Raw genomic sequence first — 144,179 nt, forward strand, 5'->3', positions numbered from 1 at the left:
CTTCCTGGCCATATTCTTTTTTCTACATTGAACCTTTTGCCGTTCCTTCACACTGACAACTGCAATACCTATAACAACAAATGAATTCAAGTAATTGCTACTATTAAAAAAAATAATATAAATGTTGTGGAAAATCCATCAATTCACTTTGAAACCCTTCTAGGTATGGCTGCAGGGAAACTGGAGCCTGTTACAGCAAACATCAGACACAAGGCAGGAACAATTCCAGGATATGGAGCCAGTCCATTACAAAGTGAAGACATAGACACTAGGGCCAATGTAGCACCAACTAGTCTCCTAACCTGCATTGTCTTTGGACTGTGGAAGGAAGCATTCAGAGGAAACTCATGTGGACATGGGAAGAACAATGAAAACTTCATGCAGGGAGCACACTGGAGATGATCCCCGGTCTCCATAATGCATAGCAGCAATTATGGCTACTTGTGGCGCCCTATGTTGTGATAAAATAATATTATTTTAAAATTGCTCAAAACCTTATAATTTGCTGAGTTTAGAAAAGGTTGAGGAAGTTGGTGTTTATGCATTAGCGGTTGTATGTAGTACACCACTGTGACTTTTAGCACAATAAATTGCAGTGTCTTCTGATTTTAAGTTAGTCAGCTGCAGAGAAGTTTGACTGTTGCTTTCCTCTCTTGTCAGAGTGAGGCGTCCCTTCATATTGTCTGCATAGCTGCCATCATCCCTGCCCAACCATTCCAATCCTTTTCCTGGTGCTTGACGTATCCAGTGTATATAACAACATGAAAAACTGTAACCAGAACCTTTACATGTAATGCGGAGAGTTTCTCCAGGATTTTTCTGCACTGTGGTTGGAGACTGAGTCAACAAAGGACTGGAATTAATAACTAGAAAGAAAATATTGCAAAGACATATTTAAAGTTCAAGCTTTAAATTATCTCTAAATATCTAACATTTTACAGCTTCATCAATCTATGTGATATATATTATTAATGTTACTGTTAAAGACTTACACTTCCAGCAGCATACTAGATATAACACCAGAATAAAATTCATTTTTTAAGTTTTTGCTGCCTACTTCTATTTTCTTATCCAATGCTTTTACTTGAAGCAAATAAATAGTAATGAGAAAAAATAATTTGCCTATAATTTTAATATCTGCTATACAGTAATAAGGCCATTTGCATATTCCCAGAACACACTACTATGTGCAGCTACTTAAAAACAAGCAGAGTATACTTCAATCAATCTTAAATTATATTTCTCATAGAAGTTTCTTCTGTGGATTCACAAGATAATTAATTTTTTCCAATACAGAATCATGTTGATGTCCTATTGTATTGGGAGAGCAGCAGATGAAATGGAGGAACCAACACTGAATGGGGTGCTCGTCAGTCACAGGGCACACTAACACCTTCACCCACATGGGGCAAATTTAGAAAGCCTGCACATTGAAGGGGTAACCACAGTCTCCTGAAAAATCCTACACTGGCCTGGGGAGAGAATGTTAGGTGCTGAAGCCATTATACTGCATATGTGCAGTATATAAAATACAGTAAATGCATAGTTTAAAATTTCTACTTTCTGCTTCACTTTAATGAAAACAAACATATTCTGATCTCACCATCTTGAGCAGGATATCACTCTGATGTAGAAGTCCAGGCACATTTCACTTTGATCATTAGCCAAACACAACCTGTTTGACATTTTACAATGGCAAAAGCCTAAGGGTTACAGCATAATTAAACATGAAAAATTTGAAATCACAGTATGCAGTAGCATAGAGCCAGTGTAGTGGGATAAAGGACATTCTGCCATCTTGTGGAGTATAACTGAACCATTACATCCATCCATTATCCAACCCGCTGAATCCGAACACAGGGTCATGGGGGTCTGCTGGAGCCAATCACAGCCAACACAGGGCACAAGGCAGGAAACAATCCGGGGCAGGGTGCCAACCCACCGCAGGACACACACAAACACACCCACACGCCAGGGCCAATTTAGAAGCGCCAATCCACCTAACCTGCATATCTTTGGGCTGTAGAAGGAAACTGGAGTGCTTGGAGGAAACCCATGCAGACACAGGGAGAACATGCAAACTCCACGCAGGGAGGACCCGAGAAGCAAACCCGGGTCTCCTTACTGCGAGGCAGCAGCACTACCACTGCGCCACCGTGCCGCCACTGAACCATTACATTTTACATTAATAACTAAAATGTTTTAGTAACCCAGAAATGCTTAAACTGTTTAGATATTTTCTTTGAACTTTGAAAGTGGATGAATGGATGGTTTGATGGTTGGACGGAAGGATCAATGTAACTGTAACTGCATTTGTCACAGGTTTTCAAATAGTTCAATATAGTTCAGATGCAGTTACCTGAAAGGCATTTCAGCACTAGAATGACTTGCTTCACATAGAAAACTCTATAGTCCAAGTGTCTCCATTTTAAAGATTTTAGTGAAATCAAAGCAAACAGTTCAAACAAAACTAAGGAAAAAGGTTGACAATACACACAAGAAAAGGGAAAAAGGCAAACATCTTGTCTTTTGTAGGTACCTAGGTTACATTTCTTAAGGATTCTATCTGTTATCTCATTCGCCACAAACATAAAAATGTATGCCCTATCTTCTGGCAAAAGTAAAGGTTGGGTACTTTGCATTTACATGTGTAATAGCTGGTGTACCGACATGAAGATCATAGGCAGTCACTGCTCTACCGATGTGGAGTATCTTACTATCAAATGCAGGCCCTTTTACTTACCTTAGAAGTTTACCGTTGTCATAGTTACAGCTGTTTACATTCCACGGAATGCTAACAGGCTGACAGAGCTCTAGGTTACTTACTCGATACCATAAATTTGCAGCAAATCACTTAGCCTGAAACCGTTCATATTATAGCTGTCGATTTCAACCACATGGACTAAAATTCGTTCTCCCTGAATTTCAACACATCAATTGTGCAACCAGGGGTAAAAACACACTAGACAAGGCTTACTCAGATCTGAAGAATTGTTATAGGATGAAACAGTTGCATCATTTAGGCCAGTCAGATCATTTATCTATACTTTTGACAACCGCATACACTCCCCTCAGAAGGAAAAACCAAATCACCACAAAGACTGCTAATGAATGGCCTGAAGGAGCATCCTTGCAGCTTCAGGATTGCTTTGAAAAGACTAACTGGGACATTTTCAAGGGTCAGGTTTTGGAAATGTGCATATCAGCTGTACTCTTACATTACAAAATGTGTTGACAATGTCACTGTCAACAAACATATTCATGTGTACCCCAACCTGAAGCCCTGGATGATGAAAGAGGTCAGATTTATCAGCCTTCAGGTCTGGCAACAAAGCCCTTTACAGCATGACCAGACCCAACCTAAAGAGAGCCATCAGAGAGGCTAAAATGGCCTACAAAAGGAATATTGAAGACCATTTTGCCAACAGTGACCCACAACCATTTTGGTAAGGCATCCAGCACATCACCAACCACAAAACCAGTAACCACATGGCTTTTGATGCAAACATCTCGATGGCAGAGGGACTGAATTGTTTCTTTGCTCGTTTTGAGCTGGAAACAACAGTGATGGTCACATCTAGGCCCCAGCAGATAGGCCCCAGTAGATAGGCCTCAGCGGTCTCATCTCACCCACACCAACCCTCTGCAAACCAGACCTTCACAGTGCAAGAGCGGTCAATTCAAGAAAGGCTGCCAGTCCTGATGGAGTGAAAGGTTGGGTACTGAAAGAATGTGCAGATCATCTCTATGGGGTTTTCACAAAGATCTTCAGTCTCTCCATGTCTAAGTCCATCATTTCATCAGCCTGAAGTCTACCACAATTGTTAAAAAAAAAAAACTGTCATCACCAGTCTCAATGACTACCATTCAGTAGCGCTCACTTCAGTTATTATGAAGTGTTTCGAACAACTGGTCCTACGATACATCAAAGCTAGCCTCCCAGTCACAGTGGATCCACATCAGAATGCTCATACAGCAAACAGGTCCACAAAAGATGCCATCTCCATGGTCTTGCATACTGTACTTTCCCATCTTGAACAGCAGGGGAGCTATGTGAGGATGCTCTTCGTAGACTTTAGCTTGAATTTAAACACAGTTATCCCGATTAGACTGGTCACAAAGCTTGCTGGCTTAGAACTTTCACAATCTGTATGTCACTGAATCAAATATTTTCTCAATCACCCTCAGATGGTTAGATTAGGCCCCTTCTTCTCCTCCACCTTTACACTCAACACCGGCATTCCACAAGGCTATGTGTCGAGCCCAGTACTATATGCATTCTATACCTATGTCTGTGCACCCTTCTCATTCCACCAACACCATCATTAAGTTCACAGATGACATGACTGTGATTGGACTTACGTCAGAAGGAGACAAGACAGCCTATAGAGATGATGTCCAAGACTGACTGCTTGTTGCACCGACAACAACCTTGTGCTGAACTCTACCAAAACAAAATAATTTATAATAGACTTCCAGGTGCATAACACAAACCACAACCCAATATACATCAATGGAGACTCTGTGGAAAGAGTTCCTGCCTTTAAGTTTCTGGGTATACACATTGCAGAAGATCTCTCCTGATCCATAAATACAACAGTGGAAGTTAAGAAGGCACAGCGGAGACTTAATTTCCTGAGGAACATCAGAAAAAACAACCTGAAGGAGAAGCTGCTGGTGTCCTTTTACCAATGCTTCATTGAGAGTGTGCTGTCACACTGCATCTCTGCGTTGTATGCCAGCAAATCATTGCCAGACAGGAGAGCCTGTCTCTTCCCAGAAAATTATTGGCTGTACACTGCCCTCCTTGGAGGAACTCTTCAGCTCTCGGTGCCTCAACAGAGCAGCCAACATCATGAAAGACCCTTCCCATCCTGGGCATCACTTATTTGAGTTGCTGCCCTCTAGTATGCAGTTCAGGTACATCCAATTGTGGACAAACAGATTTAAGAAAAGTTTCTACCCCAGAGCCATATGAGAAGTGAATACTGCTAAATACTTAAAATGATTGACAATGCCCAATATAACAACAGTCACTCTTGCACTACAAGCACATGTTTTTTTGCAAGTTTTACTAATTAACTGTTTCTATTACTGCATTCAATTCATATGTGCATTATACCTAAGTGCAATATTTAGTTATTCTATTATATTATATTATATTATATTGTACTGCATTATAATTTAATTATGTTCATTATATGTGAACACACTATTGGATTGCTGCAATTTTGTTTTACTATGTGCAATGGAAGGGAATCTGAATCTGCTTGTAGCTATCTAACTTCAATCTAAAGGCTTCAATCTAAACTGGTATATTTAACATTAGCATAAAGGATTTGGATCTGAGGTTCAACCATCCGACGGACCCTCCTCTCCAGAACCCCCCGAATAGACTTTTCCAGGGAGGCTGAGGAGTGTGATCCCTCTGTAGTTGGAACACACCCTCCGGTCCCCTTTCTTAAAGAGGGGGACCACCACCCCAGTCTGCCAATCCAGAGGCACTGCCCCTGATGTCCATGCGATGTTGCAGAGGCGTGTCAACCAAGACAGTCCTACAACATCCAGAGCCTTGAGGAACTCCAGGCGTATCTCAACCACCCCCAGGGCCCTGCCACCAAGGAGTTTTTTGACCACCTCGGTGACCTCAGTCCCAGAGATGGGGGAGCCCACCTCTGAGTCACCAGGCTCTGCTTCCTCATTGGAAGGCATGTTAGTGGGATTGAGGAGGTCTTCGAAGTACTCCCCCCACCGACCCACAACGTCCCGAGTCGAGGTCAGCAGCGCACCATCACCACCATATACAGTGTTGACACTGCACTGCTTCCCCCTCCTGAGACGCCGGACGGTGGATCAGAATCTCCTCGAAGCCGCCTGAAAGTCGTTCTCCATGGCCTCCCCAAACTCCTCCCACGCCCGAGTTTTTGCCTCAGCAACCACCAAAGCCGCATTCCGCTTGGCCTGCCGGTACCTATTAGCTGCCTCCAGAGTCCCACAGGACAAAAGGGTCCTGTAGGACTCCTTCTTCAGCTTGACGGCATCCCTCACCGCCGGTGTCCACCAACGGGTTCGGGGATTGCCGCCACGACAGGCACGACCACCTTACGGCAACAACTCCAGTCAGCTGCCTCAACAATAGAGGCACATTCGGACTCAATGTCCCCCACCTCCCTCGGGATGTGGTCGAAGTTCTGCCGGAGGTGGGAGTTGAAGCTACTTCTGACAGGGGGCTCTGCCAGACGTTTCCAGCAGACCCTCACAACACGTTTGGGCCTACCAGGCCTGACCGGCATCCTCCCCCACCATCGAAGTCAACTCACCACCAGGTGGTGATCATTTGACAGCTGCGCCCCTCTCTTCACCCGAGTATCCAAGACATGTGGCCGCAAGTCCGACGACACGACCACAAAGGAACAGTGTGGTTTTTGTCCTGGTAGCGGAACAGTGGACCAGCTCTACACCCTTAGCTGGGTCCTGGAGGGTGCATGGGAGTTTGCCCAACCAGTCTACATGTGTTTTGTGGACTTGGAAAAGGCATTCGACCGTGTCCCTCGGGGAATCCTGTGAGGGGTGCTCCGAGAGTATGGGGTACCGGACCCCCTGATAAGGGCTGTTTGGTCCCTGTACGATCGGTGCCAGAGCTTGGTCCGCATTGCCGGCAGTAAGTCGAACCCGTTTCCAGTGAGAGTTGGTCTCCGCCAGGGCTACATTTGTCACCGATTCTGTTCATAACTTTTATGGACAGAATTTCTAGGCGTAGCCAGGGCGTTGAGGGTGTCCAGTTTGGTGGACTCAGGATTGGGTCACTGCTTTTTGCAGATGATGTTGTCCTGTTTGCTTCATCGGGCCGTGATCTTCAGCTCTCTCTGGATCGGTTCACAGCCGAGTGTGAAGCGGCTGGGATGGGAATCAGCACCTCCAAATCCGAGACCATGGTCCTCAGCCGGAAAAGGGTGGAGTGCCCTCTCAGGGTTGGGAGCGAGATCCTGCCCCAAGTGGAGGAGTTCAAGTATCTCGGGGTCTTGTTCACAAGTGAGGGAAGAATGGAGCGTGAGATCGACAGGCGGATTGGTGCGGCATCCGCAGTAATGCGGGCTCTGCATCGGTCTGTCGTGGTGAAAAAGGAGCTGAGCCGCAAGGCGAAGCTCTCAGTTTACCAGTCGATCTATGTTCCTACCCTCACCTATTGTCATGAGCTATGGGCAGTGACCGAAAGAACGAGATCGTGAATACAAGCAGCCGAAATGAGTTTCCTCCGCAGGGTGTCTGGGCTTTCCCTTAAAGATAGGGTGAGAAGCTCAGTCATCCGGGAGGGGCTCAGAGTAGAGCTGCTGCTCCTCCGCATCAAGAGGAGTCAGATGAGGTGGCTCAGGCATCTGATCAGGATGCTTCCTGGACGCCTCCCTAGTGAGGTGTTCCGGGCACGTCTAACCGGGAGGAGGCCCCGGGGAAGACCCAGGACACTCTGGAGGGACTATGTCTCTTGGCTGGCCTGGGAACGCCTTGGAATTCTCCCAGAAGAGCTAGAAGTGGCCGGGGAGAGGGAAGTCTGGGCATCTCTGCTCAAGCTGCTGCCCCCGCGACCCGACCTCGGATAAGCGGGAGACAATGGATGGATGGATGGATGGATAAAGGATTTGGCTCTTACAGTATCAATTAGATGTTTATGATGTGTATGCAGGAGAGTGACACAGTGAAGTGTTAGGTATAGTGAATATAACAAAAAATATGAGATAAAGGGAAAACTTTATCAAAAATGTTTATATGTTTTCAAGAATGTTTTATCCTCAGTTATATCTATCTTGTGCTTGACTATCATCATAATTACCACCCCCAGTTTATTGGAAATTTTCCTGGCTTACCCAGTGTGACAGCTAGGGGGTGCTCTCGCTCCCTTGAACCCTCGGACACCACGTCAGACACCAGATAAAAGTCCAAATGTTATTTTATTTATAATAACAATATGCACAAAGCACCTACACTCCACAATACTCAATAAATCAATACTCCAATCACTAAACAATAAACAATCCTCCACTATCCCAGACGCATTGCCACCCTTCCACCCAGCTCAGTTCATCATCTGGTATCTTTCCCAGTCTTTTATAGTCCCTGACCCGGAAGTGTTTCCAATCCCTCAGTCCATGTGAAGTACGTCATTTCCCTTGTCACTGTGACTAAGACGTACTTCCGGGTTATAGGGCACGTAAGAGTCTTTAGGCCTCCCTGCAGCGTCCTCTAGGGGCCCCTGTGGTATCCAGCAGGTCTGTGGATGAAAACTCCATTGTCCATAAATCCCTGCTGGCATTCGGGGCACCTCCATGCTGCAGGGAGTGCTCCACCTGGCGGCCTGGGGGTATTGGCCGGGATGACTGGCTGGCCATAGTCCACGCCAGTTTATCCAGTCCCCCCAACCGAATCTAAAGATCCATTCTCCAAAGCCCTGGGCATTCTTGAGGGTGAGACTCATTTTTCATTAATCATATATTTATAAAAGATAAAAATAAGATTAGGCAATACTAAGTAACATAAAATAAAAAAAAAACTCCAGAGGGCTGGAGAAAAAAATTCTGCAGGGTTTCCAAATCCACGAGACCACCCAGCCCCTGCTGGGCATTCTACCTAACATATATGATCTAAATAAGTCTTCATGGATTTCAGGCTTCACATGAAAGAATAAGATGATGATGTGTGTGTGTGTGCCCTGTGGTGGGCTTGCACCCTGCCTGGGATTTGTTTCCTGCCTCGCTCCCTGTGTTGGCTGGGATTGGCTCCAGCAGACCCCCGTGACCCTGTAGTTAGGATATAGCAGGTTGGATAATGGATGGATGGATGGATGGATGTGTGTGTGTATTGTAGAAGATCAGCCCGGCTACAGACAGACATGCAGACCAACAATTTCCAGAACACACACGTTTATTTCTTTTTGGCACAACACAAAGAACAAACCCAAATAAACTCAGTCCTTTCTTCTACCACCTCTTCTCCTCACTCGCAAGTTCCATCTTACTCCTCCTGACTCTGGCTCCCTTGCTGAAGTGAGGCGGCCTCTTTTATATCGCACGCAGAAGTGCTCCAGGTGCTGCTCGATCAAGTTCCACCACCACTTCCAGGTGTTGGGCTGAAGTGCTGCAGACCATGGCTCTGGAACTGCCCTCTCGTGTCTCAGGAGAGGTACTGCTGGTGATATGTCCACTCGCCCGGTCCTCCTCTCAATAGGGCATCCCGACCGGGCAAAGTCCCCGGCCATCTATCACAGTATATTTATATATAAACTGCTCAAAAAAATTAAAGGAACACTTTGAAAACACATTAAATCTTAATGTGAAAAATATCCTGCTGGATATCTCTACTGATATGGCCTGAGTAATGTGTTAGAAACGAAAGGATTCCACATCGTTTGTTGGAAATGAAAATTATCAACCTACAGAGGGCTGAATTCAAAGACACCCTGAAAAATCAGAGAAAAATTATGCCTTTAGGCTAGTCCATTTTGCCGAAATTTCATTGCAGCAACTCCAAATCTTACTCAGTAGTTTGTATGGCCACCAAGTGCTTGTATGCATGCTTGACAACGTCGGTTGGGTCATGTTCCTAATGAGACGACGGATGGTGTCCTGGGGGATCTCCTCCCAAATCTGGACCACGACATCACTAAGCTCCTGGACAGTCTGAGGTGCAAAGTGGTGGCATCGGATGGACCGAAATATAATGTCCAGAGGTGTTCTACTGGATTTGGGTCAGGCGTGAGTGGGGGCCAGTCAATGGTATCAATTCCTTCATCCTCCAGGAACTGCCTGCATACTCTCGCCACATGAGGCTGGCATTGTCATGCACTAGGAGGAACCCAGAACCCATTGCACCAGCATAGGGTCTGGCATTGGGTCAAAGGACTTCATCCTGATACCTAATGGCAGTCAAGGTGCCGTTGTCTAGCCTGTAGAGGTCTGTGTGTCCCTCCATGGATATGCCTCCCCAGACCATCACTGACCCACCACCAAACCGGTCATGTTGAATGATGTCCACGGGTTCTCCACACCCATTCACGTGAAAAGTACAGGACGCCAGTGGCGGGCCTGCTAATCCTGATATTCAATGGCAAATGCATGTCGAGCTCCATGGTGCCGGGCAGTGAGCTTCTCTTTTAAGATTTGTTCCCCTGAATTATTCATTGTTCCTCTGAATTGCTTCATTTCTTCCCTTAAACGGCACCCAAACAGAGAAGAAATGTGAAGTGAGGGAGCCAAGAGAAGACCAACTAAGTCAGAGCCTCAAACTCCAACCAATTTCACTCCAACCAGCTGCTTAATGAGGTGCAGATTCTTGTCATTAATTAAACCCGTTCTTTAATTCCATGGCTTGTTGCTGCTCTTGTGGTGCAAAAGCAGACATTTTCAAAATTGTTGATTTTCTCTTTCTAAAAGCAGAGTTAATGTTTTGTTGACCTGAGCAGATCAGCATTCCTGAGACCTTCATCTTTCTTTGTTTTCAGATATTGTATGATGGACACCAGTTGTTTTGGCGCATTTTATATCTTGTTATAGTTTGGCTGGTAATTAAGGAAAAAGAAACAACTAAGGGGTCTGAGTCTTCTAGAGCAAATCAATTAAAATGAATTCAAAAAAAGTTAATTAGCAGCAAAAACAGGTCACTCATTAAGAAAAGGGTGAGAATGAAAACCTGCAGTCACGGTGGTCCTCCAGGACTGGAGTTGGCGACCCCTGCACTAGTGGGTGTCGGGCTCTCAGGCCACCTTCAGAAGTCTGTTTCTGATTGTCTGGTCGGAGGCATTCACACCAGTGGCCTGCTGGAGGTCATTTTGTAGCACTCTGGCAGTGCTCATCCTGTTCTTCCTTGCCGAAAGGAGCAGATATCGGTCTTGCTGATGGGTTAAGGACCTTCTACGGCCCTGTCCAGCTCTCCTAGAGTAACTGCCTGTCTCCTGGAATCTCCTTCATGCCCTTGAGACTGTGCTGGGAGACACAGCAAACCTTCTGGCAATGGCACATATTGATGTGCCATCCTGGAGAATATGGACTACCTGTGCCACCTCTGTAGGGTCCAGATATCGCCACATGCTACCAGTAGGGACACTGACCATAGCCAAATGCAAAACTAGTGAAAAAACAGTCAGAAAAGACGAGGAGGGAAAAATGTCAGTGGCCTCCACCTGTTAAACTATTCCTGTTTTTGGGGTCGTCTCATTGTTGCCGCTCTAGTGCACCTGTTGTTAATTTCATTAACACCAAAGCAGCTGAAACTGATTAACAACCCCCTCTGCTACTTAACTGACCAGATCAATATCCCAGAAGTTTCATTGACTTGATGCTATACTCCAATTAAAAAGTGTTCCTTTGATTTTTTTGAGCACCTCTGCCAGGAGAGGACAGCCCCCCTGGTTGCTATAGGGGTCAAGGGAACCAAGCTGGGAAGTTCAACCCTATAGGGACCCATGGCAACAGCCAGGGGGCTGGTTCCGGTTCCTGATGCCCTGGTAGGTATTCCAGTGTCACCCGGAGTGCCAGCCTTCCAACAGTCGGGGAGAAGGCAGCCTGAAGAGGACCATTGAGAGGTCGAGAGAGAGAGGTTGGTGCTGGAAGCACTGTGTGCTGTGCGGGACTTGGAACTTGTAAATAAATTGTGTATGGTGGACTTAAGACGATGTCTGTTTCTGTGTGGTCAGGCTGGCATCCACAATGGCATCCCAGATGGGACTCTCTGCCTGTTTCTAGGCGGGGACCCTTAAAAATAATTTTGTGGGCAGCCTGGCCCTGCAGACAACCCCACACATGCTCCGCGAAAGCGCAGCCCGCACACACACTTCGATGTAGTTGCGACTCACCACGGGGTCGCTACCGGTTCGCGGAGACGTTATTTCTGACCTGATGGGGAGAAAGAAGATCGTGAGAGGCCTGAGAGCAGTTAAATCCCCGACGCTTGCCGTCATGGTGTTTCCTTAAGAGGCATTAGCTCTCTAGAAATGTGTTCTTTTGAAATGCGACATTTTAATTAACCTGAATTATAAATTAAAAAGGTATTACCCCACCCAGCATGCAAAATGACTGTTACAAGCTTACACGACAAAATAGGATAATTCTAGCTCTTTATTGACGGTTTCACGTGGCATTACAAACGGGAAGCTTATGACAGACATATCAAGCCGTGGGAATCTTGATCTGTGCAGTCCGTCATCTTTTGTTGCCACGCTGAAAGGATTTTAGCCGGACAGAAGACATAATCTTCTGCCCGGCCTTGGACAGAAGACATACTCTTCCGCCCGGAAGCTTCAAAGTGTTGGTCGTTGGTGTCCATTCTTATATACTGGTTGCTCCATGTGCAGGCTCTTGGCTCCGATCCAAACAAGGACAGAACAGTACTCAAACCCCACCTTCAAACATACAGGAATAGCACAATGCCTACATACAGTTCTTATCCTCCCATCAAGGAAAGGTTTTTTGTGCTGACAGAAGACAGAAATATACTAGTCTGTCATTAGGCTGACTATTCAATTCTCCAGCTGTCTGTAGCTCTCTATAGTCCTGTGCTTGGCTCGGCAATTCTAACTGCTGATGCTATGCCCCTCTGTACCTGTATGAATGAATCCATAACAGTGGGCACAGAGAACAGTGACATTAAACTTAAATAAAAAAACACATAGTATAACACATGGCAGATTCCCAGGTTGGCTTGGAGTCTCAAAGGGCCACACGGAGGAAGGGTGCTCTGGAAAACGGCTTCCAGGAGGTAAGTCTGATTCCTAGAGGCAGGCAGCACAAGGGGGCTGGTTGTGGGGGACAGGTAAGTCCACCGCTAGCTGATGCTCCATCTCTGTTTGCGGCTCGGCATGAGCTGGAGGGTTGCCTTCAGCCAGCTGGGTCGCTCTTCCAGGCTATATGCGTCCTCCGTGAATTGTTGGAGGAGCTGGAGGGGAAGGTGATCGCGCTTGTGAAGATGCTGTGACAGTGGGCGGAACGGCGTGGCGCGGCAGAGTTTGGGGCTTCCCTCGGTACCCGCAGAGGGCAGCCCACCACACAATGTGGGCTCCCGTGCTCACGCCTCTTTCTGTCGGTTCAGCCGGCTTTTCTTATCCGGCTCCTCCTTTTTCTCTGGGACGCCCTGACGGTCTGAGTCTCCTTATGGGAAAAAGGAGACCCTGCACCGTCTACGTCCCTGTAGAGCGGCATGAGACCGATGCTGGCTCTGGGAGGAGGGCACCTAGACCCCGGCACACGCCAGCGTCATACCTGCCCTCTTCTTTCTTTCATCCCCACCACACGTTCGTCCCTCACCACTGCCTCTACTGTCGGAGGTACGGCTACTTGGTACCCGGAACTGACCGATGATCATGGCCCCCTTCGCATGTCCTCCCTTTTCCGGCGGAAGTTCATCAAGGGGCACCTGGAGCATATCTGGGGAAGGATAAAAGGGGCCGACTCCCAAAAGTCGGGGAGCTGGTGTCGGGTGGCAGAAGACAAGGCTTCGGAGAGTGGGAGAAGGTGGCCCGAAGAGGACCATTGAGAAGTCGAGAGAGAGAGGTGTTTGGTGCTGGAAGCACTGTGTGCTATGCGGGACCTGTAAATACTTGTAAATAAATCGTGTGTGGTGGACTTAAGATGGTGTCTGTCTTTGGTTGGGCAGGATTCCACTATATATATCTGTATACTGTATAGGGTGGCATGGTGGTGCAGTGCTGTCTCACAGTTGGGAGAGCTGGGGTCCTGGGTTCGCTTCCCGGGTCCTCCCTGCGTGGAGTTTGCATGTTCTCCCCGTGTCTGCGTGGGTTTCCTCCGGGCGCTCCGGTTTCCTCCCACAGTCCAAAGACATGCAGGTTAGGTGGATTGGCGATTCTAAATTGGCCCTAGTGTGTGCTTGGTGTGTGGGTGTGTTTGTGTGTGTCTTGCGGTGGGTTGGCACCCTGCCCAGGATTGGTTCCTGCCTTGTGCCCTGTGTTGGCTGGGATTGGCTCCAGCAGACCCCCGTGACCCTGTGTTCGGATTCAGCGGGTTGGAAAATGGATGGAGGGATGGATATACAGTGATCCCTCGCTATATCGCGCTTCGCCTTTCGCGGCTTCACTCTATCGCGGATTTTATATGTAAGCATATTTAAATATATATCGCGGATTTTTTGCTAGTTCGCGGATTTCTGAGGACAATGGGTCTTTTAATTTCTGGTACATGCTTCCTCAGTTGGTTTGCCCAGTTGATTTCATACAAGGAAAAATGCTATTGGCAGATGGCTGAGAAGCTACCCAACTTACTTTCTCTCTCTCTCTCTTGCGCTGACGTAGGGGGGTGTGAGCAGGGGGGCTGTTCGCACACCTAGACGATAGGGACGCTCGTCTAAAAATGCTGAAAGATTATCTTCACGTTGCTACCTTTTGTGTGCAGCTGCTTCCTGAAGGACATGTTGCACGGTGCTTCGCATACTTAAAAGCTCAAAGGGCACGTATTGATTTTTGACTTTGTTTCTCTCTCTCTCTCTCCCTGCTCCTGACGGAGGGGGTGTGAGCTGCCGCCTTCAACAGCTTTGTACCGGCGGTGCTTCGCATACTTGCCAAACAGCACTATTGATTTGTTTGCTTTTCTCTCTCTGACGCCCACTCCGTTGAAGAGGAAGATATGTTTGCATTCTTTTAATTGTGAGACAGAACTGTCATCTCTGTCTTGTCATGGAGCACAGTTTAAAGTTTTGAAAAAGAGACAAATGTTTGTTTGCAGTGTTTGAATAACATTCCTGTCTCTCTACAACCTCCTGTGTTTCTGCTCAAATCTGTGACCCAAGCATGACAATATAAAAATAACCATATAAACATATGGTTTCTACTTCGCGGATTTTCTTATTTCGCGGGTGGCTCTGGAACACAACTCCCGCGATGGAGGAGGGATTACTGTACTGTATATACACACATACACACACACACATATATATGTTGTTTGGACTCTTAATCAGAATAATATATCCATGCTACATCCATGAAGATAATCTAGAATTTGTTAAATCATTACAAAGTGATCTCAATGGAGTACAGGGTTGGGAAGATTTAAAGTAGATGAAAGTTAATACAGGAAAATGTAGAGTTCTGCATCAAGGAAGTAAGGATGTTAGTTTTGAATACACAATGGGAGGTCTAAAGAAGGACCTAGGAGATGTAGTGGACATGTCACTATTTACATTCAGACAGTGCAAAGAAGCCATTAAGGTAACGGTTACCAGAATGTTAGGTTATATATAATGAAATGTGTAGTTCAAGTCAAACTAGATCATGCTTAAGCTTTATAATGCACTAGTTAGACCTGTGTCCAATTTTGATCTCCAGGCTATGTAGAGAGAGAAATGCTAGAAAAAGTTCAGAGAAGAGCAACTAGGCAAATTCCAGTTCTAAGAGGTATGAGCTATGAAGAAAGATTAAAGAAGCTGAACCTTGCAGTTAAATCAAATGAAGATTAAGAGGTGACATGATTGAAGTTTTAAAAATTATGAATGGAATTATTACAGTGGATTGACACTGTTACTTTAAAATTAGTTCAGCAGGAATGCGGGGACATTGTTGGAAACTTGTTAAGAAAAAGTTCACAGAGTGAACCATAGAATAGATTACCAATTAGTGTGCCACTGCAGATTTTAGGACATTAGGGAACCTTCAAAACTTGACTTAGTTGGAGAAATTAGACTTACATTTCCTTCTATTCGTCTTCTTTCTGTAATGTCCCTTTCCTATCTCAGAGGACCCATTTTGGTTATTACTATATTATCAGTTGACATCTCTCTACTGAGGTATTATCTTCAAAAACATTAGATATTCTGTTAGAAATCCCAGTTGTCAGTTTCAGCCATCCATTTTCCAACCCGCTGAATCCGAACACAGGGTCACGGGGGTCTGCTGGAGCCAATCCCAGCCAACACAGGGCACAAGGCAGGGAACCAATCCCAGGCAGGGTGCCAACCCACCGCAGGACACACACAAACACACCCACACACCAAGCACACACTAGGGCCAATTTTAGAATCGCCAATCCACCTAACCTGCATGTCTTTGGACTGTGGGAGGAAACCGGAGCGCCCGGAGGAAACCCACGCAGACACGGGGAGAACATGCAAACTCCACACAGGGAGGACCCGGGAAGCGAACCCAGGTCCCCAGATCTCCCAACTGCGAGGCAGCAGCGCTACCCACTGCGCCACCGTGCCGCCCCCCAGTTGTCAGTTTGCTCTTTTAAAATATTTTCATAGACTTTACCTTACCCCTTCCAAGCTACGTTTAACGTTTTTTTTTCCTTATTTTCTCTGTGATCCCCTTAATATTCTTGTCACATGCACGTTTTTGGATTTTAGGGCTTTAATTGTGATTTTCCTTTCTTTAAAATCAGTAGTTATAATTCCTCTTTACCATAAACTCCTATTCTTCTAGATATTCCTGGCCTTGCTTTAGAGTTATCTGCATCATAAGTTAACAAAAGTGTCCAATAAGTCCTTCCTAAGTTCCTTGACTATCTGGTTGAACGCCATAAATTTGTGAAACATTGCTTTCTTTATTTTTGTGGACCAATGTGGTTGCTGGCTTCACCACTGTGTCCTTGTGGCATGGCACTGGACCTATGACAGTGGTGGGAGAGAAGCCTTAGGGCTTATTATTTCTGTTGTTACAAACCATTTCTTATTTTTACTAGGGGGCTCCGCCCCCTGCTCGCTTCGCTCGCCAACCCCTGGCGTTGGGACATGACAAAGAGTGAGATGTATGAATTAGATATAGAATAGTGTGCAGCTTTGGATGATGCACATAGAAATAACAAATAGAGTGTTTGGCATATATTAATGTTTTATTGGAATGTGCTCCATGATGTCAGCATCCCGATTAATGTAGTCCAGCAGCGATTTGTATTTATCGGCTCTAAGTGAAGGCTGGTTGTTTTTTATCCACTGCAGATCATTTGATTCCGCTCGAACATAAACGTCAACGATGTATTGTTGAGTCAGCTTTCCTACATTGAGTAATGGATTAAAGTCGTCCCTTACTGAGAGTCTGTAGGAGAAATATTCTTTCATGGATACACGTGATCGTCTCTGTGCCTGCTGTTTTTTAATTCTTGAAATTGTAGCACTCCATCCTTCCTGTCCAATTGGAAAAAATATGGGGTATGTTAAAGTATTAAGAAGCGGAAAGCAAATGTCTATGCGTTGGAATGTAGGTGTGTTGTTTTTATCAGGACGTAAATGTAGAACAATATCTCTGTGAAATGGAGGCTCACCATCTTTACTTTGAAAGACAATTGCCACTTCATTAACGACGGGCAGATTGTATCGTCTTGGATCTTGTTCTTATCTCTGTGAAATGGAGGCTCACCATCTTTACTTTGAAAGACAATTGCCACTTCATTAACGACGGGCAGATTGTATCGTCTTGGATCTTGTTCTTTGTCCTTTATCAAGACCAAAGCAATTGTAGTTGCCGCTATACCTTCTGCATTTGCTTTTGTATTTGCCTCCTTTTCAACTTCATGTAGTATTTTTATAGACTTAGCTAATGGGTGATTGTTTATGACATGAGTGACGTTTCTCATTATAGGCTCCGTGCATTGTTTGTTTTCAGGAAGGTTCATGCGTTGATATCTAGGATGTAGATTTGTGCATATTTGCGTTGTTGATTTGTTTCAGGGTGCACTGTTCCAATGCGATGCAATATTTGTCCACATATGCGAAAGCAGTATGGGCCATTGCCTTTTGGTGGCCTGATATGTACTCCGGTAGATGCAAAAGCAAATGAACTATTGTAGGATCTAATGCAGTTCCTAAAGTTTTTACTTTCAGGCACATCGTTAGTTAGAAGCTTCTTTAGATATTCAGGATATGAATGTAAAGGAGGCAGTCTAATCTGCCCCTTTTGACAACAACGTGTAAATTCATTATTTGTATTGCCAGTTGTTTCTTCTGTGAAGTTAAGTGAATGACAATGATTGCAAATGACATTCATTAATCCCAATGAATTTTCCTCAATAGTGGATTCCTTATTGAAGGCGTTTTCAGCCATTTGGCGTAAGCGTTTAACAGGTGTGTGGCGTTGATGTCCGCGACGGGCATGTTTTGCTTTTTGCGTTTGATTGCCTTTTTGTTGCATGTCCATTATTTGTGACGCGCTATTTTTTTCTTTTTTTTTCTTCGCCTCCGCTTTGCGCAAAGTCCGTTTCAGTCTACGCCGTGCATTGTTTGTATCGAGCCTTGTCCGTTTTTGTATGTCGGTCATTTGAGCTTTGTGCTTTTCGCGTCTTGCTTTTTTTTTCTGTCAGTTCATTTGCGCGTTGTACACGTCTCCGTTCATTTATTCTGTCTCTTCGCTCCCTTTTTTGTATGTCTGATACGCAAGCTCTTTCGGTTTGAAATCGTGCTTCTTTCGATGCAGCACTTTGACACGCGAATCGTTTTGTACCCGTGACCGTGTATTCATGACTTGTTTCTTTCTCAGCATGCGAAATATGGATAAGTAATAAGGAGGATCGCACTCACTGTTAATATGTATCCTTTTCTGCAGTTGAACGGTTAATAGTGCTTTATTGAAAGGACATCCACCTATGCTGACACCTATGCTGACACCTATGCTGCCTAGTGTGAAGGTGTTGACGTTTACTTTAGAATATGTGGCTTTGGGTGTCACTTCTTATGGATGTGTGGGGGGGATTGTTGTTGCGCGAGCGTCTTCTTTCTTTTTGTGTTCCTGTGTCTTGTTTGAATCCCCCTCTTTGTGTGTGTCCCGTCCCTTGTTTGTAGGGTCTGTGGGGTGGTTTTGTGTTCTTTTTTTTTGTCTTCCATGGGCTTGTTGAATCCCCCTCTTGGTGTGTGTCCCGTCCCGTCCCGTCCAGTGCCTGTAGGGTAGGGGGGGGGGGGGGGGGTGTGGCCTCTCTCGCCCTCTTTTGTCCGCCTTTCTCGGCTCCTCAGCCGACTCTCGTGGACTCTTTTTGCGCCTGCGCAGTACGTCTTTTTGCAGCTACTGCACATTGCCGGATGTGCCTGCGTCCATCATCCGGTTTAGCATTCTCGGTTAGTAATATGGATATTGTAATGAAGTGCATCATGAGATGGAACAGAGATTACCCTAGGTGTTGTGTTTTTAATAAACAGATCTGCCTGAGGGATTATGTCTAAAGTATCTTCCTTCTACTTACTTGTAACTGGGAGCACATGGTATTATAGGTTGGTCAGTCTTCGGAAGATTTTAATGGCCATGACAGAATTTCTTCTGAAGGCCCAAAGACTAGATGTGCAGGCATGTATTTTGCTGGCCATGTTTTGTTCTGTTATGCTTTTCTTGCAAATGAATATGCAAGATGGCAAGTAACTGATTCCGTAAGATGAATTCTTGTTGAAGAAAGCACATCAGAGGCACCCTGGGGTGCATAACATAGCCACTATGTCCACAGGAATTCACTTGGCAACAACGGTGGGATTTGCACTGTGGACAGGTGGCGTGTAGTGGGTGACAATGCACAAAAAAAGGTTGGAGCAGGAGCTGATGTTACCAGGAAGCACTCAGCTCATGATGTTCAGAGAAAGAATATTCTGGGTTTGTGAATCACAACTGGAAGTTCACCACAGTGCAAATCTACAAAAAGACATGATTCTCGGTGGGAGTCCATGACAATTCAGCATTACAAAAATTGGAATAAAGGTGCAACAAATACTGCTGAAGAAAAGGAGGAAACTATTAGGAAATGTGAATAATTCCCATTCAGTCTTACAATTTAAAAGAAAGTTTAGCTAATTCTGTCCCTGTTAGTAGTTGATGATGCTGTGGTGAATAATTTACAGACAAGCACTCACACTTTTACAGATTGAAGATGGTGATCAGCCTAAGAAAGTGGACTATAAATGTAGAAGGAAACTGCAGGAGAAGAAAACATTCTTCAAATAATGCACCTCATCTGGCAGTTGACAAGTGCATTAACATAATTTGTTGCTCTAATGTTCAACAATATTTATCTCTGTAGCTTATCATTAAAATTTCAGATACCACATAGTGTACATATTACTGTAATTAGGTTTAACCTAAACAATATGAACATACAGCACAAGATGCAGCAAAGTTATGCCATCCAAGACATGCTCAGCTATTACAACAGTCACCAGTATAATATTAGGGTTTTGTCTGGATAAATTTGTCAGCATTCTTAGTTTTGTAAAGAGTGGTGCTTAGGAAGCCAACTTACTGTATATTTGTCAGCCATTTTTATTTATATGAATAATAACGGTTATCTTCTCTAACAAGACTGGCTTTTAAATTTCCTCTGAAGATTTGAATATGTGCTGTTTGTGTTTCTGCTGTCTTCAGAGATTCTCAGACATAAGTATATTTTACATTGTGGTCTTTATTTCAGTACAACAAACTAAAACACGTACTTCAGTTTGCCAGTAAATCCTGCTTACCAACATCACCTACAATAGCCTGTCACTGCACTGCCCGTTTGTATGTTTGAGTTTGAATTCAGTTTTTTACTGTTTGGTAGATACTCTTGGGCCTGTTATCTGCTTACACAAAAATATATAATTGCATAAAAATATATTGCAAAAATATACGTGATACTGCATATTCAATTTTTGATGTCCTATTAGTTAAAAATTTGAAAAATGTTAATGCTTCAGAAGTTCCTAAATATTAGCAAACAGTGTAAAATTACACATACAGATAGCTAAATATGTTGAATACTGAAACCGTGGCTCCTACATGCTTCATTGCACTGCCACATGTGCTCCTGTGGTTTTCTGGATTTTCTGGAGATGGTGAAATCAATGTTTAAAAACATATTTTACAAACCCAAGGGCTGTTTTAAATAACTCATAATAGTAAAAATATTTGGTCCATAGTTTTCCAGTTTTTGTTATGACAGACACTTCACTTCTCTCACTGTGACTCTCGGGCACAGTAATACACAGCTGTATCTGCAGTCTGCAGGTTGTTCATAGTTAAGTACAGCATGTTGTTGGAATCGTCTCTGCTGATGGTGAATCTTCCCTGTACAGAGGATGCATACCACTGGCTACCACCACCACCATTGTTTATTTGTGCCACCCATTCTAGCCCTTTACCAGGAGGCTGCCGAACCCATTCCATGTAGTAGTCCTTGAATGTAAATCCAGAGGCTTTACATGACAATTTATGTGACTGTCCTGGCTGTAGAGTTACAGGATCTGATTCTTTCAGTGTAATTTGACCATGAACACCTAAAAAACAGTACATGCAAAAATGAAAGATTTGCACAGAAATATCATAATCAAATAGTAGCCTCATGCAGCACTTACCAAGAAAGCTTAATGCCATTACAATTAAGGAATATGGTAAAATCCTCATTTTAAAAACTTTTTTTTAAACTAATAGTAACAAGACAGAGATGCACCGTCTTTATCAAACTGCTGGAGTGGCTAGAAGGTATAAATAGTGGAATACATTTGCATAAATCACAGAAAAGGAAAATTACATCAGTCATGCAAATGACTCTTCAAGAAGCCACACTTTATGAACATTTCACAGAGAATAAAAAGTGATAATGGGGTGATTAATGCTTTTAAACTTTTATCACTGTGGTTTAGATTGTAGAATTAAGTAACAAGAAATGCAAAGCACCCATTAAAGGCCTTTAAAGACGCTGGATTCTTGTTCCGCATAGAATCTTCTTGAGGATTTTGCTATTAATTTACAGAGGTTTAACTTTCAGGACCCTTTAGACTTCCTTTAGTGCTGCTTAAAAGCGTATTAATAAGCAACACACTTGAGATCATTTGACACTGGCATTCACTGCATCTCACTGTACAGTGTGTTTGAATTCAAGTTCATTCAATTCAACTTATTACCCAGGTAAATATAAAATAGAATTATAATGTAACACAACAACATCCATTTCTTTAAACTCAAATTTTTAAATTTGTTGAACTGTTTTCATATATCAAATTATTATTTCAAAAACTATACAGTATATACAGTATGCATTGTTATAGTATGTAATTACAATGGGATTAGTGTGACACTTGTTTTTGGTCAGCCAGTTGGCAAACATCCCCCGTGTTCTCTCAGTTGCGAGAAGCAGATCGTAGGTATGTGATACAGTACCTGCCAAATAATACAAAGAGTACACGACACGTGTTTCGTCCTTATTGGGGCTCGTCAGGTGTACGCAGTTTTGCATCCCTTTATGGGGGATTGATCCCTGTAAGGGGATACAAAAGTGCGTACGCCTGATGATAACCAAAAGGGATACTGTATCACACACACACACACACACACACACACATATATATATATATATATATATATATATATATATACTAGCAAAATACCCGCGCTTCGCAGCGGAGAAGTAGTGTGTTAAAGAGGTTATGTAAACATATATATATATACATAAAAATATATAAATATATATACATATCTACATATACATATATGTCTACATATACACATATCTACATATACATATATATATACATATATACATATATATATACATATACACATCCACATATATATACATACATATACACATATCAACATATATATACACATACATATACACAGATACACACACACACACATACATATATACATATACACATACATACATACACATACATATATATATATACACACATACATACATACATACACACATTTATCTATATATATAAAGGAGAGTTGGGATCCGAGAGACTGTGTTTGTGTGTTTGTGGAGGGATGGAGAGTTAAGGCGGGTGTTGGAGTCATGTGATCATCTCCCCTCCCATTCACCTCATTTCATTCACTTCATTTCGCTCCGAGCTGAGCTCCGCAGCTGGCGCGGTCTTGCTGTTCTTGATTTGCTTTTCACATGGCCAAGTATACGTTGCATGCTCAAGAGTAAGCTCAGCGCACAACTTGGTCATATTACAACCGGAGGGGCGAACTGACAACATGGTGTACAAAGAGATCCTTAACAAATAATTATTGGTATAATTTCCCTCAGTTTATTATTTAAAATTTTAAAGCAGTACTTCGCCGCTGCGAAGCGCGGGTATTTTGCTAGTATATGTATATACACATACAGAGACATATATATACATATACATATTTACATATCTACATATATATATACATATCTACATATATATACACATATATATATACATATTTACATATATATATAGACATACATACATATCTATCTATCTATCTATCTATCTATCTATCTATCTATCTATCTATCTATCTATCTATCTATCTATCTATCTATCTATCTATCTATCTATCTATCTATCTATCTATCTATATATATATATATATAAATCCCCACGAAGTACTGCTTTTAAATTTTTATTAAGAAGAAAACCTTTTTAAATTGAGGGAAAATATACCAATAACAATTTGTTAAGGATCTGTTTTTTTGTGAAGCAGCCTTAACACAACTTTTCCGCTGTTTTATAAACTAACGCCATATAAGGTCTTCCTTTTTCCTCGCTTCGCCAAGGAAGGAGCCTTTTTATTAAATCCAAGGGTTCTTCGCTTTTTTTTTTTTTCTTTTTTTTACGATTGTTATAGTTCTGTTTGTATACCACGTTGTCAGTTCAGCACTCCGGTTGTAATATGACCAAGCTGTGCAAGCTTACTGTTAAGAATACAACGTATACTTGTACAGGAGAAAAGCAACCTTGCCTCAAATCAATGGCAACCTTTTGTAGGTCTATGAACTTAATTTAAACTTTAGGTTTACACGGTGCTTTCTTTCCGAAGTACTTGCACTCATGAATATGTCTGTATGCGTCAGTCGCTCAAATCCCCGTGCTTCGCACCGGCGAAGTACTGCTTTTAAATTTTTATTAAGAAGAAAAGAAAACCTTTTTAAATTGAGGGAAAATATACCAATAACAATTTGTTAAGGATCTGGTTTTTTGTGAAGCTGACTTCACATAGCCTCTCCGCTGTTTTATAAACGAACGCCATATAAGGTCTTCCTTTTTCGTTGCTTCGCCAATGGAAGCAGCCTTTTTATTTAATCCACGGGTTGTCCGCTGTTTTTGTGTTCGTTTATTACGATTGTTATAGTTCTGTTTGTATACCACCTTGTCAGTTCAGCACTCCGGTTGTAATATGACCAAGCCGTGAAAGCACACTCTTGAGAATGCAACGTATAGTTGTACAGGAGAAAAGCAATCTTGCCTGAAATCAATGGCAACCTTTTGTAGGTCTATGAACTTAATTTAAACTTTAGGTTTACACGGTGCTTTCTTTCCGAAGTACCTGCACTCAAGAATATGTCTGTATGCGTCAGTCGCTCAAATCCCCGCGCTTCGCACCTGCGAAGTACTGCTTTTAAATTTTTATTAAGAAGAAAAGAAAACCTTTTTAAATTGAGGGAAAATATACCAATAACAATTTGTTAAGGATCTGGTTTTTTGTGAAGCTGCCTTCACACGAGTGATCACTTCGAGCTGACTTGCTGACTAACCATAAGCGTTACCTGGTAGGTAACCACCCATACAATCAGATTGTGAATCAGACTACGAATGCCATGAATGTAATTACCCCGATCTACATGCTTTCAAATAAACGAACCACACGCTATGGCGCAATTTTAGGGGCTTCGCCTCTAGCGCTGACGTCCGAGGTTCGATTCCCATAAGGGAGTGAAGTGAGTGGGTGGTTACCTACCAGGTAACGCTTATGGTTGGCCAGCAAGTCAGCTAACATCAGCCACGGTGCCTTCAGTTGTGAGAAGCAGATCATAGAATGGTTGAAAATAGTTTACTGTCAAATAATGCAGAGTACGCGACACGTGTTTCCCCCTTATTCTTGGCTCATCAGGCGTACACACTCATTGCACTCGCTTACGGTAATCGAACCTCAGACGTCAGCGCTAGAGGGGCTTCGCAGCGGTGAAGTATTGCTTTTAAATTTTAATTAAGAAGAAAAGAAAACCTTTTTAAATTGAGGGAAAATATACCAATAACAATTTGTTAAGGATCTGTTTTTTTGTGAAGCTTCCTTTAAACAGCCTGTCTGCTGTTTTATAAATGAACGCCATATAAGGCCGTCCTTTCTCCTTCACAGTCAGTTCACGTGATTACGTGGGAGGCGTGATGACGCGATATGCAACCCCGCCTCCCACAGCCAGCAAGCTGCAGTCCATTACTGTATATGGACAATTTCGAAATGAAACCTGCGTAACTTTTGTAAGTAAGCTGTAAGGAATGAGCCTGCCAAATTTCAGCCTTCCACCTACACAGGAAGTTGGAGAATTAGTGATGAGTGAGTGAGTGAGTCAGTCAGTCAGTGAGGGCTTTGCCTTTTATTAGTATAGATACATATATATAGATACACATATATATATATATATATATATATATATATATATATATATATATATATATATATATATATATATATAATAATAAAAGGCAAAGTCCTCACTGACTGACTGACTCACTCACTCACTGACTGACTCATCACTAATTCTCCAACTTCCCGTGTAGGTGGAAGGCTGAAATTTGGCAGGCTCATTCCTTACAGCTTACTTACAAAAGTTAGGCAGGTTTCATTTCGAAATTCAAAGCGTAATGGTCATAACTGGAACATATTTTTTGTCCATACACTGTAATGGAGGAGGCGGAGTCACGTATCGCGTCATCACGCCTCCTACGTAATCACGTGAACTAAAAACAAGGAAGAGATTTACAGCACGAGTCACACGCGGGAACGAAGGTAAATGACGTTAATTTTTGACTGTCTTTTAATACTGTGTAAGCATACATATTAACACATGTGCAATTAAACGTGTGCATTTACGGGGTGATTTCTCAGGCTTAAAAGCTCGCCTTTTATCAAACGCGGGAACAAAGGTAACTGACGTTGTTCACTGTCTTTTAATACTGTGTAACCATACATATTAACACATGTCCAATTAAACGTGTGCATTTACGCTGTGATTTCTCAGGCTTAAAAGCTCGCCTTTTACTAAAAAGGTAAATGCAATACTATTTTCAATCAGTTTATTGAAACGCTCCCGTTAAGGATTGCAATAACATATTCGCGAGATAAAATAACGAAGTAGGGGGAAATGGAGGAACAGCCGCAAACAGCGAAGAGCAAAAAATTTATTAAACAATTGAGAACGGAGCGAGTTAAGCATACAAGCATGTTCATAAGGGAAACAAAGCACGGTGTAAAACGTAAGTTTAAATTAAGTTTATAGAAACGCTCCCGCTGCGGATTGCAATAACATATTCGCGAGATAAATGTTTAATGAGAAGACACGAGGTATAAACGAACCACACGCCGTGGCGCAACGTTAGGGGCAACAGTTTCAACCATTCTATGATCTGCTTCTCGCAACTGAAAGACGGCACATGGCGGATGTTAGCCGACTTGCTGACCGCAACGTTAGGGGCTTCAACTATGGCGCTGACGCCACATCTCAGTGCCAACACCTTGCAGACTGTACTTAAAAGACACGCCCTCCTCAGTGGACAGTTAAAAACACCAATCAAACTAACGATGACATCAAGTATTACCCAATCAAAACTAGGAAAGGAAGCATCTTCATAAAATGCGTGTGGGATGATTTGCATGAGACGCTGCTTTAAAAAAAAAAATGATAAAAAAAATACGGGATAAATCCCGTCCAGTATTGATTCAAAACGGGACGCGCAATTTCATTCTCAAACGCGGCACGATTCCGTATTTTAAAGGACGGGTGGCAACCCTACAGTGCCAGGTAACCACCCATACAATCACATTGTGATTCAGACTAGGAATGCAATGAATGTAATTACCCCGATCTACATACAAGGCGAAAGTCTTGCAACATTCAAAGATAATGGTTTGGGATAAGTACACCATACAACATAAAAGAGCTTATGAAGCCTTGAACCGAAAAAAGCAAGATCTCAGAGATCGTAAAAAAAAAAATAGGAGGTAATGTCGTTTTACTCGCTGTACATTTTAGTCAAACATTACCAGTTATTCCACGAGGGAGACCAGCAGATGAACTCAACGCGTGTTTAAAATCCATGCTTCTCCCACGCTCTGTTATATGTCGCGTGTTCTCGGGTAGGTGCACCAAAAAATGTATACATTTAAGCATGTAATGGGCAAACAAAAAATGAGGTATACCCGAAGGCACTGCAGTAGTACTTAATGTAACTTTACTTCTTAAATTTTAATGTTTTACTGTTTAATAATTTATATGCTTCTTATATGTTGTTCAAATTCTTTTATCAAAATACCACTGACAGCGCAATGCACGATAACATGGAGTGAATACACCATACGCATCCGCCCACGGCTGCCCTGCTGTGCGCAGATAGGAGTTGATTCTACAATAAAATAAAATAAACATAAAAAGAGTAAAACAATCATCACCCATAAACCGTGTGTGTGTGTATATATGTGTATATATATATGTTGATATGTGGATGTGTATATGTATACATATATATATATATATATATATATATATATATATATATATATATATATATATATATATATATATATATATGTAGATATGTATATATATGTGTATATGTATATGTATATATATGTTTATATGTGTGTGTGTGTATTTTATATATATAAAACACAGCAACACTCATAACAATGACAACACAATTACATTGACAATCATATTACGTTATTTTTAAAATGTTTCCTTTTTTTTTCATAACCTCTTTAACACACTACTTCTCCGCTGCGAAGCGTGGGTATTTTGCTAGTATATATATATATTAGGGCTGTCAAAGTTAACGCGTTAATAACGCCGTTACAAAAATTAGTGCCGTTAACGCAGGTTCTTTATGACACTACGAAATTCCCGTAGATCAAACTGAGCTTGCAAACTGAATGCATGCCACTCTAGCCTTCAAGTTATTTCTCGTAGAAGTCACTCCATATTCCTAAATGTTGAGCGATGGAAAAAGGTCCATTAAATGGGAAGTTCAGTTTCAAAACATTGCCTGACAGCTCACTCAATAAAAATAAGGTTGTGTGTAGTTACTGTAAAGCCAAATTTAGTTATCATCAGAATACAAGCAGCCTACGATTTCACATGCAAGCCAAGCGTCCATTTTACACTAATAGCATTAATCCGGGTAATATGTGACAGACCACGCTAAACAGTGTTTGTCAGAAACCAATGGACATGTTAGCCTCCAGCAAATTAACGGTAGCAATTGCTAAATGGATAGCCACAGCATGCAGGCCGATTTACATAGTGGAGGACGAAGGTCTGCACGACATAATTCAGATTGCATCCAACGACCCAACTTATGAATTAACCCCGAGAGCCACAGTCGTGACTAGTATACATGAGCTGTATGATTCAGAGAGGGCAAAACTAGCTAAGGAGTTGGAGTTCACGGAGGCAGTCGCCCTTACTGGTGACTACTGGACATCACTTGGAAATCATAGCTACCTCGGGGTTACACCCATTATGTCGATGAACAGTGGAAACTGCATTCACATGCTTTGACGGTCATGAAAACATCAGAGAGACATCATGCCACAACATGCACCGAGCACAACATGCACTTTCCATCCTGCTTCCATTCTCGCAGGAATCGGACTGGAGGGGAGCGGCGTTGTTATGAGTGCGGCTGCTGTGGTCACGGCTGGTGGTGTTGTTCTTGGAGGACGTCCAGAGTGTGTGGATGTCAGGGAAATGCCCCCAGACCTGTTGTTTCTATCTCCACAGGACAGAACCGTAGACGAGATGAGGGGAGCAACCATGGGCTACTCAATACCTCCCCTGGGATGCCTGGTGGCAGCCTCCTTGGCTGACAGTGGTGCATCAGCTTCCCACAGGGCTTCATGGGAGATGTATTTCTCCACAGCCCTGTTGGGATCTGGGGTGGCCGCCAGGGGGCGCTGCATGGTTCCCTGATCCCAGCTGGACGAATCTTCCGTCCAACCTAGAAGTACAACCGGAAACAGGTGATCGAGCGCTTGCAGCACTTCTGGGTGGGCTTTTAAAGGGGCCAGGAACCACCACTCAGTGACCAGAGTCGGGAGGAGGAGGATGAAGTTTGACGGGAGGAGTGGTGGTGGTGCCAGAAGGGAGCGTTGTGTTGGTGAATTGTGTTCTGGGACTGTGTTGTGCCTGTGGGGTTCATGGGGAAGACGTGCCCCACAGGTGAAGAAAAATAAATATTTGTTTTATTTTACACGTGCCTTGGTGTCAGTCTGTGTCGGGTCAGGCACAATATAGCGCCTTTGTTACAATATATATATACGTCTCTAAAAAAATATTAATCAAAGTATAGCATCAAGTCAATGAAACTTCTGGGATATTGATCTGGTCAGTTAAGTAGCAGAGGGGTTTTTAATCAGTTTCAACTGCTTTGGTGTTAATGAAATTAACAACAGGTGCACTAGAGGGGCAACAATGAGATGACCCCCAAAACAGGAATGGTTTAACACGTGGAGGCCACTGACATTTTTCCCTCCTCATCTGTTTTTTCACTAGTTTTGCATTTGGCTACGGTCAGTGTCACTACTGGTAGCATGAGGTGATACCTGGACCCTACAGAGGTTACACAGGTAGTCCAACTTCTCCAAGATGACACATCAATATGTGCCATTGCCAGGTTTGCTGTGTCTCCCAGGACAGTGTCAAGGGCATGGAGAAGATTCCAGGAGACAAGCAGTTACTCTAGGAGAGCTGGACAGGGCAGTAGAAGGTCCTTAACCCATCAGCAGGACCGGTATCTACTCCTTTTGGCAAGGAGGAACAGGATGAGCACTGCCAGAGCCCTACAAAATGACCACCATCAGGCCACTGGTGTGAATTTATCAGAAACAAACTTCATGAGGGTGGCCTGAGGGCCCGACGTCCTCTATTGGGCCCTGTGCTCACTGCCTGGCACAGTGGAGCTCAATTGGCATTTGCCATAGAATACCAGAATTGGCAGGTCCACCACTGGCACCCTGTGCTTTCACAGATGACAGCAGGTTCACCCTGAGCACATGTGACAGACAATGCCCGGCCTCATGTGGCGAGAGTATGCAGGCAGTTCCTGGAGGATGAAGGAATTGATATCATTGACTGGCCCCCATGCTCACTCAACTGACCTCAATCCAATAGAATACCTCTAGGACATTATGTTTCGGTCCATCCAACCAGGTTGCACCTCAGACTGTCCAGGAGCTCAGTGATGCCCTAGTCCAGATCTGTGAAGAGATCCCCCAGGACACCATCCGTTAGGACAGGGTTAGGATTAGCAGCATGAACCCCCAACATAGTCAGGCAAGCATACAAGCACGTGGGGGCCAAACAAACTACTGAGTGGACTAGCCTGCCACATCATTTTTTCAGGTTGATTTTCGGGGTGTCTTTGAATTCAGCTTTCTGTAGGTTGACTTTTTCTTGAAGTACATTGGTGAATTTAAACCTACTTGGTTCTATTGAACAGCTGCTTGAAATTTATAGCTCATTAAGCTTACCATAAGAAGTTTAAATACTTGTTAAAAGCTTAAGGAGCTGAGAAAGAAATTACACAGAAAACAGTTTAATGATGTGTACGTGTCATTCAATTGTAGTGATAAGTATGAAAGTTGCAATGAAAAGGGAATTTAAAAATGGAAACAAAATTCAAAGAAGAACATTGCTAAAACTGTAAAAGCCAATCCTGAAATATTTTTTCAGTTTTTCACAATAAGATAACACTCAAAGAGGTGGTAAATTGTATTAAGATACCTAAATAACAGGAAGGATAAACTAAATTCTATTCAGAGACAAGTGGCCGAAAACCTACTCATTTCACCCTTGAAGACACTTTGCACAGTTCAGTTAAATGTCACCTTTTCCAGTGTAAGATGATTAATGTCTGACACTGCACTCCTCGCCGGCAATGGTACATTCATTTAAGGAATTCTGCTACTGGGTATTGAGAAATTGGAGTCTTTGAATTGTGTAAGAAACTGGAGTAGACAGTGAGGTGTAGTGCATAAGCCTCAGAGCTCAAAACCCTGAAACTGCAGGTTCAAATTCCACTGCCTTGTTCTCTGTGACCATGAGCATGTCACTTCACCTAACTGTGCTCCATCTGGAGAAAAAAACAAAAGCAATGTAATCAATTGTATCTCTCAAATGTTATACGTTGCCATGGATAAAGGTGTCAGTCTAAATAATAATAATACTCAAATAAAGGCCATACAGATAAAGACTGAAAGTGCAAACTTCATATACAGCTGATATATGATTTGCAGGGAATCAAGCTCAGGAACATTGAGGTGTGAAGCATCAACATTAACATTTTGTCCAATTATCTATAAATAAAGTATTTTATAACCCATATTAATACCAACAGAAATTTTGAGTAATCACCTGTATGCTTCATTTAAAACTTTACAGCTAAATCCAAAAATGACCAGAGGCTGCAGTATACCAAATGTCTGATTATTTACTTATGTATGTATGTATGTATGTATTGTCACGCACGAGCGCTTAGGGAGCCGCGGAAGGTCCCAAGACGTAACGTGCAACCTCATGCCAAGCGGGAATGGCGGAGCACTAATCTCTCTCTTTGTTTTCCTAGAAAGAAGGAAGCGCCGCCACCATGAGACCACAACACGTCTCTGGCCCCGCCTTGCCACTTACTCCCAGCCTTCTCCTCTGATGACATCATGGCTCCCAGCATCCAGTTCACCAATACTTCCCAGCATTCCTCTGACACTTACGGTTTCTCCTTTATAAATACCCCAGTTTGCCATTTGTTTGTTGTCTTGTGTTGAAAGTACTTTGTACTCACTGGACCTTTTCTGTGAACCTGTGCAGAATGTACAGTATACGGGGCCGGAAAACCCCAAACCTTTATATGTTTTTTTGTCTTCCATTACAGTGGCATAGTCGGCAGGATACAACGTTCGAATATGACAGAAGGACAGGACCTGAACGCTGTCTTGACCACCCTTGCTACTCAACTCCAGACTCTACAGGTAGAACACACAGCAACGAAGCGGAAGCTTGAGGAAGCCACAGCCTGCCTAGACAATGCAGAAGCCGTAAGACCGGAGCCTGCCCGGCCTCCGCCTCTACCGATTGTACCTCTCTCAGAAGCAGATAATATTGAGTCATATCTGGGCATATTTGAGAGGACAGCCTCTAGGAACCAGTGGCCGCGAGCGGACTGAGCTTCCATTTTGGCTCCGTATCTGAAGGATGTTGCGCAGCGGGCTTATTACGACCTCCCTGAGGAGGAGGCCGCGAGTTATGACCGCCTAAAAGATGAAATCCTTAGCCGCTACGGCATAACCTCGGACTAGCAGGCGAGCGAGGGGCGGCTGTGGCGCCAGAAGGGCCGCAGGCACGCCGCGTTGTCGAGCAGGTTGCCTGCGAGGGCCTAATTAACGCCATGCCTGACTATATTGCCCAGCAGGTCCGGAGGCACGCATACAAGGATATGAAAGGCCTCCTGGAGGTCTTGGAGCGTCAGCTCACGGTACACCGAGTCAGGGGGTCGGAAAGGTTGGCTCGCGGGGCCCGACAGGGACGCCCCGTCAACCCCGAGCCTAGCCGCCGTGCAGCGGAAGCCTCAGTAAAGCCCCGAGAAAAACCGACTGCGCCGTGCTGTTTCAAGTGTGGCAAGGTCGGACACATCCTCCCTGTGTGTCCGCTCAACCAGGAGCCGATGGATTGCAGCGTCACCGTGGCAGAGAGGTATGGTGCTTTGTCTACTCCCTTGGCAGTCCCAAATGTAGGGGTGGTTTTAGTGAACGGACACTCGGTCCTTGCCTTATTTGATACCGGGAGTAACATTACCATTGTTGCTCGCCGTTTTGTTTTGCCACGATAGTGGTTGAAACAACATGTGAGAATTACCTGTGTGCATGGTGAGACCAGGGCATATCAGTTTGCGAAGTGTTTTCTTACTTGGAAAGGGGAAATAACTCAATTGATAGTCGCTGTGTTGCCCGAACCCCCTTTCCCGGTGATCCTAGGACATGACTGGTCTAAAACTAAAAGCGGCAAAATAAAAACCACTCCTGTTGCCAACTTGGGTCTCGCTATGGGTGGGCGGGGCACTCTCCCCGCGGCTCCCACTCTGTGCAATGCGGCGAACACTGATGACGTAGGTCGCCGGGGGGAAGATAGCCAGGCGACGGACCCTAACCCGGAAACACCTGGTGAGGGCCTGAGCCATGCACCCGATAACTTCCCGGCGACAGACGATCCTTTAGGCTGTGTGGACTTACAGTTCCGGTCTACTCCAGCCTCCTTTAACACTAGAATTACCAGAGCCTACGAAAAAACTCGTAAATCCGTCCCACCTTAAATCGCGTCTTAAATCCGTTTGCACCTCTCCGCCAGAGTCCTTTGTCATCTAAATGTGCTGATAAACATAAGCTACTAGCAGCCAGCTATTCCATCCCCCCACCGACTTAGAACGAATTTCTGCTAGCTCATGCCTTGCCTTGATTTGATTATCTGGGATTGAAGTGGAGTTTTACAGTGGAAATAATATAGCGTTATTTGGAATACACGCATTTCATGTGTGTACCGTTTCTATTTGTAGTCTGTGCAAACACATTTTTAAAACAGAAATGTTTTTCATATTCTAATAGTAAATGACAAAATGTAGGCATAAACTATATAACGTATGAAGCCTGAAGTCCATATATCAAAGAAACACTTTCACAAAAGGTACAAATAAGAGAACACGTGCGCTTTGATTCAAAAATATAACTGCACAAAAAAAAAAAGTCGCGTTAGCATGCCACATTGATATTCTTAGTACTACTGCTGTGGTGGCGTAATGGTATCAGTTTTTGACTGGGAATCAGAGGGTGGCGAGTTCGATCCCGCACGGCTCCACTTTGAGAAGTAAACTGCTCTTATTCTTACAATTTTAGAATAACAACATAATTTTGATTTCAGTCTGTAACAGCCGGTGTAACTTATGATACTGGTAAAAGTTAGCTTTTTTTTTTTTAATTCACTTTTCATTCTCGCAGTCGCATTCAGAATCAATCCATACAACCCCATCTGACACAGCTGTTTTCACATAAATAAAAGTGCACTTTTATTCAAGACTATAACCGAAGAATAAAGAAAGCAAGTTACAGTTGGTGGTTGATACGACAGCTTGCGTGGTGCAATGCTAAGAACTGCTGATTTCCGATCCGTGCTATATAAAATCATCACATTCAAATATTAACAGTTCCCACACACCCAAGGTCCGCCATTCCTACATTTACGACATGTGTACTTGTTGCAGTGTACACATCTCTCTGTGCTATGGTTCCTATTACAGTGAATGAGCACCTGACACTGTACTTTCTTCCCTGGGGGAAGCTGAGGTCTTAGAACGGAAGTTTGTCGATGCTGTATCATCTTTTCTTTTTCCATCGCCTTTTCCTGTAAGAAGCGACGACGAAGTTCCTCTGCAAGGTGAGCCATGAACACTCTTCTTTTCTCAGTGGACCCCGTGCATGCCTTATACAGTACGTGTGCGTTCATCGCTGCTAGGTCAAGGATGTTGTAGAACACAGCAACCGGCCACCTGCGTGTTCCTGTTCACACTGAATAAGTACGCGCCTTCTGGTCCATGATGTCAACGCCACACTGGGGAAAAAAGAAAGACAAATATATGTGACATTTTGAAGAAATCATTTTATCACCAGAATAGCACCAGAATATTTCGTCACACTAATAGTTTTTTCATTAGCATACCTTCATGTGGTTGTAGTATGTGACCGTGTTTGTTTTTTTTTTTTTTATCTTGCCCAATCTCCACATCATGGTGCATTGTGCTGAGATTGCAGACAGACTTCTTCTTTTTGGGCACATACACTGTCAGCATGGCACTGGGAGATCTAAACACCAGCGTGGAGAATTGTTCGTGTACTGAACTGACTTTAGCTGCAGGTGGAAGTTCCCGTCGCACTTTATTCATGGTACCAAGCAGCACAATGCACCATGATGTGGAGATTGGGCAAGATAAAAAAAAAAAACCAAACACGGCCACAGACTACAACCACATGAAGGTATGCTAATGAAAAAAATATTAGTGTGACGAACGTGTTCTGGTGCTATTCTGGTGATAAAATGATTTCTTCAAAATGTCACATATATTTGTCTTTCTTTTTTCCCCAGTGTGGCGTTGACATCATGGACCAGAAGGCGCGTGCTTATTCAGTGCGAACAGGAACACGCAGGTGGCCGGTTGCTGTGTTCTACAACATCCTTGACCTAGCAGCGATGAACGCACACGTACTGTATAAGGCATGCACGTGGTCCACTGAGAAAAGAAGAGTGTTCATGGCTCACCTTGCAGAGGAACTTCGTCGTCGCTTCTTACAGGAAAAGGTGATGGAAAAAGAAAAGATGATACAGCATCAACAAACTTCCGTTCTAAGACCTCAGCTTCCCCCAGGGAAGAAAGTACAGTGTCAGGTGCTCATTCACTGTAATAGGAACCATAGCACAGAGAGGTGTGTACACTGCAACAAGTACACATGTCGTAAATGTAGGAATGGCGGACCTTGGGTGTGTGGGAACTGTTAATATTTGAATGTGATGATTTTATATAGCACGGATCGGAAATCAGCAGTTCTTAGCATTGCACCATGCAAGCTGTCGTATCAACCACCAACTGTAACTTGCTTTCTTTATTCTTCGGTTATAGTCTTGAATAAAAGTGCACTTTTATTTATGTGAAAACAGCTGTGTCAGATGGGGTTGTATGGATTGATTCTGAATGCGACTGTGAGAATGAAAAGTGAATTAAAAAAAAAAAAAAGCTAACTTTTACCAGTATCATAAGTTACACTGGCTGTTACAGACTGAAATCAAATTTATGTTGTTATTCTAAAATTGTAAGAATAAGAGCAGTTCACTTCTCAAAGTGGAGCCGTGCAGGATCGAACTTGCCACCCTCTGATTCCTAGTCAAAAACCTGATACCATTACGCCACCGCTACTAAGAATATCAATGTGGCATGCTAACGCGACTTTTTTTTTTTGTGCAGTTATATTTTTGAATCAAAGCGCACGTGTTCTCTTATTTGTACCTTTTGTGAAAGTGTTTCTTTGATATATGGACTTCAGGCTTCATACGTTATATAGTTTATGCCTACATTTTGTCATTTACTATTAGAATATGAAAAACGTTTCTGTTTTAAAAATGTGTTTGCACAGACTACAAATAGAAACAGAACACACATGAAATGCGTGTATTCCAAATAACGCTATATTATTTCCACTGTAAAACTCCACTTCAATCCCAGATAATCAAATCAAAGCAAGGCATGAGCTAGCAGAAATTCGTTCTAAGTCGGTGGGGGGATGGAATAGCTGGCTGCTAGTAGCTTATGTTTATCAGCACATTTAGATGACAAAGGACTCTGGCGGAGAGGTGCAAACGGATTTAAGACGCGATTTAAGGTGGGACGGATTTACGAGTTTTTTCGTAGGCTCTGGTAATTCTAGTGTTAAACGTGAACAGTGGAACAATGATTCCCTGAAGTTCGCTAGAAATGCTATTGTTTCTGTGGATGGCCAATTGTCAGTTAGTCCCCGACCACTGGAGCCCTACTTTGTCCTGGATAATGATCTGTTGTATCGGGTGGCGACTCACGAAGGCGAAGTGCGAAAGTTGCTGTTAGTTCCGCGGACTTACCGGCGGAAGGTATGTGAACTAGCGCACGCTCACCTCCTTGGCGCCCATCTCGGGACCGAGAAAACATTGGAGAGAATAAAACTCCACTTTTATTGGCCCGGTATAAACGAGGAGGTCAGACGTTTCTGTCAATCCTGCCCAGACTGTCAGATACGTCAGATACCTAGGACGGTCCGCGCTCCTCTCGTGCCAATACCACTCGTCGATATTCCTTTCGAACGAATTGGAGTGGACATAATGGGACCCCTCGAGCCTTCAAGCCGTGGCTTTAAGTATATATTAGTCATGATTGATTACGCGACTCGATACCTAGAGGCGGTTCCATTGCGCTCCGCTAACACAAAGAATATCGCACGGGAACTGGTAAACCTTTTTTCTAGAGTGGGAATACCCAAAGAAGTCCTCATGGACCAGGGTACTCCCTTCACCTCGGATACGTTCAGGGAAGTGGCCAGATTACTCCGTATTACACATCTTAAGACGTCTGTCTATCACCCGCAAACTGACAGGTTGGTGGAACGATTCAATCAGACGCTTAAACAAATGCTACGTAAAGTAGTCAGTGTGGACGGTAGGAATTGGGACCAGCTTTTGCCTCTTGTGCTCTTTGCCTATCGGGAGGTACCACAAGCTTCCTCTGGTTTTTCCCCTTTGAGCTCTTGTATGGACACCAACCCCGGGGACTTTTTGATATGTTAAAAGAAGAATGGGAGGCGGAACCTCCTCCTTCCACTAATGTTTTGGAATATATCATGCAACTACGTGATAGACTGGAACATATCAGACCACTTCTAAAAGAACACATGATGCGGGCTCAATCAGCGCAGGCGCGGTGTTATAATAAGAACTCAGTCCTCAGGGAATTCCAGCCCGGGGACAGGGTGATGGTGCTCGTCCCCTCCTCCCACTCTAAACTATTAGCCCATTGGCTGGGACCTTACGAGGTTAAGGAAAGGAAAGGGCTGGTCGACTATTTGGTCCGACAACCAAATCGACGCCCAGCGGAGAGGGTGTATCATGTGAACTTGTTAAAGCCGTGGAGAGAACGAGATGACACCTCAGCCTCCGGTGCGTCCGTCTCCCTCTATTCGAAGAAAATAACACTTAATCTCGGATCAGATTTGACCCCTTACCAGCGGCAGGAGCTGTAACAAGCTATCCTAGCCATCCCCGAGGTAGTCAGCGAGACACCTGGCCGCACCTCGCTGATTGAGCACGATATCGTTACAGACCCCGGGGTGGTAGTCAGGGAACGGCCATATCATCTTCCGGAGGCAAAGCGCGCTGAGGTAGAAGTCGAAATGCAACGGATGCTGGACTTGGACGTTATTGAGGAAAGTCTTAGCCCCTGGTCCAGTCCTATCGTCCTCGTATCCAAGCCCGATGGCTCCTGGAGATTCTGTAACGACTTCAGACGCCTGAATCAGGTCTCCAAGTTCGACGCCTATCCCATGCCTAGAATTGATGACCTTCTTGAACGGTTGGGTATGGCACAGTATTTGACTACTCTTGACATGACCAAAGGGTATTGGCAAATTCCCTTAACGGCATCCGCGAAAGAAAAGACAGCCTTTAGTACCCCAAGTGGACATTGGCAATATAAGGTCCTCCCATTTGGACTGCATGGGGCACCCACGACCTTCCAAGGTCTGGTAGATAGAGTGCTACAGCCCCACCAGTCTTATTGTGCCGCCTACCTTGATGACGTAGTCATCTATTCCGGTACCTGGGAGGAACATATTTTCCAGGTCTATGCTGTCCTCGCCACGCTAGCGAAAGCTGGTCTCTGGATAAATCCCCACAAATGTTTCTTTGGTTTAAAGGAGGCCAAATATTTAGGTTACCTAGTGAGATGGGGACAGGTGAAGCCACAATGTTCTAAAATCAAAGACATACTTGAATGGCCCCGTCCGAATACCAAGAGACAGGTGCAGGCCTTTTTGGGGTTAGCCGGGTACTACCGGCGGTTTGTACCTCGCTTCTCTGAAAAAGCAGCACCCTTGACTAACCTCACAAAGAAAGGGGCTCCTTTGTATGTGGTATGGGACGATATAACAGAATTGGCATTTCATGACATAGAGACGGCCCTGACAACGGCACCGATATTGATATTTTGCTCCAGACCGACGCTTCGGACACAGGCCTGGGGGCTGTGCTGAGCCAAAGTGTCAACGGTGTCGAACACCCCATTTTCTACCTGAGCCGGAAACTGTTGGTCCAGGAGACCAGGTATGCAGCAGTGGAGAGGGAAGCTCTGGCCATTGAGTGGGCAGTGACTCATCTGAGGTACTACCTGTTCGGCTGGGAGTTCACCCTGGTGACGGATCATGCCGCTCTCCAATGGATGGCCCTGCATAAGGAGTCGAATCCCCGGGTTACCAGGTGGTTTTTGGACCTGCAGGCATATAAGTTTACTGTCTCTTATCATCGGGGCAAACTTCAGGCCAATGCTGATGCCCTCTCCCGGGTTCACGACCCCTCGGTCCGGTGCGCCCGCCCCGATGGGTCTGGGCTGAGGGAGGGGTCATGTCACGCACGAGCGCTTAGGGAGCCGCGGAAGGTCCCAAGACGTAACGTGCAACCTCATGCCAAGCGGGAATGGCGGAGCACTAATCTCTCTCTTTGTTTTCCTAGAAAGAAGGAAGCGCCGCCACCATGAGACCACAACACGTCTCTGACCCCGCCTTGCCACTTACTCCCAGCCTTCCCCTCTGATGACATCATGGCTCCCAGCATCCAGTTCACCAATACTTCCCAGCATTCCTCTGACACTTCCGGTTCCTCCTCTATAAATACCCCAGTTTGCCATTTGTTTGTTGTCTTGTGTTGAAAGTACTTCGTACTCACTGGACCTTTTCTGTGAACCTGTGCAGACTGTACAGTATACGGGGACGGAAAACCCCAAACCTTTATATGTTTTTTTGTCTTCCTTTACAGTATGTATGTATGTATGTATGTATGTATGTATGTATGTATGTATGTATGTATGTATTGGTGCACATATGTATTTATTTACTTATTGTTCTTCATTATGCAATAAAATATCAACAACATTCATATTATCAAAAGATGTAGGTTTATGGGGGGAACTTTGGGTTGTTGTTTAAAGGTAGGTGAAGATAATGTACAGTAACATAACATTCTCCAACCTGCTTAATCCAATTTAGGGTGACATGGGTCTGGAGGATATCTCAGTGGCACTAGGCAGGAAACAACCCTGATCATGGACCCACATCATCACCAGCAGCAGAGATAAATACGATCAACCAATTTTGATCACACATTCTATCAGAATATTGTGTAACATAATATCCATCTACTTTTCTGAAACTATCATTTTGATTATATGGAAGCCTGTAATGGAGTTTAGTAGCACTGGGCACTTTGTATGCAGTATGTACATAGTAAGAGAGAGAGAGAGAGGAGAGAGGTTAGGAGCACACACTGATACAGCGCATTGCTGCACCCATCACATGACAAATCAACTCAGGATCCCAGATTAGGGCCCAAGTGCAGTCATGCAACAGCTGACACCTCAGCACCACACTACTTCAGATGGAATGGAACCAGTATGAGGGTTTTGATGGTGGCTGGAGTGCCAATTCTGCCACCAAACCCCAGGTTTTCCCTGCAGGTTGGAGGGCCTACATGCAGGGCTGGATGCAGATTAACATCATACCCAGGATGTAGCAATTGTAGGTTGGGTTAAGGGCCTTGCTCAAGGGGCCAACAGAGTAGAGTCACTTTTGGCATTATTTATGGGAATCGAACCGGCAACCTTCCGATTGCCAGCGCAGATCCCTAGCCTCAGAGCCAACACTCTTCTCCATACATAGTAAAGTATCCTGTAATAGTAATGTTTCTCTATTCTGACAAAAATATCAGGGTATTTTTCAAGAAGAGGATATTTAGTCCAACAAGCTTGCAAATCTTATTAATTACATTTCAACAAAATACAATTGAGTTGAATTTTGAAAGTCCCCAAAGTCATGCTAAATACTACATTACTTGCTAACACAATCCATGTGTTAATGGCATTCTCTCTGAAGAAAAAAAAACTTTTCTAACATTTGTAATGAATTGAATTTTAGTTTTTCTGTTGTGTGAAATGGCCTTACTTCTCTGATATTTCTCAATTGAAAATAAGGTCTTGGCCTATCACAGTAACGTGGAGCACTTAAAGAACAGATTAGTATCAAGACAACAGTGTCAGATTCAACACAATTGAAATTCAATCTCTCAGACTTTATACACTTTTACCTTTCCAGTTTTTCAATAGGCTTTATGAAGTTCTTCTTTTTCTTCAGGACTGACAGATCTTCACATTGAGTGTCATCCACAAGCAAGTTAAACTGAATGATACAACAAAGTATAGCATATAAAGATATATTGATGAATCTAAATAAAAGTTGCTGAACATATTTCCATAATATTTCCTACTGGCTGGATGGGATGCCATGGTGCCATCCAGGAGTTGGTCCAAACCGCTGCCAGGAATGAGATGCCAAAAGGACGTCGAGGGGTTAAAGAAGGGCACACCCTGATGAGACAATTAAAACTGTTTGAGGAGAACATTAGGTCAGGACTTACTCTTCCAACAGGCCTCCACTGTATTCTTGTCACAGTTAAAGGTGCCTGGTCTTTTAAGAGGACAACTACATTCCCCTGAAGACCTTTACTTTAACCAGGAAATACTTCCAGGCTGGCTGACCAGTGTCCCAGAAGTCTTTTGGGTTCCTCTTTAAATGGAGCTCCAATTCCTTAGCCAGGTGAGCTTTGACATGAGAGAGAAGAACGGACAACATCTCACCTGACTAAGAGGACAAAGGAATGACCAGAGGTCTGAAGTGAGGTGAAGTGGTAGGAAGGTGCTTTTGTGTTTAGTTAGGCCCTAAAGGACATAGTTTTGTTGTTTTTGTTTATGTATACATCATATATACTTTCCTTCCATTATATCCTCCCTGGAACACTCAGCTTCTGTTACAATTTTTCCTAATTGCTTAAACACATTCCACTGAAAGTGCCCTCATTCCCTCAAAAGTTTAAACACAATGTCATAACATCTCACTCATTTGTGCAAATCCCTAACTTCCAGCCCAAAAGCAAACAGTCAACTCAAAATCATTCACTCTGTGACTAAAAACAAACATTTAACTCACACACAAGCAAACAAAAATGATCATACACACGATGATCACAACACAACAAGGATCATTTCAGAATATTATTCTAAAAACTTGATACAACCAGGAACCATATATTTCAAACTTTATGAAGTTTCCATTGATAGTACTCAACATACAGTAATGAAATTGTACAAATACACCGTGTGTAAGACCAAGTTTCAAATTTTATTTTTTCTCAAATGCGCTGCTCCTAATGCAACAGTATGCAAACTCATGCACAACAAAATAAAAGTTCTATACATGCTGTAAAACTAAAATAAAAGTTACATGACAAAAAAACCTGCAAGAAAATGTACATGAAGCTGATGAATAATGTCTGCTAAATACTGTACATTACAGGCATTATTCATCATCATCATATCTCCGGGCTGGATCAGACCACAGTCTCATCCGCATCACACAAGATGTTTGCTCTTCTAAGGCAGTGAGGGAAATATGGTTGGGTGTGTCTCATCCAGACTTGAATGGACTCTAAAGTGATGTCCCCACAGGCTTCCTTAATAGCCCACAGAGGATTCCCTGTGTCATAACGATTCCGGTCATAAACCTTTCACCACCGTGCTGAGAAGAATTCTTCTATGAGGTTGAGAAATGGGGAAGAAATGGGGTTGAGAAATGGGGGCAGGCAAGAATAAATTGGTAAACTTGGGATGATCAGTGAAAAGATAAGTTGCTACTTTCCATTTAGGTTAGGTTAGGTAAACTTTATTATCCCAGAGGGAAATTTGGTTGCAGCAGGAAAGTACAAAACATAAGGCACTGTTACACAGACACAAGAAAATCAGCTGAGATCCAACAACAGAAAATTAGTATTATCAAAAGTAGACACATTCAAGATTAGGGCCAAGAAGAATAATTACCTTTAATAGTACATAAAAAACAGAATTCAGCAGCATCTGTACAAGTAAAATAAATCAAAACATGTATAGCTTTGGGAATAAAAGAGTTCTTAAATCTGTTGCTCTTTACACTCCAAATTTGTGAGCCTGATGGCAACAGATGAAATGGACGACCAAGAGGACAGCTACTGTCTGACAGAATAGACTTGGTCTTCATTCAGAATGTTTGGTCTGCTGCAAACCAATAGTTTTACAGCTAGTTTTTACAATGTTGTTAAGATAGTTTATATTGTTAATTCTGAGGTTATTGAAAAGTATATGTTACAGTAAAAGATTCTGAAAATAAGCCATTATGGTTTTGGTCTCTTTAAAACATTTGAGCTTCCTAAGAAAATACAGCTGTGTCTATCCCGTCTTACAAATTTGTCCTGTGTTGTGATCAAAATTTAGCCTGTTATCTATGGTTGCTCCCAGATATCTGTGGTGCTCAACAATGTCTGCTGTCTCCTGTGGGATCTGCCTGAGGGATTATGACAAAAGCATCTTCCTTCCACTTACTTGTGACTGGGAGCACATGGTATGACAGATTGGTCAGTCTTCAGAAGAGTTTAATGGCCATTACAGAATTTCATTCGAAGGCCCAAAGACTGGATGTGCAGGCATCGATTTTGCTGGTCATGTTTTGTTCTGTTATGCTTTTCCTGCAGATTAATATGCAAATTGACAAGTAACTGATTCCATAAGATGAATTCTTGTTGAAGAAAGCACAGCAGAGGCACCCTGGGGTGCATAGCATAGCCACTATATTTGATGCACTCATGCACATGCGAAGATATGCTGCTCTTTACCAACCAGCACATGCATGTGAATAGGGCACAAGTGGGCTACGGCCAGGCTCAGCTAATAGACTGGAGAAAACATAAAGTCTGAGTATGGATTTTTGGAGGTTTAGTTGTAAGAAAGCCAAGGCTGGGCAAGGTCCATTTGCACCCGTTTTCAGAAAAAATCCTTCATTTCCTTTTATTATATTACGAGAAAAGAAAATCAGTGAAAATAAAGTGGTTTTTCATTTCTGGTCACAGGGCACACTGCCATTTTACAGTTCCTGAAAACTCATTGAAGGCATGTGCAAAATAAAGAAAATGTTACAAAACATCATCACACAACCTCATAATCAACTAACTAATTCCGTACTCTGCTTAATGCTATTTCCCAGGGACTCAAAGCTCATAAATAACCTGACTATGCAAAACACTCTAAAATTCCACTTTGTATTCCTACTCTCCCAGCATACACAGCACTCCTGTTCAGCATGAGCAGACTGCGTCTAAAGGCCTATCACCAGACATTTGTCAGCTAAAAAATTAAAAATATCCCCTATATGCCTGGATCAATATTCAAGTGTTGGTATGTGCATTAATATGTTTAATGTTGGACTAATAGCCTGCCTGGGACTAGTGTTGCTGTCACTTTAGGATCAAACTCATTTCTCATTTAAGAAATACTTATAGAGAAATGAGTAACATCAATCAAATATTTAATTTAATTAGAGTGATGGTTAATACAAATGATAGAGACAAGCAACCAAGAGAAAGGCAAGCAGTGAAAATATCTGACAGGAACCATGAGATGTTGTAATTGAGATTAAATAGAAATTATGAAACGGAAGAGAAGGGGAAAACCATGCAATCACCAGAACTAACTTGTCTGAAGAAGGGGCCTGAGCTGCCTCAAAAGCTTGCATATAATAATCTGTTCAGTTATCCAATAAAAGGTGTCATTTTGTTTCACTCCTCGTTGCATCCATAATGGTTAACACAGTATAACACTCTACCACTACAGACCTGAAACAATCAAAGAGAACTGATTTAACTTTACAAGTAAACTCAGTCAGGCAAATTGAATACCTTACTTTTAAAAGTGTCACGCTCACACATGAAAGAACAATGTATGCATTTGCAGTGGTGATGCTGTACAGAGAAGGTGGGACTGACAGAGGCAAAGCTAACCTGATGCTACCAGGAAGAGCTCCACTCGCAGTGTTCATAGATGGAATTTGTGCGACTGACTAACAAAGTTCTCTTATTAGCTCACTCTGCAAGCAGACTGCTTTTGAGCCAGAAAATTGAACGCCAGCAGCAAAGCACCACGCAAATCTTTAAACTGAGATACAGAAAAGCTATGGGCTGACAGAGAGATAGCTCAGCTGACCTCACCAGGAAGCACACTGTTTCTGCATTGTCATGAATGAGTTTCCTCCAGAGCAAAACAGGGAAATGTTTTCAAAATAAACTAGGAAGCAGGTCACAAGCTTACCTGGTCTGCCCAGCAGAGGCTCAGTAGACTTGAGGAAGGTTACTAAGACACCTGTGGCTGTTAGGTGGAGCAGACCCCAAAAATGGTTGGCAATATAACTACAGAAATCTCAAAATCTATAACGAATGCTCCACAAGGAACAGGATCACTGTCAACCTTCAGCTTGTATTTGAAGGGCAAACAAAGAATCTTTATCAGGTAAGGATTTATTTACAAAAAAATATCATAGTACAAAGAAAAGTTGAAAAGATCAAACCGAAGTAGAAAAAGGCAATCTGACAGAAACAAAGTCCCAATACCAAATCGAATAACAAGTTTCGTAGAAATCCAACCATTGGAAGCAATACACATAATTGCAACAAAATATCCTGAGGGAAGGCTCAGGAGTGGTGACATCAGGGTAGGCCTGCCTACTGGGGCTTCACCAACAAAGAACAAGGACCTTAACTACTTTTAAAGTAACAGTACATAATTACAACATCACACATGAAATCAACAGAAAAAAAAATTTGAAGATGTGAAAAATAATAAATCAAAATTAACAAAAACAACAACATATTAAATATGAATAATTTTAACAGAATATTTAACATGCATTTAACGAATAAGTTCTACCATTACTCACTGCAAGGGGATAACTTCTGAGACAGATGTTGCCAATTTGCAACTAACCTCCAGTAGTTCACTACACCATAAATATTCAGACTGAGATGCCTTGTGATGTGATTCCACAGGAATTCACTTGGCAACAATGGTGGGATTTGCACTGTGGACAGGTGGAGAGTAGTGGGTGAAAAAAGGTTGGAGCAGGAGCTGATGTTACCAGGAAGCACTCAGCTCATGATGTTCAGAGAAAGGATATTCTGGGTTTGCGAATGACCACTGGAAGTTCACCACAGTGCAAATCTACAAAATGACATGATTCTCGGTGGGAGCCCATGGCAATTCAGCATTACAAAAATTGGAATAAAGGTGCAACAAATACTGCTGAAGTAAAGGAGGAAAGTATTAGGAAATGTGAATAATTCCCATTAAGTCTTAGAATTTAAAAGAAAGAGTTTAGCTAATTCTGTCCCTGTTAGTAGTTGATGATGCTGTGGTGCATAATTTACAAACAAGCACTCACACTTTTACAGATTGAAGATGGGGACCAGCCTAAGAAAGTGGACTATAAATGTAGAAGGAAACTGCAAGAGAAGACACAAATCTTCAAAGAATGCACCTCATCTGGCAGTTGACAAGTGCATTAACATAATTTGTTGCACTAATGTTCAACAATATTTATCTCTGTAGCTTATCATTAAAATTTCAGATACCACATACTGTACATATTACTGTAATTAGGTTTAACTATAACCTAAACAATATGAACATACAGCACAAGATGCAGCAAAGTTATGCGATCCAAGACATGCTTAGCTATTACAGTTGTCACCAGTATAATATTAGGGTTTTGTCTGGATAAATTCTTAGTTTTGTAAAGAGTGGTGCTTAGCAAGCCAACTTACTATATATTTGTCAGCCATTTTTATTTATATGAATAATAACGGTTATCTTCTCTAACAAGATTGGCTTTTAAATTTCCTCTGAAGATTTGAATATGTGCTATTTGTGTTTCTGCTGTCTTCAGAGATTCTCAGACATAAGTATATTTTACATTGTGTTCTTTATTTCAGTACAACAAACTAAAACACGTACTTCAGTTTGCCAGTAAATCCTACTTACCAACATCACCTACAATAGCCTGTCACTGCACTGCCCGTTTGTATGTTTGAGTTTGAATTCAGTTTTTTACTGTTTGGTAGATACAGTTGGGCCTGTTATCTGCTTACACAAAAATATATAATTGCATAAAAATATATTGCAAAAATATACATGTGATACTGCATATTCAATTTTTGATGTCCTATTAGTTAAAAATTTGAAAAATGTTAATGCTTCAGAAGTTCCTACATATTAGCAAACAGTGAAAAATTACACATACAGTTAAATAAGTTGAATACTGAAACCGTGGCTCCTACATGCTTCATTGCACTGCCACATGTGCTCCTGTGGTTTTGTGGATTTTCTGGAGATGGTGAAATCAATGTTTAAAAACATATTTAACAAACCCAAGGGCTGTTTTAAATAACTCATAGTAATAAAAATATTTGGTCAATAGTTTTTCAGTTTTTGTTATGACAGACGCTTCACTTCTCTCACTGTGACCTTCGAGCACAGTAATATACAGCTGTGTCTGCAGTCTGCAGGTTGTTCATAGTTAAGTACAGCATGTTGTTGGAATCGTCTCTGCTGATGGTGAATCTTCCCTTCACAGAGGATGCATACCACTGGCTACCACCACCACCATAGTTTATTTCTGCCACCCATTCTAGCCCTTTACCAGGAGGCTGCCGAACCCATTCCATGTAGTAGTCCTTGAATGTAAATCCAGAGGCTTTACATGACAATTTATGTGACTGTCCTGGCTGTAGAGTTACAGGATCTGATTCTTTCAGTGTAATTTGACCATGAACACCTAAAAAACAGTACATACAAAAATGAAAGATTTGCACAGAAATATCATAATCAAATAGTAGCCTCATGCAGCACTTACCAAGAAAGCTTAATGCCATTACAATTAAGGAACATGGTAAAATCCTCATTTTAAAAACTTTTTTTTAAACTAATAGTAACAAGACAGAGATGCACCGTCTTTATCAAACTGCTGCAGTGGCTAGAAGGTATAAATAGTGGAATACATTTGCATAAATCACAGAAAAGGAAAATTACATCAGTCATGCAAAATTACTCTTCAAGAAGCCACACTTTATGAACATTTCACAGAGAATAAAAAGTGATAATGGGGTGATTAATGCTTTTAAACTTTTATCACTGTGGTTTAGATTGTAGAATTAAGTTACAAGAAATACAAAGCACCCATTAAAGACCTTTAAAGACACTGGATTCTTGTTCTACATAGAATCTTCTTGAGGATTTTGCTATTAATTTACAGAGGTTTAACTTGCAGGACCCTTAAACTTCATTTAGTGCTGCTTAAAAGCGTATTAATAAGCAACACACTGGAGATCATTTGACACTGACATTCACTGCATCTCACTGTACAGTGTGTTTGAATTCAAGTTCATTCAATTCAAATTATTACCCAGGTAAATATAAAATAGAATTTTAATGTAACACGACAACATCCATTTCTTTAAACTCAAATTTTTAAATTTGTTGAACTGTTTTCATATATCAAATTATTATTTCAAAAACTATACAGTATATACAGTATGCATTGTTATAGTAAGTAATTACAATGGGATTAGTGTGACACTTGTTTTTGGTCAGCCAGTCGGCAAACATCCTCCGTGTTCTCTCAGTTGCGAGAAGCAGATCGTAGGTATGTGATACAGTACCTGCCAAATAATACAAAGAGTACACGACACGTGTTTCGTCCTTATTGGGCTAGTCAGGTGTACGCAGTTTTGCATCCCTTTATGGGGGATTGATCCCTTTAAGGGGATACAAAAGTGCATACGCCTGATGATAACCAAAAGGGATACTGTATCACACACACACACACACACACACATTATATATATATATATATATATATATATATATATACATACAGTATATATATATATTAAGGCTGTCAAAGTTAACGCGTTAATAACGCCGTTAAAAAAATTAGTGCCATTAACGCAGGTTCTTTATGACACTACGAAATTCCCATAGATCAAGCTGAGCCTGCAAACTGAATGCATGCCACTCTAGCCTTCAAGTTATTTCTCGTAGAAGTCACTCCATATTCCTAACTGTTGAGCAATGGAGAAAGGTCCATTAAATGGGAAGTTCAGTTTCAAAACCTTGCCTGACAGCCCACTCAATAAAAATAAGGTTGTGTGTAGTTACTGTAAAGCCAAATTTAGTTATCACCGGAGTACAAGCAGCCTACGATTTCACATGCAAGCCAAGCATCCATTTTACACTAATAGCATTAATCCGGACAATATGTGACAGATCACGCTAAACAGTGTTTGTCAAAAACCAATGGACACATCAGCATCCAGCAAATTAACGGTAGCAATTGCTAAATGGATAGCCACAGCATGCAGGCCGATTTACATAGTGGAGGACGAAGGTCTGCACGACATAATTCAGATTGCGTCCAACGACCCAACTTATGAATTACCCCTGAGAGCCACAGTCGTGACTAGTATACATGAGCTGTATGATTCAGAGAGGGCAAATCTAGCTAAGGAGTTGGAGTTCACGGAGACAGTCGCCCTTACTGGTGACTACTGGACATCACTTGGAAATCATAGCTACCTCAGGGTTACACTCGTTATGTCAATGAACAGTGGAAACTGCATTCACATGCTTTGACGGTCATGAAAACATCAGAGATACATCTGCCACAACATGCACCAAGCACAACATGCACTTTCCATCCTGCTTCCATTCTCGCAGGAATCGGACTGGAGGGGAGCGGCGTTGTTATGAGTGCGGCTGCTGTGGTCACGGCTGGTGGTGTTTTTCTTGGAGGACGTCCGGAGTGCATGGATGTCGGGGCAACGCCCCCAGACCTGTTGTTTCTATCTCCACCGGACAGAACCGTAGATGAGATGAGGGGAGCAACCATGGGCTACTCAATACCTCCCCTGGGATGCTTGGTGGCAGCCTCCTTGGTTGACAGTGGTGCATCAGCTTCCTACAGGGCTCCATGGGAGATGTATTTCTCCACAGCCCTGTTGGGATCTGGGGTGGCCGCCAGGGGGCGCTGCATGGTTCCCTGATCCCAGCTGGACGAATCTTCAGTCCAACCTAGAAGTACAACCGGAAACAGGTGATCGAGCACCTGCAGCACTTCTGGGTGGGCTATAAAAGGGGCCATAAACCACCACTCAGTGACCAGAGTCGGGAGGAGGAGGATGAAGCTTGACAGGAGGAGTGGTGGTGGTGCCAGAAGGGAGTGTTGTGTTGGTGAATTGCATTCTGGGACTGTGTTGTGCCTGTGGGGTTCATGGGGAAGATGTGCCCCACAGGTGAAGAAAAATAAGTATTTGTTTTATTTTACATGTGCCTTGGTGTCAGTCTGTGTCGGGTCAGGCGCAATATAGCGCCTTTGTTACAATATATATATACGGCTCAAAAAAATTAAAGGAACACTTTTTAATCAGAGTACAGCATCAAGTCAATGAAACTTCTGGGATATTGATCTAGTCAGTTAAGTAGCAGAGGGGTTGTTAATCAGTTTCAGCTGCTTTGGTGTTAATGAAATTAACAACAGGTGCACTAGAGGGGCAACAATAAGATGACCCCCAAAACAGGAATGGTTTAACACGTGGAGGCCACTGACATTTTTCCCTCCTCATCTGTTTTTTCACTAGTTTTGCATTTGGCTACGGTCAGTGTCACTACTGGTAGCATGAGGTGATACCTGGACCCTACAGAGGTTGCACAGGTAGTCCAACTTCTCCAAGATGACACATCAATATGTCAATTGAGCCTTGCTCAAGGGCCCAAGAGAGTAGAGTCACTTTTGGCAATATTTATGGGATTCGAACCGGCAACCTTCCGATTGCCAGCGCAGATCCCTAGCCTCAGAGCCAACACTCTTCTCCATACATAATAAAGTATCCTGTAATAGTAATGTTTCTCTGTTCTGACAAAAATATTAGGGTATTTTTCAAGAAGAGGATATTTAGCCCAACAAGCTTGCAAATCTTATTAATTACATTTCAACAAAATACTGTGCAATTGAGTTGAGTTTTGAAAGTCCCCAAAGTCATGCTGCCTACTACATTAATTGCTAACACAATCTATGTGTTAATGGCATTCTCTCTGAAGAAAAAAAAACTTTTCTAACATTTGTAATGAATTGAATTTTGGTTTTTCTATTGTGTGAAACGGCCTTACTTCTCTGATATTTCTCAATTGAAAATAAGGTCTTGGTCTATCACAGTAATGTGGAGCACTTAAAGAACAGATAAGTATCAAGACAACAGTGTCAGATTCAACACAATTGAAATTCAATCTCTCAGACTTTATACACTTTTACCTTTCCAATTTTTCAATGGGCTTTATGAAGTTCTTCTTTTTCTTCAGGACTGACAGATCTTCACATTGAGTGTCATCCATAAGCAAGTTAAACTGAATGATACAACAAAGTATAGCATAGAAAGATATATTGATGAATCTAAATAAAAGTTGCTGAATATATTTCCATAATATTTCCTACTGGCTGGATGGGATGCCATGGTGCCATCCAGGAGTTGGTCCAAACTGCTGTCAGGAATGAGATGCCAAAAGGACGTCAAGGGGTTAGAGAAGGGCACACCCTGATGAGACAATTAAAACTGTTTGAGGAGATCATTAGGTCAGGACTTACTCTTCCAACAGGCCTCCACTGTATTCTTGTCACAGTTAAAGGTGCCTGGTCTTTTAAGAGGACAACTACATTCCCCTGAAGACCTTTACTTTAACCAGGAAATATTTCCAGGCTGGCTGACCAGTGTCCCAGAAGTCTTTTGGGTTCCTCTTTAAATGGAGCTCCAATTCCTTAGCCAGGTGAGCTTTGACATAAGACAGAAGAACGGACAACATCTCACCTGACTAAGAGGATAAAGGAATGACCAGAGGTCTGAAGTAGTGTTTAATTAGGCCATGAAGGGACATAGTTTTGTTGTTTTTGTTTATGTATGCATCATATATACTTTCCTTCCATTATATCCTCCCTGGAACACTCAGCTTCTGTTACAGTTTTTCCTAATTGCTAAAACACATTCCGCTGAAAGTGCCCTCATTCCCTCAAAAGTTTAAACACAATGTCATAACATCTCACTCATTTGTGCAAATCCCTAACTTCCAACCCAAAAGCAAACAGTCAACTCAAAATCATTCACTCTGTGACTAAAAACAAACATTTAACTCACACACAAGCAAACAAAAATGATCACACACACGACGACCACAACACAACAAGGATCATTTCAGAATATTATTCTAAAAACTTGATACTACCAGGAACCATATATTTCCAACTTTATAAAGTTTCCATTGATAGTACTCAACATACAATAATGAAATTGTACAAATACGCCGTGTGCAAGACCAAGTTTCAAATTTTATTTTTTCTCAAATGCGCTGCTCCTAATGCAACAGTATGTAAACTCATGCACAACAAAATAAAAGTTCTATACATGCTGTAAAACTGAAATAAAAGTTGCATGACAAAAAAAACTGCAAGAAAATGTACATGAAGCTGATGAATTATATCTGCTAAATACTGTACATTTCAGGCATTATTCATCATCATCATCATATCTCTGGGCTGGATCAGACCACAGTCTCATCCGCATCACACAAGGTGTTTACTCTTTTAAGGCAGTGAGGGAAATATGGTTGGGTGTATCTCATCCAGACTTGAATGGACTCTAAAGTGATGTCCCCACAGGCTTCCTTCATAGCCCACAGAGGATTCCCTGTGTCATAACGATTCCGGTCATAAACTGTCCACCACCATGCTGAGAAGAATTCTTCTATGGGGTTAAGAAATGGGGAAGAAATGGGGTTGAGAAATGAGGGCGGGCAAGAATAAATTGGTAAACTTGGGATAATCAGTGAAAAGATAAGTTGCTATTTAGATTAGGTTAGGTAAACTTTATTATCCCAGAGGGAAATTTGGTTGCAGCAGGAAAGTACAAAACATAAGGCACTGTTACACAGACACAAGAAAATCAGCTGAGATCCAACAACAGAAAACTAGTATTATCAAAAGTAGACACATTCAAGATTAGGGCCAAGAAGAATAATTACCTTTAATAGTACATAAAAAAACAGAATTCAGCAGAATTCCTACAAGTAAAATAAATCAAAACATGTATAGCTTTGGGAATAAAAGAGTTCTTAAATCTGTTGCTCTTTACACTCCAAATTTGTGAGCCTGATGGCAACAGATGAAATGGACGACCAAGAAGACAGCTACTGTCTGACAGAATAGACTTGGCCTTCATTCAGAATGTTTGGTCTGCTGCAAACCAATACTTTTACAGCTAGTTTTTACAATGTTGTTAAGATAGTTTACATTGTTAATTCTGAGGTTATTAAAAAGTATATTTTACAATAAAAGATTTTGAAATTAAGTCATTATGGTTTTGGTCTCTTTAAAACATTTGAGCTTCCTTAGAAAATACAGCCTTGTCTGTCCCTTCTTAAAAATTTGTCCTGTGTTGAGATCAAAATTTATCCTGTTATCTATGGTTGCTCCCAGATATCTGTGGTGCTCAACAATATCTACTGTCACCTGTGGGATCTGCCTGAGGGATTATGACAAAAGCATCTTCCTTCCACCTACTTTTAACTGGGAGCACATGGTATGACAAATTGGTCAGTCTTCAAAACAGTTTAATGGCCATGACAGAATTCGTCTGAAGGCCCAAAGTTCTGTGTTCTGTAATATTTTTCCTGCAGATTAATATGCAAGTTGACAATTAACTGATTCCATAAGATGAATTCTTATTGAAGAAAGCACAGCCGAGTCACACAGGGGTGCATAGCATAGCCACTATGTTTGATGCACTCATGCACATGCAAAGATATGCTGCTCCTTACCAACCAGCACATGCATGAGAGTAGGGCACAAGTGGGCTAAGGACAGACTCAGCTAACAGACTGGAGAAAACATAAAGTCTGAGTATGGATTTTTGGAGGTTTAGTTGTAAGAAAGCCAAGGCTGGGCAAGGTCCATTTGCACCCCTTTTCAGGAAAAATCCTGCATTTCCTTTTATTATATTACGAGAAAAGAAAATCAGTGAAAATAAAGTGGTTTTTCATTTCTGGTCACAGGGCACACTGCCATTTTACAGCTTCTGAAAACTCATTGAAGGCATGTGCAAAATAAAGAAAATGTTACAAAACATCATCACTCAACCTCATAATCAACTAACTAATTCCATACTCTGCTTAATGCTATTTCCCAGGGACTCAAAGCTCATAAATAACCTGACTATGCAAAACACTCTAAAATTCCACTTTGTATTCCAATTCTCCCAGCATACACTGCACTCCTGTTCAGCATGAGCAGACTGTGTCTAAAGGCCTATCACCAGACATTTGTCAGCTAAAAAATTAAAATATCCCCTATACGCCTGGATCAATATTCAAGTGTTGGTATGTGCATTAATATGTTTAATGTTGGACTAATAGCCTGCCTGGGACTAGTGTTGCTGTCACTTTAGGATCAAACTCATTTCTCATTTAAGAAATACTTATAGAGAAATGAATAATATCAATCAAATATTTAATTTAAATAGAGTGATGGTTAATAAAAATGATAGAGACAAGCAACCCAGAGAAAAGCAGGCAGTGAAAATATCTGGCAGGAACCATGAGATGTTGTAATTGAGATTAAATAGAAATTATGAAAAGGAAAAGAAGGGGAAAACCATGCAATCACCAGAACTAACTTGTCTGAAGAAGGGGCCTGAGCTGCCTCAAAAGCTTGCATATAATAATCTGTTCAGTTATCCAATAAAAGGTGTCATTTTGCTTCACTCCTCATTGCATCCATAATGGCTAACACAGTACAACACTCTGCTACTACAGACCTGAAACAATCAAAGAGAACTGATTTAACTTCACAAGTAAACTCATTTGGGCAAATTGAATACCTTACTTTTAAAAGTGTCACGCTCACACATGAAAGAACAATGTATGCATTTGCAGTGGAGATGCTGGGCAGAAAAATGTTAGACTGACAGAGGCAGAGCTAGCCTGATGCCACCAGGAAGAGCTCCACTCACATTGTTCATAGATGGAATTTGTGCGACTGACTAACGAAGTTCTCCTATTAGCTCACACTGCATGGGGACTGCTTTTGAGCCAGACAACTGACCACCAGCAGTTAAGCACCATGCAGATCTTCGAACTGAGATACAGAAAAGGTAGGGGCTGACAGAGAGATACTGTAGGTCAGCTGACCTCACCAGGAAGCACACTGTTTCTGCATTGTCATGAATGAGTTTCCTCCAGAGCAAAACAGGGAGATGCCTTCAAAATAAGCTAGAAAACAGGTCACAAGCTCACCTGGTCTGCCCAGCAGAGGCTCAGTGGACTTGAGGAAGGTTACTAAGACACCTGTGGCTATTAGGCTATTGACAACTCATTTTCACTTCCAGTTGAGAGTACACTGTGCGCGTTTGGCTGCCGCTTCTCACCAGTGTCATTGCATTTGTTTTGTTTTGTCCCGTTGGACTTTTCCAGCTTTATCTTCTGTGAGGGATTGCCGGCCATATATTCCGGCCAACACCTCCAAGCCGCCGGATGGAGCCCTGCCTGCAAAATAGAGATGCCCCGAGTTCCAGCAGGGCATCACGGACAATGGAGTTTTTCATCACAGCCTTGCTGGATACCATGGGGGCCTCCAGGGGTCACTGCAGGAAGGCCTAGAGACTCTTACGTGCACTATAACCCGGAAGTACGTCTTACTGGGTGGAAGGGTGGCAACGCGTCTGGGAGTGGAGGATTGATTGATTAGTGATTGGTTATTGTTTATTTATATGAGTATTGTGGAGTGGAGGGTGCTTTGTGCACATAATTATTATAAAATAAGGTCATATTGGACTTTTATCTGGTATCTCGAACAAGGGTTCAAGGGAGCGATAGCGCCCTCAATCTGTTACACTTCTGATTTCACTGCTCTTTTCGAATTTTACTTACGAATGCCACTGGCGATTGCCTAGATCACACCTGCTTCAGTCCTGGGTGAGCTCTCTTCCTTCTCTACTGTTACTGCCTTTGCGGTGAGTATGAATCTACTCATGCTTCTTTTGAAGTCGCCAGTCTGAACGTGAATGTGCAGCCTGCCTACTGTGCTTTTGCTTTTCTAGCTGGTTATGCAGTGAGATTTGGGTTAGCTAACGTGTGTAGATGGAGTTAGCATGGTGTTGTGTGGCATTCTGTTCGCTCTTGGCAGTGTCCACCGGTGTCTGGATATTCTTAGCCTGTTCTGTCTCTGGTTTGGAGTTGTGCTATGTGTTGTCATTTCTACTTTTTTTTTTGGCAATGCAGCTCATATATTCTCCATATGAACTTAAAAATCTTGACTGTCATCCACCATTGGTCTCCCTGACTTATAGTTTTTGCCAGTCGCTTGGAATTACTCGGCATCCTCGCTATATTCACCGGTCTAAAAGAGGCCCCTACCTGATCTATGGCTCGGACACATTGATTCCAAGTATATTGACATCTCACCATGTTCACTGGCGTAACGCTAGGGTTGTCCGAGGAATAAACATGGGCCATCTTTGTCCTCTTCAGGAAGTGTCTGTGACCTACTCTCCCAGCTGTTCCAACTTTAGGCTCGCCCTATTGAGTGCTCGCTCCATCACTAACAAGACCTCACTGATTAATGACCTCATCTCCCAGAAGCAAGTGGACATATTTCTTCTTACAGAAACTTGGCAACAATCTGGTGACTATTTACCCTAGGTTCTTGTCTATAAGCCGGACTCATGTATAAGTCGGAGACCAAAAATCATACGAATTTTTAAAATAAAATCGTATCATAGATAAGCCGGACTCATGGATAAGCCGAACGTACTATAACCTATAACTAATAGAAGGGAGGGAGGTCAGTAGTCTCACTCGCACCCATTTAATTTCTTTAAGGGGGGAGAGAGTGTGAGATATTGGCGTCTCTCTCACTCCCCGCATGGCGCGGTTGGAGCGGCCGGAGCGCGTTCTTTCTGCTCTGGGCGTCGCCGAGTCAACACGCGCGCGTAGCTGTCATTTAAATTGTGATTTTATATGTAAGCATATTTAAATATATATCGCAGATTTTTTGCTGGTTCGCGGATTTCTGCGGACAATGGGTCTTTTAATTTCTGGTACATGCTTCCTCAGTTGGTTTGCCGAGTTGATTTCATACAAGGGACGCTATTGGCAGATGGCTGAGAAGCTACCCAACTTACTTTTCTCTCACTCTTGCGCTGACTATCTGTGATCCTGACGTATGGGGATTGAGCAGGGGGGCTGTTCGCACACCTAGTCGATACGGACGCTCGTCTAAAAATGCTGAAAGATTATCTTCACGTTGCTATCTTTTGTAAAGCTGATTCCTGAAAAGACATGCTGCACGGTGCTTCGCATACTTAAAAGCTCGAAGGGCACGTATTGATTTGTGCTTGAAAAACAAACTCTGTCTCTCTCTCTCTCTCTCTCTCTTCCTGCTCCTGCTCCTGACGGAGGGGGTGTGAGCTGCCGCCTTCAACAGCTTTGTGCCGCGGTGCTTCACATACTTAAAAACCAAACAGCCCTATTGATTTGTTTGCTAGAGATTGTTTTCTCTATCTATGTGACATTCTGTGCTCCTGACACACACACACCTTTGAAGAGGAAGATATGTTTGCACTCTTTTAATTGTGAGACAGAACTGTCATCTCTGTCTTGTCATGGAGCACAGTTTAAACTTTTGAAAAAGAGACAAATGTTTGTTTGCAGTGTTTGAATAACGTTCCTGTCTCTCTACAACCTCCTGTGTTTCTGCGCAAATCTGTGACCCAAGCATGACAATATAAAAATAACCATATAAACATATGGTTTCTACTTCGCGGATTTTCTTATTTCGCGGGTGGCTCTGGAACGCAACCCCCGCGATGGAGGAGGGATTACTGTATAAGCCGATATTCTATTTTTTCATTTTCACAACTTTTTTCCTTAGATAAGCCGCGGCTTATAGACAAGAACTTAGAGTACATTTAAACTTGCTGTCTCCCCAGGCTATAGCCACATATCTAAACCCAGGATAACAGGAAAAGGGGGTGGCCTGGCTGTGGTTTATAGATCTACCTTGACAATGAAGGAACTCTCCTTTTTTGAAGTCACATCTTTTGAATATATTGCTGTTAAAATGGTTTCCTCCCCTCCTGTACTGCTGTTGTTAGCTTATCGCCCTCCCAAACCTGTGGTGAACTTTCCGTCTGAATTTAATGAACTTCTCACTGTAATCTCATCTCTTTGCCCTGCTTTAATTTTACTTGGTAATTTTAATATTCATGTGGATATCAACTGCTCTCTTACAGCTGAATTTATCTCAACTTTGGATTGTTTTGATTTGACATGGCATGTGGATTTCCCCACTCATACTCGGGGTCATATTCTTCACTTGCTTTGTTCAAATGGCTTGAATAATGTCTCTGTCTCAGGTTCACTCTCTGGTATTTCTGATCATAAGATTATTGAATGTAACTTTAGCATTATTCCCACTACATCTGTCAATAAAAAGTCTGTCTCCTATCGCAACATAAGATTTGTTAATTCTGATTTGTTTGCTGCTTCTCTTCTGTCTTCATCTCTTTCTGAATTGCATAGTTTTCCCTCTCCTGAAAACATGGCTTCCCTTTATAACAGCTGTGTTTCCCAACTGTTAGATAACTTTGCTCCCTTAAGGACTAGGCAGGTTCCAGCCTCCCGCTCCTGTCCCCAGTACACCGATGAGCTCAGAGCTATGAAAGCCACTAGCCGGCGTCTTGAACGGCTTTATAAGAAAATGGGCCTCATAGTTCATTCACAGCTTTACACTGAGCACATACTTAAATACAGGGATGCCCTTAACACTGCTCACTCCAACTATTATTCCTCTCTCATAAATGGTGCTAAGTCTAAGCCTAGAACTCTTTTTAGAACTGTTAATAAACTCCTCTAGCATGCCCCAATACAGCTGAACAGTGTCAGGCTTTCTTACATTTCTTTAATACCAAAATTGATCAAATTTATCACAGTTTCCCCTCCACACCACAGTCACTCACTCATTCTGATCTGCCATCTCCATCCTCAAAACTTGCTTGTTTCTCACCTGTTGACTCTCTTGCCATCTCTGAACTTATTAATAAGACTAATGCCTCCTCCTGTCTGCTTGATCCTGCCCCAAGTTCTCTGTTTAAGACATGCTCATCCATAATTAGTATTCCTATTGCCTCATTGATAAATGCATGTTTCATTTCAGGTTCTGTCCCTACTGTCCTCAAAACTGCTGCAGTTACCCCAATCCTTAAAAAACCTGACCTGGATCCTTCTTCTTTCTCCAGTTACAGGCCTATCTCTAATCTCCCTTTTTTGGCTAAGGTGATGGAACGCGTGGTTGCTACACAACTCCATGCTTTTCTTCTAGATAATACACTCTATGAACCTTTTCAGTCTGGCTTTCGTACACAGCATAGCACTGAGACAGCTCTTCTCCGTGTAGTCAATGATCTTCTCTAGACCGCAGATTGCGATTCCCTTAATATTCTTCTCCTTCTTGACTTAAGTGCAGCATTTGACACTGTTAACCATGAAATCCTCCTGTCACGTCTCTTTGCTGAAGGCATCTCTGGCTTAGCCCTTCAATGGCTCACATCATATCTTTCTAATAGGCAACAGTTTGTCACACTCGGCCTATATACTGTAAATCCTCCACGTCACCTGTGTCGCATGGTGTCTCTCAGGGTTCAGTCCTTGGGTCATTACTTTTTCTACTTTATATCCTTCCTTTGAGTCAGATTATTTGCAGACATGGCCTTAACTTCCACTGTTATGCAGGCGATATACAGTTATGTCTTAGTACAGACTCCCCTACAGATTCACCTCCCAGTACACTCATGGAATGCATCACTGATCTTAAGCTATGGTTGGAAAATTACTTTCTCAAACTTAATGCCAATAAAACTGAAGTGTTACTGGTAGGTCCAAAATCCCAGCTTTCTAAGGCATCCAATTTCTCTGTTTCTGTTGATGGTCCACTTGTCAAACCTGCTCCTGTTGTCAGAACTCTTGGTATTTTGTTTGATTCATCACTTAACTTTCAGCTACACATTAGATCTCTTTCCAAAATTTCATTCTACCATCTCTTTAACATTGCCCGCTTCCATTCATTTCTGTCCTTGTCTGATGCTCAAACTCTGGCTCATTGTTTCATAATGTCTCGTATTGATTACTGTAATTCCCTCTTCATTGGCTTCCCTGCAAAATCTATACAAAAGCTACATTACATTCAGAACTTCGCAGCTAGAGTCCACACCCACACAAAGCATTTTGCTCACATCTCCCCTGTTCTCCCCCAGCTTCACTGGTTACCGGTTCCACAAAGGATTAAATTCAAGATTCTGCTTCTCACCTTAAAAGCCCTACATAACCTTGCCCCCCTCCACCTCACTCAGCTCCTAGCTCCTTAAGCTCCTTGTCGCTTTCTCAGGTCCTCGAGCAGTAATCTTCTTACTGTCCCATGCACCAGACTCTCCACCTTGGGAGGCAGGTCCTTCAGTGTTATGGCCCCTCAACTCTGGAACTCTCTTCCTCAGTCTCTCCAAGATTGATCCTCTTTCTGCACTTTTAAATCTCAACTGAAAACTTTCCTCTTCTACGAACTTTTGTCATCTGTGTAATTTTTTTTTTTACTCTGTATGTAAAGCGACCTTGGGTTTGTGAAAGGCGCTCAATAAATGTAACCTATTATTATTATTTATTATTATTAGGTGGAGCAGACCCCAAAAATGGTTGGCAATATAACTACAGAAATCTCAAAATCTATAATGAACGCCCCACAAGTAACAGGATAATTGTCAACCTTCAGCTTGTACTTGAAGGGCAAACAAATAATATTTATCAGGTAAGGATTTATTTACAAAAAAATATCATAATACAAAGCAAAGTTCAAAAGATCAAACAGAAGTACAAAATGGCAATCTGACAGAAACAAAGTCCAAATACCAAATCCAATAACAAGATTCCTAGAAAATCCAACCATTGAAAGAAATACACATAATTGCAACAAAACATCCTGAGAGAAGGCTCAGGAGTGGTGACATCAGGGTAGGCCTGCCTACTGGGGCTTCACCAACAAAGAACAAGGACCTTAACTACTTTTAAAGTAACAGTACGTAATTACAACATCACACATGAAATCAACAGAAAAAAAAATTGAAGATAGATAGATAGATAGATAGATAGATAGATAGATAGATAGATAGATAGATAGATAGATAGATAGATAGATAGATAGATAGATAGATAGATAGATAGATAGATAGATAGATAGTGTCCCAGACGGTTGGGGATCCTACCCAGCCGGATGCCTGGATGGTCCCCGAGATGGACGATACCTCCCCTGGGCTGCGAGGGGGCAGCCGCCTGGGTCTGCGTGTGGGCCACTAGAACGGAGCTGGGATGCTCATCCCTACGGGAGGACGTGGCCACTGCCTGGGGGCGCCCGGACGGTTATGAAATCCTGGATGGCAACACTTCAGCCACACCAGGAAATGCTGCTGGAAGAATTTCCAGGGACACCCAGAGTGCTTCCAGGTGCTCTCTTGACACTTCTGCCACACCAGGAAGTGTCTTCAGGGGGAGCACCTGGAGCCCAACCGGGTCAGTATAAAAGGGGCCGCCTCCCTCCAGTAGACGAGCCAGAGTTGGGAGGAAGGAGACAGAGCTTGTGAGGAGTGGAGGGGAGTGGAGTGGAGTGGAGGTCAGAAGGAAAAGAAGAAGAGAAAGAGAAAGGAAGAGAGTTGGTGGATGAAGGCATTGTGGTGCTGTAAGGAAAATAAAGAAGTTTGTTTTGGACATTCTGGTGTCTATCTGTCTGTGTCCGGGGGTATGCTTTCCACAATAGTTAAATAGATAGATACTTTATTAATCCCAAGAGGAAATTCACAAGATGTGAAAAATAATAACTCAAAATTAATAAAAACAATAAAATATTAAATATGAAAAATTTTAACGCAATATTTAACATGCATTTAATGAATACATTCTACCATTTTTCACACAGCAAGGGGATAACTTTTGAGACAGATGTTGCCAATTTGCAACTAACCACCAGTAGTTCACCACACCATAAATATTCAGACCAAGATGCCTTGTGATGTGAGTCCACAGGAATTCACTTGGCAACAACGGTGGGATTTGCACTGTGGACAGGTGGAGTGTAGTGGGTGACAATGCACAAAAAAAGGTTGGAGCAGGAGCTGATGTTACCAGGGAGCACTCAGCTCATGATGTTCAGAGAAAGGATATTCTGGGTTTGCAAATAACCACTGGAAGTTCACCACAGTGCAAATCTACAAAATGACATGATTCTCGGTGGGGTTCCATGGCAATTCAGCATTACAAAAACTGGAATAAAGGTGCAACAAATACTGCTGAAGAAAAGGAGGAAACTGCAAGAGAAGAAAAAATTCTTCAAAGAATGCACCTCATCTGGCAGTTGACAAGTGCATTAATATAATTTGTTGCTCTAATGTTCAGCAATATTTATCTCTGTAGCTTATCATTAAAATTTCAGATATTACATATGTATTACTGCAATTAGGTTTAACTATAACCTAAACAATATGAAATTACAGGAGAAGATGCAGCAAAATTATGCCATCCAAGACATGCTCAGCTATTACAATAGTCACCAGTATAATATTAGGGTTTTGTCTGGATAAATTTGTCAGCATTCTTAGTTTTATTAAGAGTGGTGCTTAGCAAGCCAACTTACTGTATATTTGTCAGCCATTTTTATTTATATGAATAATAACGGTTACTTTCTCTAACAAGACTGGCTTTTAAATTTCCTCTGAAGATTTGAATATGTGCTGTTTGTGTTTCTGCTGTCTTCAGAGATTCTCAGACCTAAGTATATTTTACATTATGCTCTTTATTTCAGTACAACAAACTAAAACACGTACTTCAGTTTGCCAGTAAATCCACTTACCAACATCACCTACAATAGCCTGTCACTGCACTGCCCGTTTGTATGTTTGTGTTTGAATTCAGTTTTTTACTGTTTGGTAGATACAGTTGGGCCTGTTATCTGCTTACACAGAAAATATATAATTGCATAAAAATATATTGCAAAAATATACATGTGATACTGCATATTCAATTTTTGATGTGCTATTAGTTAAAAATTTGAAAAATATTAATGTTTAGAAGTTCCTACATTTTAGCAAACAGTGAAAAATTACACATACAGTTAAATAAGTTGAATACTGAAACCGTGGCTCCTACATGCTTCATTGCACTGCCACATGTGCTCCTGTGGTTTTGTGGATTTTCTGGAGATGGTGAAATCAATGTTTAAAAACATATTTTACAAACCCAAGGGCTGTTTTAAATAACTCATAATAGTAAAAATATTTGGTCCATAGTTTTTCAGTTTTTGTTATGACAGACGCTTCACTTCTCTCACTGTGACCTTCGAGCACAGTAATACACGGCTGTGTTTGCAGTCTGCAGGTTGTTCATAGTTAAGTACAGCATGTTGTTGGAATCGTCTCTGCTGATGGTGAATCTTCCCTGCACAGAGGATGCATACCACTGGCTACTACCACCACCATTGCTTATTTCTGCCACCCATTCTAGCCCTTTACCAGGAGGTTGCCGAACCCAGTTCATGTTGTAGTCCTTGAATGTAAATCCAGAGGCTTTACATGACAATTTATGTGACTGTCCTGGCTGTAGAGTTACAGGATCTGATTCTTTCAGTGTAATTTGAGCATGAACACCTAAAAAACAGTACATACAAAAATGAAAGATTTGCACAGAAATATCATAATCAAATAGTAGCCTCATGCAACACTTACCAAGAAAGCTTAATGCAATTACAATTAAGGAATATGGTAAAATCCTCATTTTAAAAAACTTTTTTTAAACTAATAGTAACAAGACAGAGATGCACCGTCTTTATCAAACTGCTGGAGTGGCTAGAAGGTATAAATAGTGGAATACATTTGCATAAATCACAGAAAAGGAAAATTAGATCATTCATGCAAATTACTCTTCAAGAAGCCACACTTTATGAACATTTCACAGAGAATAAAAAGTGATAATGGGGTGATTAATGTTTTTAAACTTTTATCACTGTGGTTTAGATTGTAGAATTAAGTAACAAGAAATGCAAAGCACCAGTTAAAGGCCTTTAAAGACACTGGATTCTTGTTCTAAATAGAATCTTCTTGAGGATTTTGCTATTAATTTACAGAGGTTTAACTTTCAGGACCCTTAAACTTCCTTTAGTGCTGCTTAATAGCGTATTAATAAGCAACACACTGGAGATCATTTGACACTGACATTCACTGCATCTCACTTTATTTAAACTTAATTAAACTTAATTAAAACTGTTTGAGAGATCATTAGATCAGTACTTACTCTTCCAACAGGCCTCCACTGTATTCTTGTCACAGTTAAAGGTGCCTGGTCTTTTAAGTGGACAGCTACATTCCCCTGAAGACCTTTACTTTAACCAGGAAATACTTCCAGGCTGGCTGACCAGTGCCCCAGAAGTCTTTTGGGTTCCTCTTTAAATGGAGCTCCAATTCCTTATCCAGGTGAGCTTTGACATGAGAGAGAAGAACGGACAACATCTCACCTGGCTAAGAGGATAAAGGAATGACCAGAGGTCTGAAGTGAGGTGAAGTGGTAGGAAGGTGCTTTTGTGTTTAGTTAGGCCCTAAAGGACATAGTTTTGTTGTTTTTGTTTATGTATGCATCATATATACTTTCCTTCCATTATATCCTCCCTGGAACACTCAGCTTCTGTTACAGTTTTTCCTAATTGCTTAAACACATTCCGCTGAAAGTGCCCTCATTCCCTCAAAAGTTTAAACACAATGTCATAACATCTCACTCATTTGTGCAAATCCCTAACTTCCAGCCCAAAAGCAAACAGTCAACTCAAAATCATTCACTCTGTGACTAAAAGCAAACATTTCACTCACACACAAGCAAACAAAAATGATCATACACACGACGACCACAACTCAACAAGGATCATTTCAGAATATTATTCTAAAAACTTGATACAACCAGGAGCCATATATTTCAAACTTTATAAAGTTTCCATTGATCGCTCTCAACATACAATAATGAAATTGTACATACACACTGTGTGCATGACAAAGTTTCAAATTTTATTTTTTCTCAAATGCACTGCTCCTAATGAAACAGTATGTAAACTCATGCACAACAAAATAAAAGTTCTATACATGCTGAAAAACTAAAATAAAAGTTGCATGACAAAAAAAACTGCAAGAAAATGTACATGAAGCTGATGAATTATATCTGCTAAATACTGTACACTACAGGCATTATTCATAATCATCATCATATCTCCGGGCTGGATCAGACCACAGTCTCATCCGCATCACACAAGATGTTTGCTCTTCTAAGGCAGTGAGGGAAATATGGTTGGGTGTGTCTCATCCAGACTTGAATGGACTCTAAAGTGATGTCCCCACAGGCTTCTTTCATAGCCCACAGAGGATTCCCTGTGTCATAATGATTCCGGTCATAAACTTTCCAGCACCGTGCTGAGAAGAATTCTTCTATGGGGTTGAGAAATGGGGAAGAAATGGGGTTGGGAAATGGGGGCAGGCAAGAATACATTGGAAAACTTGAGATGATCAGTGAAAAGATAAGTTGCTACTTTCCATTTAGGTTAGGTTAGGTGAACTTTATTATCCCAGAGGGAAATTTGGTTTCAGCAGGAAAGTATAAAACATAAGGCACTGTTACACAGGCACAAGAAAATCAGCTGAGATCCAACAACAGAAAACTAGTATTATCAAAAGCAGACACATTCAAGATTAGGACCAAGAAGAATAATTACCTTTAATAGTACATAAAAAACCAGAATTCAGCAGAATTCCTACAAGTAAAATAAATCAAAACATGTATAGCTTTGGGAATAAAAGAGTTCTTAAATCTGTTGCTCTTTACACTCCAAATTTGTGCAGCCTGATGGCAACAGATGAAATGGACGACCAAGAGGACAGCTACTGTCTGACAGAATAGACTTGGTCTTCATTCAGAATGTTTGGTCTGCTGCGAACCAATACTTTTACAGCTAGTTTGTACAATGTTGTTAAGATAGTTTATATTGTTCATTCTGAGGTTTTTATTTTACAATAAAAGATTTTGAAAAAAAGTCATTATGGTTTTGGTCTCTTTCAAATGTTTGAGCTTCCTAAGAAAATACAGCCGTTTCTGTCCCTCCTTACAAATTTGTTCTGTGTTGAGATCAAAATTTAACCTGTTATCAATGGTTGCCCCCAGAAAACTGTGGTGCTCAACAATGTCTACTGTGGAATCGTTAAATATTGGTAAACATGTCAGTATTAGGGTGGTGCAGTGGTAGCTCACTTCCCGGGTCCTCCCTGCATGGAGTTTGCATGTTCTCCCCGTGTCTGCGTGGGTTTCCTCAGGGCGCTTCGGTTTCCTCCCACAGTCCAAAAGACATGCAGGTTAGTTGGATTGGTGATTCTAAATTGGCCCTAGTGTGTGCTTGGTGTGTTTGTGTGTGTCCTGCAGTGGGTAGGCACCCTGCCCAGGATTGGTTCCTGCCTTGTGCCCTGTGTTGGCTGGGATTGGCTCCAGAAGACCCCTGTGACCCTGTGTTCGGATTCAGCGGGTTGGAAAATGGATGGATGGAAGATTCACAATGACAGTCATCATCAGATATCAATATATCCCTGTCCTTGTATGAACTTCTCCCTGCATTTGTGTATATGACAAATAGTAGAGGAGATGGACAGCAACGTTGAGGCAATCTAATAAATGTGTTAATACTATTAGAAAAGCATTCATCAACACAAGCTCTTAGTATTTTAGCTATTGAAATGACATTTGTGTTTTTACACCATGAAATTAGCAAACAAAAGCATACAATTAACAATAAAAGGTGAGAGTGTGAAATTAACAAAAAGTGTAAGCATGAAATTAACAGAAAGTAAGAGCGTGAAATGAACAAAAAGTAACAGCATTAAATAAAAAAAGAAAAAAAAAAGCAAAATAAACAACAAAATTTTATAGCATGAAATTATCATTAGAAAACAACACCTTGAAATCAACATTAAGAGGCCACAGCATAAAGTCAACAAAAACTGAAAATGAACTGCACAAGGGAAATAGCATTTTGAAAACATAAATATCCACACCAGAAATGCAATTTTGAAAATGAAAACGCTATAAGCGTATTTGGACGTACTGGGAGAAACCTGTGTAACAGACTCATCTTCAACTAATTACATTTAAAGACGAAATGCAGGAAATGTTCTATATTTTATATCATACATAATATACTGTACACCTTCAGAGTAGACATTGCAAGGGTCTATTTAAGTGTTACAGTTTTTCACAATTGCTAACACACAAAAATGACATGCATAGCACAATTATTCAAACTGACACACAGAGAGCAAAACCTCTTCTCAAGTCTCTAAAACTCTAAACACATTTCCTGCTTTACACACATTTTGCAATTCAAAATGGCACTTTCTAAATGCACTGAACACGGTTCTCTGCATAAGACACAACAATCTGACATAAAGTCACATGTTTGCCATTACAACACACTGCCATTCAAAAGGACAGAACATGAGCTAATTGGCCAATATAAGTGCCACCTGGCCAAACACCTCAATGGTTAATTGTTACCACTTCAATCAGGAAGTAAGCACTATAAAAAGACCACAGGTGAGCACCTTTTTTTCAAGAACAATGGAAGACATTGCAGAGAGAGGAAGAGGAAGAGGGAGGGTGAGGGTGAGAGGGGGAGGAAGAGTGAGAGGTAGGGGTAGAGCTGGTATAGGAGGTCATGGGCAAAGAAGACAGCAACTGTCAAATGAAATCAGAGCAACCTTAGTTGATCATGTCATCAACCATGGGCTGACAATGCAAGAGGCTGGACGTAGAGTGCAGCCCAACTTGAGCCGTTTTACTGTCGCCTCTGTCATCCGGACATTTAGTCTGGAGCACAGGTATGCAACCAAAATGTCTTTCACACTGTGTAGTACACCCCATGTCATAGTGTATCAGTTGGGTGACACCTGTGTACTTCATGAATGGCTAATGTCATACACTAACTGTACAAGTTTCTTGTCCAATTTACTCTACTGTGGGGGAATCTTTAGGCTGCATTGTCCAAGCCCTATATTTTTGTTTTTTGTTTTTGTAAAGGACTGAGAGATGCAACCATGGTGGAGGAAGGGGCGAAATGTTCACAGGGGTACAGGAAGCTGCCATTGTAAACTTGGTCTTGGAGAATAATGAAATCAGATTAAGAGAAATTCAAAGCAACATCATCCAAGACAACACCATATTCACCAACATTCAACGAGTCAGTCTGTCCACATTGGCTCGCATTCTCAAGCGAAACCAAATCAGCCTGAAACAATTGTATAAGGTGCCTTTTGAGAGAAACTCTCAAAGAAACAAAGAGCTCAGACGAGTATATCTGGATGTAAGTACAATATTGACTGCAGCACATTACACGCAACATTGTTTCCTAGTGTACTGGATAACACCATATTGACTGATTTTAGTTCATTGTTTTCAGGGAGTACTGGAAATGGATGCTCATGCAATCCCACATGAATTCATCTTCATAGATGAGGCTGGTTTCAACCTAGCAAAGACCAGAAGAAGGGGAAGAAACGTCATTGGCCACAGAGCCATTATAGATGTTCCTGGCCAACGTGGTGGGAACATCACAATGTGCGCTGCCATCTCCAATATGCATGGTGTCCTCCACCGTCATGCCAACCTTGGACCATACAACACAGGCCATATTCTAACATTTCTGGACAGACTCCATAACATTCTCATTCCACCAGAGCGTATGAATGATGCAGACCATGCACCCGGTATGTTGTAGTATGGGACAACGTGAGCTTTCATCATGCAGCCCCAGTCCAAAATTGGTTTGCTGACCACCCACTGTTTCTCGTGCAATACCTCCCACCATTCTCACCATTTCTGAACCCCATAGAAGAGTACTTTTCGACATGGCGGTGGAAGGTATACGACCGGCAGCCCTATGTGCACATGCCTCTTGTGCAGGCAATGGAAGAGGCATGTGATGAAATTGATGTGGGTGCGATTCAGGGATGGATAAGGCACTCAAGGCGCTTCTTCCCTCTATGTCTGGCAAGGGAAGATATTGCCTGTGATGTGGACGAGGCATTGTGGCCAGACCCAGCTGAGAGGCAAGATGCTGCCTAATCATTTTTCTTGCCTCTTTTTTTTCTATATATTTCTTCTGCACATTTTCTTTTTCAGTTTACTGTTTTTTCTGAGCATATTTTTGTTCGCTCCAATGTAAATATATCTGCTGTGCATATGTTGCACTGACTTGTTTGGTGAAAAATAAAAAAATAAATGCATGTGTGTGTATCTGCAAATATTTCTGTGCATGTGAACACTCTAATTTTCTACAATTTGGACTATTTTAGTATTGTGGCAGAGCATACTAAAGATGAGAGTGCTTTTCATTTTGCCCAACAGTGTGTAGTTGGTTAGACAAAAATCTGGTGATATAACTGACATGTGTGCCATTTAGTGCAGTAGTTTGATTATGATAATTATATATGTAGTTTTGGTTGCAGTGTTTCATTTTGCAGGATATGTGAGGTGTTTTGCTCTTTGGGTGAGGTGTTTTGTGAATTGTGCTAAATGATTTGCAACAATGAGCCTTGTTGTCAAAATTGTGCTTTAGCAATTGTAAAAAACTGTAAGTGTGGGAAAGTCTGCTTTAGTGACATATACATGTTGTTTTCATTAAATATTATCCGTTCACAATATAGATTTTGTGACTTCATAGTAATTTAAAAAATGAAAAAGTTTCCTTGGAAAAATAAGCAAAAAGTTTACATCTTCACAAACTTTTATAATAAGAATATAAAAGTTGAACACGCAAATGTGTTGCAATTAGTAGATGCTTGAAGTTGAACTAGTACTACTATAGTACTCCCTGTTGTACCGGCCTCTTCTTACTCCTAGCAATGTGTTTTTAAAGTGCGATAATATACATGAATTTCTTTCTTTTAATTTGGTTGTGGGTCAAACTAAATCGAGTGTGCAAACACATGCAACACTGTGGACACAGGTAGGGGAAGACATGGAGGATACACTAGTAGAGATTGGGGTCCCCTTGGAGGTCAGAGAAAGATGTGTCAGTTTTCATCCATTAACTGAAACAGGGAAGTGCGTACTTCAAGTGCTGGTATTAGTTTTACGATTCTTTACTCTTTTGTTACAATTACTTCTTCTTTCAACAAACCTACTCATTCTCTAAAGGCAGACCATGTTTTGTCTGTATTTTGGCAGATCAGCTGGGTATGAGCATGGCACCACCGTTTTGTTCCACCTTTGAGTAACCACTTTATTTCTACCCTCAGGTGATCATCTGAGGCACTGGGAGTACCACCAACAGGTAATATGTCTGTTTCATTTGACTACGTTTTCACTTACCCTGCAATTAACATGACATGATCATATAAAATATGGTAATTGACAAACTGACACATAAGCCATAAATATAATTTATTTTTATTTTAGGAAGTGTGAATGAACACACACTTTTGGTCTCCAATTGGATTATATACTACTTCAAAACAGGGTACAAATATGAGGTCATTCTGGATTTTTTGAGAATTTATCATGGAGTAAATATGTGTTTAAGAAGAACTGAGACTATCAAAATATAAGAATTACTATAAGTCAAGTGTGCTTAGCCATGAACATTGAGATACTAGGGTCGGGTCAGCTTCTTCAATATAAAGGATATTTTACAAACACTATGCACTTAATATGTTTCATATTTTAGACCACTAGTAGTTTGGGAACTCCCCTGTCCTAGATCTTCCTGGCCTGGCTTTCTCTCTGCATTGCTTTACTGAATTTAGTATCTTAAATAACTAGTAGCTATCATTCTATAGTTTAATTTATGTGGAGTTATCTACATCATGAGTTAACAAAAAAGTCAAACGAGTTCCATCCTAAACTATCATTTTCTTGAATCATAGTTTTTTTTTTTTTTGTGCAGTTGTAAGACTTTTTTTAAAAGGAAAAGCCTGTATTCCATTTGATTATATTGTGAGAGAAAAGAATGAGTAAGAATAGATAGATAGATAGATAGATAGATAGATAGATAGATAGATAGATAGATAGATAGATAGATAGATAGATAGATACTTTATTAATCCCAAGGGGAAAATAATTATTATTATAATTAATAATTATAATTATATAATTATTGAAATTGCCATAATAAAGAGATTTCAGGGCTGAGGATGATTAAGAGCCCTAATACAAACTAAAGTTTTGGAACTTTCTTCATGCACATAAATAGAAAGAGTTATGTGCAGTATTTAATCTTGGCAATTTCAGATTTTGAAATTTATTCTGCTTTTAACTTCACAAAGTTAAAACCTGCTTACTCATAATGAAATAATAAGGAATCAACAAGTAACTCAACAATTATTTCTATAAGACTGAGTGGGGAAATGGGAGTACTGTGTGAAAAAGTTGATTACTAAATTAGTAACCAAATATAGCACCTTTTGGTCATGAGAAAGCAGAACTAACTACAAACTGGGCAGGTGTGCAGTACTTTGGATCTACTCCTTACAGTACCTGGACATCAGTCTGATTCTTAGTTTGTGTAGAACTTGCATGTTTATTAATGATTTCTGCTTGTTTTTTTTGCTAATGTGTACAGTTTTAGTACTCAGTCTAAGGATATGCTGACAAGATGGGAGACAGCACTAACGTGGTGGTTTATCGTGCTATCATGTTAGAAGAACTTGAGCAGATATAATGTTTCTATATACCTCATAATTCATTGTGCAACTGCCATCATCAGCTATACCATTCATGAAGATAAGTGTGCTAGTACCTGTGACAGCCAAACATGCCCCAGCCATAACATATCCACCCACCATGTTTAACAGATATAATGGTATGCTTTGGATTTTGGACAGTTTGTTTATGTCTCCACACTCAACTCTTGCCATAACTCTGATGTAGGTTCACCTTGTCTTGTCTGTATACAAGAACCTTTTCCAGAATTCTGCAGCTTTTTGGGAAACTGTAATCTGGCCATCCTATTTTTGTGACTAACTAGTGGTTTGCATCTTGCAGTGTGGCCTCTGTATTTCTGTTCATGAAGTCTTCTGCAGATAGTTGTCTCTGACACATCTATATCTGCCGCCTGAAGACTGTTTCTGATCTGTTGGACAATCGTTTGGGGCTTTTTCTTTACCATAGTGAGGATTCTTCTGTCATCAGTCCTTTTGTGATTACTGAATTCACCAGTGTGTTCTTTCTTCTTAATGATACTCCAGAATATTGATTTAGGTAATCCTAAGGTTTTACTGTTTTATTCTTGCTTTTCAGCCTCATAACTGCATATTTGACTTTCATTGGACTTTCATATATAAAAAGTGTTGTCATCTCTACATGGTGTTACCGAAATGTATGCAAATACCCATGTCTGAATTGTTTTATTTGTAATTTTAAAATGTGGCCCACAGGGTAAAATTCAAGAAAAAATGTGACTTTGTCCCAAACATTATAGAGGGCACTGTAGGTTTGTCTATACCCATTTTCAACATCATCTTTGAACTTTGACTCAGCTAAACAATTTAAAATTACAGCAGAAGATGTATTAATGTAGCACCATCCTAGACGTGCTCAGCTATTTTCCAAGTTATGACCACAATATTGGGTTCCTGTCTGGATTAATCTGTCAGCATTTTTAGCTTGCAATGTGGGGTGCTTAGTAAGCCAGTATACTGTATGCTTGTTAGGAATTTTTATTTAATAATAAAGTTTTTTTTCCTTTGACAAGACTGGTCTTTTAATGTCCTCTGAAGATTTTAATATGTGCTGTTTATGTTTCTGCCATCTGCAGAGCATCTCAGATATTCTGTGTTCTTTATTCCAATATACTGAACTAAGACATGTACTTCAGTTATTCTAACAAGTCCCACTTGCCCACATCACTTCCAGTAGTTTGCCACTGCATTGCCTGTTTGTGCGTTTTCATTTATTTTCAGTCCTTTACTGTTTGATATATAAATATGCTCATACAAAAAAATACAATTTATACAGTATATAAAAATATATTATGAAAATATATATATGATATATTTAATGTTTGATGTGAACAAACTGTTTTATTAGTTAGTAAAATTAAAAATGCTAATATCTCAGAAGTTCCTATATTTCAGCAAATAGTGCAAAATTACATTGAATCCTGGAACCACAATTCACACACACTTCAAAGTACTGGCACGCCTGCCCCTCTGGTCTTGTGGGATTTCTGAAGCTGAAGAATATAAAACATATTTTCTCCAAACACAAACACTGTTTTTTATTTTTTCTTTTGTTTTTTTATGACTATTTATAAGGTAGATATTTTGTTGCAAAGTTTTTGTTATGACACACACTTCACTTCTCTCACTGTGACTCTCGAGCACAGTAATACACGGCTGTGTCTGCAGTCTGCAGGTTGTTTATGGTTAAGTACAGCATATTGTTTGAATTGTCTCTGCTGATGGTGAATCTTCCCTGTACAGATGGTGTATAATACTGGCTACTACCACTACTGGTTATTGCTGCCACCCATTCCAGTCCTTTACCAGGAGGTTGACGAACCCAGTCCATGTAGTAGCTACTGAATGTAAATCCAGAGGCTTTACATGACAATTTATGTGACTGTCCTGGTTGTAGAGTTACAGGGTCTGATTCTTTCAAGGTAATTTGACCATGAACATCTAAAGAAGGAGATAAAAAAATTAAAGAATTGCATAAAAACATCAAAATCATATAGTAGCCTCATGCAGTACTTACCAAAAAAGCCCAATAACATTAAAATTAAGGAAAATTGTAAAATCCCCATTTTAAAAAACTCTTGCTTTATCTCACTAATATTAAAAGGACTAAGATATAGTACCTTCATTAAACATCTGGAGTGACTAGATAATAAATAGCAAAATAAATTTGCATAAATTTAAGAAGAGGAAGGTTAAATCAGTCATGCAAAATTACTCCTCTAGAAGCCACAGTGAACGAACATTTCACAGAAAATAAATAAATGGCAAATGGGGTTCAATGCCTTTAAACTTTTAACAGTATGGTTTAGGTTGTAGAATTTATTTACAAGAAATACAAAACACCCATTTAATGACTTTAAATATGTTGGATTCTTATTCTACAGAGAATTTTCTTTAGAATTACTCTACTAATTAGGACACAACCAAAGTTACCAAACAAAATCCTTTTGGTACAGTCTTAAATATGATGGTTCTTTAGTGGCACTATATGGTTCTTTACTTTGTTGGGTGGTTCTTCACAGCTCCATTGCTTGACAGAGCACAATTTAATTTTGGGACAGGTTCTTTGTGCTTTGCAAAATTCCTAATATGGACAAAACAAACAAAATCTTTAATGTATAGTGGGCCATCAGACTTTGCTTGTGTTACTGGACATATGTATCAAAATATATATCCTTTTAAAATCAGGACCCATTGTTATTTCACAAATCTGTTACCATTTATTTGTGGTATTTACTGTCTGGAAACAGTAAGCAATCAAAATAAATAAAGGTTCTTTCTGTAACATTCATGTGAATGGGTCTTTTGGGATCCAAAAACGGTTCACCTATGGCATCACTCTGAAGAACCAGTCAGGTACCTTTATTTTTAAGAGTGATGCATAAACTAAGTGATGCATATTGGAATATCTGGGCTGAGAGTATTTCCTTTATGAGCATTTGTACAGCAGCTGCAATGCAAAAAAATGACCTTTGTTAAGATCAGCATCAGAGAAGGAGTACTGTGTTTTGTTAGTGGGGTGAAGCCACATTTGCAGCTAAATGAGAAGGTCAAATCAACTTTATTGTCATGTGTACTCAGCACAATGAAATTCTTACATGCATGTCTCCTCAGAACAGCTGACCAAAATACAATATAAAATAAATAAAGTATACATAGCATGAAACATATTCTGCATTTATAGTTGTTAGAGACACAGAAATAATTGAGACACGGCTCACATTTCAGGGTGCACCTCCCAGCATTCACAAGAGCACATATTATGTGATGTTAGCAGAGAAAAAAGATACATGTGTGTTTGTTATTTCCTTGTAGTTATTTCCTTAAATTAGTAATAATAATTGCAGTAGCTAAGAGTTTATAAATATTGAATCAGTCATGAAGTGTGTGTTGATGACCAAATGGGTTAATTTGTGTTTGATTTGCATTACATGTTTGTTATACGGTTAAGACAAAGTTGTTTAAAGTGTACTGTTCAGTGTTTATGTGCTGGGAATGTGCCTTAGTGTTATTTACATGCAGCACTATTCTTTCAGTAATAGTTTATGTTGTTACATCAATGTAGTTTACTATAAGTTTGTTGATATTCTTTATTGCTAAACTTTATTGATCTGGATTTCATATTGCAGATAAGCTAGTACCTAATTTGAGCAATACTGACATCTAGTAGACTTCTGTGTAATTTACTAATAAGTTTTATGTATCCATTTTTTTATTGTAGACCACAGATACACCTATTAAAATACAGGTATATATCCTCAAATAAATCAGTCATAATTTCATTCTATGCTGCTGTGTGGAATTCTCTGAATTATTTACCAGTGTCCTGAACGACACTCCGGAGTGAACACTACTTACATGTGCTACAATAGTGTATACTTGCTGTGTGTGGTCTTTGGGGCAAAAAAAAAACAACAAGAAGACTCCCTGGCAGTTTTACTATATTGGTGGGCATCAGCTAAGTGGGTCGGGACAGGCCGTATCTTGTCTGAGACGGACGTGTAGTCAAGTACAGCTGTGGCACAAATTGAGCGGGACAGGCTGGCGCCTGTCTCAGGCAAATATATGGTAGCTCGTTGTGTGAACGTACAACATGCATGTACCACAAAACTGAGTTTGTTTGCTTGGGTTGAATGAGATATGAGGTGCATGCAAGTGCCGAAAAAATGTAAAAGTGCATCCATGCGGCATCTTACCTACTGCAGGTCACACTTGCATAAGCTTCTACATCTTTGCACCAACTCCTGTGGCTGTGGTTGAGTGTGAGCAGAATGTTCTGCTCCACACACACACACACACACACAGAGGTCTTTTGTTTATATATGTCTAATGACTTTTCAGCAATCTTACGATTTCTTGGTAGAATTTGTACTTGAATCTGCTACTGTAAGTGCCAATGGCCCAGAAGGGAAGAGTAAGAAAAACAAGTGTGCAGAATTGTTGAGGTTTTTAATTGCTCAGTTTACCTTTCTAAGGCAGTGAGTTTTGAATATTTTTGAACAGAAAGCAGCTGGGTGCCAGTTAGGCTCCCTGCCACCTTCATCACCCTCTTCACACTCTGGAGCTGAACAGGTGCTGTACCAGAATGTAATGCAGCTAATGAGAATGGACCTTAAAGGCTTCTATTTTATAAAATGAAATTTTTATTCAGTCCTTAGTGCTTTACCACTAAATAGTCTGCTGCATTCATACTCTTTCCAGTCCCAACCGACTATCTACTGTAATTAAAAGGAAGGTAAAACAGAAGTGTTTTATAGTTTGTAAAGTGGTACAGTATTTTAGGAGAAAGAACTGTCATGAGAGTTTCATGTAACCTTCAAATCTCCATTAATCTATGGTTGGGAGTACATTTGTGTTAGCAAATGGAACTATATACTTCTGTTTAACTGCTGTTCAAAATTTATGGCATCATATAACTTACCATTACAAATTAAAATCCTCAGTAAAAGAGAAAGGAATTGAGAAAGAAATTACACAGAAAACATTTTAATAACATTTACATGTCATTTAGCACCAGTGCTAAAATGACAGATACAATGAAAAAGGAAACTAAAAATAAAAAAGACAATTCTAAAGGGTACTTTCATTTTAATACATTAGGAGAATATCCATCCATTATCCAACCCGCTGAATCCGAACACAGGGTCATGGGAGTCTGCTGGAGCCAGTCCCAGCCAACACAGGGCACAAGGTAGGAACCAATCCTGGGCAGGGTGCCTACCCACTGCAGGACACACACAAACACACCAAGCACACACTAGGGCCAATTTAGAATCACCAATCCAACTAACCTGCATGTCTTTTGGACTGTGGGAGGAAACCGGAGTACCCGGAGGAAACCCACCCAGACACGGGGAGAACATGCAAACTCCATGCAGGGAGGACCCGGGAAGTGAGCTACCACTGCACCACCCTAATACTGACATGTTTACCAATATTTAACGATTCCACAGTAGACATTGTTGAGCACCACAGTTTTCTGGGGGCAACCATTGATAACAGGTTAAATTTTGATCTCAACACAGAACAAATTTGTAAGGAGGGACAGAAACGGCTGTATTTTCTTAGGAAGCTCAAACATTTGAAAGAGACCAAAACCATAATGACTTTTTTTCAAAATCTTTTATTGTAAAATAAAAATCCCGGGCAGGGTGCTAACCCACCGCAGGACACACACAAACACACCCACACACCAAGCACACACTAGGGCCAATTTAGAATCGCCAATCCACCTAACCTGCATGTCTTTGGACTGTGGGAGGAAACCGGAGTACCCGGAGGAAACCCACCCAGACACGGGGAGAACATGCAAACTCCACGCAGGGAGGACCCGGGAAGCGAACCCAGGTCTCCTAACTGCGAGGCAGCAGTGCTACCACTGCACCACAATGCCGCCCATTTAGGAGAATATGCAAAGGGGAAATAAAGTTTATTAAGATATCTAAATAACAAAAAGGATACGTTAAATTCTAATTATTGACTCTAATAGTTAAAACTCAACTCAGTAAACCCTTCGCACTTTAAGACACTTTACACAGTTCAGGTAGATGTCACCTTTTCTAGTGTAATATGATTAATGTCTGACACAGTGTTCCTCACTGCCAACAGTATATCCTCAATTTCTGCTACTGAGTATTGAGAAGTCAAAGTATTTGAATTGTGAAAGAAACTGGAGTAGGCCATGGGGTGTAGTGGTTAAGACTTCAAACCCTGACGATTTGGGTTCAAGTCCCGTTACTGATGCTGAGTGACCGTGAGTAAGACACTTCATCTGCATGTGCTCCAACTGTGGGAAAAAGAACAAAAGTAATGTTACCAGTTGTATCTCTAAAATGTTGTAAGTTGCCTTGGATAAGATATCAGCCAAATAATAGTAATATACTGATAAAGGCCGCGGTGAAAACATCCTAAAAGCACTGGCTAAGCCGGGAATCAAATTCTGGTGCATAGAGGGGAGAAGCATTTATTTATTGTTTTTCAATTTGCAATACAATATCCACAACATTCACAATTTTCAGAGATGTAGATTTATGGATGACAACTTTTGAGGTTTTGTTTCAGGATAGGTGATAACATAAAGTAACATAACATTCTTAAACCTGCTTAATTCAATTTAGAGTTGTAGAGGACTGGAGGATATCGTAGTATTGGAGTATGCATCATGGTATTTTTTGGCAAAATACTGTACTTTAATTAAAGCAATAAGGAAATAAATATATTTTATGCAATTTTTCAAAAATTTTACATCATTATTCGGTCCTGTCTGTGGGTCCAAAACATTCGGGTTTAAATGGCTAATACTGAATCAGGTATTTGTCACATGACATCATTTCCTACTGTCAGGTCTGCCACAAAGACTCAAAAAAATTTCATCACTTTGATTTTTTTTTAATTTTGTCTATTTATTATTTGGTCTATTAATAATCTCATTATTTATTAGATGCATTTAAAGTGTACATTAGTTTATTTACTTGGAAATTCAAGATACAGTATTGCAATAAGACAGTAAATAAGCTCATAATGAAGATTCTGAGAAATGGTGACTACCATTCTGACTACATGAATATACTGTTTATGCTATTACATGAGTACACGGCAGTATCGACCCATTGGTCTTTATTAGATTTTTATGTACAGGAGTGCACGATTAGTTTTGCAGTGAGTTTTTTTTCTTGCTTCTTTCCCACACTGTATTAAAAAGTTCATTAAATCAAAGTCGCTATCAGAGCAAGAAGTAGAAGGTTAAATCTCTTTCTTCACATTTGCTTGCTCTATTGTGTAAATTCCTTGGACCATTTAACTAACTCTGTGCACATTTTTAGATCCATGTTTTTCTGTTTTTGGAATACTGAGAGGAGACATCTGTACCTGAACCATAAGGCACAAGGCAGAGCAAACCATGGATAGGCTTCAAATAGTCAAAAGAACACAGGAAGGGACCCTTACTTTCACTCAGTCACCAGTCCTAAGAGATACCAGTTTACTTGATCTGCCCAGATATTTATTTATTTATTTATATATATTTATATAAAGCATATAAATACAGAAGAAATCTGAAAAAATGTTTGCAGACAATGACCTGAGTTTTTGAATCAGACTGGTCACTTTCTTGGGGTGCTGCGAAAGGCACTATAGAATAGCATGTTTGATTTTTAGGTCCAGGCAATCGTTCCATTCATTTTCAATATCCTAAGAAAGTTGTACGAAATAGATGAGTAAAAAATTTCTTTTTCAAGAAAATTTACAATGTAAAGCAATTCCTTAATTATTACTGTTTGAAAAATGATATACTCAAAAAACATTTAAAATTCCTAAAAAGCAAAAGTGTTGTGAATGGTGAAACTAAACCACATTATTGGAAATAGACATGTGTGCCTGTGGTTTTGTGTTTTTTTTCACCACCAAACTTAAAAATGTTTTTGCAATTAAACATATGCCAAGAGTATTTGTTAATATAATGTTCAGTTTTTGTGATAAATGGCACTTCACTCACTGTGCATGCATTTCACAATAATATACTGCTGCGTCTGTAGTCTGCAGGCTCTTCATGTTTAAGTACACCAGGCTGTTGGCATTGTTTCTGCTTATTGTAAATCCCCCCTCAATGGATGCTGCATACCACTGAGGACTGCCATCATATTTAATTCCCGCCAGCCATTCCAGTCTGATGCCACTCTCCTCAATTTATCCGGGCTTAGGACTGGCACTAAGACCACACTGGCTTGTATGACCCCGGTACCTTATTTAATATTGAGTGAAACCTTAAATTGAAAAAAATGCTGTCAATTGTGAAACTGAGCTGTATGATGGCAAATTGACATGTGTGTCTGTGCTTTAGTGGATTTTTTTGTAACTATTGAAAACATTACAATAGTCAAAATATAGTTTTCAAACCTAAAGACATAACTTGACAGGCATATTTATAACTCAACACAACATGCCTATTTATCTGTTTAGTTTTTAGTTTTTGTAATAAATGACATCTTATTTTACTAGTAGTACATGGCTGTGTCTATAACCTGCAGACTGTTAATTTTTAAATGCACCATGTTGTTGGAATGGTCTTTACTGATGGGGAATCTTCCTGTCACAGATGTTGCATACTCCTGATTGGTACCACTAGGACTGCTTATTCCTGCCACCCATTCCAGTCCTTTACCAGGAGCCTGACAAACCCAGTGCATGTAAAAGCTACTGAAAGCAAACCCAGAGGTTTTACATGAAAATTGGTGTCATGCAAATTGGTGGTATGCTGTCCTGGCAGTAGGTTCAGGATCTACCACCCATCAGCTGCACAATACCCTTCCAACAGGTAAGCAACAGGTAAGTAAGTGGCAAATCCATGCTGTGGGGTTGTTTTTCAGCAGTAGGAGCTGGGAGATTAGACAGGGTTGAGTGAAAGAGAAACAGAGCAAAGTACAGAGTTATCCTTACTGAAAACCTGCTCTATAGCCCTCTAGACCTCAGAATGGAGCAATGACCCTATGCACAAAGCAAATACAACACGTGACTACCTTAGGGACAACTCTGTAGATATCTTTTAGTAGTCCAGCCACAGCCTGGAGATAAACCCAATTGAACATCTCTAGAGCTAATAATAGCTGTCCAGTCTTCATTCAACTTGACAAAGCTTGAGAACATCTCTAGAGGTGTATGGCAGAAAATCCCAAACCCATGTGTAGGTCAGAACCAGGATGAATAAAGGCTGCCATTACTGCCAAAGGGACTATAACTAAGTACTGAGGAAAGGGTCTAAATACTTGTGTCAAAGTGATATTTCAGTTTTGTTTTGTTTATTTATTTTAATAAATTAAACATCTATAAAGTCTTGCTTTTCCTTTTTCTTGGTAGGCATTTTGAGGTGTTGAATGTTGCTTTAATGATTTTTATTCAAGGCTGAAACATAACAAAATGTGTGAAAAAAGAGTAGGAGATGTATTTCTTTCTAAAGGGACTGTATAAGTTTGAATTTTGAAACACAGTGAAGGAAGAATGTGTGAATGGAAATAATTTGTGTGTTTAAATTGCTCTTGCCAAGCAATCAAAGTAAGTATTGGTTATATTAATGTTATAAAGTATGCTCATATTATTAGTTTTGTGCCTTTTCTTTCTGGGAAAAAATAATACTCTGGGGTTCTTGAATGACTTGATATGTAATTATTTGCAATCTTAACTTTTTGCTTAGTCTAAAATTGATTAAACAAATAAATATTCATATGTATTTTTTAAAGTCTTTGTTTTGGTCTAATATCAACCTTCTGCTGCTGCCCGCCCAACCTCAAACTTTAAAAATTAAAACTTATACACAAATCATAATTTATTAAACAACAAAACAAACAAGATAGGGAAAAATAATGAGAATCCAAAATAACAAAATAACAGACATGAATTATAGTTTGCATCACTTTCTATCCCATTGAATGTCCATTTGTCAATTTATTCACTAAAAAAATGACATTGCCACAATCATGGCACTCTCTCCTAATCACTTCCCGAAGCTTTCATGTTTTCATTCCACTCTGTCACACTGATTCCTTCCCAGGCTGAGTCCTTGTCTGAGTTGCCACCTGATTCTAAAAACAATGAAGTCCTGGCGATCCTTGAAACTACTTTCGTTGTCCGAAAAAAACCCTTGAAACTCTGAGTCCTTTAGTCCAGAACTCTACATGGCAGCCAAAGGTTTCCCTGGTTTTTCTCCAGTTCAATCAGGAAGTTGGATTTCAATCTGTATGATACAAGAACAATACAGAATCTACGAAACATTATCCTTCTCATGCAACTACTCGACTTCGTAAGACTACAAAGAGTACAATTTTTTAAGTGACTTTGACTTACACCCTACTACATTGTCATTCTCAGGCATTAAATAATGTCTACCAAAGAATGCATAACTATCTCCACCAAATCTCTTCTTCCTTTCCAGTTAATCCATCATTTGCTAGTGATACCATCTCCCCTCACCAGATGCAACGATGCAATTAGTATCAGTGTTGCTCATGCAATCCCGTGGATCACTTTTATCTCAAATTGCTGGCAGTTTCTCACTGCTACCTAACTGCTGAAATACCCCAGCATTTGGAAAGTCTCGTACATCCCCATGCCACTACTTGCACTACCTGCACCAGCTCCCGCTCTTGCTATGTATGTCCACATATTAACCTAGAAAATTTGCCAACACCTGATCTCTCTGTAAGACAACAAGTCAAGAGGGACCGAATATTAAAACTCACTCTAGCATCATCAGGTGTTCCTGCACCCATGAGCCATCAATTACCCTCAAAGTGCTATGTCTTTTGGGAAGTCCTCTAGGGGAACCCTGACACTGCTCTTCCAGCCTGGGAAGATGAGTGTCTCTCTACTGACCAGATGGCTGTACAGCTTTTTTTCAGCCACCTGCAGCCTCACTTTCTGTTTAAAACAAAGTCCAGGCATCCTTCCACCAGATCAGCTTAGAGAGTGTACCTCTTTCTTCCTGGGCTGCACCTCAGTCAGTGACCTTGCCTATATCCTGTCTTGTTTAGCTAGTGCAATTTCAGGGCAAAACACGTCCAGGCCATACCCTTTTCTCTACATTGAATCCATTGATATCCTTTCCCACTGCTCACCAAAATACCCATAACATGGCATGAATGAAAACAATTGCTACTATTAATAAAATTCATTTAAATGTTTTGATAAAATAATTCTAACATTTTGAAAATACTCAAAACTTTTTACTTTTGCTGGATTTTCAAAAGATTGAAGAAGTAGGTATTTATGCATTAGTAGTTGTATGCAGTATACCACAGTGAATCTCTCTAGCACAGTAATACATTGCTGTGTCCTCTGATTTTAAATTAGTCAGCTCCAGGGTAGTTCGACTGTTGGTGTTGTCCCTTGTCAGAGTTAGGCGTCCTTTTATATTGCTTGCACGATCACCACTATTATCATTACCAAGCCACTCCAGTCTTTTTCCTGGTGCCTGTCGTATCCAGTGTGTATTACAACAAGAAAAACTGTAACCAGACGTATAGCATGTAATGCTGAGAGTTTCCCCAGGCTTTATCTGCAATGTGGTTGACGGCTGAGTCAGTAACGGACTGGAATGAATTACTAAAAAGAAAATATTACAAAGACACATTTAAAGCTGAAGCATTAAATTATCTCTAAATATCTAACATTTTACAGTTTTTAGCTGTTTATTATGTTGTATATATTATTAAAATTACTAATAAAGACTTACACTTCCAGCTGCATACTAGATATAACACAACAATAAAATTCATGTTTAAAGCTTTGCTGCCTAATTCTAAATATTATTCAAAACTCAACATGAAGTCAATACATTTTAAAAACAGAAAAGTAATTTTCTTACAATTTTAATATCTGCACATACAGTAATAAGGTCATTTGCATATTCTCAGAACGCAAGACTATTTGCAGCTATTTTAAAACAATTTGAATGTACTTTGTGTTCAAGACTCCATAACAGAACAAGCTCTTTTACAAAAGTTAGAATCAGCCTTAAACTGTTAAATTTGTAATAGAAGTTTCTATTGTGGATGATCAGTCAGTTTGTTTACCTGTTTATTGTAATACAGAGTCATGGTGATCTCCTAGTAAATTGCAGGAGCAGCAGATGTAATGATGGATCCAATACTGGACAAGACTCCAGTCAGTCACAGGGCACACCCACACCAATACATTAACCCAACCGGGGCACATTTAGAAAGCCTGCACATATTAGGAAATTTGAAGGGGGAAACCACAATTACCTGAGAAACCCTATACAGACCTGGGAAGAAAATGCTACAGTAGGTGCCAGAACCATTAAACTGCATATTTAAAGTATATAAAATTAATATGTCCTTATGAATTTCTGCTTTCTAGTTCACTTTAGTGAAGTAATGTAGTATGATACTATTTATCATGACCTTCATAAAGCATTTAATAAGGTACCACATGAGAGGTTGGACATCAAACTAAAAGAAGTGGAAGTTGAGGGTATAGTATATTGGTGGGTGCAGAATTGGCTTAAAAACATGAAAAAGAAGGTTATGGTGTGAGGAACCCCATCTGATTTGGCTGACAGTAAGAGTGTTGTTCCACAGGAGTCAGCGCTAGAGTAAAAATGTTAGGTTTGAGTACATAGTGGGAGGTCTGAAAATTGAAAGTATGCCTTATGAGAAGGATTTAGGAGTCGTAGTGGACTCATAGTGGACTCATCATTATCAACTTCCAGACAGTGTTCAGAAACCATTAAGAAGGCTAATAGTGTTTTAGGATATATAGCACAATGTAATGTATGGAGTACAAGTCCAAGGAGGTTATGCACAAACTCTATAACACCCTACTGAGGCCTCACCTTGTACTGTGTACAGTTCTGATCTCCAGGCTACAAAAAGGACATAGCAGTGCCAGGAGCAATCCTGAGAAGAGCAACTAGGCTGATTCTAGGAATGCAGGGAATACGTTATGAGGAAAGATTAGAAGAACAGCATCTTTTTAGTTTAAGCAGAAGGATATAAAATGGAGACATTACTGAAGTGTTCAAAATTATGAAAGGAATTAGTACAGTGGATTGAGTCTTTTATTTTAAAATGAGTTCATCAAGAACTTTTGGACACAGTTGAAAACTTACTAAAGGTAAATCTTGCACAAACTTTAAGAAGATTTCCTTTACAAAGAGAACCGTAGACACATTTAATAAGTTGTCAGTAGGATTTTAGGGACTTTCTAAACTAGACATGATGTTATTTTGTAGGAATGAAGTGGTTAGAACTAATAAGCTTTGTTGGAGTAAATGATCTGTTCCTATCTAAATGTTTCTGATGTTCTAATATTTTACAGTGGAACATATTCTGATTGGTATACTGACCATATTGAGTAGAATAGAACTCTGTTGTAGAAGACCAGGTACATTTGAATTTGATCATTAGCTGACTGTCACCTCTTGAGTTGTTACAATGGCAAAACCTAAGAGCTATGGAATCATTCCAAATGAAGATGATGAAAACTATGTAGAAGCTAAAAGGCAGTGCGATAAAATTAAAATCTATTGTGGTACCTTGTGGATAAAAATAAAACTAAAGAATACTAAATTATGAATAAAATATAAAACACATACACTTTTAAATTGGTTGGTTAGTTTCCTTCCTCAAAACCCTGAACCTTAAAAGTGGATAGATAGAAGGGTGATTGGATGGATCAATGTATCAATCAGATATTTACTTGATGCAACTGCAGTAGAGTGATGTGATATAGTGAGTTATTATTTATATGGAGCGTACAAAACAGTATTTGAAACAGTCCCAGCTTTGCCATAAACTGCAATTAAAAATAGAGATAAAAAATGGGAAGACTAGTAAAGGGAATAGGAAAAATATGTCAATATAAATAAATAAGTAAGTAAGTAAATATAAGTAAATTAACCCCAGGACCTAATTGTATTTGTTTGAATTGTTTTCTGTCCCACTAGAAGCCTTGCACATTTATCCACTAAAAACTACACTGTTACAATAATGACTGCTGTCAGTAAGGTCCTTACTAGGGTCATCCTCAATTGTATCCATCATCACTTGCTCAGCTACCAGTGACCAGTGCAGTTTGGTTTTACACCTACGAAGTCTACCATCGACTGCATCCTGGCACTGAAGGTTCTCATCGAGTGCAAACACATATCATCAGTTTCTTTGCAGCCTTTGTCTATTTTTCGACTCAGTTGATCAAGCCTCCCCGAGACTTCATGGAATCCACCCAAGGTTGCTGGATGTTATGGCCGGCCTGTACACAGTGCAGAGTGGAGGAAGAACCTCTGCATTTTTCCCAGTTGATCCTGGGGTTTAGCAGGGATGTTATTTTGCTCCTACCCTGTTCAATGCTTGCACGGGCTGGGTGTTGGGCAGGGTCGTGCGGAACTGTGGCTGTGATATATTGGTGAAGAAAAATTCACTGATCTTGACTTTGTCAACGATGCTGTAATCTTCATGGCGTCAATGGAGGCTCTAATTGGGGCTTTCGAAAAAACTGAGTGTGGAGTCTGAGTGTCTCGGCTTGCGAGTGTCCTTGATGAAAAACAGACCTTTAATGACCTCTTGAGCACAGCTATCAGCAGTATGTCTGTTTGCAGAGAGAGTGTTGACCACATCAAGAGGTCTTCCAATGAAGTCAGTAGACAGATTGGGAGAGCATGGGCGGGGGGGGGGGGGGGGGGGGGGTCATGAGGGTGCTGAAAAGGAATATGTGGCACTCCTGATATCTTTGCAAAAGGATGAAGGTTCAAGTCTTTAGAGCCCTGGTGCGTCCTATTTTGGTATATGATTGTAAGACATGGATGCTATCCAGTGACCTGAGTTGAAGACTGGACTCCTTTGGTACCATGTCTCTTCAAAGAATTCTTGGGTATCGCTGGTTTGACTTTATGTTGAACAAGCAGTTGTTCATGGAGTCCCGAATGAGGCATATTACCTGCATTGTGTGAGTTACGGCACTAGGGCCACATGGCACAATTCCCTGAGGGTGATCTGGCTTTCAGGATCCTCATTGTTTAGGACCCAAGCAGCTGGACCAGGCTAAGGGGATTCCCATGTAATACCTGGCTGTGGCAGATAGATGGTCATTTCTGGTGGGTGGGACTGGACCTTGTACCTGCCTTGGTTGTTGCACAACTGGGATTCCAAGCGTTTCATTATGTGTTGGGTGCAGCAATGTGCTCTACCGGTGCATGCTTCCCAAAGCTTTCTTTCTTTTCAGTTCACATTGCCTCACTGACTCCTTGTCAGGCTTAGCGCTTGCTACCCAACTCTAAACTCAATGTTGCCCCAGCAATCCCTGAAACTAATTCTGCTTTTAGGAACACCTTCTGGAATTCCAGAGACCTTTACCTCAGAACTCACTGTGACTGCCTCAAGTCTCTCTAAATCCCAGATCCCCAACACCATTTCAAACATCTTGGAAATCGAATGTTCTCGGCCCTCCCTGTCTTATATAATAAAACACAGGCAGCACTTTTCCCTAGTACCACCTTGTGCTGTCATCTGGATATTTGGCAAACATGCCCCAGACCTTTTTCGTTCTCCTAAAAAACAATCTCTTCTGAGGTCTAGGCATCCATGGCATCTGCTTTATTGCCTATTTCTTGTATCTTGGGGAGACACTGGATTGTTGGTCACAAGCTGCAACTCACTTGTCTGTGTGTATATGTGTGTGAGAGTATGTTGGTACTCATGATTTTTGCCAAGCCCCATATATCTATGGGCATATCGCCCCCTGTCAATTGTGTGCCCACACTATCTTTATTGCAAGTGCTTCAATTAATAAAACACATACCTTAATGGGTTTTTCTCCACTTGTCCTATAATTACCTGTTTCTGCAATCCCTGGCACTGTCTTACCAACTTAGCACACACTTCAAATACAACATTTGTCAGTTTTGAAAAAAATTGTTTCAAGTGTCATGATCTGAAACCAGGTTGGTCACAGGTCTTTGTGTTGCAGGTGGTAGGTATAAATGTCCTGTAAATATCAGAAATGAATTCTACCTCTTTATCATCTTGGCTAGTTGCTTTAAGGAAGTTATCCCCCCATTTATGTATAATATCTAGGTTAACAATTTATCCCCACATTTGTTTCCTGGGTATCCTCTGGGTGAGATGTGTGATTTTCAATTTATCTGACACCACCCCCAATGTTTTATTCTGTCTCCCTTTGGGTCTCACCCCCAGTACCAATTCTCTTTTTTTCACATACTTATACCACCTTAGACTTTTTACAACAGTACAAAACCTATTTCCTCCACCCAAACTCTTTCTTCTAACTCAGTATTCACCTTCCTCTCACTCAGTGACACTCCACATACTCTCCTGCTCATTCTCATTCTCATTTTAATCATTCTTTTTTCAGCTTGCTTCTTTCCTGTGTTCGCTGAGGTCTGAATTTTTTGACTATTTTTAAAGAGTTCATGGCCTATTGTAAACTCTTTATTGAGTCCTTTCTTACTGACTTACATACATAATTTATTCTGACACATTCCATTATTTTCTGTCGATCTTTCAAACATGCAGATTATTTCTGAAATATAGTGCCACAAATCCTGCTTTCCTGCTTTGTCTGTCTTTCCTTAAAAATATGCAGATGCTGATTTCATATTCCTCCTCATCACTTTCATATTGCTATGATTCAGCAATTCATACAATATCATAGTCCCAATACGTTACTTTTGCTTGTTGTTCACATATTTTGTTTGTAATGCTGGTCACATTAGAAAGTGAACATTTTAAAAGAAGAATAATTTATTTTGTACTGTATGTTTAAATTACTAACCAACTCAATAAAATAGGTTTATATGTTATGGCCACAAGGGGGTGCCACTTAGCCTCAAACCACAGACAAAATGTCACCCAATACAACTCTGGATTAAAACAACATATTTTATTTCTCACAACAATCTTTTCCATTGAGCACAGCCACAATACACAGTTCTTCTGCTCCTTCTGCCCTCCTGGTGAGTGTCGCCCACTGTCTTCCAACCTGCAGGCTTCTTTTAAGTTCATCCAGTAGTCCTTTATTCCTGGATAGGATGCCATAATGAAAGGACAACGGGAGTGGAGACATAACCTGGCCAGGACAAGAAAATCACCTTTCATCTCTGTCAGGAAATCTGTCCATCCTCCTTGGCATTTACACTGTACACAGTACCCCTTGAACCAACCTCTAAAACTGGGATAGAGTGATGTTTTGAACTAGCTATTTTCTTTAATTAGTATCACACATGTCTCTAATCGTGCAATCAGTCATTCAGCTCATTTAAATGGAGGAAAGTTGTCACTCTGCTTTTTGGAATCATTCTGTGTCCCACACTGAACATGGATCAGAGAAAGCAAAGGAGACATCCATTATTAAGAAGTTTAATGTCCATGGGACTGTAGCTAACATCAACCTCGAAATGGTCAGAACAAGGCCAACTTACAAAGAGATACAAGCTTAACTCCAAGGTCAAGGTCCATCAGTGTCTGATTGCACCACCTGTTATTTTTCAGAGACAGTAGGCTCAATGAAAGAAGAACTATGGAAAGAAATACATGCAAAACCAGTTTTGGGGATGCCTTGCCTCGTCTGACTTGGGCAGCCATGAGTCTGTCCTTGCCATTTTAATGTGTGTTATTACCGTATATACTCGAGTATAAGTTGGGTCTTGAAACCCAAAAAATCGATCATAAAATCAGACCCCGACTTATATGCCTGTTCAAAAATATGACACCTAATTTTTTCTTTTTACATCTTATTGCCTCCTCCAATCTCGCATCAGTTTCTCTGATGCATAAAATTTTGTTGCAGCAGCGCAGTTACCAATTTCTTTCGCTACTTCAACGACGTTTAATTTAAAACCAACTTCGTATTTTCTGATGTTCGAATGCTCCATCATAGATAAGGGATGCTCTTACAATAAAGGTGTATGAGGGTGTGAGATACAAAATACACAAAACAGCGCAAACATCGCTTTGGAATAGTTCAGGAATTACCGTGTGGTCACGTAGGCATTAGAGTGCCTCCGTGAGACTGCTCCGTGGTTACTCTCTCAGGTGGGCGTTAGCATATCATAATCACTTGTACTTCGGAGTTTTCCGAATTCAACTTATACGACTGACATTATAAAACACCACAAATAATACTGTAAAATCAAGTCCCGACATATCCACGGGAGAACTTATCCGCGAGTATATACGGTATTTGAAATATTAATTTGAGTCAAAACTATAAAGGAAATTTAGATTTTTTTTGGATATGGAATAAACTATGATTGGTGCCAATTTCTTTTGTCAGTTTCAAGTTACACAGTCTAAAGATATGCTGCCAAAATGAGAGGCAGCTATTACCTGGTGGTTTATCATGTTATTGGATCAGATGAACTTGAGCAGATAAGATGTTTTCATATACCTCAAAAATCACTGTATGACTGCCATCATCAGTACCATCATCAATGAGAGAAGTGTGCCAGTAACTTTTTCCAGAATTCTACAGGCTCTTTTAAGTACTTTTTGGCAAACTGTAATCTGGTCATCCTGATTTTGTGACTAACTAGTGGTTTATTTTTTACAGTGTGGCCTTTGTATTCCTGTTCATGAAGTCTTCTGCTGAAAGTCGTTTCTGACAAGTCCACATCTGTTTTCTGAAGACTGTTTCTGATATGTTGGACAGGAATTTGGGACTTTTTCTTTACCATAGTGAGGATTCCTCTGTCATTAGCAGTGGAGATCTTTCTTGGCCTACCAGTCCCCTTGCTATTACTGAGCTCATCATTGCGTTCTTTCTTCTTAATGATATTCCATGGAGTTGATTTAGATAGTCCTAAGGTTTTACCGACCTCTGTAATGGCTTATTCTTGTTTTTCAGCCTTATCATGGCACCTTTGACTTTCACTAGCACAAGTCTGTTCCTCATGTTAAACAAAGGTAACTACAAACTCCAAAGGGTAGAAGAAAGCCTAAGAAAGTTATGCCAGCACAAGTGAAGCAATGAAACACACCTGAGGAATCACAAATACCTAAGATGCCAATTGTACCGATTGTACCAAATATTCAGGAGCCCTAAAATGGGGGGATCAGGTAGAGAAAGTGTTGTGTGCAAATAGCCTTAAATTAAAGTCTGCAATGTGCATTTTAATCACATCTGAATTGTTTGATTTGTTACTTTAAAATGTGGAGCAGAGGCGTAATTCAAGGAAAAATATTTCTTTCTCCCAAACATTGTGGATGGCACCGTAGGCTTGTCTATACACTTTTTTAATATCCACTTTGAATTTTAGCTCAGCTAAACAATACAGCAGAAGATATATTAATAATGTGCCATTTGAGATATGCTCATCTATTTCACAAGTCATGCCCACAATATTGGGGTCTTATCTGGATAAATTTGTCAGCATTCTTAGCTTTGCAAAGAGGGGTTCTTTTAATCTCCTCTTATGATTTCAATACGTGCTGTTTGTGTTTCTCCTGAAAGAAGAGAATCTCAGAAATGCAAAGAATTTATTCCGTGTTCTTTATTCCAATACAACAAATGTACTTCAGTTATTCCAACAAGTCCTTCTTACATACATCACTGCCAATAGTTTACCACTGCATTGCCTATTTGTGTGTTTGCATTTATTTTCAGTCCTTTACTGTCTGACAGATACCTGCTTATACAAAAAATACAATACATATAAAAATATATTTTGAAAATATACATATGATATATTCAGTATTTTAATGTGAACAAACTGTGTTATTAGAAAAAATAAAAATGATAATATCTCAGAAGTTCCCATATTTTAGTGAATAGTGCTAAATTACACTGAATCCTGAAACCACACTTCACACACACTTCATAATATTGGAACACAGGCCCCTGTGGTTTTGTGGGTTTTCTGAAGTTGAAAAATAAAAAAACATATTTTCTCCAAACACAAGGACTGTTTTTTTTTTTAATAACTCATAATAGTGCAAATATTTTGTTGCATAGTTTTTCAGTTTTTGTTATGACAGACACTTCACTTCTCTCACTGTGACTCTCGAGCACAGTAATACACGGCTGTGTCTGCAGTCTGCAGGTTGTTCATGGTTAAGTACAGCATGTTGTTGGAATCGTCTCTGCTGATGGTGAATCTTCCCTGCACAGAGGATGCATACCACTGGCTACCACCACCACCATAGCTTATTGCTGCCACCCATTCTAGCCCTTTACCAGGAGGCTGCCGAACCCAGTCCATGTAGTAGTCCTTGAATGTAAATCCAGAGGCTTTACATGACAATTTATGTGACTGTCCTGGCTGTAGAGTTACAGGATCTGATTCTTTCAGTGTTATTTGAGCATGAATACCTAAAAAACATGGACAAATAAATTAAAGGTTTGCATAAAAACATCAAAATCATATAGTAACCTCATATGGCACTTACCATAAAAGCCTAATGCCATTACAAGTAAAGGAAATTGTAAAATCCCCATTTAAAAAAAAAAAAACTCTTCCTTTTTAACACTAAAGACTAAGATATAGTGCCTTTATTAAATAGCTGGAGTGACTAAAGGGTATAAATAGCAGATGGAATTTGCATAAATTTAAGAAGAGGATGGTTAAATCAGTCATGCAAAATGACTCTTCTAGAAGCCACACAAAATGAACATGTCAAAGAAAATAAAGAAATGGCAACAGGGGTTCAATGCTTTTAAACTTTTAAGAATATGTTTTAGGTTGTAGAAATAATTTACTGGAAATACAAAACACCCATCCAATGACTTTAAATATGCTGAATTCTTATTTTACAGATAATTTTCTTGATAACTTTGCTTCTAATGAGGACACGGCCAAAGTTACCCAAACACAATCCTTTTGATACAGTCTTAAAAATAATGTTTCCTTAATGGTACTATTTGGATCTTTATTATGTTGGGTGGTTCTTCATAGCTTCATTGTTTGGCAGAGCACCATTTAATTCTGGGAAATAGTTTTTGCATATGAAGTTGTTTTTTTGCACTTTGAAAAACTTCCTAATATGTAAAAACAAACAAAATCTTCAGTGTATGATGGGTTGCAGGACACTAACAGATTAAGAAACCCTGGACTTAGCCTGTGTTACTGGGCATATGCAGCAAGAGTCCTTTTAGAATCAGGACCCATTGCCATTTCGCAAATATGTTATTCTCTATTTGTGGTTATTCACTTCATGGAGCCTGTTACTGATTAAATTCAATAAACGTTCTTTATGGAACCTTCATATGGATAGATCTTTTGGGAATCAGTAATGGTTCTATTATGGCATTGCTCTGAAGAGCCGGTATGGCACCTTTATTTTTAAGAGTTTACCATGAACTGAGTGATGCCTATCGAATATTTCCCACGGTTGATAGTATTTCCTTTATGAACATTTGTACAGCAGCTGCAGTGCAAAAAATCTTTGTTAAGATCATCATAAGAGAAGGAGTACTGTGTTTTGTTAGTGGGGTGAAGGTGTTAATAACATAAAAACTTATTTTGCTGCCACATTAGAAGGTTAAATCAACTTTATTGTAATGTGTACTCAGTACAATGAAATTCTTGCATGCATGTCTCCTAAGAACAGCTGACCAAAATATAATACAAAATAAATACATTAAGGACAACACAACAAGAAAGATACACAGTATATATTCTGTATATGACTCTTCAGCAATCTTATGACTTCTTGCTAGAATCTGTATTTGAATCTGCTAGTAGGATGAAAGGCTCAGAAGGGAAGAGTGAGAAAAGCAAGTGTGCAGAATGGCCGAGGTTTTTAATTGCCTTGTTTAGCTTTCTAAGGCAGTGAATTTTGAATATTTGCTGAACAGAGAGCAGCTGGGTGCGAGTGATGTTCTGTGCCACCTTCATCAAACTCTGCAATGCTTCACGCTTTGGAGCCGAGCAGGTGCTGTACCAGGATGTGATGCAGCCAATGAAGAAGGACTCTAAAGGCTTCCATTTCATAAAGTGTAGTTTTTATTCAGTCCCCAGTGTTTACCACTAAATGGTCTTCTTTATCCTACTTGTTCCAGTCCCAACCGACTATCTAATATAACTATAAGGAAAGCAGAAATGAAGTGGTACAGTATTTTAGGAGAAAGAACTGCCATGAGGGTTTCCTGATACCTTCAAATCTCCATTGATCTATGGCTGGGTTTGGTCCTGGAGAGATGTAATTATGGCAGGGTTTTTTTTCAACTCATAGAATAAGAGCACACGCTAACATGAGTTTTAATGCCCACTAAATTTTGATCAAGATCTTTACTGGGAGTACATCTGTGAATTGAACAAGTGGAACTTTGTATTTCTGTTTAACTGCGGTTCAAAATTTATAGCAGCATAACAAGTTGAAATCCTCAGTGAAAGAGTAAGGAATTAAGAAAGAAATTACACAGAAAACAGTTTAATAACATGTACACATCATTCAATTCTAGTGTTAACTATGACAGATACAATGAAAAGTGAAACTAAAAATGGAAAAAAAGCCAGTTTTGAAGGGTAACTTTAGTCTTTCGTATTAGGAGAACACACAAAGTGGAAGTAAAGTGTATTACAGTAAGATATCTAAATAAGAGAAAGGATACATTAAATTGTAATTATTTACTCCAATGGCTAAAAATCAACTCAGTAAACACTTTACACTTTACAACACATTAGACAGTTCAGGTAGATGTCACCTTCTCCAGTGTAATATGATTAATGTCTGACACAGTGTTCCTTACTGGCAACAGTACAACTTCTGTTTGTGCTACTGGGTATTGAGAAGCCAAAGTATTTGAATTGTAAAGAAACTGGAGTAGGCCGTGGGGTGTAGTGGTTAAGCCTTAAGACTTCAAAACCTGAGAATGTGGGATCAAGTGAGCAAGTCACTTCGCCTGCCTGTGTTCCAAATGTAGGAAAACAAAACAAAAGCAATGTTACCCATTGTATCTCTAAAATGTTGTACATTGCCTTGGACAAAGGTGTCAGCCACATAATAATAATACACAGATAAAGGGCATGGTGAAAACATCATAAAAGCAGCGGCTAAGCCGAGAATCAAATTTGTCCCATTGAGGTGAAAAGCATCAATAGAAATATTTTAGCCAATTAGCTGTAAATAAGGTATTTTATTCTTGCTTATGCCAAAAGTGACCAGAGGCTTAGGTTTATCAAAAGTCTGTATTTAGTTATTTATGTATTTATTTATTTTATTTATTTACATATGTATTTATTTATTGTGCATAAATTTGCAATAGAATATCCACATCATTTACAATATTAAGAGATGTAGGTTCATGGGGAGAACATTCTCAAACCTGCTTAATTCAGTTTAGAGTCACAGAAGACTGGAGGATATCTCTGTGAAACTGGGCACAACGTAGGAAAATGCCCTGGATGGGAACCCACACCATTGCTGGGCAACTAGGGTAATTATCAATGATCAATCAATTTTAAATCCATCTTTTGCTGAAACTACAATTTTAATTCCAAGGAAGACTGTAATGGAGTATATTCTGTTAGCACTGGGCATTTGGAGGATAGTATGTACAGTATGTAGCAGAGCACTCTGCAACAATAGCAATTCTCCATTCTGACAAAAACATTTGAACAATTTTGGAAAGAAGAGACTATTCTATCTAACAAGCCTGTCAATTTTATTCACTTAAATTAGCAAAAATACCAATGAATTGCATTTTAATGTCCCCAAAGTCTACAATATTATTTCTTAATATACTTACTGCATGTTGTTGATGGTTTTCTGTCTGAAGAAAAATTTTGTAACATTTGTAATGAACTGAATTTTTGTATTTCCTGTAGTGTGAAATAGCCATAGTTCTCTTATATTTCTAAATTGGAAATAAGGTGTTGGCCGGCATAGTAATGTGGAGCACTAAAATTAAGGTAAGTGTCAAGACAACAGTGTTAGATTCAATGGAACTACATTTCAATCTCTTATTCAAAGGACTTTGTGAACTTCTTCTTTTTCTTCACGAGTGACACCCACAAACAAGTTAAACTGAATGATGGGACAGTTTAGCCATTAGCTAAACAAACAGGCTTGATATAATAATATATATAATATAATTTTATGCAGTTTTTCAAAAATTTTACATCATTGTTCGATGTTATTGGAGGGTCCAAAACATTGGGATTAAGTTTAAATGGTAAATACTGAATCAAGTATTTGTCACATAATACCATTCCCTGCTGTCAGGTCTAACACAAAGTCTCATGAAGATTTCATCATTGTGATTTATTTTTTTATATTTGTTATTGATTATTTGGTAATGCTTGGCACTAACGCTATTGGCAATTTTACAGCCCGAGTAATCCTTAGGTCTTACGAGAGATGCATCTATACTGTTGCCTGAGTGACACTTGGGATTAATGCTTTTAGCACTGTTTTTAACAGCCTGAGTGACACTTCAGTTTAACGCTAAGGAGGTTAAGGTTTGTATTTACAAGAGTGCAGGATTAGTTTTGCAGTGTTTTTTATTTATTTATTTATTTATTGCTTCATTCTTACACTGTATCGAAAGGCTCATGAAATCAAAGCACCTATCAGAGTGAAAATTCTTTGGACTATTTAACTAACATGTTTTTGGAATGCAGAGAGGACAGGTCTGTGCTAGCACCATTAGACACAAGGATATGCTTCAGTTGGTCAAATAGCACCGAAAGGGACCCCCAATGACATTCAGTCAAGGTCATGAGAGATTGAAGCTTACTTATCTGTCCAGATACACAGAAAAAGTGCATGGAAACAGAAGGAGCTGAGTTTTAGAGTCAGCCTGGTCACTGTCTTTGGGATGTTGTGAAAGGCACTATACAATAGCATGTTTGATTTTTAGGCCCAGACAATCATTCCAGTCATTTTCAAAGTCCTAGAAACTTGTACAGTATAGGTTAAAAAAAAAATTTGTTCCAGTAAATTCACAATTGAAATCTGCTTTTTAATTATTAGTTTTTGAAAAATGAAATGCTTAAGAACATCTAAAATAAAAAAAAAAGCAAAACTATTCTGAATAGTGAAACTAAACTGCATCATGAATGAGTAGAAGGAATATGCTCTTGAGTTTGGGTTTAGAAATCTCCAGGGGTCTGCTAAGTTGTGATCAGTTACAAACTGTGTAATTGTTTTTGCAGTGTTCGATGTCATCACCCTTGAGGTAGGAGACCTATCTAGGTCTGAATTTAAAACACAATTAAAGTCCCCAGTCAATTTTATGAGTGTTCACATTGGGAATGGATGCAAATACGTTTTTGGAAGAAGTCCCTATCATCCAAATTGGGTGGATAGATATTTATCAAAATCACTTTACAGTTAAATAAATCACCCATGACAACCACATATCTCCTTTCAAGATCTGATACTACATCTGATACTACAAATTAAAATGTTCTATGTATAAGAATTCACATCTCTAGTTTTTTTTGTAAAGCTGGAAAGAAATATTTGGCCAGTCCAGTATTTTTGCAGCCAGAACTGATCCTTGCTTAATAAGTGGGTTTCCTGTAAAAATGCTATTTTAGCATTTAGACCTGTTAGGTGAGAGACTATACTTTCTTTCTCTTTAATTCATGATTTAGCCCTTTAACATTCCAGCTCACAAATTAACTATTTGGTCATGGAGACATTGCTTCTGAACGTTTGTTGTCATTTTGTAGTCTTAACTTAAGATAAGACAGCATTGACCTTAATTTCCAATTTTCCAAGGAGTTATTGCCATGAAGCTCAATGTTACGTTAGCACTTTTAATTATAAGGATTAAGAGGACAGATTAGAAATAGCCTGCTCTCTTTCTTTCCCACCCTGGTACCCCCACATGAGGCTAGACCACACTTCACAAAGTCCCAGTCCTCTGATATACCTAGAGACAGAGTACATCCAAAAGAAAATAAGCCCCCCAGCAGCGCCATATAAAGATTAAAATAGAGATATCTTTTGACAATAGAGTCCAAATACTAGAAGCAAAAATACCATTTTGAATCATCTTGTGAGAGTAAACCCAGGGAATGATGTTAAACAGTAGCCCTGGATAAGCATATTAGCCCTAATACAATAAACCAAGGATATGATATTAAACAGTCTCCTTAAAAAAACAAAGTACACATACGTTCATACATATACACATATAATTGTAATTAAAACATAAACAAAATGTGGCCGAGAAGTAAATAGCCAGTAAGATCTTCTTTGCCATCCTAGGACAGAATGTGACCCAAAATCGTATTTCAGAAAAGTGTCAGGATCAGTTTTTTTTAGCTCTTTTTCTGTTTACTCCATAGAAATAAAAATTTAGAGCTTGCCTTGAATGTCCATTTTCAGTTTGGCAGGATACTAGAGGCTGTATCTGATCTCGGTTTTCCCTAAGCGCTGTTTAATGTTGTAAAATGAGTCACGTTTAGCAGCTGTTGACGGTGGGAAATCAGGGAAAATACGAATGTGGTTATTTTCAAATATAATCTCTTGAATCTGTCTGAGAAGTAACATTATATGTAATTTAAATAATAACTTTTCAAAACACACAAAGAGAGTCCTAGGTTTAGAGGTATTTGATCCCTGTATGTGGTAAGTTGCTGCTATCTCTGTGTTTGATTTGAAGTCCTTTCCAATTATTTTAGAGAATAGTTCATCTATGAATTTCACTGGGTTTGGACTTTCACAATTTTCAGGGAGACCTTCGATTCTAATATTATTCCTTCTGCATCCATCTTCCAGTGCAGCTAGTCTGTCTCCAAGTACTTTGCATTCGGAATTTGCAGGTATTGCTTTTTCATCAGCGATAGATGCCAGTTGTTCAGCTGTTTCAATTTGAGTCATGAATGTTTGCTTAACGTCTTCCAACTGAGCGCCATGTGCTCTAAGTTTATTCTAAAACTTAGATGCATTTTCCTGTATTTGTTCCCCAATTTTTTCTAGCATACCTTTAAAGGTTGCCTTAAAGTGATCATTTAAACGTTTTCCTTGGTCTTTAATATCCTGAAGCAACTTCTCGTTTGTCTTGTGTATGTCCTTTATTTCTTTCTCTCTAATGTCTTTATATCCTTCTTTATATTATTCTTAAGCTCCTTTATGTCTTGAGCGGCGATCATTACCTTCAGCTTGGACAGATCGTTTTGGCCTATGTATCAGATATTTACATAGTCTATATGCAGTAAGGTGCCACAATATGGTATAAGATATAGGGAATATAAAAAAAGTTTGACAAAAAGTGAAAACTTTATCAAATATGGTTAGTTGCATTTACGAAAGTTTATTTTTCAGTTATATCTGTCCTGTGATTAAATTTCCCCTGGGGACAAATAAAGATCTATCTATCTATCTATCTATCTATCTATCTATCTATCTATCTATCTATCTATCTATCTATCTATCTATCTATCTATCTATCTATCTATCTATCTATCTATCTATCTATCTATCTATCTATCTATCTATCTATCTATCTGGAAAGTGCGCCGTCAAATGCACTATTCCACAGAGACATTGTGATAGAACGTTGAATGCTGTGTGCGATGCATGGCAAGTGTTCAAAAGGCAGCTGTCTTGCCGCTGAAATTAAATTTCGTGCACTATCTGTACTGAGTGTGCTTACTTTATTCTCAACATTCAACTGCTTTGCTACATCCATAAAATGCTCGGTGCATGTTGTGGCATGATGTCTCTCTGATGTTTTCATGACCGTCAAAGCATGTAAATGCAGTTTCCACTGTTCATCGACATAACGGGTGTAACCCCGATGTAGCTTATGATTTCCAAGTGATGTCCAGTAGTCACCAGTGAGGGCGACTGTCTCCATGAACTCCAACTCCTTAGCTAGATTTGCCTTATCTGAATCATACAGCTCGTGTATACTAGTTACAACTGTGGCTTTCAAGAGTAATTCATAAGTTGGGTCGTTGGACCTATCATTATCATCATTATTAGTTTCCTGTTTTTCCCAATTTAGCCAGTCCCTCTAATGAAATCCATTTCTTCCACTCTCTATGGCCCTCAGCATCCTTGGGAATTAAACTTTGTCTTTTCATGCCATTAAACAGAACATCCTGCATTTTGGTGCACCTCTTCAATCAGTCTTCCCTATGCCTTTCAGTCTTCATGTCCAAACCACCTTAAACTGTGTCTCTTCAGCACGTAAACTATCACCTTGATCACCCTGGTGATCTTTGTAAAATTACATTGCAGGTGCAATATCTGTTTTAATACCTTTCTGACACTGGAGAGAGGCAAATAGCCCAAGCAGGGCTGACAATGTGACATACTGGGAGGTATATCAAGCATCAGACATGATGTGGTCAAGAAGAGGAACAGCCATATTTCACCTAAAGTAGTCTTCTACATTTTCTGCAGGAGCGCTTTCCCTGTGCGTGTGTTTGCTAGTGAGCCTGAGATGAACTCCAGGTTCTACATTGATTTCAGCAGCAAGCCATACAGCATGCTGGTAGGTTCTGTGAAAGTCTTCATCAACTTTCTCATGCAAACTTATATACAGGTTCTTCAGCTCATCAACCATACTAAATGCTTGTATTATATCAAGTGATGTGATCCATAGTTTAACAGTGATGTCTGAAAGATGATAATAATAAAACAGGTAAGCACTGTGAAAGGTGACAATGAAACCAAACTCCTGAAGTCCAGACAGAAGACTCTTGGTCTCTGCTTTGTTCTTTCCCTCCCATCCAGTGGTTGCTTCTGTAATCTTGAGTAGAAAGATTAAGGGCAATGACTCCCAGAGCTTTCAATGTGTAGACAAAGTATTGTAGAAGTGACTGTATGCACAGTGTCTGGAAGCCCATCTTACACAGCAGATGTCAATCAGTGATTTTCACTTGCCCACTTTCTGAACTTTCTTCTCCACAATCTCAGACAGCAGATGTTCTGTTTTGGTACTCTTTGTGAAAAACATGAGTATGGATTTCATTATGTCAAGAGCATTATGCATTATTTGAAGGGCCCACTGCAGTGCAAGTATTCAGCTTTTGATACATCCCTCTTAACAAATCCCTGGACTTCAATGTTGCCACTCCTCATATCTTGAACCATCATAGCCTTACCCTTTGCAGTTGGCTATATCAATATCCTGGGGTCTCATGTATAAACGGTGCATACGCACAAAAATGTTGCGTACTCCCATTTCCACACTCAAATCGTGATGTATAAAACCTAAACTTGGCGTGAAGCCACACGCATTTTCACGCCAAACTATTCCAAATACCATAGCTGCTTTAACGTTGTTACTATCACTGCATCTTCTTCTTCTTTCAGCTGCTCCCGTTAGGGGTTGCCACAGCGGATCATGTTTTTCCATATTACTCTCACTGCACCACTTGGAGTATTTATATCACTGTATCTGAGTGGGGAATCGCAGCTCTACGGCAGCTGATCGGAAAGAGAATTATCGGTATACAGCATCAAGCACACGCTGCCTCAGCCATGCTGTCTATTGAACTGCTCTCATACGGCAAAACGCTTTATAGCCTTTCCTGTACTGATCTTGCGGTTCAGAAACTGTTTCATCCCAAGAGCTTCAAATGCACTCAATCAGTCCATCAAGTGCTCCTTGTAGAACTGCTTGTACGTATAAGTACAATTACCTCAATGTAAACTTGCGATACAGTTATAATATTGCACAACCTGAGCCACTTTATAAAGCGTGTATTTACATATGATGACAATATCATTTTTAAGATGAAATGCAGCAAAATATGTTTATTACATTATACAGATAAAATGTTAAAATCATTTAAATAATCTATGTTTTTAATAATTAAACATGTGAGGACATGGTGTGGCAGCACTTGCAAGGAGCAGGCTCCTTGTTCAGGGATTGTTACTACCTCGCGCTGTATTCTTGCTGGGGCTGGCGCCACACTGGAAGGATAGATGGATAGAATAATTAAACATGTACTACGAAGATATTTCAATGTTCCTTAAAAGTTTTGAAGAATCAGAGTTCTAAGCTTACAGATGGCTTGTGTGGCGATTGGGTACTTGGAGAAAGAAAAGGAAGGACAGGAAATGGGGGTTAGTATGTTTGAAAGAGACAGTATTGCTGCAATAAATTATTTCATCGAAGGTCATGCACGGCACAGCATGCATCTTGTGGGAGGCAGGAACAATCTTTGGATGGGATGCCAGTTCATCACAATCACTGCACCACCGTGTTCCCATCTCTTATATATATTTCTCTTCTGGTTCGTCCTGCTTCCACTTCAAAACCGGTCCCACCCACACGCAGCCGACATGACATTTCTTGATTCCTATTCGTCATGCACTATCCTGGCCTCCATCCATCCATTTTCCAACCCGCTGAATCTGAACACAGGGTCACGGGGGTCTGCTGGAGCCAATCCCAGCCAACACAGGGCACAAGGCAGGGAACCAATCCTGGGCAGGGTGCCAACCCACCGCAGGACACACACAAACACACCAAGCACACACTAGGGCCAATTGAGAATCACCAATCCACCTAACCTGCATGTCTTTGGACTGTGGGAGGAAACTGGAGCGCCCGGAGGAAACCCACGCAGACACGGGGAGAACATGCAAACTCCACGCAGGGAGGACCCGGGAAATGAACCCGGATCCCCAGATCTCCCAACTGCGAGGCAGCAGCGCTACCCACTGTGCCACCGTGCCGCCCACTATACTGGCCTGCTGAGCGTAATACATCCAAGTACTTGGGGTGCTGCCACAACGGTAAAGTAGCTTTACCACCTTTGCGGGATCCACCTGTGTCTTTACAACAGTTTCTTACATAGCAAACATCAGAAGCTAAAAATTATTGTGAACACATTCGAGAATACAACTCTTCTCTAGCGTTTGCTTCCATGGGTGCACAGATAACTCAACCTCCTGGCCACGGACCATACTGTTTTAAAATACAAGGGCAAATTTATCACCAATTCTCTCCACTATACGCTAACACTTCTACCTCTCCATGATATGGACAGTTGTATGTTTTTGACACAGCACAAGCTACTGAAGTACGCTTACAAAATAAAGCAAACTCTGCATGCAGCGAAAATGTACTTCTCCAGCCAGATTCCATGCTCAGAACCATCAACCCCTTCGCTAAATCATACAAGCACATGCATGAAATCACTCAGTCCAATCCAACAGCATCTGTACGAATGGTTTTCAAGGAAAACCCTAGGCAGGATTAACGACCATACAATGCCACGACATGTCACACCGATGTTGCAGCGATTTTTGTCGGAGAAGTTGGCAAAACGCCTGCCAAAAGGTTCATTTGCATCTATCCCATAAGCAACTCCTGTAAACAGATTTCCACGCTCAATATGAATTGCGATCCTATGGTTTACCCACTTTTATTCCCTTATGGAGACATTGGCTGGCACAAAGATTTACAACATGTTCCCGATAAAAGAACCACCAAGCGAATAAGGCTTACTCAATGCCAATTTTACGATTGGCATTACAGATTAGCAATGAGGAATACATTTAGTATTTTGCAGTCCAGCGGCAAACTATTCCAACAGTACAACGTAGATGCATATGTTAAAACAGAGGACGCACATCTCAGCTATCTCAGATTACATCAACAAGATCTGCGCGTGGAACAATACAATGTTTGAATACAGACGCACTGCAAGCAAACGCTGAAAATAACAATGTATGTGTAGGCAAAATGATCATATTGCCATCCACATTTCCAGGAAGTCCAAGATACATGCAACAAAACTATCAGGATGCCATGGCCATAGTACGTAAATTCGGAAAGAATGATTTATTTATCACTTTTACATGTAATCCTACTTGGCCGTAAGTTCTACATGCGCACTGCATCTTTCAAGAAGTATTTATTTCTACTTGATTTCTGAATTCCTTTCTCAATGTTTTCCATTCCTATTCTTACAACGCCGTATGGTACGGCGGGCGTCAGCTAGTGTTTAATAACATGCTTTAATTCCTATCATCATGAAAATGATATAAGTATACATCTCAGTATTTGAATTATTCAGAGAACTGTAATATCACGAATGTAATGGATTCTGTGTCCTGTTGGAGGAAGAGAAAGCCCATTTAAAAAGCACGTAGTGATTCACACACAGAGTACATAGAAGAACACATACCAAACAAAGCCTTTAACGGGCTACTTTAGTTACGATGGGATTTGAGAAACTAATAAATTAAACGATTTGAAGATGAAGTTTATGATGTTCTACTTTAATGACAAAATAAACTACGTGATTAAAGTGGAATTTTTGAAATTAAAGTTGACATTTCCAGCTTTTTTCCCACTGTGTCCCTATTTTGTTTTCTTTTCTCTGTACCCTAATAAGCTTTCATATGACACTCAGACAGTGGGCTACAACTCGCCTTTTCTCAGCGACTTTGATATCTGACAATCTTCTTTTTTATTTCGGGCACTGTACGACTTTGTGAACTTGAACTTTCGAGTTTCTCTGACATTCTATGACACTAGATCAGCTTCCTTTTGTTGTTTATACCACTGTTTAAACCAACAAATAGTATGTTTTTCCTTTCCTCCACTTGGCGTTCGCTGAAATTCTTCTATTTTCCCCCATGCTTTTGCCATTGCCTTTTCACAGAATGCTGAGCTTAAGGGCTATTTATATAGATTTGCATATTCAAAGAGGTGTAATTCTGGGAAAAGTTGGGGAGTGGCAGCAGGCACGTGCATGTGCGTTACTTTTCACGCTGACCGGGATTTATATAGCATAAGAATGTGGAAGTTGGTGAATGCACAGATTTATGCATTTTGATTGTTTTGTGCGTACACACATATCCGCTTTTGTCCGTACGCCATGTTTTAGTGTGAATTCTACACACGGCGTTATGCATGAGGCCCCAGGTGACTGAGGACCTCTTTTATGGTAATGGAAATGTGTTGCCCAGTAATCTTTTGCAAGATGGATAATTCCACCAATTCTAATATTCTTCTAATAATTTTTCTATATATAGTAAGCAGAGTGACATAAGTTCTTCATTGTAAGATGCTAGTTCATCTACCAAAACAGAGTAAATCTCATCATCCTTGATCTCTTTAACAAGGCTAGACTGTATCATTCCAATGACATCTATGATCTTATTTTGTGTTGAGCTGAGATATAAATTATATTTTTCACCTTGGGGTTCTCCATGTGTTGTTTCAAAATTTCATCATGGTTGCCCAGCAATAAAAGACAAAATGTTTCTTGGTTTTACAGATTCACTGTTGCCTCTAAGACCAATACACTGGTGAACAGAATAGGGCACTACCTCTGCAACCGAGTTTAATATATGTCAGTTTTCTTTGATGTTTGACTGTTAGGTTTATCAATAGGCCTTAGTTCTTTTGTATGCAGTTTGATGACAACCTTTGAGTTCATTCTTGCCTATAATGTAAAACATTTTATGCCACTTGACATATGGAGAACACAAAAGACACAATCAAGTTTTGTGTTGTATACCATTCAAGAATCATATCTTTCATGCCAACTGAATTCGAATGCCCAGTTACGTCCTCCAAAAACTTGGTTTGGTTGGTTTCTCATGATTTTTTACTAAATGGCATTTCTGACCATGTTGCACTCTTTGATTGATCTCTGCTTCTGCTTTTGTGTTTTGGATATAAACTTCTGAATCAATGACCATTTCCTCACTTTCACATTGTTTGGATAGCTGAGGCAGTGCACATGTATTCAGGTGAAATTGTCGTCATCAGAGTTAAGAGAAGAGTAGATAAGTGCAAAGTTTGTGCTGTTAAATATGTGTGTTCCATACAGGCATGGATAAAATTTGCTGGTACCCTCCCAGCTCACTTGAAAAGTGCTGTATGCCTCCTGAAAAGTCAGTCAGTCAGTGATTACCCAACCTGCTATATCCTAACAGAGGGTCATGGGGGCCCGCTGGAGTCAATCCCAGCCAGCATAGGGTGCAAGGCAGGAACAAATCCTGGGCAGGGCCCAAGCCTACCGCAGGACACACACACACATCAACCACACACTAGGGACAATTTAGGATCGCCAGTGCACCTATCCTGCATATCTTTGAACTGTGGGAGGAAACTGAAGCACCCAGAGGAACCCATGCAGACATGGGGAGAATATACAAACTCCACACAGGGAGGACCTGGGAATTGAACCCAGGTCTCCTTACTGTGAGGCAGCAGCGCTACCAATGCGCCACTGTGCTGCCCCTCCTGACAAAATGATTAATGAAAAACAATTATATTTTGTATTAGAACATGCCTTTAATATGTCATTAAGTAAAGCAAAGTAAGTGTGAACAGAGATAAAGTATTACTTATTCTACAAAGATATACTAAAATGGCCTATAGACTTTTGTTGGTACCCCTAGAACCAACCCCTATAACTAGGATAGAGTGATGTTTCAAACTAGCTGTTTCCTTTAATTAGTATCGCACATGTCTCCAATCGTGCAATCAGTCTTTCAGCTCATTTAAATGGAGGAAAGTTTGAGAATTGAGAATGATATTGATGGTATTGAGAATGATAGACCCAAAGCCAAGGCCAACTTGCAAGGAGATACAGGCTTAACTCCAAGGTTAAGGACCATCAGTGTCTGATCGCACCACCTGTTATTTTTGAGAGACAGCAGGCTCAATGAAAGAAGAACTGTGGAAAAAAATACATGCAAAACCAGACTGGAATTTGCTAAAATGCATATTGACGTGCCACAGTGCTTCTGGTCTTTGGACAGATAAGACAAAACTAGACCGTTTTGGTAAGTGTCTTGAAAATTGAAGCTTTCAAATAAAAACACCATACCTTCTTTATGAAACATGGACGAGACTTGGTTATGTTTTGGAGATGCATTGCCTCGTCTGACGTGGGTTGCCTTGAGTCTGTGCAGAGAATATTGAAGTCTCAAGATTACCAAAAATAATCTGGAGTGAAACTTACTGTCCAGTGTCAGAAAGCCCTGTCTCAGAAACATGTCATAGATCCTCCAACAGGATAATCATCCAAAATACACAGCTAAAAGCACTCAAGAATAACTAAGAACAAAAAAACATTGGATCAGGTGCCTCCTGGACGCCTCCCTGGTGAAGTGTTCTGGGCACGTCTAACTGGGAGGAAGTCCCGGGGAAGACCCAGGACACGCTGGAGGGACTATGTCTCTTGGCTGACCTGAGAATACCTCGGGATTCCCCCTGAAGAGCTAGTAGAAGTGGCCAAGGAGAGGGAAGTCTGGGCATCTCTGCTCAAGCTGCTGCCCCCACAACCCGATCACGGATAAGCGGAAGAGGATAGATGGATGGATGGATGGATGGATGAAAACATTGGACTATTCTGAAGTAGCATTCTATGAGCTCTGATTTGACTCCTGTCGAAAATCTATGTAGAGAACTGAAATAAGCAGTTTGGAGAAGACCCCTTTAAAATCTGACACAGCTGGAGCAGTTTGCTCAGGAGGAGTGGGCCAAACGACCTCTGGAAGGTGCAGAAGTCTCGTTGAGAGCTCCAGGAATCGTTTGTTAGCAGTGATTGCCTCTAGAGGTCATGCAAAAAATATTAGGTTAAGAGTTTCATCATTTTTGTCTTTGCCATTTCAATTTGTGTTATTATTTGAAATATTATGTTGAGTCAAAACTCTAAAGCAAATTTAGATTTTTTTTTTGGATATGGAATAAACAATGGTGCCAATTTCTTTTGTCAGTTTCAAGTTATTTCACAGACAATTGTGGGTTCTTCTTTTTTTTTTACATAGTGTAAAGATATGCTGCCAGAATGGGAGACAGTTCTTACCTGGTGGTTTATCATGTTATCAGATCAGATGAGCTTGAGCAGATAAGATGTTTCCATACACCTCAAAAATCATTGTATGGCTGCCATCATCAGTACCGTCATCAATGAGAGAATTGTGGTGGTAACTTTTTCCAGAATTCTGCAGGCTCTTTTAAGTACTTTTTGGCAAACTAATCTGGTCATCCTGTTTTTCTGACTAACTAGTGGTTTATTTCTTACAATGTGGCCTTTGTATGCCTGTTCATTAAGTCTTCTGCCAAAAGTTGCCTCCTGAAGACTGTTTCTGATATGTTGGACAGGCATTTGGGGCATTTTCTTTACCATAGTGAGGATTCCTCTGTCATTAGCAGTGGAGATCTTCCTTGGCTTACCAGTTCCCTTGCAATTACTAAGCTCATCATTGCGTTCTTTCTTCTTAATGATATTCCACACAGTTGGTTTAGATAGTCCTAAGGTTTTAACGATCTCTTTAATGGCTTATTCTTGTTTTTCAGCCTTATAATGGTACCTTTGACTTTCACTGCCACAAGTCTGCTCCTTATGTTGAACAATGGTAACTACAAACTCTAAAGGGCAGAAACAAACCTAAGAATCTTTTGCCTGCACAAGTGAAGCAATGAAACACACCTGAGGAATCACAAATACCTAAGATGCCAATTCTACAGATTGTACCAAACATTCAGGAGCCCTAAAATGGGAGGATCAGGTAGAGAAAGTGTTGTGTGCAAATATCCTTAAATTAAAGTCTGCAGTGTGCATTTTAATCACATCTGAATTGTTTGATTTGTAATTTTAAAATGTGGAGCAGAGGCGTAATTCAAGGAAAAATATTTCTTTGTCCCAGTAGGCTTATCTGTACACTTTTTCAATATCCACTTTGAAATGTAGCTCAGCTAAACAATATGAAGTTACAGCAGAAGATGTATTAATAATGTGCCATTTGAGATATGTTCATCTATTTCACAAGTCATGCGCGCAGTATTGGGGTCTTATCTGAATAAATTTGTCAGCATTCTTAGCTTTGCAAAGAGGGGTGCTTAGCAAACCAGCTTACTGAATGTTTGTCAGGCATTTTTATTTATGTGAATAATAAAGGGTTCTTTTAATCTCCTCTAATAATTTTAATATGTGCCTGTATCTTAGCTGTCTGTGTTTCTCCTGAAAGAAGAGAATCTCAGACAGGGAAAAAATTATTATTTATTCTTTATTCCAATACACCAAATGTACTTCAGTTATTCCAACAAGTCCTTCTTACTGACATCACTTCCAATAGTTTAGCACTGCACTCCCTATTTGTGTGTTTGCATTTATTTTCAGTCCTTTACGGCCTGACAGATACCTGCTTATACAAAAAATACAATATATATAAAAATATATTAGGATAATATACATATGATATATTCAGTATTTTGATGTGAACAATCTGTGTTATCAGACAAAAAAAAATGATAATATCTCAGAAGTTCTCATATTTTAGTGAATAGTGCAAAATTACACTGAATCCTGAAACCACATTTCATACACACTTCATAGTACTGGAATACATGCCCCTGTGGTTTTGTGGGTTTTCTGAAGCTGGAAAATAAAAAACATATTTTCTCCAAACAGAAGGACTGTTATTTTTTCTAATAACTCATAATAGTGCAAATATTTTGTTGCATAGTTCCTCAGTTTTTGTTATGACAGACACTTCACTTCTCTCACTGTGTATGTTTAGCACAGTAATACACGGCTGTGTCTGCAGTCTGCAGGTTGTTCATCGTTAAGTACAGCATGTTGTTGGAATCGTCTCTGCTGATGGTGAATCTTCCCTGCACAGATGATGCATACCACTGGCTACCACCACCATTGCTTATTGCTGCCACCCATTCCAGCCCTTTACCAGGAGGCTGCCGAACCCAGTCCATGTAGTAGCTACTGAATGTAAATCCAGAGGCTTTACACGACAATTTATGTGACTGTCCTGGCTGTAGAGTTACAGGATCTGATTCTTTCAGTGTTATTTGAGCATGAACACCTAAAAAAGTAAAGAAATAAATTAAAGGTTTGCATAAAAACATCACAAATCATATAGTAACCTCATGTGGCACTTACCATAAAAGCCTAATGCCATTACAAGTAAAGGAAATTGTAAAATCCCCATTTTAAAAAAAAAACTCTTGCTTTTTTACACTAAGGATAAAGATATAGTGTCTTTATTAAACTGCTAGATTGACTAAAGGGAATAAATAGCAGATGGAATTTACATAAATTTAAAAAGAGGAAGGTTAAATCAATCATGCAAAATTACTCTTCTAGAAGTCACACTGAATGAACTTCCATCCATCCATTTTCCAAGCCGCTGAATCCGAACACAGGGTCACGGGGGTCTGCTGGAGGCAATCCCAGCCAACACAGGGCACAAGGCAGGAACCAATCCCAGGCAGGGTGCCAACCCACCGCAGCTGAATGAACTTGTCAAAGAAAATAAAGAAATGGCAACAGGGGTTCAATACTTTTCAGCTTTTAAGACTGTGTTTTAGGTTGTAGAAATAATTTACTAGAAATACAAAACACCCATCCAATGACTTTAAATATGTTGAATTCTTATTTTACAGATAATTTTCTTGAGAACTTTGCTACTAATGAGGACACGGCCAAAGTTACCCAAACACAATCCTTTTGATACAGTCTTAAAAATAATGTTTCCTTAATGGTACTATTTGGATCTTTACTATGTGGGGTTGATCTTCATAGCTTCATTGTTTGGCAGAGCACCATTTAATTCTGGGAAGTAGTTTTTGCATATGAAGTTGTTTTTTTGCACTTTGAAAACTTCCTAATATGTAAAAACAAACAAACACTTCAATGTATGATGGTTTGCAGGACACTAACAGATTAAAGAAACTCTGGACTAGCCTGTGTTACTGGGCATATGCAGCAAGAGTCCTTTTAGAATCAGGACCCATTGCCATTTCACAAATCTGTTATTCTCTATTTGTGGTTATTCACTTCATGGAGCCTGTTACTGATTTAATTCAATAAAAGTTCTTTATTGAACCTTCATATGGATAGATTTTTTGGGAATGAATAATGGTTCCATTATGGCATTGCTCTGAAGAGCCGGTGTGGCACCTTTATTTTTAAAAGTTTACCATGAACTGAGTGATACCTATTGGAATATCGCCTTTCCCAGGGCTGACAGTATTTCCTTTATGAACATTTGTACAGCAACTACAGTGCAAAAACCTTTGTTAAGTTCATCATAAGAGAAGGAGCAACTAACATAATACCTAATTTTGCTGCCGCATGAGAAGGTTAAATCAACTTTATTGTAATGTGTACTCAGTACAATGAAATTCTTGCATGCATGTCTCCAAAGAACAGCTGACCAAAGTATAATATAAAATAAATACATTAAGGACAAAACAACATGAAAGATATACAGTATATATTCTGTATATGACTTTTCTTCAATCTTACGACTTCTTGCTAGAATCTGTACTTGAATCTGCTAGTAGGATGAAAGGCTCAGAAGGGAAGAGTGAGAAAAGCAAGTATGCAGAATGGCTGAGGTTTTTAATTGCCTTGTTTAGCTTTCTAAGGCAGTGAGTTTTGAATATTTGCTGAACAGAGAGCAGCTGGGTGCCAGTGATGTTCTGTGCCACCTTCATCAAACTCTGCAATGCTTCACGCTTTGGAGCCGAGCAGGTGCTGTACCAGGATGTGATGCAGCCAATGAAGAAGGACTCTAAAGGCTTCCATTTCATAAAGTGTAGTTTTTATTCAGTCCCCAGTGCTTTACCACTAAATAGTCTTCTTTATCGTACTTCTTCCATCCATCCATTTTCCAACCTGCTGAATCCGAACACAGGGTCACGGGGGTCTGCTGGAGCCAGTCCCAGCCAACACATGGCATGAGGCAGGAACCAATTCTGGGCAGGGTGCCAACCCACCGCAGGACACACACCCACACACCAAGCACACACTAGTGCCAATTTAGAATCGCCAATCCACCTAACCAGCATGTCTTTGGACTGTGGGAGGAAACCGGAGCACCCGGAGGAAACCCACGCAGACATGGGGAGAACATGCAAACTCCACGCAGGGAGGACCCGGGAAGCGAACCCAGGTCCCCAGGTCTCCCAACTGCGAGGCAGCAGCGCTACCCACTGCGCCACCGTGCCGTCCTCTACTTGTTCCAATTCCAACCTACTATCTAATACAGTAATCTCTCCTCTATCGCGGGGGTTGCATTCCAGAGCCACCCGTGAAATAAGAAAATCTGCGAAGTAGAAACCATATGTTTATATGGTTATTTTTATATTGTTATGCTTGGGTCACAGATTTGCGCAGAAACACAGGAGGTTGTAGAGAGACAGGAACGTTATTCAAACACTGCAAACAAACATTTGTCTCTTTTTCAAAAGTTTAAACTGTGCTCCATGACAAGACAGAGATGACAGTTCCGTCTCACAATTAAAAGAATGCAAACATATCTTCCTCTTCAAAGGAGTGCGCGTCAGGAGCAGATCATGTCAGACAGATAGAGAAAAGCAAACAAATCAATAGGGCTGTTTGGCTTTTAAGTATGCGAAGCACCGCGGCACAAAGCTGTTGAAGGCGGCAGCTCACACCCCCTCTGTCAGGAGCAGAGAGAGAGAGAGAGAGAGAGAGAGAGAGAGAGAGAGAGAGAGAGAGAGAGAGAGAGAGAGACAGAGTTTGTTTTTCAATCAAAAATCAATACGTGCCCTTCGAACTTTTAAGTATGTGAAGCACCGTGCAGCATGTCGTTTCAGGAAGCAGCTGCACAAAAGATAGCAACGTGAAGATAATCTTTCAGCATTTTTAGACGAGCGTCCGTATCGTCTAGGTGTGCGAACAGCCCCCCTGCTCAATCCCCCTACGTCAGGATCAGAGAAAGTCAGCGCAAGAGAGAGAGAAAAGTAAGCTGGGTAGCTTCTCAGCCATCTGCCAATAGCGTCCCTTGTATGAAATCAACTGGGCAAACCAACTGAGGAAGCATGTACCAGAAATTAAAAGACCCATTGTCCGCAGAAATCATGCGAACCAGCAAAAAATCTGCGATATATATTTAAATATGCTTACATATAAAATCCGCGATGGAGTGAAGCGCAAAAGGCAAAGCGCGATATAGCAAGGGATTACTGTATAACTATAAGGAAAGCAAAACAGAAGTGGTACAGTAATTTAGGAGAAAGAACTGCCATGAGGGTTTCATGATACCTTAAAATCTCCATTGATCTATGGCTGGGTTTGGTCCTGGAGAGATGTAATTATGGCAGGGTTTTTTTCAACTCATAGAATAAGAGCACACGGTAACATGAGTTATTAATGCCCACTAAATTTTGATCAAGATCTTTGCTAGGAGTAAATTTATGAATATAACAAGTGGAACTGTGTACTTCTGTTTAACTGCTGTTCAAAATTTAGAGCATCATACAACTTAGTATAACAAGTTAAAATCCTCAGTGAAAGAGTAAGGAATTAAGAAAAAATTAGACAGAAAACAGTTTAATAACATGTACACGTCATTCAACTCTAGTGTTAACTTTGACAGAAACAATGAAAAGGGAAACTAAAAAGGGTAACTTTAGTCTTTCACATTAGGAGAACACACAAAGGGGAAGTAAAGTGTATTAAGATTTCTAAATAATAGAAAGGATACATTAAATTCAAATTGTTTACTCCAATGGCTAAAATTCAACTCAGTAAACACTTCACACTTAAAGACACATTAGACAGTTCAGGTAGATGTCACCTTTTCCATTATAATATGATTAATGTCTGACACAGTGTTCCTCACTGCAACAGTACAACTTCTGTTTCTGCTGCTGGGTATTGAGAAGCCAAAGTATTTGAATTGTAAAGAAACTGGAGTAGGCCGTGGGGTGTAGTGGTTAAGCCTTAAGACTTCAAAACCTGAGAATGTGGGATCAAGTCCTATACCTGATGCTGTGTGACCGTGAGCAAGTCACTTCGCCTGCCTGTGCTTCAAATGTGGGAAATAAAACAAAAGCATTGTTACCAATTGAATCTCTAAAATGTTGTACATTGCCTTGGACAAAGGTATCAGCCAAATATTAATAATACACAGATAAAGGGAATGGTGAAAACATCATAAAAAAACTAAAGCCAAGAATCAAATTCTGTCCCATAGAGGTGAAAAGCATCAATAGAAATATTTTGGCCAATTAGCTATAAATAAGGTGTTTTATTACTGCTTACTGCTTAAACCAAAAGTGATCAGAGGGTATATCAAAAGTCTGTATTTATTTATTTAATTTATTTATTTATGTTTGTATGTATTTATTTATTTCTTGTGCATAAAGTTGTAATAAAATATCCACATCATTCACAATGTTAAGAGATATAGGTTCATGGGGAGAACATTCTCAAACCTGCTTAATTCAATTTAGAGTCACAGAAGACTGGAGGATATCTCTGTGAAACTGGGCACAAGGTAGGAAAATGCCCTGGATGGGGACCCACACCATTGCTGGGCAACTGGGGTAATTATCAATGATCAATCAATTTTAAATCCATCTATTTGCTGAAACTACAATTTGAATTCCAAGGAAGACTGTAATGGGGTATATTCTGTTAGCATTGGGCATTTGGAGGATAGTATGTACAGTATGTAGTAGCGCACTCTGCAACAATAACAATTCTCCATTCTGACAAAAACATTTGAATAATTATGGAAAGAACAGACTATTCAACCTAACAAGCCCGTTAATTGTATTCACTTAAATTAACAAAAATACCAATGAGTTCAGTTTTAAGGTCTCAAAAATATACAATTTTATTTCTTAATATACTTACTGCATGTTGTTGATGTTTTTCTGTCTGAAGAAAAATTTTGTAACATTTGTAAATTGTAACTGAATTTTTGTATTCCCTGCATTGTGAAACAGCCATAGTTCTTTTATATTTCTAAATTTCTCACGTTGTACATATTGTTCCAGTAGTTTTTTTTCATAGTTTTTACAGTTCATTGGCAGTGTGTAAAATGATCAGTGTTGCAGTAGTTGTGATGCTCTTTGCATGAAAAAAATGTGTTCTGTTAAAATTGCACTTTTTCTTTGTGAATTGAAATGTTTACTTTAAAAGTGCAGAAAAAAAGTATTTGGCGTCCAGGGGTGCATTAATGACCAAGTATGTGGCAGTTTAAGGGTTAACTTAAGATAAGACAGGTTTGACCTTAATTTCTAATTTTCCCAGGAGTTATTGCCATGAAGCCTAATGTTACGTTGGCACTTATAATTATAAGGATTAAGAGTACAGATTAGAAATAGCTTGCTCTCTTTCACAAAGTCCCAGTCCTCTGACATACCTAGAGACAGAGCTCATCCAAAACAAAATAAGCCCCCCAGTAGGCGGCGTATAAGGATTAAAATAGAGATATCTATTGACAATACAGTCCAAATACTATAAGCATAAAATGCAATCTTGAACCGCCTTGAGAGAGTAAACCTAGGGAACGATGTTAAACAGTAGCCCTGGATAAGCATAGTAAGCCCTAATACAATAAACCAAGGGTATGATGTTAAACAGCATCCTTAAAAAAATACACATACATACATACATACATACATACATACATACATACATACATACATACATACATACATACATACATACATACATACATACATACATACATACATACATATAGGCATATAATTGTTATTAAAACATAAACAAAATGTGGCTGATAAGTAAATAGTATGTATAATTTTAGTACAGTTTTCATTGCAAGCGGGTCAGACAGCCGGTAAGATCTTCTTTGCCATCCAAGGACAGAATGCGAGGCACAATCAGAGCGGCGATCAAGGTTTTTTTTAGTTCTTTTTCTGTTTCATCTGTAGAAGTAAAAATGTAGAGCTTGCCTTGAATGCCCACTTTCAGTTTGGAAGGATACAAGAGGCTGTATCTGATCTCGACTTTCCGTTAAGCACAAGTTTAATGTTGTAAAATGTGGCACGTTTAGCCGCTGTTGAAGGTGAGTAATCAGGGAAAATATTAATGTGGTTATTTTCAAATATAATCTCTTGTATCTGTCTGAGAAGTAACATTACATGTAATTTAAATTGTAATCTTTCAAAACGCCTGATGAGAGTCCTAGGTTTAGATGTAGTTAATCCCTGTATGTGGTAAGTTGCTGCTATCTCAGTGTTTGATTTGAAGTCCTCTACAATTATTTTAGAGAATAGTTCACCTATGAATTTCACTGGGTTTGGACATTCACGATTCTCAGGGAGACCTTCAATTCTAATATTATTCCTTCTGCATCCATCTTCCAGTGCAGCTAGTTTCTCTCCAAGTATTTTGCTTTCGGAATTTGCAGGTGTTGCTTTTTCGTCAGCGGTAGATGCCCGTTGTTCAGCTGTTTCAATACGAGTCATAAATGTTTGCTTAACGTCTTCCAACTGAGCTCCATATGCTCTAAGTTTATTCTCAAACTTAGATGCATTTTCCTGTACAGTATTTTTCCTCAATTTTTTCAAGCATACCTTTAAAGGTTGCCTCAAAGCGATTATTTAAATGTTTTTCTTGGTCTTTAATATCCTGAGGCAACTTCTCTTTTGTCTTGTGTATGTCCTTTATTTCTTTCTGTCTATCATCTTTATATCCTTCTTTATATTATTCTTAAGCTTCTTTACGTGTTGAGTGGTGGCCATTGCGGCGATCATTACCTTCAGTTCGGACAGAACATTTTGGCCTATGTATCAGATATTTACATAATCTATATACAGTAGGGTGCCACAATGTGGTTTAAAATATAGGGAATATAAAAAAAGTTTGACATAAAGTGAAAACTTTATCAATTATAGTTACAGTAGTTGCATTTAGGAAAGTTTCCCAGTCATATCTGTCCTGTGAATAAATTTCTATCTATCTATCTATCTATCTATCTATCTATCTATCTATCTATCTATCTATCTATCTATCTATCTATCTATCTATCATCACTAGTTTTCTGTTTTTCCCAATTTAGCCTGTCCCTCTAATGAAATCCATTTCTTCCACTCTCCATGGCCCTCAACATCCTTGGGAATGAAACTTCTTCTTTTCATACCATCCAACACCACATTCTCCTGACCCCTTAAGACCATGTCCTCTCCAGCTACATTTTAGTGCACCTCTTCAATCTGTCATTCCTATGCCTTTCAGTCTTCATGTCCAAACCACCATAAACTGTTTCTCTTCAGCACATCACCCTGATCATCTTTGAAAAATTACATTGCAGCAGCAATATCTGTTTTAGTACCTTTCTGGCACTGGAGAGAGGCAAGTAGCCCAAACAGGGCTGACAAGGTGACAGACTGAGAGGTATAGTCAGTCAGTCAGTCATTTTCCAACCTGCTATATCCTAACACAGGGTCACGGGGGTCTGCTGCAGCCAATCCCAGCCAACACAGGGAGCAAGGCAGGAACACATCCTGGCAAGGAGCCAACCCACCACAGCCTAGAGGTATATTGAGCATCAAACTCTGTCATGATGTGGTCAAGAAGAGGAACAGCCATATTTCACCTAAAGTAGTTTTCTACATTTTCTGCAGGAGTGCTTTCACTGTGCATGTCTTTGGTAGTGAGCCTGAGATGAACTCTAGGTTCTACATTGATTTCAGCGGCAAGCCATACAGCAGCATTTCTTAACCTTTATGTAATTGCGACCTGAGTTTTCATAACAGTTTTAATCGTGCTCCCCCTAACATTTTTTTGAAACCCTAATAAAATTTATTCCTATATTTTTTGCTGACGATACACTGCTGCAAGTTTAAAATTTTCCTGCGAATAGTGAAATTACGCCACATATGGCAACATTCGCGTCCCCTTTTTTGTTACTTACAGTTTGAGAACCGCTGCCAAACAGCATGCTGGTAGGTTCAGTGAAAGTCTTCATCAACTTTCTCATGCAAACTAACATACAGGCTGTTCAGCTCATAAACCATACTAAATGCTTGTATTATATCAAGTGAAGTGATCCATAGTTTAACAGTGATGTCTGAAAGATAATAATAATAATAAAAATAATAATAATAACACATTTTATTTATAACATGGGATAAGTACAGGCAAGCAGTGTGAAAGGTGACAATGAAACCAAAATCCTGAAGTTCAGACAGAAGACCCTTGGTCTCTGCTATTTTCTTTCCCTCCCATCCAGTGGTTACATCTCTTCTGTTATCTTCAGTTTGAAGATTAAGGACAATGACTCCCAGAGCTTTCACTGTGTAGACAAAGTACTGTTGTAGTGACTGTATGCCCAGTGTCTGGAAGCCCATCTTACACAGCAGATGTCAATCAGTGATTTTCTCCACAATCTCAGACAGCAGATGTTCTGTTTTGGTTCTCTTTGTGAAAAACATGAGTATGGATTTCATTCTGTCAAGAGCATTATGCATTATTTGAAGGGAACAAGAGTGAGCAATGATGAGGTTCAGATGATGCTCACTGCAGTGCATGTACCCAGCTTTTGATACATCCCTCTTAACAAAAGCCCGGACTCCAATGGTGCCACTGCTCATATCTTGCACCATCATAGCCTTGCCCTCTACAGTTGTCTATATCAATACCCAGGTGACTCAGGACCTCTCTTATGGCAATGGCAATGTGTTGCCCAGTAATGTTTTGCAAGGTGGGCATTTCCACCAATTCTAATATTCTCATCTTTGTCTATATACCTTAGGCAGAGTGACATCAATTCTTCATTGTAAGATGCCAGTTCATCTACCAAAATACTGAAATCTCATCATCCTTGATCTCTTTAACAAAGCTAGACTGTATCATTCCAATGACATCTATGATCTCATTTTGCATTTGAGGTGAAATGTAAATGATATTTTCAGCTTGAGGTTCTTCATGTGTTGTTTCAAAATTTCATCATGGTTGCCCAGCAATAAAAGACAAGAATGTTTCTTGGTTTCACAGATTCACTGTTGCCTCTAAGACCAATACACTGGTGACCAGAATAGAGCATCTGACTTTGCAACTGAGTTTAATATTCGTCTGTTTTCTTTGATGTTTGACTGTTAGGTTTATCAATAGGCCTTAGCTTTTTTGCATGCAGTTTGATAATAACATTTGAGTTCATTCTCGCCTATAATGTCAGACATTTTATACCACTTAACAAATGGAGAATTGTAAATCCTATCATTTTTGCTTGTAAAGAGAACACAGCAGACACAAAAGACCCAATCAAGTTTTGTGCTGTATACCATTCAAGAATCATATCTTTCATGCCAACTGAATTTGAATGCCCAGTTACATCCACCTAAAAGTAGGTTTGGTTGGTTTCTCATGATTTTTTACTAAATGGCATTTCTGACCATGTTGCACTCTTTGATTGATCTCTGCCTCTGCTTTTGGGTTTTGGATACAAACGTCTAAATCAATGACCATTTCCTCACTTTCACATTGTTTGGATAGCTGAGGCAGTGCACATGTATTCAGGTGAAAATAGTCATCAGCAGAGTTAATGGAAGAGTAAATAAGTGCATAGTTTGTGCTATTAAATATGTGTGTTCCATACAGGTGTGGACAAAATTTGCTGGTACCCTCCCAGCTCACTGGAAAAGTGCAGTATGCCTCCTGAAAAGTGATTAATGAAATACAATTATATTTTGTATATTGACTATTGTCAATAAATATCTCTAAAATCATTGAGTAAAGCAAAGCAAGTGTGAACAGAGATAAAGTATTACTTATTCTACAAAGATATTCTAAAATGGCCTATACACATTTGTTGGTACCCCTAGAACCAACCCCTATAACTGGGATAGAGCGATGTTTCAAACTACTTGTTTTCTTTAATTAATCGCACATGTCTCCAATTGGGCAATTAGTCTTTCAGCTCATTTAAATGGAGGAAAATTGTCACTCTGCTTTTTGGAATCATTGTGTGTCCTTCACTGAACATGGATTAGAGAAAGCAAAGGAGAGAGTCATTATTAAGAAGTTTAATGTCCATGAGACTGTAGCTAACATCACTGGATGCAGCCGCAAGAGGAAATTCAACCCCGGAATAGACAGAAACATATTGAGAATGGTAGACAAAAAACCAAGGCCAACTTGCAAGGAGATACAGGCTTAACTCCAAGGTCAAGTTCATCAGTGTCTGATCGCACCACCTTTCATTTTTGAGAGACAGCAGGATCAATGAAAAAAGAACTGTGGAAAGAAATACATGCAAAACCAGACTGGAATTTGCTAAAATGCATATTGACATGCCACAACGCTTCAGGGGCCTCATGTATAAACGGTGTGTACGCACAGAAATGTTGCATACGAACGTTTCCACGCTCAAATCGCGATGTATAAAACCTAAACTTGGCGTAAAGCCACGCACTTTTCCACGGTACCTCATGCCCTGGCATACGCAATTTCTCCGCTCGGTTTTGCAGACTGGCGGCACCCAGCGTCAAAGCAATGCTACTATTCCTGTGTGGTCACCCTTTCTTTCTTAGATCCACATTCCTGACGCGGCTTTATAAATACACTGAAACTAACTGCATATTGTTTATTAGTGTAATGCATCTGATTGTAATTAATCTGCAGCAATATAATGGTCCAGGGAATAGTCATAGTATTCCAAATACCATAACTGCTTTAGTGTTGTTACTCTCAATGCATCTTGTTCTTCCTTCAGCTGCTCCCGTTATGGGTTGCCACAGCAGATCATCTTTTTCCATATTACTCTCACTGCACCACTCGGAGTATTTATATCACTATATCTGAGTGGGGAATCACAGCAGCAGCTGATCGGAAAGAGAATTATCGGTATACAGCATGAAGCAGACACTGCCTCAGCCATGGCAAACGTTTCAGAGACTTTCCTGTACGAACTACGCGGTTTAGAAAAAGTTTCATCCCAAGAACTATAAACACACTCAATCAGTCCATCAAGTGCTCCCTGTAGAACTGTTTGGACTTATAAGTACAATCACCTCACTGTAAACTTGGGATACAGTTATAATATTACATAACCTGCGCCACTTTATAAAGCGTGTATTTACATATTGATGACAATATCATTTTTAAGATGAAATGCAGCAAAATATGTTGATTATATTATACAGATAAAACTTTAACTTCATTTAAATAATCTGTATTGTTAATAATTAAACATGCGAGGACACGGTGCCGCAGCGCTAGCTAGTTCATGGATTGTTCCTGCATTGCGTTGTATTCTTGCTCGTGCTGACGTGACACTGGAAGGATAGACGGACAGAATAATTAAACATGTACTACGAAGATATTTCAATGTTCCTTTAAAGTTATGAAGAATCTGCGTTCTAAGCTTACAGATGGTTTCACGTCTATTACAGAGCTGATACTATACAGAGACAATACTTTTGTAATAAATTATTTCATTGAAGGTCGCGCAAGACGCAGCAAACCTCTTGCATGAGACATGAACAATCACTGCGCCACAGTGTTCCCATGTTTAATAACATGCTTTTATTCCTATCATCATGAAAAAGATATCACGTATACATCTCAGTATTTTAATTATTCAGAGAGCTGTAATATCACGAATGTAATGGATTATGTGTCCTGTCGGAGAAAAAGAAAGCCCGTTTTAGAAGCAAGTAGTGATTCACACATATAGAAGATCAAATACAGAACAAAGCATTTAATGTGCTACTTTAGTTACAATGGGATTTGAGAAACTAGTAAATTAAACGATTTTAAGATGAAGTTTATGATGTTCTACTTTAATGGCAAAATAAACTCCGTGATTAAAATAGAAATTTCTAGATTAAAGTTGACATTTCGTGCTTTTTTCCCACTGTGTGCCTATTTTTTTTTGTCTGTACCCTAATAAGCTTTCATATGACACTCAGGGGGCGGCACAGTGGCGCAGTGGGTAGCGCTGCTGCCTCGCAGTTGGGAGACCTGGGTTCGCTTCCCGGGTCCTCCCTGCATGGAGTTTGCATGTTCTCCCCGTGTCTGCGTGGGTTTCCTCCGCGCGCTCCGGTTTCCTCCCACAGTCCAAAGACATGCAGGTTAGGTGGATTGGCGATTCTAAATTGGCCCTAGTGTGTGCTTGGTGTTTGTGTGTGTTCTGCAGTGGGTTTGCACCCTGCCCGGGATTGGTTCCTGCCTTGTGCCCTGTGTTGGCTGGGATTGGCTCCAGCAGACGCCCGTGACCCTGTGTTCGGATTCAGCGGGTTGGACAATGGATGGATGGATGGATGACACTCAGACGGTGGGCTACGACTTGCCTTTTCACGGCGACTTTGATATGTGATTTCTTTTTTTTTTTGGGCGCTGTGTGACTTTGTGAATTTGATCTTTCGAGTTTCTCCGTCACTCTATCACTCTACCAACTTTCTTTTGTTGATTATACCACTGTTTAAACCAACAAATAAGTACGTTTTTCCTTTGCCTCCACTTGGTATTCGCTGAAATTCTTATATTTTCCCCTGTGCTTTTCTCATTGTCTTTTCACAGAAGGCTATTTATATTGATTTGCATATTCAAAGAGGCGTAATTCTGGGAGGAGTTGGGGCGGGACAGAAGGCGCGTGCACGTGCGTTACTTTTCACACTGATCGGGATTTATGTAGTGGAAGAACGTGAAAGTTTGCATGCGCACAGATTCCTGCATCTGGATTTTTCTGTGCGTACGCACATTCCCGCTTTTGTGCTTACGCCATGTTATAGTGTGAGTTCTACGCACGGCGTTATACATGAGACCCCTGGTCTTTGACAGATAAGACAAAACTGGTACATTTTTGCAAGTGTCTTGAAAATTGAAGGTTTCAAAGAAAAGACACCATATCTTCTTTATGAAACATGGAGGAGGCTTGGTTATGTTTTGGGGATGCCTTGCCTCGTCTGATGTGTGTTGCCTTGAGTCTGTGCAGAGAACATTGAAGTCTCAAGATTATCAAAAATATTCTGGAATGAAACTTACTGTCCAGTGTCAGAAAGCTCTGTCTCAGACACATGTCATAGATCCTCCAACAGGATAATGATCCAAAATACATAGCTAAAAGCAATCAAGAAAAACTAAGAACAAAACATTGGCATATTCTGAAGTAGCCTTCTATGAGCTCTGATTTGAATCCCGACGAACATCTATGGAGAGAACAGAAACAAGCAGTCTGGAGAAGGCCTCCTTCAAATCTGACACAGCTGGAGCAGTTTGCTCAGGAGGAGTGGGCCAAATGACCTATGGAAGGTGCAGAAGTCTCATTGAGAGCTCCAGGAATTGTTTGTTTGCAGTGATTGCTTTTAGAGGTCATGCAACAAAATATTAGGTTAAGAGTCTCATAATTTTTGTCTTTAATTCTTTGCCATGTTAAGTTTTGTTATTATTTAAAATATGTTGAGTCAAAACTCTAAAACAAATTTAGATTTTTTTTGGATACGGAATAAACAATGATTGGTGCCAATTCCTTTTGTCAGTTTCAAGTTACTTCAAAGACAATTGTGGGTTCTTCTTTTTTTTTTTTTACATAGCGCAAAGATATGCCGCCAAAATGGGAGGCAGCTGTTACCTGGTGGCCTATGTATTCCTGTTTATGAAGTCTTCTGCCAAAAGATGTCTTTGACACATCCACATCCTCCTGAAGACTGTTTCTGATATGTTGGACAGGACTTTGGGACTTTTTCTTTACTATAGTGAGGATTCCTCTGTCATTAGTAGTGGAGATCTTTCTTGGCCTACCAGTCCCCTTGCAATAACTGAGCACATCATTGCGTTCTTTCTTCATAATGATATTCCACAGAGTTGGTTAAAGTAGTCCCAAGGTTCTACTGATGTCTGTAATGGCTTTATTCTTGTTTTTCAGCCTTATAATGGCACCTTTGACTTTCACTGCCACAACTCTGTTCCTCATGTTGAACAATGGGAACTACAAACTCCAAAGGGTAGAAGCAAACCTAATAATCTTTTGCCTGCACAAGTGAAGCAATGAAACACACCTGAGGAATCACAAATACCTATGATGCCAAATGTCCATATTGTATCAAACATTTAGGAGCCCTTAAATGGGAGGATCAGGTAGAGAAAGTGTTATGTGCACATAGCCTTAAATTAAAGTCTGCAGTGTGTATTTTAATCACATCTGAATTGTTTGATTTGTAATTTTAAAATTTGGAGCAGAGGCATAATTCAAGGAAAAATATTTCTTTGTCCTGAACATTGTTGAGGGCACTGTAGGCTTGTCTATGCACTTTTTCAATATCCACTTTGAATTTTAGCTCAGCTAAACAATATCACGTTACAGCAGAAGATGTATTAACAATGTGCCATTTGAGATATGTTCATCTATTTCACAAGTCATGCCCACAATATTGGGGTCTTATCTGAATAAATTTGTCAGCATTCTTAGCTTTGCTGATAGGGGTGCTTAGCAAACCAGCTTACTGTATGTTTATCAGGCAATTTTATTTATGTGAATAATAAAGGGTTCTTTTAATCTCCTCTAATGATTTTAATACGTGCTGTTTGTGTTTCTCCTGAAAGAAGAGAATCTCAGATAGGCAAAGAATTTATTCTGTGTTCTTTATTCCAATGCACCAAATGTACTTCAGTTATTCCAACAAGTCCTTCTTACATACATCACTGTCAATAGTTTACCACTGCACTCCCTATTAGTGTGTTTGCATTTATTTTCAATCCTTTACTGCCTGACAGATACCTGCTTATTCAAAAAAATATATATGAAAAGATATTGTGAAAATATACATATGATATATTCAGTATTTTGATGTAAACAAACTGTGTTATCAGACAAAATAAAAATGATAATATCTCAGAAGTTCCCATATTTTAGCAAAAAGTGCAAAATTACACTGAATCCTGAAACCACATTTCACACACACTTCACAGAAATGGAACACATGCCCCTGTGGTTTTGTAGGTTTTCTGAAGCTGAAAAATAAAAAACATATTTTCTCTAATCAGTTATTTTTTCTAATAACTCATAATAGTACACATTTTTTTGCATAGTTCCTCGGTTTTTGTTATGACAGACACTTCACTTCTCTCACTGTGTATCTTTAGCACAGTAATACACGGCTGTGTCTGCAGTCTGTAGGTTATTCATTGTTAAGAACAGCATGTTGTTGGAATTGTCTCTGCTGATGGTGAATCTTCCCTGTACAGATGATGCATAATACTGGCTACTACCACCGCTTATTGCTGCCACCCATTCCAGCCCTTTACCAGGAGGCTGACGGACCCAGTTCATGTAGTAGCTACTGAATGTAAATCCAGAGGCTTTACACGACAATTTATGTGACTGTCCCAGCTGTAGAGTTACAGGATCTGATTCTTTCAGTGTTATTTGAGCCTGAACACCTAAAAAACACGGACAAATAAATTAAAGGTTTGCATAAAAACATCAAAATCATATAGTAACCTCATATGGCACTTACCATAAAAGCCTAATGCCATTACAAATAAAGGAAATTGTAAAATCCCCATTTTAAAAAAAAACTCTGTCTAAGGACTAAGATATAGTGCCTTTATTAAACTGCTGGACTGACAAGAAGGAATAAATAGCAGATGGAATTTGCATAAATTTAAGAAGAGGAAGGTTAAATCAATCATGCAAAATTACTCTTCTAGAAGCCACACAAAATGAACATGTCAAAGAAAACAAAGACTTGGCAACGGGGGTTCAATACTTTGAAACTTTTAAGAATGTGTTTTAGGTTGTAGAAATAATTTACTAGAAATACAAAACACCCATCCAATGACTTTAAATATGTTGAATTCTTATTTTGCAGATGATTTTCTTGAGAACTTTGTTACTAATGAGGACACGGCCAAAGTTACCTAAACACAATCCTTTTGATACAGTCTTAAAAATAATGTTTCCTTAATGGTACTATTTGGATCTTTACTATGTGGGGTTGATCTTCATAGCTTCATTGTTTGGCAGAGCACCATTTAATTCTGGAAAGTAGTTTTTGCATATGAAGTTGTTTTTTTGAATTTTGAAAAACTTCCTAATATGTAAAAACAAACAAAATCTTCAATGTATGATAGGTTGCAGGACACTAACAGATTAAAGAAACCCGGGACTAGCCTGTGTTACTGGACATATGCAGCAAGAGTCCTTTTAGAATCAGAACCCATTGCCATTACACAAATCTGTTATTCTCTATTTGTGGTTATTCACTTCATGGAGCCTGTTACTGATTAAATTCAATAAAAGTTCTTTATTGAACCTTCATATGGATAGATTTTTTGGGAATGAATAATGGTTCTATTATGGCATTGCTCTGAAGAGCCGGTGTGGCACCTTTATTTTTAAAAGTTTACCATGAACTGAGTGATACCTATTGGAAAATCGCCTTTCCCAGGGCTTATAGTATTTCCTTTATGAACATTTGTACAGCAACTACAGTGCAAAAACCTTTGTTAAGTTCATCATAAGAATAGTGGCTTTACCACTAAATAGTCTTCTTTATCCTACCTCTTCCATCCATCCATTTTCCAACCTGCTGAATCCGAACACAGGGTCACGGGGGTCTGCTGGAGCCAATCCCAGCCAACAGAGGGCACATGGCAGGAACCAATTCTGGGCAGGGTGCCAACCCACCGCAGGACACACACAAACACACCAAGCATACACTAGGGCCAATTTAGAATCGACAATCCACCTAACCAGCATGTCTATGGACTGTGAGAGGAAACTGGAGCGCCCGGAGGAAACCCACGCAGACATGGGGAGAACATGCAAACTCCACGCAGGGAGGACCCGGGAAGCGAACCCAGGTCCCCAGGTCTCCCAACTGTGAGGCAGCAGTGCTACCCACTGCGCCACCGTGCCGTCCTCTATTTGTTCCAATTCCAACCTACTATTTAATATAACTATAAGGAAAGCAAAACAGAAGTGGTACAGTATTTTAGGAGAAAGAACTGCCATGAGGGTTTCATGATACCTTCAAATCTCTATTGATCTATGGCTGGGTTTGGTCCTGGAGAGATATAATTATGGCAGGGTTTTTTTTCAAGTCATAGAATAAGAGCACACGGTAACATGAGTTATTAATGCCCACTAAATTTTGATCAAGATCTTTGCTAGGAGAAAATTTATGAATATAACAAGTGGAACTGCGTACTTCTGTTTAACTGCTGTTCAAAATTTAGAGCATCATACTACTTAGTATAACAAGTTAAAATCCTCAGTGAAAGAGTAAGGAATTAAGAAAAAAATTAGACAGAAAACAGTTTAATAACATGTACACGTCATTCAACTCTAGTGTTAACTATGACAGAAACAATGAAAAGGGAAACTAAAAAGGGTAACTTTAGTCTTTCACATTAGGAGAACACACAAAGGGGAAGTAAAGTGTATTAAGATTTCTAAATAACAGAAAGGATACATTAAATTCTAATTATTTACTCCAATGGCTAAAATTCAACTCAGTAAACACTTCACACTTAAAGACACATTAGACAGTTCAGGTAGATGTCACCTTTTCCATTGTAATATGATTAATGTCTGACACAGTGTTCCTCACTGCAACAGTACAACTTCTGTTTCTGCTGCTGGGTATTGAGAAGCCAAAGTATTTGAATTGTAAAAGAAACTGGAGTAGGCCGTGGGGTGTAGTGGTTAAGCCTTAAGACTTCAAAACCTGAGAATGTGGGATCAAGTCCTATACCTGATGCTGTGTGACCGTGAGCAAGTCACTTCACCTGCCTGTGCTTCAAATGTGGGAAATAAAACAAAAGCATTGTTACCAATTCAATCTCTAAAATGTTGTACATTGCCTTGGACAAAGGTATCAGCCAAATATTAATAATACACAGATAAAGGGCATGGTGAAAACATCATAAAAGCAGTGAAGCCAAGAATCAAATTCTGTCCCATAGAGGTGAAAAGCATCAATAGAAATATTTTGGCCAATTAGCTATAAATAAGGTGTTTTATTACTGCTTACTGTTTATACCAAAAGTGACCAGAGGGTATAGCAAAAGTCTGTATTTATTTATTTAGTTATTTATGTTTGTATTTATTTATTTATTTCTTGTGCATAAAGTTGTAATAAAATATCCACATCATTCACAATATTAAGAGATATAGGTTCATGGGGAGAACATTCTCAAACCTGCTTAATTCAATTTAGAGTCACAGAAGACTGGAGGATATCTCGGTGACAGTGGGCACAAGGTAGGAAAATGCCCTGGATGGGGACCCACACCATTGCAGGGCAACTGGGGTAATTATCAATTATCAGTCAATTTTAAATTCTTCTATTTGCTGAAACTACAATTTTAATTCCAAGAAAGACTGTAATGGTGTATATTCTTTTAGCATTGGGCATTTGGAGGATAGTATGTACAGTATGTAGTAGAGCACTCTGCAACAATAGCAATTCTCCATTCTGACAAAAACATTAGAACAATTTTGGAAAGAAGAGACTATTCAACCTAACAAGCCCGTCAATTGTATTCACTTAAATTAACAAAAATACCAATGAGTTGAGTTTTAAGGTCTCCAAAGTCTACAATATTATTTCTTAATATACTTACTGCATGTTGTTGATGTTTTTCTGTCTGAAGAAAAATTTTGTAACATTTGTAATTTGTAACTGAATTTTTGTATTCCCTGCATTGTGTAACAGTGATAGTTCTCTTATATTTCTAAATTTCTCACCTTGTACATATTGTTCCAGTAGTTTTATTTCATAGTTTTTACAGTTCATTGGCAGTGTGTAAAGTGATCAGTGTTGCAGTAATTGTGATGCTCTTTGCATGAAAAAAATGTGTTCTGTTAAAATTGCACTTTTTCTTTGTGAATTGAAATGTTTAATTAAAAAGTGCAGAAAAAAAGTATTTGGCGTCCAGGGGTGCATTAACGCCCACGTATGTGGCAGTTTAAGGGTTAACTTAAGATAAGACAGGTTTGACCTTAATTTCTAATTTTCCCAGGAGTTATTGCCATGAAGCCTAATGTTACGTTGGCACTTATAATTGTAAGGATTAAGAGTACAGATTAGAAATAGCTTGCTCTCTTTCACAAAGTCCCAGTCCTCTGACATACCTAGAGACAGAGCTCATCCAAAACAAAATAAGCCCCCCAGTAGGCGGCGTATAAGGATTAAAATAGAGATATCTATTGACAATACAGTCCAAATACTATAAGCATAAAATGCAATCTTGAACTGCCTTGAGAGAATAAACCTAGGGAACGATGTTAAACAGTAGCCCTGGATAAGCATAGTAAGCCCTAATACAATAAACCAAGGGTATGATGTTAAACAGCATCCTTAAAAAAATACACATACATACATACATACATACATACATACATACATACATACATATAGGCATATAATCTATATATATAAAAATGGAATGGGTGGGTCGTCGGGTGGGCCTTTTTTTCATTCCGTCGTTTTTTCGACGTTTTGAAAATGTAGAATGATTATTTGATTTTTTTGTTTTTATTTGATCGTGTCTATGTAGCCGCCGTCGTAATAAAGTATCGCTAATCGTCATTTATCGTAATTTATTTTTGACGTATAACGTCGCCGTCGTCGAGGTCAGTGATACCAGTGCAAAAAATCTGCTTACGGTTGAAAGACACGCCCTACTCACTGGACAGTTAAAAACACCAATCAAACTAACGATGACATCAAGTATTACCCAATCAAAAGTAGGAAAGGAGGCATCTTCATAAAATGCGTGTGGGATGATTTGCATGAGACGCTGCTTTAAAAAAAAAATGATAAAAAAAATACGGGATAAATCCCGTCCAGTATTGATTCAAAACGGGACGCGCAATTTCATTCTCAAACGTGGCACGATTCCGAATTTTAAAGGACGGGTGGCAACCCTACAGTGCCAGGTAAACACCCATACAATCACATTGTGATTCAGACTAGGAATGCAATGAATGTAATTACCCCGATCTACATACAAGGCGAAAGTCTTGCAACATTCAAAGATGATGGTTTGGGATAAGTACACCATACAACATAAAAGAGCTTATGAAGCCTTGAACCGAAAAAAGCAACATCTCAGAGATCGTAAAAAAAAAAATAGGAGCTAATGTCGTTTTACTCGCTGTAGATTTTAGTCAAACATTACCAGTTATTTCACGAGGGAGACCAGCACATCAACTCAACGCGTGTTTAAAATCCATGCTTCTCCCACGCTCGGTTATATGTCGCGTGTTCTCGGGTAGGTGCACCAAAAAATGTATACATTTAAGCATGTAATGGGCAAACAAAAAATGAGGTATACCCAAAGGCACAGCAGTAGTACTTAATGTAACTTTACTTCTTAAATGTTAATGTTTTACTGTTTAATAATTTATACGCTTCTTATATGTTGTTCAAATTCTTTTATCAAAATACCACTGACAGCGCAATGCACGATAACATCGAGTGAATACACCATACGCATCCGCCCACGGCTGCCCTGCTGTGCGCAGATACGACTTGATTGTACAATAAAATAAAATAAAGATAAAAAGACTAAAACAATCATCACCCATAAAGCGGATAGTAGACGTGACGTACTATATGTGTACCACATTTCAAGTGTATAGGTGCAACGGTTTGCGAGCTACAGGTCATTTAAAATCCTGGACAGACACACAAATTGCCACGGTAGCAAATTACAGAAGAAGATTTTACTGTTTAATAATTTATATTTATATGAAATGTGCTTCTTATATATTACTTCATATTCTCATATGATAATGATGTTAATGTTTATATTGATTTCTGTGTTATTAAAACTGCATGTATGTGTGTATATGTATACGAGCTGTATATACCCGGCGTTGCCCGGGGCAGAAGTAACCTAATCGGTCAAACACTTACATATATACCAAAGTAAACGTAATCGGTCAAACAGTTACATATATAAAAAAACCGAACCTAATCGGACAAACAGCTTCATATATACAGAAGCGAACCTAATCGGACAAACAGCTAATCTATATACATAAGCAAACCTAATTGGTCAAACAGTTACATAAATACAAAAGCAAACCTAATCGATCAAACAGCTTCATATATACAGAAGCGAACCTAATTGGTCAAACAGTTATGCATGTGCAGAATGAGTTTACAAACATTATGCGTGTTAACAATCATTAAAAAGAAAAGATTGAGGAACTCTTCTTCTATATGTGATGAAGCCACTAATAAGACAGATTTTTTTCAGGACCCAGCTGTTTCATAACTAAACTACTGCCACCCCAAAGTAATGCCTAATAGTGGTTTTTGGGGTAGCTGTGGAATAAAAAGGGTGTTTTTTAGTCAGTAAGAATCTGACACTACCCTTCAGTACGGGCTGAAGGGTGCCTATGTAAGGTTTTACATCCTTCCCGTATGGAAAAAAAAACATAGTAAACTTTTTTTTGATCATTATAGATAATCTCAGTCAAATTGAAGTACGCATTCTCAATTTATTTTTATCTAATTTTTACTTTTTCACAAACCCATCCCATGCCAATTTGTATGAATAAACTTTTGCTAGAGAGTTAGCAAAAGTTTATTCATGCACATATTTTAATACGGATAATCTATCTGTAATCAAGATTCTCATTTTCATTCTAATTTAAAATAATAATAGATACTCATTTTTTTCTTCTGTTTTAGAAAAACCAATCTATGCCACCTACGTCTTCGTCAAGTCAGCTTCATCCAGCTTTATCACATATAGAAGAAGAGTTCCTCAATCTTTTCTTTTTAATGATTGTTAACACGCATAATCTTTGTAAAATCATTCTGCACATGCATAACTGTTTGACCAATTAGGTTCGATTCTGTATATATGAAGCTGTTTCATCGATTAGGTTTGCTTTTGAATTTATGTAACTGTTTGACCAATTAGGTTTGCTTATGTATATAGATTAGCTGTTTGTCCGATTAGGTTCGCTTCTGTATATATGAAGCTGTTTCATCGATTAGGTTTGCTTTTGTATTTATGTAACTGTTTGACCAATTAGGTTTGCTTATGTATATAGATTAGCTGTTTGTCTGATTAGGTTCGCTTCTGTATATATGAAGCTGTTTATCCGATTAGGTTCGCTTTTTTTATATATGTAACTGTTTGACCGATTAGGTTTACTTTGGTATATATGTAAGTGTTTGACCGATTAGGTTACTTCTGCCCCGGGCAACGCCGGGTATATACAGCTCGTTGTTATTAAAACATAAACAAAATGTGGCTGAGAAGTAAATAGGATGTATAATTTTAGTACAATTTTCATTGCAAGCGGGTCAGACAGCCGGTAAGATCTTCTTTGCCATCCAAGGACAGAATGCGAGGCACAATCAGAGCGGCGATCAAGGTTTTTTTTAGTTCTTTTTCTGTTTCCTCTGTAGAAGTAAAGATGTAGAGCTTGCCTTGAATGTCCACTTTCAGTTTGGAAGGATACAAGAGGCTGTATCTGATCTCGACTTTCCGTTAAGCACAAGTTTAATGTTGTAAAATGTGGCACGTTTAGCCGCTGTTGAAGGTGAGTAATCAGGGAAAATATTAATGTAGTTATTTTCAAATATAATCTCTTGTATCTGTCTGAGAAGTAACATTACATGTAATTTAAATTGTAATCTTTCAAAACGCCTGATGAGAGTCCTACGTTTAGATGTAGTTGATCCATTTATGTGGTAAGCTGCTGCTATCTCAGTGTTTGATTTGAAGTCCTCTACAATTATTTTAGAGAATAGTTCACCTATGAATTTCACTGGGTTTGGACATTCATGATTCTCAGGGAGACCTTCAATTCTAATATTATTCCTTCTGCATCCATCTTCCAGTGCAGTTAATTTCTCTCCAAGTACTTTCCATTCAGAATTTGCAGGTGTTGCTTTTTCGTCAGCGGTAGATGCCCGTTGTCCAGCTGTTTCAATACGAGTCATAAATGTTTGCTTAACGTCTTCCAACTGAGCGCCATATGCTCTAAGTTTATTCTCAAACTTAGATGCATTTTCCTGTACAGTATTTGTTCCTCAATTTTTTCTAGCATACCTTTAAAGGTTGCCTCAGAGCAATTATTTAAATGTTTTTCTTGGTCTTTAATATCCTGAGGCAACTTCTCTTTTGTCTTGTGTATGACCTTTATTTCTTTCTTTCTATCATCTTTATATCCTTCTGTATATTATTCTTAAGCTTCTTTATGTGTTGAGTGGTGGCCATTGCGGCGATTATTACCTTCAGATCGGACAGAACATGTTGGCCTATGTATCAGATATTTACATAATCTATATACAGTAGGGTGCCACAATGTGGTTTAAAATATAGGGAATATAAAAAAAAAGTTTGACATAAAGTGAAGTGATCTATCATCACTATTTTCCTGTTTTTCCCAATTTAGCCTGTCCCTCTAATGCAATCCATTTCTTCCACTCTCTATGGCCCTCAACATCCTTGGGAATGAAACTTCATCTTTTCATACCATCCAACACCACATTCTCCTGACCCCTTAAGACCATGTCCCCTCCAGCTACATTTTGGTGCACCTCTTCAATCTGTCATCCATATGCCTTTCAGTCTTCATGTCCAAACTACCATAAACTGTTTCTCTTCAGCACATCATCCTGATCATCTTTGAAAAATTACATTGCAGCAGCAATATCTGTTTTAATACCTTTCTGGCACTAGAGAGAGGCAAGTAGCCCAAACAGGGCTGACAAGGTGACAGACTGAGAGGTATAGTCAGTCAGTCAGTCATTTTCCAACCTGCTATATCCTAACACAGGGTCACGGGGGTCTGCTGCAGCCAATCCCAGCCAACACAGGGAGCAAGGCAGGAACAAATCCCGGGCAAGGAGCCAATCCACCACAGCCGAGAGGTATATTGAGCATCAAACTCTGTCATGATGTGGTCAAGAAGAGGAACAGCCATATTTCACCTAAAGTAGTTTTCTACATTTTCTGCAGGAGTGCTTTCACTGTGCATGTCTTTGGTAGTGAGCCTGAGATGAACTCCAGGTTCTACATTGATTTCAGCAGCAAGCCATACAGCAGCATTTCTTAACCTTTAAGTATTTGCGACCCGAGTTTTCATAACAGTTTTAACCGCGCCCCCCCCTAGCATTTTTTTGAAACCCTAATAAAATTTATTCCTATATTTTTTGCTGACGATACACTGCTGCAAGTTTAAATTTTTCCTGCGAATAGCAAAATTACGCCACATATGGCAACATTCGCATCCCCTTTTTTGTTACTTACAGTTTGAGAACCGCTGCCATACAGCATGCTGGTAGGTTCAGTGAAAGTCTTCATCAACTTTCTCATGCAAACTAACATACAGGCTCTTCAGCTCATAAACCATACTAAATGCTTGTATTATATCAAGTGAAGTGATCCATAGTTTAACAGTGATGTCTGAAAGATAATAATAATAATAATAATAATAATAAAAACAATAATAATAACACATTTTATTTATAACATGGGATAAGTACAGGCAAGCAGTGTGAAAGGTGACATCCATCCATCCATCCATTTTCCAACCCGCTGAATCCGAATACAGGGTCACGGGGGTCTGCTGGAGCCAATGAAACCAAAATCCTGAAGTTCAGACAGAAGACCCTTGGTCTCTGCTATTTTCTTTCCCTCCCATCCAGTGGTTGCATCTCTTCTGTTATCTTCAGTTTGAAGATTAAGGACAATGACTCCCAGAGCTTTCACTGTGTAGACAAAGTACTGTTGAAGTGACTGTATGCACAGTGTCTGGAAGCCCATCTTACACAGCAGATGTCAATAAGTGATTTTCTCCACAATCTCAGACAGCAGATGTTCTGTTTTGGTTCTCTTTGTGAAAAACATGAGTATGGATTTCATTCTGTCAAGAGCATTATGCATTATTTGAAGGGAACAAGAGTGAGCAATGATGAGGTTCAGATGGTGCTCACTGTAGTGCATTTATCCAGCGTTTGATACATCCCTCTTAACAAAAGCCCGGACTCCAATGGTGCCACTGCTCATATCTTGCACCATCATAGCCTTGCCCTCTGCAGTTGTCTATATCAATACCCAGGTGACTCAGGACCTCTCTTATGGCAATGGCAATGTGTTGCCCAGTAATGTTTTGCAAGGTGGGTATTTCCACCAATTCTAATATTCTCATCTTTGTCTATATACCTTAGGCAGAGTGACATCAATTCTTCATTGTAAGATGCCAGTTCATCTACCAAAACAGAGAAATCTCATCATCCTTGATCTCTTTAACAAAGCTAGACTGTATCATTCCAGTGTGGTGCATTTGCATTTGAGGTGAAATGTAAATGATATTTTCAGCTTGAGGTTCTTCATGTGTTGTTTCATAATTTCATCATGGTTGCCCAGCAATAAAAGACAGAATGTTTCTTGGTTTCACATATTCACTGTTGCCTCTAAGACCAATACACTGGTGACCAGAATAGAGCACTGCCTCTGCAACTGAGTTTAATATTTGTCTGTTTTCTTTGATGTTTGACTGTTAGGTTTATCAATAGGCCTTAACTTTTTTGCATGCAGTTTGATGATAACATTTGAGTTCATTCTTGCCTATAATGTCAGACATTTTATGCAATTTAACAAATGGAGAATTGTAAATCCTATCGTTTTTGCTTGTAAAGAGAACACAGCAGACACAAAAGACACAATAAAGTTTTGTGCTGTATACCATTCAAGAATCATATCTTTCATGCCAACTGAATTTGAATGCCCAGTTACATCCACCAAAAACTAGGTTTGGTTGGTTTCTCATGATTTTTTTACTGAATGGCATTTCTGACCATGTTGCACTCTTTGATTGATATCTACCTCTGCTTTTGTGTTTTGGATACAAACTTCTAAATCAATGACCATTTCCTCACTTTCAGATTGTTTGGATAGCTGAGGCGTTACAAATGCTTTCAGGTGAAAATTGTCATCAGCCGAGTTAATAGAAGAGTAAATAAGTGCATAGTTTGTGCTGTTAAATATGTGTGTTCCATACAGGCGTGGACAAAATTTGCTGGTACCCTCCCAGCTCACTGGAAAAGTGCTGTATGCCTCCTGAAAAGTGATTAATGAAAAACAATTATATTTTGTATAAGAACATGCCTTTAATATGTCATTGAGTAAAGCAAAGCAAGTGTGAACAGAGGTAAAGTATTACTTATTCTACAAAGATATTCTAAAATGGCCTATACACATTCGTTGGTATCCCTAGAACCAACCCCTATAACTGGGATAGAGTGATGTTTCAAACTAGTTGTTTTCTTTAATTAGTATTGCACATGTCTCCAATCGTGCAATCAGTCTTTCAGCTCATTTAAATGGAGGAAAATTGTCACTCTGCTTTTTGGAATCATTGTGTGTCCCTCACTGAACATGGATTAGAGAAAGCAAAGGAGAGAGTCATTATTAAGAAGTTTAATGTCCATGAGACTGTAGCTAACATCTCTGGACGCAGCCGCAAGAAGAAATTCAACCCTGGAATAGACAGAAACATATTGAGAATGGTAGACAAAAAACCAAGGTCAACTTGCAAGGAGATACAGGCTTAACTCCAAGGTCAAGTTCATCAGTGTCTGATCGCACCACCTTTCATTTTTGAGAGACAGCAGGCTCAATGAAAGAAGAACTGTGGAAAGAAACACATGCAAAACCAGACTGGAATTTGCTAAAATGCATATTGACATGCCACAACGCTTCTGGTCTTTGACAGATAAGACAAAACTGGAACTTTTTGGCAAGTGTCTTGAAAAATGAAGGTTTCAAAGAAAACACACCATACCTTCTTTATGAAACATGGAGGAGGCTTGGTTATGTTTTGGGGATGCCTTGCCTCGTCTGATGTGTGTTGCCTTGAGTCTGTGCAGAGAACATTGAAGTCTCAAGATTATCAAAAATATTCTGGAGTGAAACTTACTGTCCAGTGTCAGAAAGCTCTGTCTCAGACACATGTCATAGGTCCTCCAACAGGATAATGATCCAAAATACATAGCTAAAAGCACTCAAGAAAAACTAAGAACAAAACATTGGACTATTCTGAAGTAGCCTTCTCTGAGCTCTGATTTGAATCCCGATGAACATCTATGGAGAGAACAGAAACAAGCAGTCTGGAGAAGGCCTCCTTCAAATCTGACACAGCTGGAGCAGTTTGCTCAGGAGGAGTGGGCCAAACGACCTCTGGAAGGTGCAGAAGTCTCATTGAGAGCTCCAGGAATTGTTTGTTTGCAGTGATTGCCTCTAGAGGTCATGCAACCAAATATTAGGTTAAGAATCTCATAATTTTTGTCTTTAATTCTTTGCCATTTTAAGTTTTGTTATTATTTAAAATATTATGTTGAGTCAAAACTCTAAAGCAAATTTAGATTTTTTTTGGATACGGAATAAACAATGATTGGTGCCAATTCCTTTTGTCAGTTTCAAGTTATTTCAAAGACAATTGTGGGTTCTTCTTTTTTTTTTTTACATAGCGCAAAGATATGCCGCCAAAATGGGAGGCAGCTGTTACCTGGTGGCCTATGTATTCCTGTTTATGAAGTCTTCTGCCAAAAGTCACATCCACATCTGCCTCCTGAAGACTGTTTCTGATATGTTGGACAGGACTTTGGGACTTTTTCTTTACCATAGTGAGGATTCCTCTGTCATTAGCAGTGGAGATCATTCTTGGCCTACCAGTCCCCTTGCAAAAACTGAGCTCATCATTGCGTTCTTTCTTCATAATGATATTCCACAGAGTTGGTTAAAGTAGTCCCAAGGTTCTACCAATCTCTGTAATGGCTTTATTCTTGTTTTTCAGCCTTATAATGGCACCTTTGACTTTCACTGCCACAAGTCTGTTCCTCATGTTGAACAATGGTAACTACAAACTCCAAAGGGTAGAAGCAAACCTAAGAATCTTTTGCCTGCAGAAGTGAAGCAATGAAACACACCTGAGGAATCACAAATACCTATGATGCCAAATGTCCATATTGTATCAAACATTTAGGTGCCCTTAAATGGGAGGATCAGGTAGAGAAAGTGTTGTGTGCACATAGCCTTCAATTAAAGTCTGCAGTGTGTATTTTAATCACATCTGAATTGTTTGATTTGTAATTTTAAAATTTGGAGCAGAGGCGTAATTCAAGGAAAAAAATTTCTTTGTCCTGAACATTGTGGAGGGCACTGTAGGCTTGGCTATGCACTTTGAATTTTAACTCAGCTAAACAATATGATGTTACAGCAGAAGGTGTATTAACAATGTGCCATTTGAGATATGCTCATCTATTTCACAAGTCATGCCCACAATATTGGGGTCTTATCTGGATAAATTTGTCAGCATTCTTAGCTTTGCTGATAGGGGTGCTTAGCAAACCAGCTTACTGTATGTTTATCAGGCATTTTTATTTATGTGAAAAATAAAGGGTTCTTTTAATCTCCTGTAATGATTTCAATATGTGCTGTTTGTGTTTCTCCTGAAAGAAGAGAATCTCAGATAGGCAAAGACTTTATTCTGTGTTCTTTAATCTAATACACCAAATGTACTTCAGTTATTCCAACAAGTCCTTCTTACATACATCACTGCCAATAGTTTACCACTGCACTCCCTATTTGTGTGTCTGCATTTACTTTCAGTCCTTTACTGCCTGACAGATACCTGCTTATACAAAAAAAATATATAAAAAGATATTGTGAAAATATACATATGATATATTCAGTATTTTGATGTGAACAATATGTGTTATCAGACAAAATAAAAATGATAATATCTCAGAAGTTCCCATATTTTAGTGAATAGTGCTAAATTACACTGAATCCTGAAACCACACTTCACACACACTTCATAGAACTGGAACACAGGCCCCTGTGGTTTTGTGGGTTTTCTGAAGCTGAAAAATAAAAACATATTTTCTCCAAACACAAGGACTGTTATTTTTTCTAATAACTCATAAAAACATAATAGTACAAATATTTTTTTGCATAGTTCCTCAGTTTTTGTTATGACAGACACTTCACTTCTCTCACTGTGACCATCGAGCACAGTAATACACGGCTGTGTCTGCAGTCTGTAGGTTGTTCATCGTTAAGTACAGCATGTTGTTGGAATTGTCTCTGCTGATGGTGAATCTTCCCTGTACAGATGATGCATAATACTGGCTACTACCACTGCTTATTGCTGCCACCCATTCCAGCCCTTTACCAGGAGGCTGACGGACCCAGTTCATGTAGTAGCTACTGAATGTAAATCCAGAGGCTTTACACGACAATTTATGTGACTGTCCCGGCTGTAGAGTTACAGGATCTGATTCTGTCAGTGTTATTTGAGCCTGAACACCTAAAAAACATGGACAAATAAATTAAAGGTTTGCATAAAAACATCAAAATCATATAGTAACCTCATATGGCACTTACCATAAAAGCCTAATGCCATTACAAGTAAAGGAAATTGTAAAATCTCCATTTTAAAAAAAAACTCTGTCTAAGGGCTAAGATATAGTGCCTTTATTAAACTGCTGGAGTGACAAGAAGGAATAAATAGCAGATGGAATTTGCATAAATTTAAGAAGAGGAAGGTTAAATCAATCATGCAAAATTACTCTTCTAGAAGCCACACAAAATGAACATGTCAAAGAAAACAAAGACTTGGCAACGGGGGTTCAATGCTTTGAAACTTTTAAGAATGTGTTTTAGGTTGTAGAAATAATTTACTAGAAATACAAAACACCCATCCAATGACTTTAAATATGCTGATTTCTTATTTTACAGATAATTTTCTTGAGAACTTTGCTACTAATGAGGACATGGCCAAAGTTACCCAAACACAATCCTTTTGATACAGTCTTAAAAATAATGTTTCCTTAATGGTACTATTTGGATCTTTACTATGTGGGGTTGATCTTCATAGCTTCATTGTTTGGCAGAGCACCATTTAATTCTGGGAAGTAGTTTTTTGTATATGAAGTTGTTTTTTTGAATTTTGAAAAACTTCCTAATATGTAAAAACAAACAAAATCTTCAATGTATGATAGGTTGCAGGACACTAACAGATTAAAGAAACCCGGGACTTAACCTGTGTTACTGGACATATGCACCAAGAGTCCTTTTAGAATCAGAACCTATTGCCATTTCACAAATCTGTTATTCTCTATTTGTGGTTATTCACTTTATGGATCCTGTTACTGATTAAATTCAATAAAAGTTCTTTATTGAACCTTCATATGGATAAATTTTTTGGGAATGAATAATGGTTCTATTATGGCATTGCTCTGAAGAGCCGGTGTGGCACCTTTATTTTTAAAAGTTTACCATGAACTGAGTGATACCTACTGGAATATCGCCTTTCCCAGGGCTGATAGTATTTCCTTTATGAACATTTGTACAGCAACTACAGTGCAAAAACCTTTGTTAAGTTCATCATAAGAATAATGGCTTTACCACTAAATAGTCTTCTTTATCCTACTTCTTCCATCCATCCATTTTCCAACCTGCTGAATCCGAACACAGGGTCACTGGGGTCTGCTGGAGCCAATCCCAGCCAACACAGGGCACAAGGCAGGAACCAATTCTGGGCAGGGTGCCAACCCACCGCAGGACACACACAAACACACCAAGCATACACTAGGGCCAATTTAGAATCGCCACTCCACCTAACCAGCATGTCTTTGGACTGTGGGAGGAAACCGGAGCACCCGGAGGAAACCCACGCAGACACGGGGAGAACATGCAATATCCACACAGGGAGGACACGGGAAGCAAACCCAGGTCCCCAGGTCTCCCAACTGCAAGGCAGCAGCGCTACCCACTGCGCCACCGTGCCACCCTCTACTTGTTCCAGTTCCAACCTACTATCTAATATAACTATAAGGAAAGCAAAAGAGAAGTGGTACAGTATTTTAGGAGAAAGAACTGCCATGAGGGTTTCATGATACCTTAAAATCTCCATTGATCTATGGCTGAGGTTGGTCCTGGAGAGATGTAATTATGGCAGGGTTTTATTTCAACTTATAGAATAAGAGCACACGGTAACATGAGTTATTAATGCCCACTAAATTTTGATCAAGATCTTTGCTAGGAGTAAATTTATGAATATAACAAGTGGAACTGCGTACTTCTGTTTAACTGCTGTTCAAAATTAAGAGCATCATACAACTTAGTAGAACAAGTTAAAATCCTGAGTGAAAGAGTAAGGAATTAAGAAAAAAATTAGACAGAAAACGGTTTAATAACATGTACACGTCATTCAACTCTAGTGTTAACTTTGACAGAAACAATGAAAAGGGAAACTAAAAAGGGTAACTTTAGTCTTTCACATTAGGAGAACACACAAAGGGGAAGTAAAGTGTATTAAGATTTCTAAATAACAGAAAGGATACATTAAATTCTAATTATTTACTCCAATGGCTAAAATTCAACTCAGTAAACATCCATCCATCCATCCATTCTCCAACCCGCTGAATCCGAACACAGGGTCATGGGGGTCTGCCGGAGCCAATCCCAGCCAACATAGGGCACAAGGCAGGAAACAATCCTGGGCAGGGTGCCAACCCACCGCAGACTCAGTAAACACTTCACACTTAAAGGCACATTAGACAGTTCAGGTAGATGTCACCTTTTCCATTGTAATATGATTAATGTCTGACACAGTTTTCCTCACTGCAACAGTACAACTTCTGTTTCTGCTGCTGGGTATTGAGAAGCCAAAGTATTTGAATTGTAAAAGAAACTGGAGTAGGCCATGGGGTGTAGTGGTTAAGCCTTAAGACTTCAAAACCTGAGAATGTGGGATCAAGTCCTATACCTGATGCTGTGTGACCGTGAGCAAGTCACTTCGCCTGCCTGTGCTTCAAATGTGGGAAATAAAACAAAAGCATTGTTACCAATTGAATCTCTAAAATGTTGTACATTGCCTTGGACAAAGGTATCAGCCAAATATTAATAATACACAGATAAAGGGCATGGTGAAAACATCATAAAAGCACTGAAGCCAAGAATCAAATTCTGTCCCATAGAGGTGAAAAGCATCAATAGAAATATTTTGGCCAATTAGCTATAAATAAGGTGTTTTATTACTGCTTACTGTTTATACCAAAAGTGACCAGAGGGTATATCAAAAGTCTGTATTTATTTATTTAATTTATTTATGTTTGAATTTATTTATTTATTGTGCATAAAGTTGTAATAAAATATCCACATCATTCACAATATTAAGAGATATAGGTTCATGGGGAGAACATTCTCAAACCTGTTTAATTCAATTTAGAGTCACAGAAGACTGGAGGATATCTCGGTGACACTGGGCACAAGGTAGGAAAATGCCCTGGATGGGGACCCACATCATTGCAGGGCAACTGGGGTAATTATCAATTATCAGTCAATTTTAAATTCTTCTATTTGCTGAAACTACAATTTTAATTCCAAGAGAGACTGTAATGGGGTATATTCTGTTAGCATCGGGCATTTTGAGGATAGTATGTACAGTATGTAGTAGAGCAGTCTGCAACAATAGCAATTCTCCATTCTGACAAAAACATTTGAACAATTTAGGAAAGAAGAGACTATTCTACCTAACAAGCCTGTCAATTGTATTCACTTAAATTAACAAAAATACCAATGAGTTCAGTTTTAAGGTCTCAAAAGTCTACAATTTTATTTCTTAATATACTTACTGCATGTTGTTGATGTTTTTCTGTCTGAAGAAAAATTTTGTAACATTTGTAATTTGTAACTGAATTTTTGTATTCCCTGCATTGTGAAACAGCCATAGTTCTCTTATATTTCTAAATTTCTCACCTTGTACATATTGTTCCAGTAGTTTTTTTCATAGTTTTTACAGTTCATTGGCAGTGTGTAAAGTGATCAGTGTTGCAGTAATTGTGATGCTCTTTGCATGAAAAAAATGTGTTCTGTTAAAATTGCACTTTTCTTTGAATTGAAATGTTTACTTTAAAAGTTCAGAAAAAAAGTATTTGGCGTCCAGGGGTGCATTAACGCCCACGTATGTGGCAGTTTAAGGGTTAACTTAAGATAAGACAGGTTTGACCGTAATTTCTAATTTTCCCAGGAGTTATTGCCATGAAGCCTAATGTTACGTTGGCACTTATAATTGTAAGGATTAAGAGGACAGATTAGAAATAGCTTGCTCTCTTTCACAAAGTCCCAGTCCTCTGACATACCTAGAGACAGAGCTCATCCAAAACAAAATAAGCCCCCCAGTAGGCGGCTTATAAGGATTAAAATAGAGATATCTATTGACAATACAGCTCAAATACTATAAGCATAAAATGAAATCTTGAACCGCCTTGAGAGAGTAAACCTAGGGAACGATATTAAACAGTAGCCCTGGATAAGCATAGTAAGCCCTAATACAATAAACCAAGGGTATGATGTTAAACAGTATCCTTAAAAAAATACACATACATACATACATACATACATACATACATACATACATACATACATACATACATACATACATACATACATACATACATATAGGCATATTATTAAAACATAAACAAAATGTGGCTGAGAAGTAAATAGTATGTATAATTTTAGTATAAGTATCATTGCAAGCGGGTCAGACAGCCGGTAAGATCTTCTTTGCCATCCAAGGACAGAATGCGAGGCACAATCAGAGCCGGGATCAAGGTTTTTTTTAGTTCTTTTTCTGTTTCTTCTGTAGAAGTAAAGATGTAGAGCTTGCCTTGAATGTCCACTTTCAGTTTGGAAGGATACAAGAGGCTGTATCTGATCTCGACTTTCCATTAAGCGCAAGTTTAATGTTGTAAAATGTGGCATGTTTAGCCGCTGTTGAAGGTGAGTAATCAGGGAAAATATTAATGTAGTTATTTTCAAATATAATCTCTTGTATCTGTCTGAGAAGTAACATTACATGTAATTTAAATTGTAATCTTTCAATACGCCTGATGAGAGTCCTAGGTTTAGATGTAGTTGATCCATGTATGTGGTAAGCTGCTGCTATCTCAGTGTTTGATTTGAAGTCCTCTACAATTATTTTAGAGAATAGTTCACCTATGAATTTCACTGGGTTTGGACATTCACGATTCTCAGGGAGACCTTCAATTCTAATATTATTCCTTCTGCATCCATCTTCCAGTGCAGGTAATTTCTCTCCAAGTACTTTGCATTCAGAATTTGCAGGTGTTGCTTTTTCGTCAGCGGTAGATGCCCGTTGTCCAGCTGTTTCAATACGAGTCATAAATGTTTGCTTAACGTCTTCCAACTGAGCGCAATATGCTCTAAGTTTATTCTCAAACTTAGATGCATTTTCCTGTACAGTATTTGTTCCTCAATTTTTTCTAGCATACCTTTAAAGGTTGCCTCAGAGCAATTATTTAAATGTTTTTCTTGGTCTTTAATATCTTGAGGCAACTTCTCTTTTGTCTTGTGTATGACCTTTATTTCTTTCTTTCTATCATCTTTATATCCTTCTGTATATTATTCTTAAGCTTCTTTATGTGTTGAGTGGTGGCCATTGCGGCAATCATTACCTGCAGTTCGGACAGAACGTTTTGGCCTATGTATCAGATATTTACATAATCTATATACAGTAGGGTGCCACAATGTGGTTTAAAATATAGGGAATATAAAAAAAAGTTTGACATAAAGTGAAGTGATCTATCATCACTATTTTCCTGTTTTTCCCAATTTAGCCTGTCCCTCTAATGAAATCCATTGCTTCCACTCTCTATGGCCCTCAACATCCTTGGGAATGAAACTTCGTCTTTTCATACCATCCAACACCACATTCTCCTGACCCCTTAAGACCATGTCCCCTCCAGCTACATTTTGGTGAACCTCTTCAATCTGTCATTCCTATGCCTTTCAGTCTTCATGTCCAAACCACCCTAAACTGTTTCTCTTCAGCACATCACCCTGATCATCTTTGAAAAATTACATTACAGCAGCAATATCTGTTTTAATACCTTTCTGACACTGGAGAGAGGCAAGTA

At 39.7% G+C, this 144,179-nt stretch overlaps 5 gene segments (V, D, J or C); all 5 read right to left on the bottom strand.

Moving 5' to 3' along the window:
• Nucleotides 1-20,890: 20,890 nt before the first annotated feature.
• On the bottom strand, nucleotides 20,891-63,657 carry LOC127526593 (Ig heavy chain V region 914-like). The segment is given in 3 exon segments: nucleotides 20,891-21,210; nucleotides 21,289-21,345; nucleotides 63,620-63,657. Coding segments are annotated over 2 exon segments (369 nt in total).
• On the bottom strand, nucleotides 63,163-63,657 carry LOC114644280 (Ig heavy chain V region 914-like). The segment is given in 2 exon segments: nucleotides 63,163-63,482; nucleotides 63,561-63,657. Coding segments are annotated over 2 exon segments (369 nt in total).
• Nucleotides 63,658-73,215: 9,558 nt separating this feature from the next.
• Nucleotides 73,216-73,657, bottom strand: LOC127526594 (Ig heavy chain V region 914-like). The segment is given in 2 exon segments: nucleotides 73,216-73,532; nucleotides 73,609-73,657. Coding segments are annotated over 2 exon segments (366 nt in total).
• Nucleotides 73,658-91,605: 17,948 nt separating this feature from the next.
• On the bottom strand, nucleotides 91,606-109,502 carry LOC127526595 (Ig heavy chain V region 914-like). The segment is given in 2 exon segments: nucleotides 91,606-91,925; nucleotides 109,402-109,502. Coding segments are annotated over 2 exon segments (369 nt in total).
• Nucleotides 109,503-138,227: 28,725 nt separating this feature from the next.
• Nucleotides 138,228-144,179, bottom strand: part of LOC114644351 (Ig heavy chain V region 914-like) — a 12,769-nt gene continuing 6,817 nt past the window's right edge. The window contains 1 exon segment of the V gene segment in view: nucleotides 138,228-138,541. Within this exon segment, the coding sequence occupies nucleotides 138,228-138,541 (314 nt within the window).

This window comes from Erpetoichthys calabaricus, chromosome 2 (genome assembly GCF_900747795.2).
Source record: "Erpetoichthys calabaricus chromosome 2, fErpCal1.3, whole genome shotgun sequence".
In the NCBI taxonomy this organism is placed as follows: Eukaryota; Metazoa; Chordata; class Cladistia; order Polypteriformes; family Polypteridae; genus Erpetoichthys; species Erpetoichthys calabaricus.